The sequence below is a fragment of the Ochotona curzoniae genome, unplaced genomic scaffold, assembly GCF_017591425.1.
Source record: "Ochotona curzoniae isolate NIBS_2020 unplaced genomic scaffold, NIBS_Ocur_1.0 scaffold_4683, whole genome shotgun sequence".
NCBI lineage: Eukaryota > Metazoa > Chordata > Mammalia > Lagomorpha > Ochotonidae > Ochotona > Ochotona curzoniae.
In genome coordinates, this window is record NW_024467121.1 from 1,376,090 (window position 1) to 1,479,107 (window position 103,018).

The window sequence follows — 103,018 nt, forward strand, 5'->3', positions numbered from 1 at the left end:
GGGCCATGTGGGTCTTCCATGAGCGTTTATGGGTTGTCTTTCCTCCTTTTTCTAAAGCAAAGCGGCCCTAACTTGCTGTTAGTCATGACGGAGGCCCAGCACTGCAAGCCTGCTCAGGCTGACCTGCTTTTGCAGGCGGCACAGATCCCTACGACCCTAGAACCTGCAGACACGCAGGAGGGTGCTGTGAGTCCCGCTGCAGTGCCTCTCCGCAGAGCTGGGGCCGCATTCCCTGACGGCAGGGGTGATTCCGCTTTCCGTCCTTCGTTTTACTTCGTTTTACTTCGCAGGTCAGTATTGGGAGAATTACCGACTTTGCAAACAAATGACTGAGGGAGACTAGTCCCCAGAACAAGTGAGCCTATTTTCTACCATACAGCATTTTAGAAAGGTTTGCTACGCTTGTGGTGAAATAGACCCGTGGGAAGAAATCAATATCCAAGTAGAGTAAAATGCTTGAAAAAGTCATACTGTTTTCCTGGGATTTTTTTTTTTTTAAGTCTTGGACAATGGGCAATGCAGAACAGGGAGCACTGGGGGTGGGCCGGGGTGGGCAGCGTTTGACCTGTTAGTTTAGAGTTCGCAACCTCTTTCAGAGAGCCTGGGTTCCCTTCCCTGCTCCAGCCCCTGCCTCCAGCTGCCTGCTCCTGAAGGCCCTGGGAGGCAGTGGCAAGGGCTCCAGCTGCTGAGTTACTGTTCCTCCTTCTTCCTTCTCCCCTTTCATTTCTTCTTTGCTTTCTTCCTTTTTCTTCCTTCCTTCCTTCTTTCCTCCTCTTCCATATCTGTAAGCCACCACCTGCTGCCTCCCAGGGTGTGCATTAGCAGGAGGCAGGAGCCGGGATGCAGGCACTCCAGTTGGAGACCCGAGAATCCCAGTTACCATCTCAAGTAGTGAGTCAAATGCCTACCCTTCAAAAACTGTTTCCACTACACTAAAATTATCTTCTAGTTCAATTCTCTTTAAACTTTACATATGTTCGAGTATTATTATTTTAATATTAAAGCATGCCTGAACGTGAACCATCAGAAGGGAGCATGGAAAGAAAATATTTTTGGAGAGCATGTGGTCATGGGGAAAATTTTGCTTTTGTTGTTGCTATGCTTGTGTGATACAAGAATGGAAGGGAAACTGATTTTGAAATGTTCATATTAGTCAAATTCTAGTGGAAATTATATTGCTAGTCTTAAAACAAGCACTGAAATTGGGATGCTCCATTTTAAAAAAAAATTCTGCCAGGTTGCCTCTGTATTCATCAGAGGACAATTTATCAGGACGCGCAGTACTATGTGCCTGGAACGGCAGTCAGCATCTTACACAGATCATCTCCTCTAAGCCTCACAGCAGGTGCTATTATTATCATTTCACACGAGAGGTAATTACCTTGCCTACAGTAGAGCTAGTCAGTGATGAAGTTGGGATTTCAACTCAGGAACCCTGGTTCCAAATATGGAATAGCTGATAAATGCTACCCAACAAATGTGTACTAACATGACGACAAAACTATGGGTCTGGAACCTTAAGGAGAACAAATTTGGACAAATTTTCTTCCCTTTAGTATTTCCATGAGATCTGTGTCTATGTTTACAGTACAGCATCTACTACTGTGATTTTCTGAAACAAAAAAACCATTGTTGCACTCAATCTCATTGTTGTTTTTTTTTCATTAATATTTGAAAACAGATATTGAGACAGAGGTAGTGACAAAAAGATATTCCCTCTGCTTGTTCATTCCTCAAATGGACACCATGAGTGGGGACCCACCAGAGATTACAGCGTTAAACTCCCACGTGGCTGGCAAGAGCCCAAGCATTTGGCCCATTTTCTTGCTGCTTTCCCCAGGCACATCAGCACTGAGCTGGATGAACAGCGCGGTAGCTGGGGCTGGAGTGAGCTATCCACTTTGAAATGCTGGTGTCACAGAAGAGGGCTTCACCTGCTGTATCACAATGTCCCAGCCTTGCCCTTCCCCATCTTTTTTACATGTAATAAAAATCACACATATATTTTACTCTTGTATGGCTTCCAATCTTTGGCCAAAAAGAGTGCGAAGTTTTGATAGTTATGGCCCTTGGGGTACTATGTAGGCTATCAAAATGAATAGAAACTAGATTTCAAAGTGGGAAAAAAGGTGGAGAGTAAATTGAAAAAAGGGAAAAATATGTAGATGAGTACGTCAAAAAGTTTATGGAAAATGGGATTAAATCATTTGGTCTGGCAGGCCAGACACCAGCTGGCTTCTCTGCATCCCAATGACACCTGCCTGCTGATAAAATACCTGAGGGTGGGGGGGGGGGGCGGGGAGGGCAGCAGGTGACAGCTCAATGATGGCAGCTGACACCCACGTGGGACAGAGTTCCAGCTCCTGACTTGGAGTGGCGGTATCAGGCACTGGGAGTGGGGTGAACCAGGAAATAGGGTTCCTGATTCTCTCTGCCTCTCCAAGAAATATTTTTTTTCTTAAGATAAGTTTATTTGGGCACCAAAAAGAAGAAAAAAATCTTTGAAATCTATGTGCTTTTTAAAAAAAAATTTAAAAGCTGCTGTTTCTTTTTTTTTTCCTACCGAAATGGCAGATTTACAGAGATGAGAGAGACAGAGAGAAAGATCCTCCACCCATTGGTTCACTCCCCAAGTAGCTGAAATGGCCAGAGCTGAGCGCATCTAAAGCCAGGAGCCCAGAGCCTCTTTCTGAGTCTTCACACAGGTTCAGGGTCCCAAGGACTTGGGCTATCTTCTACTGCTACCCCAGGTCAGGAAGCAGAGAGCTGGGTCAGAAGTGGAGCAGCCAGGACCCAAACCAGCGCCCACATGGGATCCCCACAAAACAAGGTAGAGGATTAGCCAACTGAACCATCGCGCTGACCTTTGCCGTTTCTTCATAATGCTACTCCTCTTCGTGGGTTTTGCAAGAAATTTTGCACCACAATTGCATCCTCCAAGAGCTTTGTATAGGACCTCCAGCAGGAGGGGAAAAGGAAGATGGCTCATGTTAGAGTGAAAATGGAAGAGAGAATGGGAGATCTCACTAGGTTACAAGCAACTGACTTTAAAAATCACATCCAGCTGTTTTTGTCCTCCTAACTACTGGTCTCCGCGGGTTGGAGTAACTACCGCAGAAGACGCAGTATCCCTGTCTGTGAAAAGCAACCCTTACTCTCCTCTACATTAGTCAAGATGTCCTACATTATTTCCGAGATGACATTACTGCCAATGAGGTGTTTTGCTCCTCCTCCCCTATCCCAGCCCGCTCCCCGTCCCCAAGTATCTTTTTTGGGGGTGGGAGGTGTTTGGGGTTTGCGCGGGGATCTCACAAAGATGAGACACCGGGACAAGGACTGAGATTTTGCGTCCGGAAGGAGAGAAGAGACGACGGCTAAGATCCCAAGGCGAAAGGGGAGGATGTTGACAGGAGCAGAGAAGCCCCGAGGGAACCGGCCTGCAAGGGAGGCTGGGCCGGCGGTGGGCTTAGGAGCAGCCGGCCGGTCGCCATGGTCACCGTGGGATCTCGCGAGGAGGCGCTCGCTGCGTGCCACCCAGCCGCTGGAGGACCAGGCGGGAGCTTCCACACCCCTTCTACACTCAGTCCCAGCCGTGACTCTGGGCGCTGGCTGCCTTCCCTCCTTAGGCGAGAAGTGTGGTGAGGGGGCAGTCCTCGCGAAGAATGCAGGGCGAAGCGCCGGAAGCAGCCCGGCCCGCCCCCAGCCGCGAGCGGAGGGCGGTGCCGGGAGGCGGGGGCTCTGCGCACGCGCAGCGCACGCGCACGTGGGGCCGGCGCTGTGGGCTGCCGGGACGCGCGGACTGTGAGTTGAGGTGAGGTGCGCGGTTACCTGGACCTGGGAGGGCGATCGAACTTGGGGCTCTGGCTCCGGTCGCGCTGAGTATCCAAGACTTCCTGGTCCACCTGTCGCGCGGGCGCCGAGCTCCTTCCGGGACCGGCGCGCCAGGCCTCCTGGGCTCCGGCTGCGCTCTGCGTTACCGCATCCATTGGACTGTGTGTGTGTGTGTGGGGGGGGGATACAAAGCGAAATCCCCACGCCGGCCCGTCTGCGTTTCGAAGAGAAGACGAGAACACAAAATGACAGCTCCCTGCGGCTTGCCGGGTGCCGGGCGGCACCCAGTGGGGAAGGGTGCGGCCCCTTGGAACCCAGAAGCCCGAGTCGTCCCCCGGGGTCTCAGTGGGCTCCTCCTCGGCGGGGAGGATGTCACCTCCTGTTGGGGCTAACGTCTCTCTCCAGTGAAGGTCAGAGGCCATCATTTCTTACCCGAAGGCTGCCCGAGTCCCCTTGGGGTTGCATCCAGTCTTGCAAAGAACCCTCCTTTCCTTTGCCCAGATTCCACAGAGCGATTTCTGTGATGGCGGCATAAGCATGGCACTCCTCTGTTTTTAACGTTATTGTCGGCTCTCCAAGGCGTACAAGTCTTCCCCTTCCCCACTTGCCTGTACCTTGCCTGGCATCTCGTTCTGTACTCCTCTACCCCTGCCAGGTGGCGCTCAGCTGTCCTGTAAGGCAGTTCCTGGGATGTCATCTCTGCTTCAGATGGCCTTTGATCCCCCGAAGAGAAGTAGAGCTCTGCTGTGTGTGTGCCTGGTCCATTTTACCGTATTACCTGCCCATGTCGTCGTCCTCCTAGATGCTTTAAGTTCACTGAGGCCAGGGACTGTTTTTACCTTGTTTATGTCTTGGTACCAGCTGGAGCTGAAGGTGGCAGTGGTATCCATTGGAAAGTATAAATGTGGCTGGGTGTTGAAGTGTAATTTGTGTGTGGTAGGGTCTAGGGAGGACGAAGCTGGTCAGAGATTGGGGTCTGAGTGTGAAGGGTCTTGTGAGGCGCCTTGAAGAGTGCAGTGGGGCAGCAGGCATTTAGTCTAGTGGTTAAGACGCCTGGGTTCAAGGCCCTGCTGGTGCAGAGGCCGGGAGAAGTGTGGAAGGCTCAGGCCATTGAAGTTCCTGCTGCCTGCCTGGGAGAACCTGATGGTGTGTCTGGCTCCAGCCAACTGCAGCCTGGTCCCACCTTGCCTCAGCTGCACAGAACTGTTTGCACTTACTGGAAGCAGAGGCTCTCAGGCAAAGGCACCTCAGCGAGGTCCATGTTCCAGGCTCTTCCTAGAGTTGCTGTTTTGGTTTAGATTAAAACTGCATGAACTTGTGCTCATCCGGGCCACTTTTGTACTTCTTTCTCTTCCCCACCAGATTCTGCAGACACCAGTTCATGCCTCTTGTTATCCTCTGGAGCGCATAAGTGTAAGTATTCGCCCCTGCTATCCAGACACCTGCATTGTGCCAACTCCTGCATTGTAGCAAAAGCCCCGTGAGGGTGCGTTTGCCTTGCTCCTGACCACCCAGCAGTCAGCAAGGACTAAATGGGTTTGGAAGAACTGCTTGTCTTCTCAACTCCCTGAGCCTGTGGGGTATGAAGATGGAAGGGTTTGGGGAGTGAAGGAAATGACCCAGATAGCAGATGGCCCAGTACAGACCCAGTGTAGACACTGGCCTCAGCATTAGCAGCCGGAGTTGAATTGGAGAGCACTTCCTCTAGTTTTGCCAGATGGGTCCCCTTGGTTCTCAGCTGAGTGCCAGATAGAAGGCGAGGAACCAAGTGGAGGGAAAAGACAGGCATAGGCCGCCCGAGGACAAGCAGGCCATGTGCTCTAGACCAGCAGATTATAGTGTTTTCCTTCGTAAGGACCCCTCTTGCTTTTCCTTAATGGAGCGTTGGCTTTTTTTTTTATCACAAAGTTAGATATACAGAGAGGAGAGACAGAGAGGAAGATCCTCCATCTGATGATTCACTCCCCAAGTGACCGCAACAACCGGTGCTGTGCCAATCCAAAGCCAGGAGCCAGGAAACTCTTCCAGGTCTCCCACACGGATGCAGGGTCCCAAGGCTTTGAGCTTTCCTTGACTGCTTTCCCAGGTGACAAGCAGGAAGCTGGCTGGGAAGTGGAGCTGCTGGGATTAGAACGGCATTAGAACTGGTACCCATATGGGACTCTGGTGCATTCAAGGCAAGGACTTTAGCTGCTAGGCCACCGTGCAGGGCCCAGGGGCCTTGTCTTTAACCATGATGCTTCCCCAGTTTTCCTACAGTTAGAGGCAGCAGCACAGTCTGCTTGGAATAAACTGAAATGGTTGTGTTGGAGGTGCGCAGGGGTATTTGTGTAGACAATGTTTTAGGAAGGAGGTACAAGGAACCTGTGGGAGGATAGCAGGTTTACACAGGAGGACAGGACAGACTGGCAGTTTTGCTTCTGTTTATGGGTTACTGCTGTGGTCACTGCACTATCAAAGCTGGTTCACTGTGCACAGCAGAGGTGCCTGGGCTCCCTGCAGGTTGTGAGCTGAGTGCAGCAGCCTCAGAGTCTTATTCACCATGAACCCCAGTACCTGAAACACCACTCCCACAGTGCAGGCGCGCAGTGGATGCTGAGTGAACAGAAACCCTAGAGAGCACTCAGAAAATTATAACAAAACTCGCAAGAATAATACCATACAGTCCCCCTCTACAATATAATTATGAACATTTTCAGTGCATAAAAAATGCGAGTTCACTGACTGCAACAATGTAAAACATTTGCACGCTGCCTGCATATAAAGACAAAGTCAAGTGACAAAAAGGGGAGTGTTAAAGGAAATGTCAAATGTACATGGTCACCTGATTGGGCCTACAAATTCAGGCTTACTTCCACTTACCAAGAGTCCAGGTACAACTGAGATATTGGGAAGGCATGTGCTTCAAGCTAAAGTGAATCTTCTGTTGCCATTTTGTGTCTCTGAAGGGTTTCCCACCATGGCTGCAGCCCCTCAAGCCCCATCAGGGGGTTCGGTTCGAAAGACGAGACCTGTAACCGTGAAGACGTCCTTGAACAACCCATATACCATCTGCTGGCCCGAGCTGGACCGGGAGCACATGCACTTCATCCTGCAGACTCTGGAGGACGGGTTTCAGGCTGTTGGCCTGCGCAAGATTGAGGATAAGAAAAGAAAGAAAACAATGCCTTCTTTCAAAAAACAAAGCCAAGAAAACTGCAGCCTCGGCGCTGATACTGGTAAGAACCAAAAGGAAAGAGAGAAAGACGTGAAGCAGCCATCATTGGGGTGGACTCCCGTGCATGTCAGGAAACAGCTGGCCATTGGTGTCAATGAAGTCACTAGAGCCCTGGAGCGGAGCGACCTGCTGCTGGTCCTGGTGTGTAAGTCGGTCAAGCCCGCCCTCATCACCTCACACTTGATTCAGCTGAGCTTAAGCAGAGCTGTGCCCGCCTGCCAGGTTCCCCGGCTCAGCGAGAGAATCGCGCCTGTCATCGGCTTAAAATGTGTCCTAGCCTTGGGGTTCAGAAAGAACACAGTGGACCTAACGGACCAAGTCTGTGCCATCATCCCCAGAGTGCCTGATTTAAGTGTACCATGGCTTCCAGACAGAACGGAAGGTCCTGGGGAGACTGTAGAGACCACAGCTCTGGAAGACCAAGACAGAGAGATTCTGGAAACTTCATTCGAAGACCTCTCAAAAAATAAGCGGAGACTTGCTGAAGCTCAACCAACTTCTGTAGCTTTACAGCCACTTAAGATAAAGAAGCTGATTCCAAACCCTAATAAGAAAAGGAAACCACCCAAAAATAAAAAAACTACTAAATAATCTTGGATAAACTTGTCCAGGCAGTTTGTCAAAGGACACATTGTAAAGATGCTTTGAAACTAATAAAATGAGTGACATTTACATATATCTTTAGGATCCTATTTGATAAAGTTTCCACTTTTTGTAATTGTATGGCACAGATATATTGGTTTAAAAACACTAAATACAGAAAATATTTTAACATGAATGTAAAGACAAAAACTTACTGCAAATAATGTGCATGCATTTTCTTTTTTTGAAGAAAAGATGTTCTTTCAAGCAAGAACATTTGTAATTTTCCATCAAACTTGGAAAACATGCCAAGGAGACAGTCCCGGTTCACAGGGCAGGTGTAAGCAGAGTGGAGAAGCACTAGGAGTGTTACAGGAAGTGCCATGCAGTACACTGTATTCAAAGGCAAATCATCTTTTTTTTGTCTTCCTTCATGTCAACTTCTTTTTCAGGCAGACAGATAGGTTGAATGTTCACACAGAAAAAGTCAGGCAAGACATTCTGACTAGTTAGAAGTCGCCAACTTTCCATGGTGTAAATTTAATTCCTATAAACAAGACGATGGTGATTAGGTGGGATGCGGCAAGAAGAGAACAAAGCAAGGCAGTCGGGTCTGCACTGCAGGAGCAGGTGAGGAGGGGACCAGTCAGTGCTGCTCCAGACGTCTCCTGCTTGGAGAATTCACTTTCTGTGATTTGTGAGGAAAAAGTTGGCTTCTCAACATTTTCTTCAGCTTGAATTCTAGTGGCCTCATGCATGATGCCACCTGTATTATTTCCATTTTACTTAGTGCATATGGGGAAACCTAATGGAAAACAGCATTTTTGTTATAGACAAAGTGTAAAGCAATGCAATTATTTTGGATCTGAAACACTATTTGTTGTATTGGGATTTTTTTTTTTTTTTGATTAGAAAATTAGATTTACAGAGAAAGGAGAGACACAGAGAAAGATCTTCTATCTGCTGGGTCACTCCCCAGATGGGAACAGCCAGAGCTGAGCTGATCCAGGCTGGGAGTCAGGAGCTTCTTCCAGATCTCGCATTTGGGTGCTAGAGACCAAGGACTTAAACCATCCTCCACTGCTTTCCCAGAAGGCCACAAGTGCAGCACTGGATCAAAAGTACAGAAGCCAGGACATGAACCGACACCCATATGGGATACTGGTGCTAGCAGGCAGAGGACTAGCCTGCCCCATGCCAGCCCCTCCATGTTACATTTAGTTTTAATAGCTATTTTGCAAGCATGTATTGATTCTGTATTTTAAAATGTTCATTTGTTAATCTTAAAGAGTCAATTGCAGTTATTAGCTACATTTAAGAATGACTTAGTAATTAACTATCAGTTTCATTTCATGAAGGAAAGCTCATGACAGAATTTGACAGTTTTGTAATTACCTGAAAAGTATTTTGCATAAATATAAAATTTTCTATCATTAAAAAATGTTGTAAACCAGAGCCTTGATTTCCAGATTGAGCATTTGCCTTATGCTAGTATCTCAGAATGTTCCAGTGAGTTGATACAGTTTTGTTTCTTGAAGGCTTTCTCCTTGGAAGAAAGAAGGGTCAGTACAGCTGGGTTTGAACTTTTCACTACTATGCAGCCTCAGGTGTCCCACTAGTGGTAATGTTGGGATGCCACAGCTGTGGTTTTCAACTCTCAATCACTGCCCCTGTTTTCGTGAGGGGTCATAGGCTTTGCGGGCTATGCTGTTTGTCACAATAACCCAAAACTGTCTTTGTAATGTGAGGCAGCCACAGTCAGTGTGTACACAAAAGTATGGCAGTATTCCAGTACAACTTTATTTATGGAGTCTTAACTGGTTATTTTGTAGAATTTTCACATCACAAAGTGACTTTGACTTTCCTCCCTCCAACCATTCCAAGATAACAAAAACATTCTTAGGCTGTATACAAACAGGCAGTGGGCCATGGACTGTTGACGCCTCTCCCCCCTTCCCTGGCAAAAGACCTGGCTGGCTTCATTAAGACTATTTATCACGTGCTGCCAATGCTGTCATGTTATCCAGGAGGCACACAGCCTAGGCACTGGCATGTGCAGGCAGGAACACACATCTGCTTACTGAGTCCAGGCGTGGCTTTGTGGCCTCATTTGGCATCTTATTTGTCCCTTAGGTCAAGTGGAATATATACACATTTATGTATACCTTTAAACTGGTTTCAAATTCTAGATTAAAAACACCATTGGTAACAAAATTATGGATACTTATTTACAAATAAGACATTTCTATTAGCATGACAATTTTTGTGATAAATTAAGATTCAACATAAAGCAATATGTGCAATTTTGCATAAGTAATAAGAACATTCACACTAACAGTGCCTTATAGCACTGATAAATTCCACCAGGTCTGTGTGTTCACTTTAGGGCCTTTATTCCCTTTTCTTACATGTCCAGGATGTTCAATTTGCTCAGCAGCAGCAAAGTCTGGTCCTGGGCATAGGCTCTCAGAGAGCACACCTCCTGTTTGCACACAACATTGCTTTTCAAGCAATTCACTGACCTGTTGAAGATCAAAGTATAAATCTGTGTGTCTACTGATTGGACGGCGCCGCTTATGGAGAAGAAGATATGACAGTTACCAGTGCATTTTTTTATGTTGCTTCACACCTATTCACCCCTTGTCATGGAGGGAGAGAAGTGTAAATGTTCCCAGTGACAGCACAGAAGGTGACAGAAGTGAAGATTCTCCAAATGGATCCTTCATTCTCTTACACAAATATATTGGCACTCAAACAAGTGCTGCCATTTGTCGCCATACAACAGCAAGGGTTTTAACAATATTTAGTTCAGAGAAAAACGTTTCTTTTTTTCATAAAGAGTGGAAAAAAACCCTCTTTTCAGCAAGATAGCCAGAAGTTTGTATATTAGGGAAATATGTTCTTTGTATCTCTGTCATCCCATTCATAAAGGGGTAAGCAGTGAAAAAAGGTGAATAATGTTCTAGGTAAAATGTAATAACTGGTCACATATGGACATATTTTCATCTTGTGTGATGGTTACCAACTACTTCGATTTCACTTGTGCTTTTATTCTTTGGAGTGGCAGTTCAGGAATCATTAATGGAATATTAAGAAATGATGATGGCCGAGATTTAGAATGAAAAGCATCCTTTTATTGTAGTACAAGTCCAACCTAAAGGGAGGAAAGAAATGAGCTAGTAAGAACAAGCAGCTGAAACTCTAGATCTGTATTTTTAAAAGCTATTGAAAAAGGCCTCTTATTTCTAGAGAAAGCCTAAACGGGATTACAACCCACCTTTTCAGACTCAGTTCCTGGACACCTCCAGTTGTATAAGTAATACTGTAAATTGCCATCTCCTATGCCAAACTTGAGTTTCTCCAAGAATGTTTTATTTTCCATCAAATCGAGTGCATTGAATACATCAAATCCTTTCTGCCAACATAAAAGGGATTTAAGATTTGAAACAAAGGACTAGAATGTTTCCTGGACTTAGTATAACATTTAATTCCTCTGTTAATAGCATGAAAATGCATTTACAGTGGTTTATGTCTTACAGAATAAGTTATGAGTTCAGTTCAAAAGTCATAAAACTCACAATGAGTATGATGGGATCAGCCAGATTGTGCAGAAATGCTAACTCTAAGAGCGGCAGGGGCAGGCATCTGGCTGGCAGCAGAGATGCGTCTGTCCTCTGTCGGAGTACCTGGGCTCCTTTCGACTCACTCTTGATTCCAGCTTCCTACAGAGTGCGCCCTGGGAGGTAGCAGGTGGAAGCTCAAGCATGGTTGGTTCCCTGCAACCCATGTGGGAGACCTGGGTCATATTTTCAGCTTCCAGCTGTTGCAGGCAGCTGGGAAGTGAACCAGTGGATGGGAGCTCTCTGGATCTCAACAATAACAAGAGTACGTTTTTCTTCAAAAACTGCATAGAACATCTCTCTGTTTCTCTGCCTTGCAGGCTAAATAAATGATAAATTTCTTGTAAAGATTTGTTTATGTGTTTGAAAAAGCAGAATGACAAGGAGAGACAAAGAGATATGTTTCAATCACTGCAGCATTCCCCCGATTCCCTCAACAGCCAGAGCTCCATCTGGGTCTCCCACATTAAGTAGCAGGAACCCAAATCCTTGGGTCACCATTGACTGCCTCCCAAGTACATTAGCAGGAAGCTGGGTAGGAATGTGGAGTTGCATGGACTTGAACTAGTACTCTGATAAGGAATGAGGGCATCCCAAGAGGCAGCCTAACCCGATGAGCCACAGTGGCTTCCCCAAAAGTAACAGAATTTTAAAAACAGTATTTTCAATGTTCAATTTGTAGAGAAATGCAAGAAGACACTTCTGGAAATGTTTTCAATTTCATAAACAATTGTTTTCTTATCATTAGTCATGTGTTGTCCAAACACGACTGCCAGCTTATTGAAATTTCTGTTTAAGAAAAACAGCTGATTTGAAATAAGAATTTAACAATTCTGGCAATTCCCAGACCAAGGAAAGAGAAAATAATGGATATAGTAATGTTATAGTAGGTACACTAAATTACATTCAGTAGTTTCGCCATCTCTGAGCTTCTAATTATAGCTGAGTAATTGAAAATATTACATGGAAAATTCCTAAAACCAACAATTCATCATTTTAAACTGTGTGTGCTGCCTTGAGCAGCACTATGCAACCGCGTGCTTCCTTCTTGGGATGTGACTCGCCTCTGTGCGACTTCTCCATGCCGTGGAGGCCACGCGCCTGGGAGTCACTTCACAGCCACCTCAGCGATCAGACTCACTGTGGACCTAGTGTGGCGCTGGTATGCAGGGTTCTGTGCCATCTGCGGCTCCAGGCACCCACTGGCCTACTGAGGTCCACAGCTCACAGACATGTGGCACTACAGTCTTTTCCTTATGTCTTTCTTGTTTTCTTATGTAATAATGAAAATACCATTTCCTTATATGCAGAGGTAGTTTCTGACTTGTACAAAATTTCTGTTAGAATGCCAAAAATGTAATCTGCATTAAAATGTTAAAAGTTCCTCAGAATTTCTCCTTTGACTGTTAATCAACAGTTAAAACAAAACCAAAAAGCACCTTAGGTGAAACCTATCTGTACAGAAGACAACAGAGCAGGATGCTTTCTCTGGCCTGTGGACTTGGAGAACCAAAGCATGCGCCCAGGGACGCGGTGCTCACCAGTTTCGCAATGATGAGTGCGTCGTTCATGAGGTCCAGCAGAGGGGTCTCGGTGTGAATGTTGTAGAAGGAGTAGGCAGCTTTGAGGCTCTTGTGAGCAGGGTGCTGCATGACTGTAGACGGGAGTGTGTAAAAGCTCAGGAAATCCGTCAGCCGGCCGCTGGCGTTCTGAAGGACAAAGATGCCAGTCAATACCCCATCCCACCCCTGCACCCTGGAGCGAACTGCATCTGCTCTGTTAAGCGCCCTCTGGCATCTCTGAGCTCGGACCGGACCTTAACTTAGTCCTACTTATTTTTGGGCAATCCAGTTGGCAGTCCCTTGGATCTGAGAAGAATATGGTGTTGGAATTCTAGTCCAACTTTTGTAGTAGGAAAGCCTTCCTCAGGCTGACTAACGGGCCAGCTTTCTGGACAAATGGAGCAGTGATTAAAGCAGATGCAGTGTTTCGGTAGAAATAACAGTGTTAAGGATTAGGAGGCTGCCTTCGCTACCCAGAACATACTGTCCAGTAATAAACACTTAGCACAGGGCAGGGATTTTATCAGGTTAGAACAAAGCTGTGTAGAATCTGGAAGCTGTGTGTGGAAGCCTGAATACTGCACCAATAAATACATATGTGAAAAAATGAATGGAAATTTTACCATATCAAAAATAAAGGGCACGGGCCTGGCATGGTAGCCTAGCAGCTAAAGTCCTCCCTTTGCACGCACTGGGATCCCATATGGATGCCAGTTCTAATCCTGGCGGCCCCGCTTCCCATTCAGCTTCCTGCTTGTGGCCTGGGAAAGCAGTTGAGGACGGCCCAAAGCCTTGTGGCCCTGCACCCATGTGGGAAACCCAGAAGAGACTCCTGGCTCCTGACTTCGGATCGGCACAGCACCGGCTATTGTGGCCACTTGCGGAGTGAATCAACAGATGGAAGATCTTCCTCTCTGTCTCTCCCTCTCTCTGTATATCTGACTTTGCAATAAAAATAAATAAATGTTTAAAAAGAAAATAAAGGGCACAAGATGGGATTCCTATCACCATCACCAGGATGGTTTTCATTAGCTACATTGGGGCTTGCACACTTTTGGAACAAAGTCTTTCAATGATGGGGCTGAAGAGGCCATAGCAAATCCATGTTGTTGCTAGAAATTCCAGAGGGATATAGTCTCTGAATTTCTAGTGCTTCTGGTTAAGTAAACTTCTCTCCAGACATTAAGAAACAAAGGAGGTTTATCTCCAAGGATTTCCACTGATCTACACAGGCAGCCCAGCAATAGGGATGCCGGGAGGAAGGGGATAACTTCTGTGAATGGATCAGTAACAGTCTCACAGGCAGAGGGGACCCATCCAATCTGATTAGCCACCCGGACTCCCTTTTCATTGCTTGCTTTTTAGAAAACTAGCTTTTCATGATCATACTAATGGTTACTCTCTCTGTGTTTGCTACTAAAATGCAACCAGAACTACGACAAACTTTCAAGAAAGCATGGGAGATTCTTTGTCTTTGTTCCCATTTTTCCTCATGGTCAATCCACTGTACTGATAGATTAAAAAACAAACAAGCAAACTACCCACAAGGCTATGTCTCCATGACCTATAGGAAAGCTTTTAGCAACCTTCAGAGAACAAATAATCCTTACATATAAATTGAAAAGAAGTGGTAGGCACACCATTTTAAAACATCATCTCAATAGATTCAGAAAAATATGAAATAGAACTCAACAGCAAGGCATGAAACAGCTAGGCACAGAGGACCACCTCCTCATTCTGATGAAGGGCATCTACGAGGCACCCACAGCCCACATCACACAAGACAATGTCACTGAATAACACTCTCCAGCATGTGAAAGGTCCACTAGTCCACTCTCCTTTAGAACTAATCCTGGAGCTCGAAAATGAAATACACAAAGTGAGGGCCTGGCCACAATGGCTCAGTTGGTTAATCCTTACCTTGCAAGTGCTGGGAACTGGTTCATATCTCAACTGCTCCACTTCCCCATCCAGCTCCCTGCTTTTGGCCTGGTAAGGATGGCCCAAGGACTTGGGACTGTGCGCCCACATGGGAGACCCAGAAGAAGCTTCTGGCTTCAGATTGACTCAGCTCTGGCCATTTTGGCCATTTGAGGAGTGAACCAGCAGATGGAGGATCTTTTTATCTTTCCTTATCTCTGTAAATCTGCCTTTCCAATAAAAATAAATAAATCTTTTCTTTCCCCCAAAGGACAAAAAAAAAAAAAATGCAAGGTCAACATATAAAACTCAATAGGATTTATATACAGTACAAAGAAACACATATAAGATGAAATTACTAGTAGATAATGCTGTATTAACAGGTAGAAAGTATTTAAGAACAAATTTAATAAAAGGTGTGACAGACTTCTCCACAGAGTATTACAGAATACTGCCGAGAGAAACTTAAGACAATCCAAGTGAATGGAGAATTATACAGTATCCAAAGTTTGGTTTCCTATATGACTAAGATAAATTATCATAAAGTTAATAAATTCAATACAATCCCAATGAAAAGCCCAGCAGGTTTTTGTGGTAAATCACAGACTACTTGGTTCCAAAATTTGGTTTCCAAAATACAAAGGGCCTATGAAAGACAAAACATTTTTGAAAAGAAAAAAAAAAAAAAAGAAGACTCAGACTATCTCTTTTCAAGGGACTTAAAATAAAGCTACGGCATCTAAAGTGTGAATCAGAAAATAGGTAGGTGGGCAGATCTGTGGAATAAAACAGGGTCCAGAAATGGAGCCACACATATTCAGTCACCCAATTTTCTACCAAGGTGTCAGGTTATTCAACAACAACAACAATAAAAAGTAGTCTTTTCAACAAATGGTCCTGAAACAATTGAGTGGTTATATAAACGTTGACCTCTACACTGTACACAAAAAGTAATTCAAATAGATCACAGACAAAACATAAAAGATACTTAAAAAAACCCATAAAGTCCCACCCCCATCACCACACAAAAAGAAAATCTTTAGGGCTTCAGAGCAGAGAAAGATTCCTGCAGCTAATCATGGATTCATTGTAAAAGAAAAAAATAATGGCATATTGGTCTTCATCAAAAGTGAAGTATCAGAAACTATCAATAGGAAAATTAAAAAGGAAAGTCACAGAGAAAAATACTCATTACAGATAGATGGATACTGAGCTAAATATTGATGACAGAGGTCTAACAGCCAGATTATGTAAAAGTCTCTTATAACTCAGACAATTCAGAAAAAACCTGGAGAGATTTTACAAAATATCAACATAGCTCAGTTCATGAAATATTACTGCTACAGCAGTCATTAAAAATAAATAAGTAAAAACCACAATGAGATAATACTCACATGATAAAATGTAAATAACAAACTGGCAGTGATGACACCACTGGCAGTGATGCATCCCAGCCTGGAGTTCCTGGGTTCGAGTCCTGGTTCTGGCTCTGCTTCTGGTCTAGTTCCGCTAACGTGCACACTGCGAGGTAGCAGCTGAGGGTTCACGTGCTTGGGTCTCTGCCACCCACGAGTCAGTGTCCCTAGAGTATCCCAGCTCCTGGCTTCTTCGGCTGTCATGGCCATTTAGGGAACAAACCAATGTGTAGGAGATCTTTGTCTTTTCATCTGCCTGACTTGCAAACAAATAAGCTAAGCCAATAGAAACTGAAAAATAGACATCGGACAATACCAAGTGTTCATGAAGACTTGGATCAACAACCTAGTGAGCACATCAAACGGCACAACCACTCTGGAAACTGTTGAGCAGTTTCTTACGAAGTTGGATGTATATCTCCCTTTCCTCAAGAATAAAGAAACCACTGGTGTGCCAATGCCCACAACAGTTTCATTCATAAGAGACAATCCTGCAAATAAGTCAAATATTTATCAGCAAGAGAAAGGTGAAACAAACTGTGATATATTCATTCCATGAGCCACCAATCAGCAATAAAAACGAAAGAGTGGCTGAGAAGTGAAACTACGGATGGATCTCAGTGGCAGGCAGAGCATGTGAGTCCCAGGACTGGCAAAGCTAATTTATGATGACAGGAATAAAACCACTGGCTGCCTGGAGGAGGGATATGAGAGATCCTGGATCTTGAATTGGGTTATTGTTATACAAGTGGCTCACCAAGGCGTGGACTTAAAATCTGCACATTTTATGTGGATTCTGCCTCAATAACACTGGCATAAACAAAATTCAACATAAATTCATGATTTCAAAAAACCATTAGCAGACAAGGATTTTGATTAACCAGATAAAGTATATCCCACCAAAACAGTCACAAAAATATCATAATGGCTAAATGCTAAAGTCAGGATAAACATGAAGAGGGCCATTTGATACCATTTATTTATTGCTACAGGATTTATCCACTATAGCAATAAAGGAAAAACCTATATGACCTGTAAGAATTGGAAAGAAAAATTTAAAATGTATAAAAATATTGGTATGTTTGTTTAGATACACAGAAGATATACCCAAAACCTTAGCTTTAGTGGTAAATCCAAAAAATCTTAAAAAATGTATTTATTTTTATTGGAATGGCAGATATACAGAGAGGAGGAGAGACAGAGAGGAAGATCTCCCATCTGCTGATTCACTCCCCAAGCAGCCTCAACAGCTAAGCCAATCCAAAGCCAGGAGCTCAGAGTCTCTTCTGGGTCTCCCACACGGATGCAGGGTTCCAAGGCTTTGGGCCGTTCTCAATTGCTTTCCCGGGCCACAAGCAGGGAGCTGGATGGGAAGTGGGACCGCTGGGGTTAGAACTGGTACCCATATGGGAGCCTGGTGTGTACAAGGCGAGGACTTAAACCTCTAGGCCATGGCACCAGACCCAATCCAGAAAATTTTTAAAATGCAAGATTAGCATCCAGAAATCCTTAGTGTTCAAAAATAAGTTTTCAAAAACCTCTGCATTTATGACAAAATACGTATTAGAAGCTACAACGTATATGGAAACAAAAGTGAAAGATAAGGTAAGGAAGGAAGTGCGACGGCCTTCACGTAGCACTGGCAGGTGGAATTCCAACACAAATGCCTCTCAAACATAGAACCTACTCTGTACCTACTGCTGTGTCCAAGACCTTCCAACGCCCGCCCCATCAGAGCTCCTGTGGTGGCAGTGGGCACATTGCTCATGCAGTGCTCACCCAGGGGAGCCGCTCTGATCCCACGATTCTGAGGCCTCTCCTACAATGGCAGACACCGGGTAACCACCCTGGCACAGGCAGCATAAGCAGGGGCCGAGCTAACCCAAGGAGATCAAATATCAACTTGTTACTGGAACCGAGGTAGGCCAGGAACTGGGTGTTCACATAAACAGGCTGACAGTCTGCTAACAGAAGGTTCAACTAAGACAGACTCCTTACACACAGGGAATATAGATAACACTAAAAATCACCTGTCACAACAAAATGGCAATCCTAACACATTTCAGTCACACGGTGATTCCAGCTGACACCAACAATGCGATGAAACAGGTGTTACAATATTCAGACAAGATTGTACAGTGATGTTTTTACATGTTGAAAAAACGCTCCAAGTAATGACAAACTCTAAAATGCAGAAAATTACATCAAAGAAAGGGAAGTTTCAGATCTGGAAAATAACATAACAGAAACAAAAAAATTGCTGGCTGGGCTCAACAAAGGAGAGATGACAGAGGGTACAGACGGGGACCAGGCAGGCAGGCCCAGAAGTCACCTGCCGAGAGCCACAATAATGAATTGAGCCTCAGATGTCTTGCTCACTGTCAGGAGATCCAACACCGCTGTACCATTAGGGTTCTGGGAGGCTGGGCAGCAGAGTATTTCAGAAAAAAACAATGGTCATAAACTTCCCAGATTAGGTAAAGTATACACACTACACATTCAAGAAGCTGAGCAAACTTCAGTAGGACAAGCCCAAAGGAACTTCCAACAAGAATCATTAAACTAAAGACAGCAGGCCATCCAGTACAAGGCCTTGCTGACCCGGATGATCAACCCAAGTGGACTTCTCATCTGATACCAGACAGGACAGAAGGAAATGAGGGAACTTAAAAAAAAGTGTTTTTTGTTTGTTTGTTTGAAAGAGGCAGAGAGACAAAGACACAGAGCTGCCATCTACTGGTTTAATGCCCACATGGCTAGAATTTGGCCATCGTCAAAGCAGGGAGCTGAAAAGGTCTCCTGCAGAGGTGACAGGAAGCCATAGTCAGGGAGTTGAACCCTGATGCAGACATTGTAACCGTTAGGTTAAACACCGTGTGTGTGTGTGTGTGTGTGTGTGTGTGTGTGTGTGTGTGTGTGTGTGTGTGTGTGTGTGTGTGTGTGTGTGTTTAAGTGCTGAGAGGAAAGAACTATCCACCAAAAGTTCTGTATTTAGAGAAACTACCCTTTGGGAGTAAAAGGGAAATAAGGGGAAAAAAAGAAAGAACAAAGAAAGGAGAGAAGAAAGAAAAAAGAAAGATGTGTGGCAAGCAGACTAAGGCATTATTCTTCAAGAAAAAAAAATATAAGAATGGCTCTTGAGTTATCAGGAATGAAAAAGGAATAATGGAGAAAAGTTTGGGTACACACAATAAACTATTGAGTGTTATAAATGATGATTGGGCCCGGTGCAGTGGCGCAAGTGGTTAAGGTCCTCGCCTTGCACGCCCGGGATCCCATATGGGCGCTGGTTCTGTCCCGGCAGCCCCACTTCCCCCCTTCCAGCTCCCTGCCTGTGGCCCGGGAAAGCAGTTGAGGACGGCCCAAGGCTTTGGGACCCTGCACCCGCGTGGGAGACCCAGAAGAGGCTCCTGGCTTCGGATTGGCATAGCATCGGCTGTTGTGCTCACTTGGGGAGTGAATCATTGGACGGAAGATCTTCCTCTCTGTCTCTCCTACTCTCTGTATGTCTGACTTTCCAATAAATAAATAAATCTTAAAAAAAAAAGATGAGAGAGATCCTTTGAACAGTGTTGGAATTATTAAATGTATTCAGTTCATATTTTGAAACTCATTCAAAAGAAGTATCTGAGCTCTGATGGTTTCAAATACAGGATTCTATCTTTTAAAAAAATTAACACTGATTCTACACAATCTCTTGCAGAAAACAGAAAGGAGGTATAAAAGGAGGTATAACCCTTTCTTGGCTAATTTTATGAAGCCAGCCTTGTCTTGGTACTGAAACCAGCCGAAAAACATCAAACAGAACCAGAAACCCCAAATCCTCTACACTAGTATTTCTCATCAACTCAATATACATTCCAGACACTAATAACAATCAATGCGTAAACTCCTGGCACTAGCAAGCTATTCCAACAGGGTGCAGGATACAACATCGACACAGGAGAGCAAGTGCCTTTCTTTATACTGTGAACACACAGAAATGGAAACCAAAAACACAAAACCACCACCTACAGTCACCCCAAAGAAGAGAAATGTTTAGGCATACACTCAGAAATCGTGTACTCCATCTGGAAGCTGACAATGACAGAATGCCGATAATAGACACGTTTTAAAAACTTAAATAAATGCAGAGATATTCTGTATTTATGGATTGGAAGGTTTTTGTATTCTCCCTCAAATTACGCCTATCAAAATGCCGAGCAAGTAGACAGAGACGAGGTGGACAAGGACAAACTTATTCTAAAGTTGACATGAAAAGACAGAGGAAATAGATAAGCTAAAGCAATCTTCTCTTCTCTTCTCTTCTTTTCTTTTCCTCCCCTCCTCTCCCCTTCCCTCCCCTCCCCTCCCCTTCCCTCCCTTTCCCTTCCCTTTTCAGATTTATTTATCTTTATTGAAGAGGCAGATTTACAGAGAGAAGGAGAGACCTTGACAGAAAGATCTTCCATCTGGGGGCTTACTCCTCAAATGGCAGTAACAGCTGGAGCCGAGCCAAACTGAAGCGAGGAGTCTCTTCTGGGTCTCCCACATGGGTGCAGGGTCCCAAGGACTTGGGCCATCCTCTGCTGCTTTCCCAGGCCATAAGCAGGGAGCTGGATAGGAAGTGGAGCAGCAGGTACCCAAATTGGCACCCATATGGGATCCTGGTACTTGCAAGGTGAGGATTTAGCCATTGAGCGATTATCGTACTGGCCCCCCAAAGCATGTTGATAGATAATCCTGGAGTGGGAAGAATTTCTCGACCTGACATCAGCACTAACTATGCAGCTACTGCTCTGGCCAGGATGGTCCTCATGGAGGGGCTAATGAAGATGACTGGAATGGGAAAGATGACCTCTGATATGGATCTTGGAGGCGTTTAGTTCTCAGCATTCAGCACTACTTTCCCAAGCCAATAAAACTGCACTCAAACAGAAGGATAGGCAAACTATATGAACAGCAACTTCACCTAAGAAGAAATAATCATGGCTGGAAGATTTAGAAGTTTGGATAATGAGAACAATTAATTAAAAACAAGATGTTGTTTCAGACTCAAAAAGCAAGGCTAGGTCTACCGCCTGAACACAATGACCTGTTTGTGAGGATGTGAGCAAACAGGAAGCCTGGGGAGGTGCTAATGAGATATTCCAGTGAGCTCCCAGGCCACTGAAAGATGCTACTGTAGGTCTGACCTCATACTCACCCACTCGAGTTATACCTCGGGGCAATAGTTTTCAAATGTGCTCTGTGAAGCCTGTGGGTGTGCCAGGGACCCCTTGGGAAATCAATGTGGCTAGAATTGTTTTCATCATGAATATTAATAAAGTATTGGGTTTGGTCACTGTGTTGGCCTCTGCACTGACGGTGGGGGCAGCTGCTGGGGCATTAGTATAAAATGAGTCTGTGGCACCATCTATTAACATCTTCATGGTTTACACAAAGCTCAGAGCGCATGCTCAGCCTAGCGGCAGAGACACCCTCCCGCCCACGTCAGTGTCTGGCTCTGCCTTCCACGGGGCTGCGGTGGGAACAGCTGGACTGAGTTCCCCACTCCCAGATTTGGGCGCAGTCATTGCAGGCACTACAGAGTTCACACTGCCTGTCTCAGACTTCATTTCTCTCTTTGCCTCTTAAAACAAAAATCTTTAAAAGAAAAAAATCAGAGAAAACAAGCTTCACAAAAGGATATCCTTATTGTATCCCTACTACTGGTTTTACCAACTCTTCATAAACACTCTCCCTGCACAATGAAACATAAAGGTGGTCTCAAGAAGAAGCCCTATGCTACTGAGCTGTGAGCTCAACTGGCCACTTTTTTTTTCTCCATGGCACATTACATGGCAAACCATGGTTGTTCAGGCTTAGGTGTTTGGCGCATTTTCCGGGAAACAAATGATGTGAGCCTGTCACATGAATAAGAGAGGATTTGTTGCTACTGATAAAGCTTCAGTGCAAACTAAAAGGAGAACCTTTAGGAGCTATATTACACACTTGTTCTGATGACAATGATGGTAATATCAACATTTAACTTTATGATCCCACGTATGAAATGTCAGTATTTGGGAGCTCTATGCAACTCAGTGAACCAATTGTTTTTCAAATTACCAATACATGATGCTAGGTCACAGAGTCATTCAAAGGACCAGGCAGACAAACGGATTTTTAATGTAATAGAATATGAGAAGTTTACCGATGGGAATAGTATTGCGGTATGGCAAGTTAAGCCTCCACCTAAAGTGCTGGTGTCCCATACAGGTGCTGGTTTGGAAGCAGCTGATCCACTTTCAATCGGGTCCTTGCTAATGTGCCTGGGAAGGCAGCAGAGAAAGGCTCAAGCATTTAGGCCCCTGCCACTCATACGGTAGACCCAGATGAAGCTCCAGGCTTTTAGCTTCAGTCCGGCCCAGCTCCAGCTATTGCAGTCATCTGGGCAGTGAGCCAGCAGATGGAAGATCTTCATCTCCATCTCTCTCTTTTTCTAACTTTGACTTTCAAATAAATAAAAATTAAAATTTAAAAATGTTCAGTGATGATTTTCGGTAAGATAAAAACCATAATTATATGAAAAACCTTTTCAAACACTTATTCTTTTTCATAGCTTCAATATTTCATATGAAGTATTTTCTTTACATATTTGAAACATATCACAGTAAATAGGATACAGAAAAATAAATATGCAAGTCTGTTATTTAGTCAGATATTAAAAAGACTGGCAAAAAATGAAAGAATGCCATTTTTTCTCTGATTTTGTTCAGGAAAAGTTGTTTTCATAACAAAATATGATCTTCAGGAAACACAGAATGTATTTGCTAGTGTTATGTTGTTCTTAAGTAAAGTAATGGTGAAGAATTTCTAATTTGAATACAGTAAATATCTATCCATTTTTTTGGAGTCCGCAATCATTTTAAAAAACATATTTTATTTACTTGAGAGACAGAGAACTCCTGTTCTCTGTTCCTCTGTTGCGTCACTCCCCAGATGCCTACAGTTGGGGCTGGGCCGTATTCCAGCCAGGAGCCTGGAGCGCAGTTCAGGTCTGTCACCTGAAAGGCAGAACCTGACCACTCGAGCCATCACCTGCTGCCTCCCAGGGTACATATTAACAGGAAGCTGGCTTCAGGAACAGCTGGCAAATCACAAACTCTGGCTCTCTGCTACGAGATGTGGGTGTCCTAAGTAGCATCTTAGTGCCAGGTCTAGCTATTAGTGCCTCTCCTCAATATTTCTGCAAAGAATCCTGAGATTTAAAGGTTTGAGAAGGGCTACCCTGGAGAAACGTATTCAAGTACATGAAAATGTGTGTACACTGGGGTGGGAGGCAGCAGGCAAGGGCTCAAGTGACCAGGTCCCAGCCACTCCCATGCGAGACTTAGGGGAGTACTTGTCTCCAGCCTTCAGCCAAGCGCCAGCAGGAGCGGGTGTCCAAAGAACAAAGCAGCAGATGGGGGCCCACTTTGTCTCTCTAAAACATTTAAGAAACACGTTTATGAAATGTGTACTGAGATGTCACGCTTGTGGTGTTCTATAAATAAAAATCTAAAAACAAATCTGACTCAGCTGTTTTTCAGAAAAACCCTGTGACTTCACACCAAGCCAGGCTCCCACCATCACACCCTGCTTGGGCTGGGAGCACGCCTCCAGACGCAGCCTGACAGTGCTGACTGAATGCTCCTGCTCAGTGTTTACAACAGACGCAAAGGGGTCACTCCAGTGGCTCCTAACCTCCTTCCTCCAAGTACTTGATGTCAACCTGCGTCCACTTCAACCAAAAGAGCTGTCAAATGAGGTATCCATACATGTTTCAAGGCTAAAAAAATTTTTTTTACAGTACTATGTTAAATTTATCTAACTCTTAATCAAAACTGTTACTTTTCCTTCCTTCTTTCCTTTCCTTGAAGAGGGGTTAAGTGGCTGAATTGTGCCCTCTTAGGCAAGGCAGTCTGGTAACTGCTAGTTTTCCCAAATGAAGCCCCAAGAATCCAGGACACATCCACCTGGGATGAGGTTATACAGTCAACCTTAAAAAAAAAAAGGAAAAGAAAGGAGGGTACACTATGGTCCTTTTGGGCAACATTTCATGCACACAATCTGCATACAGCTCAGTGGAATCTTATCTCCTTATTTTTACCTCCACTACGAAAGTGTCGATAATGTGCTCCCGAGGGAGAAACCAGTGGGCTACTTCCTCTTCGTCCATCACCGGGGCTAGATGAAACTGCTTTAGGTAACTGTTGATTAATTCTCGGACGGCTTTAACATCTTTTGGTTCCATTGGTCTCAAACCTGAAGTCTTTGTAACCTTGTTGGAGGGAAAAGAAGACAAATTCATACACACTTTCATGCCCAAAGCATGGCGCACAGAAATGGGTACTACCAGCAACACAGGGAACATGTCTCAGAACTGTAGAGTCCCAGCCCCTTGTCATTCAGAACCTGCAACTCAAATACGTTCTCCCCCTTGATTTCCTGCACACATCATTGTTGGAGGAACACCTGGTTGTGATATTTGCTAGACAACGTATCACAGTTTCTCATGGGTTACTGCCCATGACCCCAGGGAAGACTGTAGGCGGGAGAGAATCACATACTCTTAGCATGGCTGCTGGAATGTTTTGCTTTAAGACAGTTACATCTGACATTCTGAATGCCACAGGCGAGAAACTTATTTTCCTCAGTGGCCCATGAAGAAGGATGTCATGATTTCATTCTTTTAAGCAAAAATAAAAAGAGCTAAACCATGCTGGTCAGGATGGGAAGACAGACGTTTCACTAATGAAGCATTTCCTAGAGGTGGTCTCCCTGCAGTGCCTTTTGATGAAAAGGGAACCAGAGGAGGCAGCCTAATCACCGTCCTGGAAGTTCACCACTGACACGGAGCCCACGGGAGCCCACGGGAGCCCAAAGTCTGCAGCTCCTGGTCAGGCTTCGTCTCGCTGCTCCCAGCAGCACTTGGCTTTCCAGAGCTGTCTAGACACGACACTTGAGACTGGCCTAAGGAAGCCCAACAACCATCAGAAAGGCAGAGAAAAGGAGCCTTTCTTAATATCAGAATGTTGTTTCTTTTGTTAACAGGATTATTAATGATGGACATTATTAAGCCATTATATCAAATAACGGAAGTAACAGGACACAAACATCTGTTCAAAGAGAATGTTCAGAAATGAAGAAAAAGTTTTCCAGTTTCCACCAGAGCAAAACACATTGTGGGGAACAGAATTCTTGTGCACCTCATGTGGTACGAGAACTGGGCAACTGCTAAGGACAGCCTGCCTTCAGCCGTGCGGCTGGCGGAGGGTAGCTCTCAACTGACCCACGCTCGGCACGTCTTTCCACTGGGCGATTACTAAGTGCCCTAAAGGGTTCTGCTTATGAGGGCTACGTGTATCTGCATTTACCATAGTAGAAATTCAACCCGAGAACATTGTAAAACAGAAGAAAATATAGGAACCCAGTGAGTGAAAACAAAAACTGCGGATTTCACGTTAGTGAGGTTGCGAACAGTGTTATTTTCACAGAAAGATCTCAGGGACCATCTTGGGTTAGAAAAATAAGCAATTTAGACAAGACAGCTCATGAAATGCATGTTAGAATCACAGCCCTGGCAGTTCTTAAGTATTTTAAGCAAGATTTTGCACAGATGTATTAAAGTAGAAAACAATATTTTCAGAGTATAATTAACCATAAAATGCATGAGGTCATAGAAAATGAGGAAAATATTTTATTATCAGTGGCTTGACAATCTACAGGATAATTTTTACACTTGATCTTCACCAAAAGGCTGAAAAGTGATAAAATAACTTTTCATGTAATGAAATACTCAAATTATAGCCACTGACTTGAGGCAAAAATGGAAAGACTGTTAAGCTTAAATTAAGAAAGGCAAGCTTCTGTATAATCAGAGTGAAGCGGTCATGTTTTCTGAGTTTAGTAAAAAGCAAAGAAGCTTTTTCAGCAACTGAGAACATCTCTGATTTTGTAAGCAAACTTTTTTTGATCAGAACCTTCCCCCAACCCACTAGTGTCCATGACTTATTGCACTCTATGCGTTCATAATGAACTGTGTGTAAAATTTGCTCTTGTGGCCTGCGCAGATGTGCAGCAAGCTAATCCTCTGCGTTGTGGCACCAACATCCCACATGGGCATTGTTTCATGTCCCAACTGCTCCGCTTATGACCCAGCCCCCTGTTGATGGCCTAGAAAGCATTGGAGAACGGCTCAAGCCCTGGGAACCCTGCACCCACGTGGGACACCCTGAAAAAGCTCCTGGCTCCTGGCTTTGGATCAGTTAGCTCTGGCCATTGCAGCGATTTGGGGAATAAACCAACCAATGGAAGACCCTCTCTCTCTACTTCTCCTGTCTCTGTAAGATCTGCCTTCCAAGTAAAAATGGATCTTTTTTGTAAAAAAGATTTATTTATTTTTATTGGAAAGGCAGATAAACAGAGAAGAGAACCTGTCAGCCCACTTGGCATGAAATACTGCACCCCAACATTCCAAGGTAGAGATTTAAGCAATGGTTATGGTTGTTTAAATGGTTTAAAAAGAAGATGCTAAATATTAAAAAAAATTATCTAATGCTAGTAAATGCAGTACATCTATGTATCTTAAAATATGTTACAAAAATAAAGCAAAAAGCTTAGAAGATCAATTTAGGACTCTCATTTTTAACTGCTTCAAATTGTTTTGACTTTAAGATCTCTCACACACACACAGACACATCAACTTTGGAAATACTTAACACCAAAATTCAGAAAAAAAATGTAGAAAGGGTACAGACACATAGTAATACTTATTTCTTGAGGACATCTTAGTATTTTGCCTTTTTTTTTTTTTTAGATTTACTTATTTATTGGAAAGTCAGATATACAGAGAGTAGGAGAGACAGGAAGATCTTCCGTCCGATGATTCACTCCCCAAGTGACCACAATGGCCGATGCTATGCCGATCTGAAGCCAGGAACCAGGAACCACTTCCAGGTATCCCACGTGGGTGCAGGGTCCCAAGGCTTTGGGCTGTCTTCGACTGCTTTCCCAGGCCACAAGCAGGGAGCTGGATGGGAAATGGAGCTGCTGGGATTAGAACCAGTGCCCATATGGGATCCTGGTGCGTTCAAGGCGAGGACTTTAGCCGCTAGGCCACACCGCCGGGCCCTTTTGCCTTATTTTTAATTAATTAATTTGAAAGGCACAAAGAGAGTGAGTTCCCATACACTGGCTCACTCCCTAAATACCCACAATGGACAAAGCTGTGCCCGGGGCCAAAGCTGGGTGCTGAGAACGCAATCCAGGACTCCCATGTGGGTGTCAGGAACTTAAGTTACTTGAGCCATCACCACTGCCTCCCAGGCTCTGCACCAGCAGGCAGCTGCAAGTCAGGAACCAAGAAGTCAGCAAGAACAGAAGTCAGGGCTGTGGCTAGGGACACGGACATCCCATCCTCATCCTCACTATCATCGCCAGGCCACATACCAATGCCAAGTTAGCATTTCAGGGCCGAGCATTGTGGCACATCAAGCTGAGCTGCCATCTGCAGTGTCTGTCCCATATGGGAGTACCAGGCTGAGTTCTGGCTGCTCTGCTTCCTGGTTTTGGCCTGGATCCAGAGCCCCAACCACCGAGGTCATTTGGAGGATGAACCAGGGGATGGAAGGAAGGTTTCTCCTTTTCTCTCTCTACACACTCATACACACACACACACACACACACACACACACACACACACACACACACTTTATATATCTATATCTATTATTTACTTTCAATAAATAAATTTTTTGAAAACTAAATAAATTAAGTAGAATAACAAAAGTCCCTTTTAATCCCTGAGTGTATTGACTCTTGGACGAAAATATACAGGCTGATTGCCAGTGTCACCTCAAGGATATTTTTAGCATCTCAAATTCTACCCATCCTGACTAACCCAACTCCTTATTCTTCATTCCACTTTAGGCAACACAGAGGCAAGTGTGTGTGCTTGTGGACAAATTGTAGGCTGGCCCAACGGATCACACTTCTTGGAGGTGACACCAACTGTGACCTTGGGCTTGTGGGCGTGGCCTGTGTTTTGCCTTTAATCCACAGAAACAGCAGAGGTGACTGGATGTCCCCTTGGGTACTAGGTAACACAGGCTGTCTCCCTTTTGTTCTTGCTGGTGACTTTATCTCCCCCAGGCTTCAATGACAAAGCTGCGTCCAGAAAGCACAGGTGGCACAGACCTGAAGGCAGGCCTTGGGCAGCTGACAAAGAACTGAGGCCCTCAGCCCACAAGCTAGCGAGGAACCCAGTCCTGCAAACAACCTCACAGACTCCAGGACTCAGCTACAGGTTCTTGGTCCCGTGTCCTGCACCCTGCTGCTGTAAGCTCTTCAGTGTGGGGGTGATTTGTTGGGAAGCAGCGATGAATTTGCCGCCCATTTCCCAAATAGTGCCAAGACTAAAAGGCACATCTACATCTTTTCCTAGGAAGAAGGGCAACTTTTCCTACTGAAAATCTGCTAGGCTAAAAAGAGGATGAGTGAATGACACATTATTTCCTGTTCCTGGGTCTCCTCTAACCTTGACTCCTCAGCTATGGAAGCAGCAGAACCTAAACTTTCCTCTCACCTGACCTCTCACTTAGCAGGCCATTAGCAACCTCAAATTTCCAAATTTTGGATTTACTTGAGTCCAGCATGATCTGATCATAAACTAAAGAACATTAAAAAAAATTCTTAAAAACAAAATAGAGCACAAAAAGAAGACTGGTTTTTCCAGATGAAGTTCCTTACTTTCCCTAGCTCCTTCTCTCGCTGCAGTCTTTCAGCCACATGCTTGCTTCCTCACACTCTGGTGTTTTGTTTTGTTTTTTAAGATTTCTGCAAAAAATCCATTCCCACATTAAAGGCTTTCGTTGTAATGGCTTTAAAAAAAAGAAAAGAAAAAAAAAACCGCACAAATCATTCCTACTTACATCTGGAAGTCTGTAGAGCTTCATTGTTCTCTGTAAAGTCATATTTCTGCTTAAGTGAGAAAATTTCACTTCTACCAATTTTCTGGGGTTTAGGGATCGATGCCAGTATCTGGAAGACAATAAAGGTTTGAAAGTTGGATTGATTTCTAACTCTGCAAGTCCCGACTCTGTCTCGGCTCAGCTGCTCCGTCAGCATTTCCTGGACATGCCTGTGTGTGCCTGACCCAGTGCTGAACGCTGGCCCCCCCTCCCACGTGTGACTTTTAGTCTCTAAAATATGTCTTTCCTTCCTGGTTAATGTCCCTTTTATCTCCTTTACTAGAGTGGAATCTTACCACAACAAAAGAAGCATTGGGTAGGTCTCGGTTTGCATGTACTCAATGAGCAGCACAGATTCTACAAAAGGCAAACCAGAGAGTTTCAGAAACGTGGAAATCCTTTTCCTAAATCGGTAGCCTTTTCCACTTTTATGGAATACACACCAAGGAAATCAACTTTTTTGAGGAACTACCATGGCTTTCTCAAATGATTTCACATTAGGTACTGGGATAAATATTTTGAATTAAAATACAGTGGTGGAGTCTTTTTTTCTGTTAATTTATGAGTGCAGGAATTCAATAGAATACAGTCACTGTACATCCACTCCGGGTATTGACCCTACTAGAGTCAATAAAAACAGAACAGGAAGGTCAATTCTTTCTGCTGTCTCAGAAACAGGTCAGTCCCATGACAAGCTGATGGCTCTCTCCCTGGAATAGCCTTTGAAAGCTCGACTGGAATGAGTCAAGTCATAACCAAAGAGCAAAAGCTGCCTTCTTGCTCTCAGCTGCCAAGAACAGCCATGACTTCTCAAGGAGCACACTGGCATAACTCGGCTAGGCTGTCAAGTGCAATGGGAAACCGAGTGGTAGTAAGGGTGCAAAGGTAGGACACTCAGAATGCCCAGGTCTCCCCAGGCACAGACAGCACCAGTCCTTCAAGTAGAAGAGAAGCAAAAATAGGGACCCAGAATCACCTGCAGGAGGAACCTAAAAATCATTTTTGAATTACTGGGTGGTTGAATGATGTACAACAAACACACATCAGACTCAGTGGCCCTAGGTTCTGGTCTCATGTCCTACTTCCAAGAACCTCAATAGTCATAAGGAAGTCTAAATCTGCCCCCCTTGCCACCCCCACTAGTTACTCCTGAGGATAAAGAATGCTTCTAGAAGAGTTGCTCTTGTTATTGTCAGGACTGGGATGTGCGGCAATTACCTGCATGTGGCCACTGGCTTAGGGAGAACCACACCAGCGGTATACACGGCCTGAAAGATTCCCTCCAAGTTCACCCTTCTGGTTATTTCCCGAATTAACACGGGGGCCACTCGTTTGGATCTTAGCTTCTTGTGAACACAAAGAAAGTTGATTTCTACCATCTTCTTCACACTAGGAGAAAAAGATATTAAAAATTAGAGTTGACCCAACACAAATGTATTTTCCAAGAATTAAGTACAGAAAAGGCATCCTTTAACATGATATCTATGAAAAGTATTCTATTATGTAAACTTTTCATAAATTCAAATCAGAAACACTCATTCCCCATGCTTCTCAGCCAAAATGGCTTAATTTCAGGCCAGGGAGAACCAAATATTCTTGTTCTAAATAAACTTTTAGCCTTCAATCTTTTCTTTTTTGTAAGATTTTCATCAAGATCCAGGATCAGATATTTCTTTTTCTGTGTTTCCTGAAATGTATATAATTATAACTGGGTCAGGGTTGTAGAGTTGGACAAGATGTTGCTCTAGAGTGCAAAACAGATTCCCCGGGTTCCTGAGAAGGGACTGCCCTTCAGAGCCGTCCCAAGCCTTGACCCCACTGATGCCGGCCTTCTGTTTAGCAGACAGTTATTTCTGGAGGTCAACTTGCTGTTAGCAGTAATTAAGCCAACCCAGTATGCTGAAACACAAAGGGACCTATTAAGCCTCACATTTTTGACTTTCATAGCTGAATCTTTCATTTCCTTGGCTGGAGACACAGAGCAAAAAGGGTAGCAGAGTGGGGCCCAGTATTGTGGTATAGTGGGATAGGCTTCTGCCTGTGATGCTAGCATCCCATTTCAGAGTGCTAGTTCAAGTCCTACCTCCTCTGTCTCTTACCCAGCTAGCTCCCTGCTCACGGGCCTGGGAAAACAGCAGAGGATGGTCCAAATACTTGGGGTCCCTGCTGACAGTGTGGGAGGCTAAGATAAAGTTCAAGGCTCCTGGCTTCAGCCTGGACCATCCTCAGTCACTGTGGCTTTTGAGGAGTGAACCAGCAGAAGCAAGATCTGTGTGTGTGTGTGCGTGTGTGTGTAATTTTGCCTTTCAAGTAAATCTTTAAACATAGCGTATTTACTTTATACAGAAAAAAAAATGTTTAATCATGCTTCAAATTTCCATAGTACTCTCCCTTAGAAATAAACCCGGAATACTTGTGTATGGGTTTGTTTATTCCAATACACACATGGTCTCTTTATATGTGTTTGTATGTACACATCACAAGTATGCTTGTATGAGAATGAGGTAGAGCAAAATAAAATAGACAACATTTTTGGTTCATTATCTCTTCTCTCTCCAATTATTTTAACTACTCAATAATAAACTTTATTATGATTTTTAAAAATTTTGAGAGAGAGAGCTCCCATTTGCTGAATCACTTCCTAAAAGCCCTCAATGTTTGGACTGGGTGGGCCGGGCTGCAGCAAGGAAGGGGGTGGGGGCACAATCCAGGTCTCCCATGTGGGTGGCAGCAGCACAATGACTTGTCACCATTGCCTCTCAGGATGTGCGTTAGTAGGAAGCTGGAATCAGAAGCTGTTCTGGGACTCAAATGCAGGTACTCTGATTTGACAGTCTTAATTGCTGGGCCAAATACCTGCTCCTACACTTTATGTCTTATAGTACAGCCTGTACCCCCCACACAAGCATAACCTCCCCGACTATCAAGAACCTGAGTTAGTCTAAAAGTTTCTTCTTATCCTCTTGTCTAATCTTCCAGATATACTGCTAAACGAAAGCATGGCCTATGTAATCACTCACTCTCACTCAAACACCCAACCAGCCTCTTCCAGCTGCCATTCTTGGAAAGGCAACACAAGAACTGGCACTGACAGGAATCCGCAGGTACCTGTCATAAATGCGGATGTTTGCTGGGATGGCACTTATGAATCCCACTAGCTTCTTATTGGAAGACACTCGGACCCCGCAGTGCCACTGAAGGAGCCAGCCGGGGGGGCACAGAGCCCTGAAGTCAGGAAAGACCAGAAAAACAGGGGTCAGGTTAGCGTCCAAGGACACATGAACGGACACAGCCCACCCGAGCCCACAGCCTCCCTCCCAGCCTCCATCACCAGGTACAACTCACCACAACAGGAACTCCGGGGAGTAGTCAAATCGGAACATGTTGTCATCATCTTCCACGTAATTCTCATTTAGCAACGTGTACAGCTCCTTGAGCTACAAGACACGGCGAGCGTCCTATCTATGGTGCTCAGACCCAACTCAGGAGCACTTTCTGTGCAGCCAAGGTCAAGATGAGTGAAAGCATTTTACTCACCACGTCAGCATTATTCAAGTCTAAGGTGTCCCACATGAAACCCTGCGGCAGGGAATATGGCTCCTGACGAATGTTGTCTTTGTCTGGTTCGATGGCACCGTGGGACGTTATAACTTCATCTGCAGCAGACGAAAAACAGAAAGAACTTGGAATCACGAAGTATTCTGCCAAGTCAAAATCATCTGTGTTACAAACAGAAATCATGTTTATGGCCTGGGGTTTTGTATAAATCTTTAAAAACAGGCTATTATCTCATGTACCACTGGCTGAGGCAGGAAAACTAGACAGTGGCATGGAGTAATCAGTATTTCGTCAATTCGAGGGAAGAAACCTCTCACACAGTGATGACGAGTTTACAAAAGGATGGCAGTCTCGGTCTCGATCTGTAGCCTGGATGTTAACACACAGCACCACACCAAGCAACATCAATTTGATACGACAGCCTTACAGAGGTTTTTTTTTCAGTATTATTATTTTCTTTTACATATTTTTAGTTTTAACAAATTCAATATAGTTCCTAGAGAATGAATACATTTCATACTTCCTTATATTCCTAAGAATATATTTCCTTTTCCCCTTCCATCCTCTCCTATCTCCTTCCTGTCTCTTTCACATTTTAAAAAAAGACTTAATACACAATTTTATTTAGAAGGTAGAGTTACAGAGACAGAGAGGAGGAGCAAGATCTTCTGTCTGTTATTCACTCCTCAAATGGCCACAGACAGCCAGGCCCAGGTCAGGACAAAGCCAGGGGCCAGGAATTTCCTCCAGGTCTCCCACGTGGGCTCATGGACCAAGGCCTTGGGTCATCTTGCACTACTTTCCCAAACCTTTAACAGGGAGCTGGATCAGAAATGGAGTATCTAGGGACTAGAACTAATAGGATGGAGGGTTGCAGGAGGTGACTTACCCTATTAATTTACATGGCAATCAAGGGTTTAATGCTTCAGTGAGTGAAGAATTCAATAAGTAAAAACCAAAAGCATCCCAGCTTAGCAGAAATATAGGCAATGGTTATAAACAATCATCAAATGGAAAAACGACTATTTCACCATAGATGGTAGATTTCAAATTGATCACAGATCACTAAAATTAGAGTAGAATGACACCCATGCCCATTAGATTCACAGAGATTCATTTCTTGATTATCTATCTGTATACCAGGATGGAGCTGGGACATGGTGATTATCCACCCTCCCAGTAATAAAACCCAAATTAATTTCCAGCCACTTCTCTCCTCCTGTCATGCCAGCAGAGTAACCCAGGCCATAATGGCTTCTAGCAATTTCTACCTGGGAGTCTCCCCGTGGCCACTGTCTCCCTTGCATACTCCCTTCCCCTCTAACCTTTTTCCTTCCCTCTCCCTCCCCCCCCCGCCCCACACCCTGAACGCTGACCTACCTTAGGCCTGTTCCATCCCAGGGAAGCCCTGGGGCCTGCCCTCTGCTGGGGCAGGTGGAGATGGATGGGGAGCCTGCAGAATGTCTCGAGCAGATGCTCATGTACACACTCCTTTCCTGCAGCATCTTTCCCTCCCTCAAGCCCCATTCTACCTGAAGCATGTCCTCCCTGAAGCCCAACCTGGCCACCACTGGTCTACTTTTCCACCTTTGTTTCCCCAGTGTGGACCCCATACTGTGTCTGGTGCTTAGTAACAGACACAGCAAACTCCGAGCTGAGCACCCTCAGGGTCTGGTTCTTCCCCTCCCTGACCTTTTCACAGGGCTTGTGTGCCAGCTCCAATTTCTTTAGTTGTCTCTCTTTTCTCCATGTTGTCAGCTCATCTCCAAAGGAGAACTTCTACCTTCCTCAAATCAGCCCAGGGAGCCAAAGTCCTAACTGCTTCCTTCCAGGGTCCCTTGGAACCTCAGCTGTCATACAGCATTCAAGGACGGTCTCCAATGCACTTAGGTCAATAAATCTAAATCTTGCAGCTAATGGTCATTCAATTCATGGCCATCTAAAGGCCTGTTAATTTCTGAGAATCTTCCTCCACTGCTAAGTACATTTCCAAAGCCTGCAAGGAGAGAAATAAGCTGCGGACGCTTCTTTCTTCTGCACTCAAGAACGCACTTCATTGAGGATCAGGATTGGAAAGCACTGAAAATTTGTTTCCTAATTTACACTGCACAAAACAGATCACTTGTCATGGCTGGGTTACTGAGCTTTTAGTTAGATCCTCATATGCTAAAAATCCTGAACCTGAAAGATTGAAAAAAAGGCATATATACACAAGGCAAAGAAACAGGTTCAGGTTGTAGCATGGTTTTGATCATCCTGTGGCATTTACAACTATATCTACGTATGTGTGTGTGTGTGTGTGTGTGTGTGTGTGTGTGTGTGTGTGTTTATATATATATATACTTTTTTTGGCAGCACATGAAGGAGAAGGTTAGGTTATGTGTATGGCAAACTTCAGTGGTAGATGCCTAAGAGTACTGCTGAGGGCAGGTGCAACACCTGCAGGGTGCAGGATCTGGATGTCATGACAGTGTCTTCTCTGAGTGAAACGCCTTACTTGGGCCTTTGCAAGATGTCCCTGTTTCTCGATGACACTTGGGATAGCACTGCATGGACACTAGTGAAGCTAGTGCAAGGTGTTCAGATCCTAGGTTAAATGACACAAAACTTTCCTTTGCAGTAACATGTGATTGTAACAGGGAAATTTCTCAAGTTTTGAATGAGGATGGGGAAGAGCCCCTCCAATGTTTTACCAAGTGTGGGGAAATGGGATATGCTTACAGAGACAAGAATTAGACTAAAATTGTTGCCACTGACAGCCAACCTCACTACCTGACAGAGATACGTTTATTACATGGTGTCTTGTACATTTTGAATCTGTAATATGAAACAAAGATGCGAGTGGAGGAATCTCATGTTTTTTGATTGTCATTCATGCATTTTTGTTTCTTGGGGGAAAAGGGGAATAAAGCCGAAGTGCTTACTTAGTTTGGGCACTGGCTGTGTGTCCCAAAACTGGTATCTGTGTTTTGCAGCCTCATCAATGCTCCTGGTCGGGCCCTGGCAGGCGGACAGCAGCTCCATGGCTCTCTGGATGTCCTGCAGCTTCTGCATGGGAATGGTGGCATTCTAGAACAGCAAAGACACAAGACACATGAGGACACTGCCACTTGCTGCTCCTGTGGTTGGGGTGGATGAAGGCACATCTGCCTTGGAGACTATAGTCGACCTCTTCCAAGGCTGGTCAAGGTTGTGGGCATAAGCAGGTGAATACGTTCAACTCTAAGCAAACACAGTCTGTTAACGGTTAAGAGAGTTCTGTAGTTTGAATGGGGGCTGTGGCAGTTTGGGAAATCTAAAGTGAATCAGGGGATGCTCTGCTTCCACCACTCCCACCCCTCTGCCAATAGTCTCCATCACTATTCCTCTGGGAGGAGAAGCCCAAAGAGGTCACACAGCAGCCAGGAGCCGCGAGCCTTGGTGGCACCATGAGGCTTGACGCTCTGTAGTAGCAGCAATGGTGTATGAAGGAAATAACTTCTATGACAGGATTTGGCAGGCCAGGAGAAATTTTAGTTCATTAAAAACAAAAACAAAAACAAAAACAAAAACAAAAAAAAAAGCAAGAAAAAATTGAGCCCAGGGCTGAGCTGGAAAGGAAGCTTTAAACTCTGTGCCCCTTCCTCCAACACCCTGCCCTTCTTCTAAGTCTCTTCCAGGGAGACAAACCCTCTGGACAGAAGGCCTAGCACTTCCTCTGTCAATTCAGATTCTCAACAGCTAATGCCTGTCTCCCCAACCAACAGCCAGAGCAAGCCTCTTTTTCAGGCAACATCCTGTTTTCAATCTACAGGCAATATCTTCAAATTTTAGACTTGCTTTCTCAAAACAAATATCTTTATCATCTCTTGAAGACTGGTCAGCTTATTTCCTCTTAATTATTTAAATAATGCAACACACAGCACGTGAAACTACACTTAACATGGGGGTGGGGTGAGGACAGTGCCAAGGTCTGAAAGTGGAAATCAAAGACTGTTTTTAATATGCAAAATTTCAGACGAAGGGGTTGGGAGGCCGGTGCTGTGGTAATTCAAGGTAAGCCATTGCCTATGGCACTGGCATCCTATATAGGTGCTGGTTCGAATCCCACCTACTGTACTCCTGATCCAGCTCCCTGATAATGGCTTGAGAAGGCAGTGGAGGATGGCCCAAGTGACTGGGTCCCTGAATCCACAGAGAAGACCTGGAAGAAGCTGCTGGCTCCTGGCTTTGGATTGGCCCATTCAGGGGTTCAACCAGTAGATTGAGGGTCTTTCTGTCTAACTCTGCCTTTCAAATTTAAAAAAAGTATAGGGTTAGAAGGAATTTCAGAAACTTTGGGTTCCATTGTGTGCTCCACCGCTCTCCCCAGAGACACCAAGCAAAGGCACAACTGGCTCTTGGTGGCTTGACTTTGGACTTAAGCTCCACTTTGAGTCTGGAATCTGATAGTCTCAATCCAAGGAGCTCACCTGTCTGACCCAGCACAAAGCAGGCTCATTTTAACAGACTATCCTGTCATTGCTGTACTTCTGTATTTCTTGGGGTTCTTGATGCTACAGTGACTCAAGGAAAACAAGAGCCTGCAATCTAACTGTAGGACTGTTACAGGTTTCATGTCTCCACTTGGAAATTTAACAGTTGAATCCAGGGCTGCCTGCTTTTATAAACTGTGAATCTTAGATTTTGGTTGAGCTCAAAATCCTAATGGCCCTATCTTAAAGTCACACAGAAATTAAATAAAAATTTCTTGCTCAAATGTGTTGTATTTTTGGGTTTTTCCTATGACTTGGGCCTCTTTGGAATCTCCAACATTAAAAGTAATTGGCTTTTAGGCAAAGTGAAATTTATGTCCCTTTGAACCCCAAAACACAAGCTGTTGATGGGAACCTTAACTTAAATAGAAGCTGAAATCACCAGTCTTTCTCAACTTGTAATATTGGTCAAGTTTCACAGGGCCTAGCCATCCAAATATACAGCCACTGTATCCTTAGCAAATCTTCTCCTACCCCACCTCCTGCCCGGATACTTGAGCTGAACCTGACATTAATACATCCAGATCTAACGACTGTGCCACAAGTATAATCAGCATCCTTGTTCCCATGTATCCTTGCACTGTGGCTCTGACAGTACACTGTCTCATACTTCACCTTGCCAGGCTCATCCAGTTGCCCAGCGCTGTCTACACAAGGTCCCCACTTGTCAAACGGCTCCTGAAGCTTCCTATTGAAATGCTTTCTGATACAAGTAAGCACAAAGCAGTAAGGAAAACTCAGTCTCAACCTCTTCCCCATACTCATGCGCCTTGCACAGCAGCACCTCCTGGGGAGAGGTGACTGTGCTAACAGAATGAGAACGCCCAGTGGTCCTGTGCTAACTTCCGCTGTTCTACTCCTGGTTAGGAGGCAGGTATTCTTTTCTTCCATAAATTACTCCTTAAGAAATACTGAATGGCAATCATGTTCTTTACTAGCGATTTTCAAATTTACTACCTTCGAAAAACATCTACACCTTCTACCACTAAGAAATCATGCAAGAAGGAGCTGGTGTTATGGCACACCAGCTGAGCTGCAGCTTGGGATGATGGCAACCCATTTAGGAGTGCCAGTTCAAGTCCCAGATGTTCCACTTCAGTTCAGCTCCTTGCTCATGCAACTGAGAAGATAGCAGATGATGGTCCAAGTGGTTGAGTCCCTGCCACACGTCTGGGAGCCGTGGATGGAGTTCCTGACTCCTGGCTTTGGCCTGCCCAGACCTGCCTTTGTACCCATTTGACGATCAATCCAATTGATGAAAGATCTCTCTCTCTCTCTTTCTCCTTCTCTCTCTCTGTTGTTCTGCCTTTCAAACAAATTAATACATCTTTAAGAACTCAGACAGAGGTGGGTGTTGTGGTGCAGCGCTTTAAGCCATCCCCTGCAGTGCAGGCATGCCATATCAGAGTGCTGGTTGGGTGCTCACTATTCCACTTCCCACCCAGTCTCCTCTCAGTGAACCTGGGAGGCAGCAGATGATGGCTCAAGTGGCTGAGTTTCTGACACCCACATGAAGTTCCCGGCTCCTGGCTTCAGCCTAGGCCACCCCATCTATTGTCACCATTTTGCAAATAAACAAATCTTAGAGAAAAGAATTCAGATAAAAATAATTTCTATTTTGACTCTTGAGTTAGGTAGAATATTCTCTAAAATGCAGTTTACTGTAGACTAGAATATTATCTAGAGCTAGCAGAAGAAAAAAAAAAGTACAATGGTGGATGTGGGCAGATGGCACGCCAGCTGAAATCCCTACCTGGAATGCCAGAATCCTGCATCAGAATCTGCATTGTGTCCTGGTTGCTCTCCTGATCCAGCATCCTGCTAATGGGAACCCCACTGGCAGCAGATGAGAGCTCAAGGGCTTGGGTCCCTGCCTTCAACGTGGCAGTTTCCAGCTCCCAGCTCAGCCTGGTCCAGCAGTAGTGGCTGCAGGCATTTGGGGGAGTTAAGCAGTAGATGGATGATCTTTCTCCACCTGTCTGTCTCTGTTTTCTCCCTTGCCTTTCAAATGCAGTGAAAATAAATAAGCAAGTTATGGGGAAAACCTCACATTGAAATACTGTTGACTTGTTTCTGTTTAAAAGAAGGTCTCCATCATGCCATGCCACCAGTGTCTTCTGCCTTGATGGGCACTAGTTTCTTACAAAAAGACAGGGGGTGAGTAAAGAATTCCAAGTCATTAGTGGTGGAGGGATGGGTATAAACTGATGGTGATGCTAGAAGCAACAAGGGGGTGGCAAAAGCAGCTCTGAGAGATGGGAAGACATGCTGCAAGCTCACAGTGGTATTTTCCAGTGTGTTACCCTGGAAATTACATCTGATAGATAGAATATTTATGACCTTCAGAGACAAGCTGAAAAGCTAGGGAGGAAGTCTCCATTTTTTTCTCACCCCACATCAGTCAATGAGTGAAAAATGGGGTGAATACTTTTCCTTCTCAGTGGTTCTGGGTCCCTGTGTATAAAACAGGTAACAAATCAAACCAAACTAAACAACTACCTGTCATACTCAGACCAGGTGATATGACATAAATGTTATGTAATAAAAATCTGAAGCTCACAAAACTTACTTAAGGGTAATAACTTCCCTTGTATACAGCTCCTTATATTATAAAAGCCATTTAATAAAAACAGTCTCATTTGAATGAGCATCAACAGCTCTGAGAAACAGAAAAGCATCATTTCCATTTTCCAGCTAAGACTTACAGTGAGGAATGGGCTTAGGCAAAGGCACATGACTCATGGACAAAGGTGCTGGAGTTAGCACCAGGTCTCTGAGGTATTTCCAGGGCACCCCACTCTACCCAGGGTAACCTACTTGCAGCTACAATCCAAACCACCTTTATTTTGTGAACATTTCAAATTCTAATTCCCTCTGCACAAACACCTTGCACAGAGGCTTTGGTGTTTCCCAGGACCTAGCACACATGGGCTGGGTTCTCAGCCAAGGTGACAGGGGGTGGGCTCCATGGACAGAGGTGCCTGCCATCTGCACCACCAGACACACACAGCACACAACGTGCCCAGATGGGGCCCAGCAGGAGAACTTGTGGCTTGGTCTAAATGGGCTGTTTCTTCACCGGGAGCTGCTCTTCACCCCTGGCAACTGAATGAAGAATGACCGCTGACAACTGATCTGATCCAAAGTCAACAGAAGACTTACCATGCGGCTCTGGCTGACATCTGCTGCCAGATGGCCTTGTGCTATTCCGGCAATTAGCAAGACACCCGGGGAAACTACAACGTGAATATCTTCTGAACTAAAGGTCGTCAAACACCAAGTGTAACTTTAAAAAAATCCACTAAGAAGCTCATGCTTTCTTGCAGAATGCATTTACTGAAAAACAGGAAGAATATAGCAGGTACACACACACACACATCACCATCACACCATCACACCAGACCACACCACACCACACCTTGTACCTCTTGAATTATTTGGGTGCCAAAGTCAGTGTTCAGGAGGCTGTGAACAGCCTGCAGTTACTGGTGCCACAGAACACACAGTCTCAGCTCACAGGCCTGGGAAACCACAAGCAGAGAATGAGACAGGGTGCTCACTTTTGACGGTGGCTGAATTTTAATCTCCTGGGAGTCAGACGCCGAGTCGGACTTGGTGCCTCCAGAGTTGGGTTTCTCTTTTTTCCTCTTCTGTTTTTTCTTCTTCTTTTTGGCTCCCAAATCCCCTCCGGGACTCCTGCAGGAAACACAGACAGGGTCAAACAAGCTCAAAAAAAAAAAAAAAGGCACAATTCAAACCAAACCAAACCATACAACGTTCATCATTCGAAAATCCAGCGCTAGACACAGTGGGACTGCAGGCTACAGGGGGGACATAAAACACAGCTGGCTTACGAGGGCTACCGACAGGGTGGGAAAATGTCAGGGCACACTCAGGCACGCAGATATCATGTAACGGCATTGCGGATCTGCAGTCACACAGTTGGCACGCTCCTTACCCCTGTTCCACTACTCTACTTCCTTAGCACTTTAAGGGAGAAATACATTCCAAAAAGAAAAAAGAAACCCCATCGCAGACATCTCATGATATGCCAAATCACTAAGACAGAAGCAAAAGAACTGACACAATCTTGTCTGCAATATGCAATGTGCATTCTCAAAAATGCAGAGGAGGAAGTCTCTCCTAAGGCAGGCCTGCCGAGTGATAAGCAACAGGTAACTCATGTCCATTTGGAACCCTCATCATCTCCAGCTGTTACCTTCTCATGCAGGAAACCTGGGGAAAAACAGACAAAAGGAATGTACACTTTCCATCTATCGGGCTGGACCTGCTCTACCACAAAACTCCCAGCTGGTGAGCTAAAACCTGAATGTTGAGTTACTCTTGTATTACTGTCCAATACAGAAGAAAGTGATGGGGAGGGCCCAGCACGGTAGTTTAGTAGTTAAAGTCAGGGCACTGATTCATGTCCCAGCTGTTTTACTTCCCTTCCAGCTCCTTGCTCGTGGCCTGGGAAAGCAGTCAAGGATGGCCCAAAGCCTTGGGACCCTGTATCTGTGTGGGAGACCTGGAAGAAGCAACTGGCTCCTGGCTTTGGCTCAGATTAACTCTGCCACTGCAGCCATTTAAGGAATGAACTAGCAGATGAAAGATCTTTCTCTCTGTCTCTATTCTCTCTGACTTTCCAACAGAAATAAATTAATCTTAAAAAATAAAAGTAACAGGGAAAATTTGGCCTATCGTTATGTTCTAAGTCAATCATATTTACCTCTCCGATTTTCTTCTTAATTATTAACTTCCTAATATGCACAAGATTTCCGTATTAATTAACAGCCTTATAATACTGTCCCTCGAATGCAACCCATAGTTTTTCTTGCATATATGCTTCTTAACTTGTCTTTCTTCTCAAAGTAAGTCCTCATTTTGATTACAAACAATTTTTTACATACAAAACTGCACCTTAAACCTACCATTTCGAAACTTAATTTCTCTCTTCTACTTAACTGTAGACCATGGAGTTTTCTCTGTGTTGGGATATACTGAGCTACTGCATTTCCCTTAGCACCTGGCTGGCCTGCGACTGTGCAGCTGGATAAGCTCCTACCTAACTACTCCTGCATCAAAAACCGTTCTGGTGCTTGCATCTCTGTGTACAACTATAGGCGGAAACACTAGGTCAGAAGGCCTGCAGGTGCTCAGTTTTATTAAGCGATAAAGGCTGCTTTCCCAAATATTGTACCCATTGCCACTCCACCACCGACGGAAGATCAGAGCACCTTGCTGTCCACATCCTTGCCAGAGCCGCAATTAGCTTCTTCCTCAGCCACGATCTCCTCCTGGGTGGAAACAAGCTCACGGCAGACCAGATTTTCACTTAATTAATCAGGAGTGAGGTTATAGATCTTTTAAAATGTTTATGTATTTGAAACGCAGAGAGACAGCGACAGAGACAGGCAGACATATCTCCCATTTACTGTTTCACTTCCCCAGTGCCTGCCGACAGCCAGATCTGGACCACGCTGAAGCCAGCAGCAGCCTGGGGCTCAGTCAGGCTATCACCCAATGACTCCCAGGGTATGCCATTTATTAAATATTTCCTTCCGGCATTTAACCTCATTGAATCCTCACAACAGCCTGAAGGGGCAGAGGCTCCTTTATGGCTTATGATTCATCGCCTAGCTGGTTATCTTTTATTTAGGCTGTAAATTGTTCATCCAGTTTATTTTTTATCCTTCAGTTTTACTTCCTGTAGTCCAACATCTTAAAAAGTTCCCCTGTGGTTTCTTGGCTTTTAAATCTTGCTTACAAAGGTCACTCCAATTCCAAAAGTACACTTCTGTCCTTCTCTGCTTCCCCCCATCGCCCCTCCCCCAGAATTTTAATGGCTTTTGGGAAATAAAAGTTAAATTAGTTTTCTAACTCAATTGGTAGTAGATAAGTACAATGTAATGTACCATGCCTCCTCTTTTCAAAAATACATAATAAACACAGGGAAGTTTTACTGTAATTAATTCAGTGCCAGACTGTATTGCCCAAAGACTGACAAGCAGATGGAGTGAGAAAGGACACATCCCTACTTACTGGCTACGCATATACCCACTGGACAATCAGTTTTCTTTTTTGAGGGGGGAGGTGTGGTTTAAAACCATTGTTTCCACACTAATATCATCATTTTGACCCTTGGAGCATGCCTCACATAGGGGACTGGGATGGGTGGGAAGCTGGGTGGGGCATCTCCCTTTGTTTCTCCCCTGAACCCAGATACAGGGGAAAAAAACGATGAAAATATATTGGAAATCAGTTTTCAAACCTGTGCATGAGTTCTTCTTGCGTTAGGGTCTGCTCCCTTCTCTTTTGATCAGGGAGTGGGAGGGCAGTGACTGGCCTTCCCCTGTGCACAGCAGAAGTGACTTCCCAGTCAGGAGTCCCCAATGAGGTCTGGCCGCCCTGAGGCCTCCAGCCCCATGGGCAGGCCCCCAGAGGGGTGCAACTGAATTTGACAGCTGCAGAGCGAACTGCCACTGAGACAGAAGAGGCAAATCTGCAAGTGACAGGACAGCAGCCCCTGGTGTGACTGCAACAGTCTAGGAGATTCCCCAAGTGTCTATCTACTTTCGCCAACTTCCTGTCCCACCAAAGCTGGAAGCACAGTAAGTGATCCTTGTTTTAATTTCACTATAGTAATGAGTGCTGAGACAGAAATATGGTATCTGAAAGTGAATAACAACCCAAGTAGAAGGCCCTGGTTGTATGATGGCTCAGACAGGGCTCAGACAGGGAACAAGACCTTTGCAGACGACTGACATAAAGAAAAACAAAACAGGTGCATAGAAGACAGAAAAAGATGCCTCTGACGCAGGAGAGGAATAGTTATAAAATTAACACCAAGATGCACCTGGCGTTGTGGTGCAGGGGGAGCTAAACTGCCACGTGACATGGGTCCAGCATGCCCTAGCAGAATTCTGGTTCAAGTTTCCATTGCTTCCTGTTAGATTCCCTGGGAAAGCAGCAGAATACAACTCAGGTCATTAGGCCCTTGCACATGGGAGACACCAAAGAAGCTCCTGGCTTGGGGCTGACCCAGCTCCATTATTGCAGCTATCTGGTTAAGTAAACCAGCAGACAGAAGATCTCTCTGCCTCTCTCTGTAACTCTGCCTTTTAAACAATAAAGTAACCTTAAAAAGAAGAAGAAGGAAAAAAAAGACAGTAAGCCTAAATGAATTTGATGATTAACTCAAAAGGTTTCTGGAAAAAGTGTTGAAAACGTTGGCCACTCCTAGCTGCCCACAACAGAGTGAGAAACAGATTGATTAGACAACAAGGATTTTAGGTTCTGAGCAGAATTTACACAACCTACAAACCTGGCCCAGAGTTGTCAGATTCAAAACCAAAACTGCTTCTGGTTTTGAGCTTCTCCAGAGAACAGAGGATTAGCATATTAAGAAATGGCCTCAGGACACAAAAAGAAGCAACAGTCAAATCCAGGTGTGGCTGTCAGACCTTCTGTTAAGCCTTCAAGAAGATCTTAGGGCCCCTTTAACAAAGGCCTGAGTTCCCAAAAGATGTGCCTCGAGGGTCTTCCCTTTATCAACAGGGCTCCTAAGAATCTTAATTATGTCGATTACACAACTGCCTAAAGAAAGCCCAGCCAAGAGGAGAAAGTTTCCGCTAAAGACTCCCAGGTATGACTTTTGTCTAGTGAGTGATTATGAAGTAAAAGCCAGGAAGCCCATGGCATTCATTCATTCATCCATCTTGGAAAGACAGAGACACACAGGATTTTCTACCTGCTGATTTGCTCTCTGCAGGCCTGCAGCAGCCAGGGTGAAGCCAGGCTGGAACCAGGAGCCCCATCTTCTTGAGCATCACCTGCTGTTTCTAGGATGTACATCATCGGAAAGCTGGGACTGGAAGCAGGTGCTGAGAGTCAAACCCAGGAACTCCAACACAGGATGCTAGCGAAATGCCGTCCCTAAGTTAGGTCCCACGGGCAATGACATGTTTCAATGCATTGCAATGGCTTGAACATGATGGAGTAGAACAAAACAAGAAGAGTCCAGGTCCCCCTCCTGCTGTGAACAGGTAGGAATCAGGCAGAAAGAAAGTCCTTCAGACACAGAGCTGGTTTTCTTCAAGCAGGATCACCCCGAGGGCAGCACTGATTGATCACAACACAGAAGCAAGAATCAGAAGGACAACTTTGCAAGAGCGGATTGAGCAGCAGGATTCAGAGCCGCCATGGACACTGGCTGCTGTGTGCTCTTCTGTCCCTCTGTCAGGGCAGTGCTTGCAGGGGCCACCTTAGGCCTATCTGTATGATAGCACGGAGTAGATGACTCACCACAGATGTTCACATGGAGAACAAGTGACCATGAGCAGCCTCCTCCACGCCACACTGGCTTGAACCACTGGTTTCTGAGCTTTGAACCCAGAGCCAGATACCTAAGCCCTAATAGGATGTAACCCAGGGGCTGTCTTAGGAAGGCACAGCATGTTCTGCAATGTAGGAGAATGGAAGCCATTTTTAAGCCAGAAAATGAGCTGTGGTGATTTTCAATATGTTCGCTAAATTGTTCTACAGGTTTATTTATTTTGAAATGCAGGGTGATCAAGAGGAGGGAGAATCAGAAAGAGAGATCTTTCACAGGCAAAATAATTAGGGCTGGGCTACGCTGATGCCAGGAGCCCGGAACTTCAGTTGGGTCTCTCACAGGGACAGGGATCCAACTCTTTGAGTGGTCACCTAAACAACAGTATTTTGGTGTTCTTAGCACACTATAACTCAGTTTTGTAACTGCTACAAAGGGCCAGCCCTATTGCCCAATATCCAAATGACAGAGGGTCAACTTTTTTCAAGCACATGTTTATGTATCAAACTAACTCATTAAAAAATTTGTAAATAAATAAGTAATACAGGTTTAATCACTGCTTGGGACATCTGCATCCCACGTCAGGGTGCTAGTTCAAGTCTTGGCTGCTCAGCCTGGCTCTGACTCAGGTTGCTGGGAGGCAGTAGACGATAGCCCAAGTACTTGGGGCATCGTTACTCATGTGGAAGACCTTGAGTTCCTGGTTCCAGGGTTGGCTTTTGTGGAGGTGCCAGCAAATGAAATATATCTATTTCTCTGCTATCACTCTTCAGCTATTTTGTCTGCTTGTTAATGAAAAGGAGCCCAACCGGTAAAGGCCACTGAGAGTCTTCTTTAAAATGGAAATTTAAATTCAATGGGTAATTCATTCCTTTGTGAAGTCAAAATATGAAAGATATGTCTGACAGTAAAACTGTATAAGAAACAAATACTGGAGCTATAGATTTCGATTTCCTTGTTCCTAGTCCTAAAATAGAAGTGTGCTCATTTTTACATTAAGACCTTGTGAAGAGGTACTCTAGTGGCTTAAAAAATAGTAATGCATTTCTATCCCAAAAATGAGCAGCTCATTTCCATTAGCAGAATCTAATTTGTACTATCATGATGTTTTTATTTAAAATCATTTGGTGACTAAGAGTGCCTGAAATATCTGACTAGCAACTGGGCTTAAATAAACCTATCAAGGCCAGGTATGGAAGCTAGAAATACACTGTGGCTATGTATTGTTTTGTAAGTTCTCTGATTTGGGAGTAGGAATATTTTAGGTGTTCCTCCCTCAATGGTCCCATGGCTGGTAGCTTTGAAGTAGTACACTTGTAGCAGAGTGTGTGTGTGTGCGTGTGTGTGTGTTTTACAGAAAAATTTACTCACAGTTTCTAATGCTCTACACTAGTTGATGTTAATCACAAATGTCTGATCAGTGAAGCAAGTATTTGGTACAGTTGTTAACATATTGCTTAAGACACGCTCATCCTCCAATACCTGGAAATAAACTGCACCCTCCCAACCTTCTCAACCCTAAAACAAGAAGGTGCTGTTTCTCCATTTCTAGAATTCTTAAGGGAATTAGCAGCCAAGAGTAAGTGCCCATTCCCCACTGTTTTCCCAGGAACATTAGCACGATCAGAAGTGGTGCAGCTGGGACTTGAACTGGTGTCCATATGGGTGGGATACAAGTGCTGCAGGTAGTGGCACTATCTGCCAAGCCACAGCCTTGGGCCTCAAGGAGATTCTTCTGGGAAATTCTAAGAAGAAACGCCACCTTGGGGTCTCAGTGCCTGAGATCAGGTGGATGATGGCTGAGCTGCAGAAATCACTTGTGATTCCCGCGTCTCTGAAGAACACAACTTCCATTTCTCTCTTTCCCAAGATGTGTAACAAAAGCTGTGTCTCCAGAGAATCTTTGGCGTATTCAAACCTCAAGAAGAAACCAATGAACTTCTCAGCCAAGGAAATGTCAAATTTTTCATACACACATACAATAAGTACCTCTGCGGGAGTATTCATGGAATGTGTGCACAGAGTTTAATGGACTAATCCGATGGGATATGAGCAGAGCCATGTAACATTTTCCAGCTGGGCTGGGACAAAGTCCTCAGAAATCCATCCCTTCTCCCTGAACTCGCGGCTACACATTTCCTAGCTCCCTTGCAATGACCCTTGGCCACCGACTAGGGCACAGCAGTGAATCTGGGAGGATGTGATTGCGTGCTGCTGCTTCCTGCTGGTCCCGAGACCCTCCAGGATGGAATTCTCTGGACCCTGTGCTGACAGGACTTCCATGCAGGTGAACTGCTAGTGGCAGTAGGGGACTACTGGCCTGCAAAGGTGACATAAGGTCTACAAATTCACTTGTCTTGGCCCTGTCAAGGCAACCACAAACAGGACTAAAAATTTAGTAAATTGGGTCTGGTGTTGTGGTGTAGCACATAAAGCAGCCACCTACAGCCCAGCATCACATATGGGCACTGGTTTGAGACCCACTGTTCCATTTCCAATCTAGCTCCCAGATAATGTACCTGGGAAAGCAGCGGAGGATGGCCTGTGTTTGAGTCTCTGTGCCCACACGGGAGGCCTGGAAGAAGCTGCTGGCTCCTGATTCAGACTGGCCCAGCCCTGGCCAACATGGTCATTTGGAAGAATGAATCAGTGGATGGAAGATACTTCCCCTGCCCTTCTCTCACACACACATACACACATATGCTCTGCCTTTCAAACAGATAAATAAGTCTTTTTTTTAAAGGTTCAGTATAAGTTGATAGTTTTATATGGCTATTAAGGTCCAAATGGTTTGGGAGGATGGCGGAGCCACATGAAGAAGTGTGGTTGGTGAACAGCAGTGGGAAGGAGCGCCTCCCTGGGCTCCACCTGAACACCTGCCCAGAACTGTGACATGAGCAAGGAGTGCACAGACACTGAGTTGGAGCAATTTTCGTGACAGTCCAGTCATTATGCTAGCTTGCTTATTATACCCAACACATTAGCAGAAAAGTAAAACATTTAATGACAAAGTGACTATAAACAAAATTTTAAACTACAGATTGAAGCAAGATACCAATAACCTATGACAAAGACTTAGTAGCCAGGAGACACAAATGAGCTCATGTCCCCTTCATATTTTGTTTCCAGTACAACACAGAGATAAGATGCAATTTACTAGAAAGGAGTATAGGCCTTTGCTAGAGTCTGGCCACACAGTTTAAATCCTAGCTTCCCAGCTGTGTGATTTTTTTTTTTTTAATGTTTATTTAAAAATTTTTCACCTACATGAAAGTGACAGAGAGAGGGATCGCTCTGCTGTTTATTCTCCGAATGCCTGCACAGTCAGATCAGGGCGAGGCTGAAGCTTGGAGCTGGAATTCCAGCTGGACCTTCCCCAGTGGGGGGCCACTGCCCACAGCCTTCCTGGTACTCCAGCAGGAATCCAGCCCGCAAGCAGGGTGACTGGGACCCACACCACAGTCTGCTAGGGGATGCAGGTGTTATGAAAGAAGCCATTTCATCTGCTGCACCATGATGCCTGCCCCAATTTTCTGAGTGTATTACTTAACTTCTGAACTTCTGTCTCCAGAAAAGATAAAATTCTTCCAAAAATGCTATCATAAAAACCATAAGCACAAAGTGAGTTCATACACAGAACTTAGGATAAGAGCGGGCACATGAAAAGCAGTCAGTGTGTTAGGTAGTTTGCGATTCTCCTACTTTAAACCTCTTTCCACAAGGTATTACTATCTGAATGGCATTATTATTTGTATCCCTCCCACTGATATCCATAATCCAGGATGCTACATTGTAGTCCTAGTGCCTGAGATAGTGTCTAGCACACAAAAGGCACTCAATAGGTGTTTGCTGGATCTACGAGAGATCAATAAGGAAGTTCACCAAGAAGACAAAAGACTGACGGTATGGGCTGACAGTAAGTGCTGCACCAAAGGGGAGGCTCTGGCAGCCAAGCACCTCGGGCGCAGATGCTCCATTTGAACCCATGATGTGGAGAGCACTGTAAAGTCTACCAACACAGGAGAAACACGAGGAAAGGAAACACACACATACCTCTGGTAAATGTAACCAGCTGATCACCGGGCTGTTCAACTCAATCAGGAATTTCTGCCTGCGGTTTAAGTTCCAGAAGAATTCACACAAGTTAGCTTGGTTTTTTGTGGGGGACTCATGTGTGTGATCCCAGGATGGATTTTTACCCCCTCCTCTGTATGTGTGATGTGCCACCCAGAGTGGCATGCCGACCTTTGGCTGTCCTCATCCAGCCTCAGGGATGCCTCTTGCGAGCTGCGCTTTCAGACCCCTCCTGGGTTTGGCGGCTTCATCCGCTACTCAGCACACGCCTGCTCTTGGGATTGATACAGGAAACATCTTCAAAGTCACCTAATCGGTGGCCTGGCTGTGAGTCCTGGATGAGTCTTGGGAAGACCCACAACTTGAAGCTGTCCCCAGCAGCTTATTGCTAGGAGATACCACCATGAAGGTCAGCCAAGTGGGTGGTCACCAAGCAGCTGTTGGGTTGAGTGACTATGGCGGTGGCCAACCATTTCCATGTTCCCATGGGTGTTAGCAGTGGAGGGTAGCCGTTCACTCCAGGCCATGGCAGGACGGTCAGCCTGGGTTCATGAGGAGCCTGGGCGGACAACAAGCATGACAGCCGGCTTCTGCTTCCGACCTAACAGACCAATCCCTTTTCTTTACGCATTGGGTTTTTTCTAGACTTTTGGTTCTTTTAAAACTTGGGTATATTCTAAATATAGAAATACAGAAGGCCCTCATGGGCCTTCTCCTTCTGCAACTATTCCATCATTAATCAAACAGCTGTGCTTGCTCCATGGTAAAAACCTAATTCTGATCAGAGCTTATGTTAATTTATAGTAGAAGGTCAGTACGAAGTTTAGTTTGTATAGACCTTTCTGTGCAGATATCCCAAGATCAGAAGAAAGGAGGGAATATTTTAAAGGCTAAGGAAGGGATATTATAAATAAATATGAATTGTTCCACCAGCCACTCAACAAACTTAATAAAGGCTAAGTTTTGTGTATCTCGGGTTATGATAAGATGAAAAAAACAGAACAAGTAAATAAGATACATATTTTCTTAAATGCTTGAAGGAAGTGCCTGATGGTCCAAATGACTAAAAAAATTGCTCTTGCTTTTTCACCATCTTCTCTCACGCTCACAAAGGTTTCTCCAACAGAACAACTGATAATATAACAGCTCCTGTGTGACTTTTTCATTCCTGGGTCTTTCTGAGTTTACAAGGGAAGAGAGTTAAGAGAATGCTTTTTGCTGGCTGAGATTCACTTCAGTATGGCATTACCACTGTTACATTTAATACTTTTTTATACAATTTATTCTTTAGAATAGCTATTTTATTTGGAAGGAAGAACTCCAGAGAGAAAGGGAGAGACAGACAGAGGAGAAGAAGTCTTCCATTTACTGTTTCATTCCACAATGGCTGCCAAAGGCCCCAGCCCTGGGAGCCAAGCCAGGAGCCAGAAGCTAAGCCAGGAGATTCTTCTGGGTCTCCCACGGGGGTCAAGGGCCCAAGGATTCAGGTTATCTCTTGCTGCTTTACCAGGTACATTAGCTGGGAGCTGGATGGGACATGGAAGAGCTGCAATCCAAACCAGTTCAGTGTCTGTATGAGATGTCAGTATCACAGCAGGCAGCTTTACCTGCTATACTGCAACACTGGCCTCTACATTTAGTAACATCAATGCATTCCAGGAAAGTAAATAATTTGATGCATTTTCCACAATATATTCCTATGTATAAATTCCTTTGCATATCAAATTTCCATTTCCTTAATCAACTATCTTACTTCATTTGTACATTTATTTGGGAGGCAGAGAGACATAGAAATAGATACAGATGAAGAAAAGACAGCTCCTAGCTACTGACTCACTCTCAAAATGTTCACTGTAGTCGTGAGGCGGACTCCAGAAGCCAGGCACTTCATCCAGACTACCAACCTGGATGGCAGGAACCTCACCACAGCGGCCATGGCTGCTGCCTCCCAGGTTCCGTGCCAGCAGGAGGCTGGAACCTGCAGCAGAGAACTGAACCTAAGCACCCCGACGGGAGAGGCGGGCATCTTAGCTGATGTCTTCATCAACAAATCCAGACACTCTCCCCCAATTTTCACTTCTTACACTTTTTTAAAATCAATCTCAATGATCATGGAGCTGGCTATTTCATTACAGAAATATCCCACATTTGTATGAAATCCTTATGGCTATAGAGGGTGGCAAAACACTATGCTTCTCCACCCCCTCCCACCCTGAAAAATCTAGTAAAGAAGGGGTAAAATATGTGTGCTATCAAAGGAAGACTGCCACCTTTCACAATGACATGCATGAGGAAAAGCACCATGAGGCCGCACGAGAAGGAAGAGTGGTCGGTTCTGAAACGAAGGCTGCTCAGCGGCTGATGAGGCAAAGGTGGCCCGAGAGCTGGTGGTGCAGAATGAGAGGCTGCAGATGGCTTCGGAAAGAAAAACAAGCCAACAAGTGACAAGAGAAAAATGGCACAACTGAAGACTGGAAAAATGAGCCTGTGGTATGCACCTGAGAGGAAAGGCCAGAGAGACTAGAGAAGGAAAACAATTTCTGTGAAGAGAATCCAGGGACACAGGCCATGCTGGTGAGGCTGTACCAATGGCACCTGAGCTCAGACCTCCAAGGGCATGCACCTCCCCAGTCCTGGAAGGAGCTCAAAATCCGGGCTTCACCCTGGGCAGCCATGAGTAGAGAAAAGAAGCAAGCCAACATTGTAGAAGGCATACAAACGCCATGGCTGAGATGGGTGGCTTCAAGCTGGCCTCAGCCAGGAGAGGAAGGCAGCACCGCATTGTGTCTTTGGCTAAAAGGCGTCTCTCTTCCCTTTACTCTCAGCACGCGACAGTAACAAGTCAAACAGGAAGAACACGGGTGCTGGAAGCATAAGGCATGGCTGGTCTTGCCTGCCTCCTGCCATCCTTAAGGGAGGACCCAGCCCATGACCAAAGCAAGAACTTCTGAAATGTAAAGCTTTAGAAGCAGGCAGATCCACTAATGCAGTCTAATTCAGCAATGAACACACTCACACCAACAGAGTCACTGAGTAGTTTCAAGTTGATTCCTGTTGCATGTCCAGTAACCCTCACTTGCCTCCATGAGACTTGTCAGCTGAGACTGCACAACATTCATTAGGAAATACTCTAGGGAAGGAAAACAAGAAAAATCATGGGGAAAAAACTCCGGAAACAACCTTTTTGTCCACTAACGGGGAAGGGGAACGACAGTCATTGGATGGCCTTGTAAAACAGGATGATGTAGGAGCTGCCACCACCACAGTGTAGCAAGCTAAGCCTCCACATCAATGTTTATCCATTTTCTTTAATTTCTTCAAAATGTTATAAATATCCAAATGCGATGAACAACAAAAATTACAACCCACCCCCAGCCAGATCTACTAAAGGAGCAAACTATGAGGAATTTATTACATTAACAGAATCACCACCTTTTCTAAGAAATTAACAATATGAACTCACGGACCCAAATCAAGTGAACGCACCCGTGGGAATGAGAAGGCCATATTTTGCTGTGACAGAAGCCCAAGTTCAACCACACAGAAGCCGTAAGGGTCAAATCTTACTTTCCTTTGTGATTCCTACTGGCTGGGACAACACGACCGACCACCAACCGACTACAACTGGAAACCACAAAGAGCAGGAGCCACAGACACATGTGGCAGTGTGAGGGAAAGGCGCATTCAAGCGGATATTCCCGAGCCAGACGGAGGCTAAGGGAGGTGCAGTGCCAAAATTCCTCGGGCCTACTCTGCGTGACACTGGGTTCCGGGATCCTGCAAGATGACACCACAGCAGGGGATGCTGAACTGTACCAGCCCCAGGTGGAGCGACTGGAGGCTGCCACCAGAAAGGGAGATGATCTGGGCTTAGGAAAAAAAATAATCTGCCTGCAAACTTCAGTGATGGCAGTGTTTAAAGTGGGCTTCTAAGGGTCCTCGGTGCTGACTGGTCATCTGTGGCCCTCAGGGACATAAAGCAGAAACAGGAAACAAATCACTCCTCAGAGTCTGAGACCACACAGCTGCGTGAAAAGACACAGGTTCACAGAGTTGCCCAGGACTTAAGGTGGGTTAGAGAAACAAGCTAGTAAAAAATGGTTCAGTCCCAGCCTCCTGACCTGTTTGCAATGACTGCATGAGAGTTAAAAAATAAACATAAACAGAATGTACAAAACACACATCAGGAGTTTAACAGATGAGCTCGTGGGCCCTCGGCTCGTGGATTAAGTTGCTGCTTAGGAGGCTGGCATCCTGCCACAGCACCTGTGGGTTCCATTCCTGGTTCCACTTCTGATCGACCTTCCTACAACTGCACAACCTGAGAGGCAGTAAGGGAGGACTCAAGTACCTGGCTGCCTGACACCCTGAGGGCAGACGCAGGTGGAACCAGCATCCTGATTTCAGCCTGGTTCAGCCCCAGCTGTTGTAAGCATTTGGGAGTGAACCAGTGGATGGATGGTATGAGCAGAGGGGAATATGGGACAGACTAGACTAGTCTGTCATACATACTGGCAAGCCAGGGTAGCGGGTAGGCCCGGTTGGGATTACTGTGGGCCGCCTTGACTGGGCTGCAGCTCCTACTGGTTTTTGTGAGGGCCAAGTGTGCCCAGGGCGGAACCAGGCCGGACTGTAACACCCATCGGTTCCAGTGGAGGACATGGATGGAGACCGAACCAACCCAGCAACTACAACCACCAGCTGATCGAGGCGATGGACTGTGCCGGGTCCTATGCTTGCTAGAACACGCAGGAATCTGGACTGGGAATACCTCAAAATTTCTTTGAGGATCTCCCCAGTCGAGAAACTGGACTTAGAGTCCTAACCAAGAAAAGAGAACAAGTCAATTAACAACCTCAGCTATCTGTGGGCAGCAAAATGCTGGGCAAAAGGAGACTCTAGAAGGGACTGTGTCAATCAATGGATTCTTCAACGACCACACCGTGCTTGGAGTGGCGAGACTGGTAGCGATCCATGAATGGGGAACTATTGGAACCACTTGATCAAGTATCTCAGAGCATGCCCCACATCCGGGACTTGGGGTGGGTGGGAAACTGGGTGGGGCTTCTCCCTCTATATCCCCTTTTACCTCAGATACATGAAGGAAGCGGTATGGAAGTGATGGTCTTGCCCACTTCCCTGTAGCCCTTGAACCTTTTTTACCCTAGTTGAATATGTAAGGATTGTCAAACAAAAAAAAAAAAAAAAAAAGAAAAGAAAAGAAAGTGGGGGTAGGAGAAAAAATAAAATCTGTTAAATAATAATAATAATAAAAGAAATAAAAGCTGTAAAGGTAAAAAAAAAAAAAAAAAAGAAAAGAAAAGAAAAGAAAAGAAATGAGTCAGTGGGCACTTAGAATCACTGCAATCCAGTCACCACACCTTGATAAAGCTACCGGTGCGTGCAGTGAACCAGATGCTACAAGGGTTGGAGACAGAAAGTGCCATCTCTGCTACAGGGCACAGGCATGCAGAGACGCGCCGATGCTACAGACGTGTCTGCGCTTGTGTCTCGGCCAGTTCCTCCTGCTGCACCAGACTCAGTGGGTGTCGTGACACATGAGCGCTTCTCACAGATGACAGTGTTGGCAGCATCTGAAGTCGGGTTCTCGGTAAGGGCCCTCTTCCAGCACAGACAGAGCTCTGGTCTCTTTGTCACCGTGTGAGGACACTGAGGCCATCACAAGTGCTTCCTCCTGGTGACCTAATGACCTCCCCAAAGCCCTAAGCCTAAAAAATACCACTCCACTGGAGACAGAGGCTCAACATGCAAGTTTGGAGGGGCTCCATCATTCAGTGCGCACACAGGTGCCAGCCAGGTTCTTAAAAAAAAAAAATCACTGCTGATCATAAATCTCAAAGGTATGACCCTCAACAGCTGCTGTACCAGCTTGTAATTTTCCCACCTTACCACCCTGCTTCCCCCAATCAGCTGACTGGATCAAACCTGAATCATCCTCCTGCCTGCTGAAAGTCTGGCTAGAGAATAAGCAAAGAAATAGATCTCCAGGCAGTTAGCTGGTGACTGAGAGAAGGAAGCAAAGAGGGAGAAAAGGCTGGAGAGGCAGAGGACCCAGGTTCCTGATCTTCTGGTCCCCAATTTTCATAAAGGCCAGTCTTACCTTATTTTGACATATTTATAGAACCTTCTTTTATTCAAGCCACTTTGTAGATGTGATGCAGAGGCACTGAATAACAGGTGCAGAGAACTCTGTGCCCTAGCTCCCACCACTTGAGCCTGCACGAGTCACTCATCTCTAGAAGATAAGGCTCCTTGGAGGCAGGACCAGAGTCTGTTGCCTGGGCATGACCGAGGAAATGTGGAGGGGTAACTGGTGCAAAGGTGCCACAGGAAGTGTGTGGGGGGGGTGTCATCTCAGGCTATGTGCACATTGGAGAACAATGGACATTGCAGCTGGACTTTCAATTTGAGGGAGAGGTAAGAGACAGATGGACAGCACATTCTTGAGGGACAGGGGATACTTCAGAGGGGCACGGACAGTTACAAGTCCCCATAGGTGAACAACGACACCCGTCAGGGAATGTGAAGTTGTTTTCTGCTGACGCTATAAGTCAGCTCCCCTCCCCCATTATCTACAAAGACATGGGCATGCGGCTTGCATGGCAGCCTTGCGTTAGTGATTCTTCCAGGGCAGAGGGGAATGAAAGAGACACCCATGTCCCACTCAGGGACAAGGGTGGAACTGGAGCTGAAAACGGCAGGTGCACTTGGATGCGAGAAGGTAGGACGCAGCTCAGACATGCTTGAGGGGCATGAGAACCTCAGTGCCGAATATTCTCATAGAGATAAATAGCTGGTGCTATTTTGTATGGCTGTTAAAGGAAAGCTTATTCTAGAAGATAAAGAATATGCAAACTCCCTGTTCATAGTACAGGGATAAAATCCCCAAAGCTCCAAGACTGAAAGCAAGTCAAAACAAAGGCAGAATGACAACAGAAAGAGGAGCAGGCTGGCGGAAAGAACATCTGCACCGCTAAAGGCTAGAGATGATGAAGCAGCATTTCCGGAGCTGCTGGGGGAGTCACATGCAGGCCCCGGATTACGGCTCCCATGCACTGGCACGTGAACCTTGAGACCTGCAAAAACGCAGGAGAGCCATCACCCGCAGACCCTGGGAGAACATTAAATGAGCAAGCATTTAAAGGAGAAGGTGTAGCTGACAAGACACGGTGGTAAGGTGTTAAAAACAGCCAAGCTGGCTTTTTATCACACGGATAAGACTTTAGGAAAAAAAGCCCTTATGAGTACAAGCAATAAAATAAAAGATTACACATGGAATTCAAACGGTTATTTGCTATTACTACAGATCATTTCTACAAAGCCCAGGAAATGAAAGCCAGGAGAAGTTATTAAATGTGCTACACGTTTTTGGGCTGTCAGATGTTAAATATTTGGGGTAGTGGTTAGTTTTTGATGTTGATAAGCACAATCTGAAAACATGCGTCCTTAAAATTTCATGGGATTCTCTGGAAGGTTAAGAAAAGAACGAAAACTTGATTCTACAGAGGACAGGAACAAATATTTTCAGTACTGGGAGCTTATCAACCAAACTCAAAGGCAAGGCATGAACTGAGCAGCCCACTGGGATAGCCATTGGTCACAAAGGGCTACTTTAATGAAGACCAGTTAACACTGAGCATAATTTCATCTCCGTAGTCACACTTGTCACATTTGGAGTGTGACAAAGCCACATGTGGCTACCAACTACCAAACTGGCATTTCTTTTCCTTTAGAAAGTTTTGACAGACAACACCAAGAGGCAGTGAAAAATACAAGGTAACAAACAAACCCACATAAAGGATGACTACATTTATTATCAACACACTGAAAAAGTTCATTGAATTGCTAAATTCGACTGGAAGGTCTAGGGAAAAAAGATAACCAGAGGGTGTTTATCCTGTATTCTGAATTTTTCATAATTATTTTTACTCTTAGAACCTGCAAAAGCCAATAGCACATTTGCAAATGAGTAACAACAATCAAATCACCTTCCTTCCAGAACTTGGAACAGGATTCAACTTTATTCACATACATTGATTTTAGCTAATAGAGATATATAGTACACACTGATGTTACGAGACAGATTCTTAAAATATGCATCCCATATACAGAGATTCTCTAGTTTTTCCAACCTCAGGAAAAAGCTTGTTTTGGCCAAAGAGTGATACCTTCATTTCACATGCAAGAGTCAACAGACACTTGATCATGTCAAACTGTATTTCTTAAAGAGGTTCCTAGGCCAAGGGCTAGTCATACATCTTTTCACTTACATTTTGTTGATACCACATCCAATTTCAGAGAGGGCAGTCTTGAACTACCATGACAGGAGAAACCCATGGAGAGTTAGTTACGTTCCTGCATTTTCCCACGGATTCCATGGACAAGATCAGAATGAACAGCATGCTGTGCACAGAACACTTTCTATTTCTTCCTCTGAATGGGAAGAGGTACAAGAATTCTTCCTTCTGAGAATTTCAAAGTTTTGATTTTTTGCCAAACAATAGATCTTTACTTTTTCTAAGAAAAAAAAGTCCTAAAACTCCCTTTGTCATCTTCTATTTTTAAAAAAAGTTTTATTCCTTTTTATTGGAAATGTGGATTTACAGGGAGAATGAAAGAGAGAAAGATTTGTCTGCTGGTTCACTCCTGAAATACTAGGCATAGCTAGAGCTGAGCTGATCCAAAGCCAGGAGCCAGGAGTCTCTTCCTGGTCTCCCATGAAGGTGAAGAGTCCCAAGCTTTTAGACCATCCTCTGCTGCCTTCCTGGACCCAAGCGGGGCTGGATGGGAAGCGGAGCAGCTGGGACATGAACTGGTTCTCAAATAGGATGCTGACATTTGCAGGTAGAGGATTAGCCACTTGAGCCATAGTGCTGGCCGTGGCCATCTTTCTTCGGGTGAGTACACAGTGGATTAAGGTGGATTAAGCTACTGCTTGGAACACCTGCATCCCTTTTTGGAAGTGCCTGGTTTGAGTCCCAGTTCCTTGATTTCTTACCCAGCTTCCTGCTAATGCATCGCAGGAGGCAGCAGTTGATGGCTGAAGTCCTTGGGTCCCTGCTACCGACCTGAGTGACCCAGATGGAGTTTGGGCTCCTGGCTTCAGGGCTGGTCCAGCCCTAGCTGTTGCAGGAATTTTAGGGGAGCAAATCAGTGCTCAGATCTCTATGTCAGTTTCTCTTTCAAGTAGATGAAAATAAACAAGTACAAATTTTTTTTAAAATCCTAACTCTCAAATACCAAAACTACTTCTTAGCTGTCCCAGGGACTAATTATTTAGTCATTGATCTGCCAACAAAGATATATATCCACAGATGTTTTTCTCCCCTATACAATCTTCATGGCTGCATTCTATTTTGCCGGAGTAAATGTTCAGGGGAAACCTCTCCCAGTAGAAAGGGGATAAAACCACCAATTCACCTAGGACACATGCACTCTCTCAGCCAGTGTCAGTAAAGTAAGACGGATGACTGGATTCTACCACTAACTTGAACACTGATTTCCCGTGGGGACAAGGAAATGACTGGATCTGTCACATTGTCTGCTTATCATGGGCTGACAGACTAAGAGTCAGTCGGTGGGTCACGACCAGAAGTGTTTTATAGGAGGAAAAGATGCACAGTAATTGTGCAAAGACAAGAAGGTAGTGAGTTGCGGCCAGTCCTTCCATAATCTGCCCTATCCTTTCGATCCCATCAAAGTTCTAAAGAGGCTCCCTCCCATCCCCTGTCAAGTGCCTTTAGAAGAAAGTAACAGAAGCTGCAAACACACGAAGAACAAGTAAAGAGGGGCCAGTGTTGAGGTGTAGCACATAGGGACACCATCTGTGATGCCAGCATCCCATAAAGAAGCCAGTTTGAGTCCAGGCTGCTCCACTTCTGACCCAGCTTCTTACAGGTGGCCTAGGAAAGCAATGGAAGATGGTCCAAGTGCTTTTGAGCCCCTGTATTCCTGTGAGAGACTCAGCAGAAGCTCCTGGCTTCAGCCTGGCCCAGCCCTGGCCATTGTGGCCATCTCAGGGGTGACCCAGTGGAAGGAAGATTTTCCCTCTCTGTCTCTCCCTCTGTAACTCTTTCAAATAAATAAATCTTTTTTAAAAATGAGTAGAGTATTGGAGTGGGTGTTTGGCTTAACAGGTTAAAAGCCCACATCCCATAACTGGATCCCCACCCAAGTCCTAGCCCTGGACCCGGCTCCCACAACGCAAATGCAGGTAGGCAGCGTGAGACAGCCAAAGCTACTGGCTGCCCGCCACTCACACGGGAGATCTAAATTGAGTTCTTAACTTCAGCTTTAGCGTGGCCCAGCCCTGATTGTGGGAGCTCTGTCCGCCTCTCAAACAAGAACGATGATGGTGACAGATGAGTTAAGAACTAAATATTAAGGATCCAACAATAAGATTAAACCCAACAAAAAGGCAAAACGTCCTTAAGCAATCCATCTTAAAAGTAATCTCTTTCCTACCACTGTCACCTCCAGTATAAGAAAAATCTTCATGAATGCAGACTGTTCCTAATAATTCATCTAAGAAGCTGGTCTCTCTGAACAGTGTAGAAAGTCTGACAGAAAACAACAGCGATGGGCTCCACGGTTAAGATGTCAGTGGCCTGAGCTCTATCCTTGCCACGGGTATGGGACCCCTGTACCCACAGTTACACTGCCTAGGTTCGTGATGCATCTCTGTTCCAGACTCTAGTTTTCTTGGGTCCCTGCCACTGACATACAAAACCTGACTAGGGTTCCCAGTCCCTAGCCCAATCCCAGGTGCTGACGCCACTTGGGAGGAGCTGGTGGATAGGAGATTTCTTTCTCTACCTCTCCAACTGATGATGTTCTTTTCCCTTCTTTTTTTAAAGACAGCAACAGTATAAATCCTAGAACTTTCCATTTGCTTGAAAGTTGTGTGTCTCCCACAGCTCTTTACAAACATCTATTTACTTATCCCTGTAAACAGTACAGCAAGTTCCTGAAAACTTCTCTTGAGAGAATCCTCTATTAGCCTCCTTCGAATTGTTTCCTATTGTTTGAAAGCCATAAAAGCTTTACTTCTTCCAATACAGTCCCCCAAAATCAAACTGACAGTTCCTTCTCTCCTCTGTTTCTTTTGGGTGGGCAGGATGGAATTTATGGAATTCTTATAGTGGCTTGCCACTTCCATACTTAGGTGAACCAAAACATTAAGTGAAGAACACATTTTTCCACCAAAAATAAAACAGGAAGATAGTGAAATTCAAGTATTGTATAATGCCCATGTTCTTAATGAAACATAAAATACCTCATATTTCATCAAGACACTTGGTATTATCCATAAGACACCCTACCCTTTTTAATCTATGAAGAAAATGCCATGAAAATTAAAGTATATGTAATCTTTATATAGTTTGGTGCAAAGTAAGATTTAGATAATTTTTTAAAAATTTAAGGCTCTAGTTCCAACTTGGCATATGTAAAAAACAACGAATAAATATATTACAGGAAATGGTACAGTACATTAATTCTTTCCAGCCACAAGGCTTCTGAACAGAAAATTCTTTTTTTTAACTTGTTGAAATATTTTTTATTTTAGATGATGCTTACATAGTTCACCAGGGCGGGAAGGGTCGAGGGTCAGGGAAAGTATGTGTGATCATTGTTTTCCATTTCTTTTTCCTGTATCTTGGGGGAGGGGGAAGACAAGGGGAGAAACCACACCCAGCCTCCCCACTGCCCTAGTACCCGGGGATAGAGAACAGTTACCCAATATCAGTCGAGGGTCCTGATATGGTGTACACCCCAGGGTTATGCCCAAGTGGTTTTGATAGTTCTGAAATGCTGTCGGTCTTGCCGATTCAAGAGTAAGGGAACACTTACAACATCCATTGGCTGACATAGTTCACCTTGTAATCTCCATTCGCCCAGATATTTGCTGTGATCATTGGGCTGGGATAGTTGTCCAATCTGTCCTGTTCTCTTTCCTCTGCTAAGGTAACAGCTGTCTTCTGAAGGCCCCAGTGGGCTGCCGTATCCTCCATGTGGATCTAGGCCAGTTGTACACCACTCCATCTTTTCTATTGAGGAGGACCAATTCTCACAGGTGGGCCCAAGGACCTGGGCCCCACCACATTTGCCATGCCCAGGACTCACAGCCCAGCATCCACTGTGCGGATGGGCCCAAGGACCCAGGCCAGGCAACCGAGGTCCCGCCAGACCACATTCCTAATCCACTCCTGGGGTTCACGGACCTGGTAACCACCACCCTCAGACTGGCATGGCTTGCCCAAACTTGGCATCAACCGTCAGGTGCTTCAGCCTGGCTCAGTCCAGCCTGTCCCAGTTACAGCTCCTGATGGTGGATGCTGCAGCCTATCCCAGCCCATCCAGTCCCTTGTCTTGGCCCCAGTGTGAAATGGATGGTTGCAGCCCAACCCGGCCCCTCCTGTACCCCTTCCTGGTCCTCAAATCTGTCAGTGGATATTATGAACTGGCCCAGCCTGGCCTGCTCCCAGACCTGACCCACATGTGTATTGGCCAGTACTGTAGCCTGGCCTGGTTTGGGCTGCTCCTAGTCTTGGTTCTTGTGCTTACCTACAGGGACTGTGTTCTGACAGAGGAGTTCCCCAAGCTCCTCTTATCAGATCACCTCCCTGTGGCAGATCTTGCGTATAGCAGTGGATCCTTGGCCCAGGCTGACTTTGTCCACCTTTTGTTTTGGCAGAACAATGGCCTTACCCAAACGGCCCATATCTAGTCCAGGTCTTACTGCTGGGTGTTGCAGCCCAGCCATACCTGGTTCACACCCAGACACAACCCTCATGTGGTGCAGCAGGAGAGGAGATCTAGCCCAGCCCATTCAACACCCACCCTGGCTCTCATGGAGTCTAGCCCAGCCTGGCGCTCTCCAGACCCAGTCCCCACCCACGCCAGGGGAGACTGCAGCTATGTCCAGCCCAGCCCACTGGGCTCTTGCACTCACCAGTAGGAATCCCAACCCAGCCAAAGCTTCCCTTAGCTTCCCAACCAGGTTTGTTCCCCACCACAGCTCTTGCATGTGCCAATAGAGATTGCTGTTCCACATAGATGAGCCCACATACTCCCCCCCAGCCTCTGCCCCCAGACCTAATTCACTCACGTGTTGGTGTCATTGACTAACCTCACATTACCCCCTTTCCTGTTCTGACTCTCACCAGTGGCTTCTGTGATCTAGCCTGGTAAGTCCAGTGGCCTTGTCCATGGAAGACCCTCAGAAGTCGCTCCTTATATGGACATGAATCCTCAGATCCCTGTTTGTCCCTACCTGTGCCATCCCCCAGGCCAAATGTAAGTCCACACCACCAAGTCCCAAGTATATGCTACTTGGCAGCCAGAGGGCTTTGCCTGGCACCATTGGTGCCAAGGCTGCCAGGGCTTCCTACGTCAGCCGAAAAAGCACCCAGGCTGTGTGAGCCTGGGGCCTAGCTGGGCCTCCTCTTTCCCAGGGAGTCATGCCGCCTGGCCAGAAAATTTTCTGTGTAATGATCATTGTTCAGTCCAAGCAACAACCTTACTTTTAAATTTTTATTTACCTACTTTCACTTTATGTGAACAGCAGAGAAAGAAAAAATGGACACAGCATGAGATCTTCCACCTAGTTTACTCCCCAAATGGTCACAACAACCTGCACCGTGCCAGGCTGATGCCAGGAACCTGTACCTCAGTCCAAGTCCCCCACGTGGGTGGCAGAGCTTCACATTCCTGAGCCATACCCGCTGCCTCCCAGGGCTCCTACCAGCAGGAACCTGGACAGAGGCACAGCCAAGACTCCAACAAAGTACTCAGGTAACCGCATTTCAAGTGACATCATTTTTTATAAAGGGTTTTATTTATTTTGAAATACAGAGCAACAGAGAGAGATCCTACACCTGCTGGTGCCCTCTCCAATGCCCACAACAGCCAAGACTGGGCCAGGCAGAAGCCCAGGTATTTACACCATCTTCTACTGCCTCCCAGGCACATTACGAGATGCTTAACTCCCTGGGCCAGAACATGAGTCCCTCGAGAAGCATCCTGGGCCTGGCGTGGTGACTCAAAAGCTAAATCTTCACATTGCAAGCGCCGGGATCCCATGTGGGCATCAGGCCATGGCTCAGCTAGTCCACTTCCTATCCAGCTCCCTGCTGATAGACTGGGAAAGCAGTAAAGGACAGCCTAAAGCCTTGGTTGGGATCCTGCACTCACGTGGGAGACCTGAAGGAGGCTCCTGGCTCCTGGATTCAAATCAGTTCAGCTCTGGTTGTTGTAGCCATTTGGTGAGTGAACCAGCAGACAGATCTTTTTTTTTTGGTCTCTTCTCTCTCTGTAAATCTGATCTGCCTTTGCAATAAAGATAAGTGAATCTTTTTAAAATACATTTTTATTTTGAATTTTGAATTATGTGGTACAATTTTGTATAGGCTGCGATTCCCCCCCCCAAACTCCCACCCCCATCAGATTTTTCCCATTTTGTTACAATAGTGTAGTCCTCCGTAAGGCATCTTAAAAAGAGAAAAAAACATAGAAGACGTACACTAACTGCTACACAAACACAGGCCTGACAATTCACCTTTTAAAACTGAAGCATACACCTGCTCTACTTCCAGAAGCCCATTATCTGTTATCTACTCAAATCAGCAGACAACAAAAACTTAAGACAGAGAGTCATTCACGGTTTAGCATTTTCCAACTTACTACAAAGAAAACCTGAAGTTTCTACCCAGCAATACCACAAGCACATGAGCCAAATAACACCACTCTGCCAACGGTGGCAACTGTCTAACCTTACACCCCAAACAGCAATCCCGTGGGAGCGGCAAGCTGGAGTTTCACAAATTCTCTTACATTTAAATAGACTGCAATAAATATGTTAATAATCTCTTCCCACCAGCAGCTGTTACCAGATTATCTGCTCTTGACTCCAACCTTGCAGTGCACGAGGCATCTCTAAGAGTAGCTGTGCCAGCCTATAATAATGTGCTGATGGGCAAAACCGCAAACCTCTGAAAAACGCCTTGGGGAACCTCTAACGGACCACGGCCACACATCAGGGAACAGTGCCCAATCAGTGATGAATTCTTCGTACCACGGACAGTGTTGCTGGTGCATGAAAGAGAAGCCCCAAGGAGCCTAGGATGTCAATCACACAAAGAACAACAAGCAGAAAATCCAGAAACGGCTAGAGCAGCATCGGATTTCACCAGTCAGGCTAACAGGTGCTGGAGTTACTAGGGTAACTTCTCGCACTTGGATCTGGGCCCATTTCCAGCAAGGCAGCTATTGTTTCAAAAAACACATATGCACAGATTTCAAGAGTTTGGCACCAGACTAAACTGATCTGTTAATGCCATTTCCCAGTATTCTGAAGTCCCCCACCTATTTATACTGATGTATCACAGGCAAATCTCCATCACGACCTCACTGGAATCTGGGCTCAGGTTTCTGTACAATTTCCTCTCAAACAAAAAGATTTCAGAGTTGAAAGATAACATTCTATATTTGCAGCTGCCACTGAAGTATTGGCTGCAAAATATATATGCATTTAAAACCCTGTGATCAGCTTTTTTTCCCCCTTGTTCTCATTTGGTAATGTATAGCATATGAAAAATCAGCAAGCATTCCTTTTAAAACTAAGCACACAGGTATGAAGTATACCGCACACACTTGACACTGAATCCTCAGCCATTGAGAGAGTCTCTCCAGTGAATGGAACCCACGAGCTCTCAGGGCCTCAGGCCTTGCTCTCACATTTGGAGGATGACCCACTTCTCCAGTTACCATGCTCCACAAAACTCCCTTGTCAGGGGGCACCGGTGCAGTTTCCATCCAACCTCAGTCTAAAGTGACTCCCGCCCCCAGTTCTACAAAGAGAACTTCACTCCCAGCCAGAACCTGAAGCAATCTCTCTTTTCCTCTCCAACAGAAGAGTCGAGCAAGACCGTGGTGCAGAGAAGAGGGCAAGTGTTAAAGGATTAAGAAACCCGATCAAGGGTTAAAATACTGGGTGCCTCTAGCCTCCGGACACCCAAAGGCCACTCTACAAGCGGGATCAAAGGCAGAGCTGCCGGAGCTCCGCTCAGCGCGGCCAGCCCTGCTCCGGGGAGCTCTGCGGTCACGCATGGTGGTGCCCGAGGCGTAGGCGCTCAGGAGCGCACCGAGCCCCTGGGCCCCTCGCCACACCTCACCCGAACGGGGAGCACAGAACTTTGCGCAGTTCGCAGCCAGCCCACCCGAAACCACTAGGGGCCCATGTCCACGCCACTCCCCCAGCCGCGCGCGCCGCCCGTTTTTTTCCCCCTCTCCCTCTTTCCGGGTGGGTGGCGGTTAGGGGGCGGGGGGGGGGAGGATGTGAGAAGGACTTGAGGAAGGATGGCAAGGATCAGAGGAAGGCGACTTTCAGCCCACGCGCTGCGGCTATCACAAAGGGAAGGGCGTCACGCCTCTCCCCGGTTCCCACCGAGACCCCGACGCTGGCCAGGGCAACACGCCGCCGCCCGCACCAAGGGGCCGGGACCGCGGGCGGGGATGGGCGAGGCCGCCGGCGGGGGCGCGCGGCAGGTGACAGCCGCGTCGCGGGGCCCCTGACTCCGAGCGCCAAAGCCTCCCCGCCCACCCCGGGCCTCGCCTCTAACGGCGAGACAGCCAAACGACCCCAGACCTCACGACGGTCCCGGAGCCGGGGCGACGCCATCGCGGGCCAAAGCGGCCGAGAGAGGGTCGTCTCCTCCGGCACCCGGGGGGTGGCTAGCCGGAGCCGGAGAAGCGCGCGCGCGGACCCACCCTGTGGCGGCCAGCGGCGCCCACGCGCCGTCACCTACCCTTTAGCATGCTCCGTCTCCTCTTCATTGTCCCCGTCTATGCCGCACGTGTCCTGGTCGTCCAGCTCCAGGCTCTGCTGGCTGGCTGCAGACTCGCTGTCCTCCGCCATCGCGGCGGCGGCAGCTCCCTCTAGTGCAGCTCGCGGCTCGGCTCGGCTCCGGAGCGCGGGCACCGCGCCCGCCCCGCCCCGACCCCGCCCTCCTCGGCCGGCCGCGGGGAGGGGCGAGCCGGGCGGTTACTCGCTCCTCCGTCCGGCCCCCGGCGCGCAGGGGACGGCCCTGCTCCACAGGCCCTGTGGGAACTCCTCCGCGAGGCCACGCGTGTGCACCGCTCGGCTCCATCTCAGAGCTCTCAACCCTTGCAGGGATTTTCAGACCAGGCCAGCTCTCCCGACTGATGCACAGGTTCCGTTTCGTTTCTAACAGGCTAACACATTCTTAAACTCGAAAGGGCAAAACAGGATGCTGCCAAGACTCTCCTAACCGCCTACCCACAGCCCGCGCCGGGTCGTTCCCACCGGCCTCGCAACCCTTGAGAACCCCGACTGGAAAAGTCCGGAGCTTGCCCTCTAGCCCCCGCTGAGGGTATCTCGAGGGACAAGGGGAGGTGAACCAAACTGGGGAGTGGGAGGGACGCTGACCTCTTGCAAAATGAGAAGTCATGGCTTCGACTTTTGGTCAAACGTGGTGTCCTCCTGGGCCAAAGGAAGACAAGAGGAAACCGCAGTCCGAGGGTCTGGGGAGGCTCTTTAGTTTGCTGTTGCTCTGCTCCCGCAGCTGTGCTTTCCCCGAGGCCACGGCGAGAACCCCTGTAGGTCACTGTAGGTTTAACCAAAGCGGTGTTAAGATGGCTATCAGAAGCCGCTTAGGGAGGGAAGCCAGACGATGAAAAACCACCTGAGATTCCTGATATTTGCAGAGGACTTGGGAGCATTTTGTGATGGCCCGCCACCAGGACCTTAAGATGCAATGAAGTAGAAGCATTTGAAAGTGGAGATCGCAGAATGATCTCAAAGTCCATCAGGTGTTTGATGTTGCCTCAGGGAAAGGTTCTGTGAGAAGTGCGAGCGGTGGGCGGAGCTGTGGCTCACAGTGGGGGTATCCGGTGTCAGAGTGCAGGTTCCAGTTCCCTGCTAATGTGCCTGGGAGGGCATCAGAAGATGACCCAAGTGCTGCTACTGCTGCACTCACGTGGGGAAGCCTGGATGGAATTCTTCGCCTGCTTCAGCTTCACCCAGTCCTGTGGCCACGTGGGGAGTGAGCCAACTGACAAGAGCTCTCCGTCTCCCTCTTGTTTTGGTGCTCTGCTTTTCAAATGTATAAATCACTTTAAAAAGTGCAAACGAAGGCAGTGGGCAATTTATCTTGAATAATTGCAGCTGTTCGTTTTAAAGCAATTGAATCTTTTTTTTTTTTTTTTTTAATTTAAAGGCAGAAGGAGAAGTGGAGAGATAAGGAGCGAAACCATCCATGAGCACAACAGCCAGAGCTGGGCCATCCTGAAAGTCAAGGATTTCATGTGCTCTCCCCACTTGGGCAGCAGGGGCTGAAGTCGTTGGGTCACCCTGGGCTGCTTTCTCATATACATCAGCAGGAAGCTGGATTGGAAGTGGAGCAGCCGGGACTGGAAGCAGTACTCTGACAGGAAATGCTGGGGTCCAGAGTCACCAGCCAGGGATTAAGCTGCTGGATTCCAACACCATACTCAGTGGCAACTATCTGGAGCAGAAAGCTACCCGTAAATTACCAATAGGAACCTGGCCAGAAGCAAGCCTGTCAGCTCCGTCTCTGTAATGTGTTGGAAGGATGCCCCAACGGAAGAGTTCCAAAGAGTACAAGGCAAAGGAAATACTAGAGACATATTTATTTGAATTTTCCAGCAGCTTTGATGAAGAACTTTTTTTTTTCCCCACAAAAGCATTTGAAAACAAATAATCCTGGAGAAATAAAATGAGGGCATCAAAACCATTTAAACACTCAAAAACAATGACAAACAGAGAACATCTGCTCCCCAGGATGGAATGAAGTTGGTCTGGATGTCTGCATGGTACTGGACGGAAGTGTTATATAAAACGGATGTTTCTCAGCACACATGCTTCGAAGGAAGAAAGAGTTTACAGATGACTGGGAAGTCTCCTGTTCAGTTTGGCTATCTCTCATTACACATGTAAGGCCTTGGTGGTGTATCAGTGGCCTTGCTTTACTTAAGCATAACATTAGAGAACCTGGGACCGGCACGATGGCTCACTAGCTAAATCTTTGCCACTGGGATCTCGTTTGGGCACCAGTTCATGTCCCGGCAGCCCCGCTTCCCATCCAGGTCCCTGGTGTGGCCTGGGGAAGGCAGTAGAGGACAGCCTAAAGCCTTGGGACCCTGTAACCTGTGTGGGAGATCCAAAAGAAGCTCCTGGCTCCTGGCTTTGGATTATCTCAGCTCCAGCTGTTGTGGTCACGTGGGGAGTGAACCAGCAAACAGAGATCTTTCTGTCTTTCCTTCTTTCTGTATATCTTTCTAATAAAAATAAATAAGTCTTTTTTTAAAAATTAGAGAAGTTTTTTAGTTATGATAAAATATACAATATACAGCATAAACTTTACTACCAGCTTTATCATTTAGTAGTGGTTAGCACTTGTCTGATCACAGTGTTGTCTCCAGAAATTTTCCATCTTACAAAACTGAAACTACACCCATTAGCCTCTCCACTTCCTCCCGGACCCAGACTCTCGTAACCACCGTTCATTCTATATCCTGTTAATTTGACTGTTTTGGATACCTCCTCCAAAGTGTTTGTCTATTTGTGATTGGCTTGTTTCACTGAGCATCATGTCCTCAAGGCTCAGCGTGTGTCAGAATTTCCTTCCTTTTTAAGGCTAGATCACAGCTCGTTGTATATGTACCACATTTTGTTTATCCCTTCATTCACTGATGAACATTGGATTCTTTCCACCATTTAGTGACTGTTAACAATGTTGTTAAGGAAACTGATGTGGAAATATCCCTTCAAGATCCTGCTTTCAGTTCTTTCAAATATGTACTCAGAAGTGAAATTGCTGAGTCATATAATCCTATGTTTAATATTTTGAACAATTGCCATTCTATTTTTTCATAGAGGCTGCAGCATTTTATACTTCTAGTAACTTTTCAGTCTGTCCATATCCAACAGCTGTTATTTTCTACTTTTTATTTAGAGCAGAAAACCTAATGGGTATGATCTGTTTTTACTATAATTAAAAGACAGTCAGACTGGACTCAGAACCCCAACCAAGAAAAGAGAGAAGACAGAACATGTCAACCAACCATCTCAGCTATGATGGACTATGTCAGTCAGTGGATTTTTCAAAGACCTCATAGTGCTTGGAGTGGCAATATTGGCAGCGATTCATAACTGTTGAAATATCAAAACCACTTGAGCAAGAACCTCAGAGCATGCCCTACATCCGGGACCTGGGGAAGGTGGGAAACTGGGTGGGCCTTCTCCCTTAATACCCCCTTTAAACATGAAGGAAACAATATGGAAAAAATACTAGTCTTATCCACTTTCCTGTAGCCCTTGAACCTTTTTACCCTAATCAACTATGTAAAGATCGTCAAAAAAAAGACAGCCGGAGACTTATATATGACCCTTGTTTCTGCTTTTAAAGTAAATTTTTCTGTTTTAATCTTATTTTTAAAGAGTTGATCATTTATTTAAAAGGCAGATTATCGAAAAGAGGGGGAGAAACAGAGAGAGATCTTCAGTCTGCTGATTGCCTTCCCAAATGGTTACAACAGCCGAGTCTCGATCAGACCAAAGCCAGGAGCCAAGAGCCAGGAACTCAATTTCTCATTTGGGCAGCAGGGGCCCAAAGAACTGAACCATCTTCCTCTGCCTTCCCAGGTGTACCAGCCAGAGGATGGATGGGAAATGGCAATAGCCAAGACTCCAGTGGCCATTTCAGAGGGGGATGGGGTGGCTTAACCCACTGCACCCCAATGCCAACTCCATAAAGTACGTTTTTCAGGCCAGAGCCAAAATAAACTTTCTAAAAACACATGTAATACAGCGATAGACTGTATTATATTGCTATCCATAATGGAATATACTTTGACAAATTTGAAAATGTTTAAATTATAGTACAAAAAATTACATAAGACAGTCTGTCATTGGAAGAGTGCTGCATATAGTTGTCAAATAATACTACATTGTATGTATTTGAATACAACATATTTGAATACAATGGCCAAGAGTGCAGTTCAGGGAAATAAAAATACAGAAAATTTGGAGAAATTAAGATATATGACTGATAGAACAAATAGAATACTTCTATTCTGCTTTTTGAAACACTTCCAAACCATGAGCCCAGGCTTGGGCTAGCCTGCTGTGGGATGTGGGATGAGCAGACTGGGGCTGGCCAGCCCAGGGCCCTAGCCTTACCAGGTTTCAGTCACCAGCTGACCAGATGGACAGGGAGCCCTGCTAAGATTGGTACTGCTTTTATCTGACCCTTGTGAGAAATAATCAGCACTTATTGTTTTAAGCCATTACATTTTGAGTGTCTTGTTGTGCAGTAGTAACTAATTGACATAGTGAGGCAAAAACAAAGACCAAAGAAAATCTGAAAGACCGACTCGTTTCTAACTAAAAATTGGGACTACTATGTTTACCTGAGTATTTGTGAAAAAGACTCATACCAAGCCAGTAGTTTGCACTTACCTGTGCGTGCTCACAAAACCAAAGCCCATTATATTTGCAAAGCACTTACTGTTCCTGGTAATCCAGCTGCCTCAGACTCAAAGAAAACGGGCTCCATTTCTACTTGTTGAGGAATGCTATATTTGTACTGTATCCTTGAGAACTTTGCATTTGGACTGGGCAGATAATGTGCTAGTCTGTGTCTGGAATCCCTGGGCTCCATATCTGGCTGCAGCTCCAGCTCGAGGCTCCAGTTGTCTGCTAATACAGACCTCAGGAGGTGGCACTAATGGCTCAGATAGTTAAATCTCTTCCTCACAAAGGAGACCTGGGTTGAATTCCTGGGCCCCAGGGTCAGCGTGGCCCAACCCTGGCCACTGCGGGCATCTAGAGGGTGGGAGAGATTGAACTAGCAGATGGGAGTTCTTTCTTCCCCTCTCTCTGCCTCGCAAATAAATAAACATTTAAAAATAGGATCACAGAGAAGGTCTCCCCAACAAGCCGTTGAACTTATCTGGACAATAAGAGGCTAGACTCTATGCTTCGTATATGCTTGCAATGAAAGAATCTCAACTGAACTTGAACTGTGGTTATGCAACAACAAGGTGGAGGAATCCACCATGGGGGGAGGATGCTTGTCCCACTTAGGGCTCATGTCTCCATAATCCCTCGTGTACTGCAGTCCATCCTTGAAGGTCCCAGTTTGGCCTTGCTCCCACCTGCCTTTCTCTGCTTGTCTGAAGCATGGACTGACCTGCAGCCATTTTGGGTTCAAGAATCTGTGCAGCTGCAAAGGCTCACATAGACTGCTCCCTTACAATTTCAGTATTTATAGTTATATAAGGTCTACCTCCTGTAATAAGTGCTTCTCCATAACCCTCACTCAATAAACTGATTTTCTGAACACACTCTGACTGATGTAAGAGGTCCTGTCACAGTGCCTGGATTCAAGTTCTGGGTCTGCCTTAGCTCCACTTTCTTGCTAATGTATCCCTGCCACCCAGGTGGCAGACCCAAACGAAGTTCCTGGTTCTCATCTTTGGCTTGGCCCAGCCCTGGCTGTTTATTTGGGGACTAACCAGCAAATGCTTTTCCACTGAGATCTTTATCTCTCTGCCTTTCAAATAATAAATAAATGATTCAGAAAGTCTTGTAGGTTTGGTAACCTAGGATTTACAAAATCACTAGTACTTAGACACTCTCTTTGTGATTTCAAACTCAATTACCTAGGTTCTCCTCAATAGGACACATTCTGAGTACAGAGATGTTGCAAATAATTCATTCTAAAGGATCGAGCTGAGACCAAGTAAATAAAGAAAAGCCACTGAGCAAGTGGATGGTCGTTCACAAAGATGCTCTCTTGAGAACAATGAGCGAAAAGCAGTCATTAAGCCACCTTCTCAGTATGTACATTCATTGGTTCTCTGTGTAATATTCATGTTATTTTCTCAAGACAATCTTTGATGATAATTATGATGAAATAGGAGAGAAGAGATAGGTGGGAGAGAAAAGCAAGGATGAAGCATTGGAAAATGTAAAATTGGTGGTCAGAGTGGTGGCCTAGGAGAGTGACAGTAGAAAGAACCAGGAATATGAGAAGTACAAAATTGCTGCATAGTTCAGGGTATAGAAGGGTTTCTAGGAAGGGTCCACCTGTCTGTGTAGGAGGGAAGTAAAATCAGAAAAGCATGGAAACTAAAGCTGAACTATATGGGGGGTGAGGGTTTGGGAAAGTGGAAAGACAAAGGACACTTGTTTGGGCTTTTTGTTAGACCAGAGACGCTTACACAGTTACAGACTGGTTGGGGAAGGAGCTAGGAGGGAGTTGCTAAGGCTGCAGTGTATGGGGAGAGTGGTTTAGAGAAACTGTTTCACCCTCCCTTGGAGAGAAAAATAACAAAGGATTGGTTGAGGCTGCCTGGTGGAATTCCCATTCCTCCGCCCTTTGTGTGTGTGCCTACCAGGGCTCTGCCTCCTCGGCTTAAAGTGCAAATGGCCTCCCTGAGCTGGCTCTCCTTGTCTATGTATCCACCCACCTAACATGTATCTCATCTCTCTTCTCGGCAGCCTCTTTCAGTCTGTATATCCTATTGAGAGCTGAATCAACATGTCCGAGACCTCTGTGCTTGCATCCACAGACCCTACCCAGCCCAACCCAAAAGAGAACATTTTGTACCCCTCTTTTCACCTTACTTTACTGCTACCAGAATTAGTAGCACTTTATCCATTTAACTATTTAAACTAGAAGACCATTTGTTCTTGACTACCAGTCTTCTTTTATGCCCCATACCCAACAATTTCTCAAGTTTTTTTGAACCTGCCACTTGCATCTCTCAAATGTATTTTCTTTCCCCACCAAATACAAATACTAGGACATCCTCTATCAGTTGCTGTTATCGTTTGCCATTTTCATTCTCCCCTAATTTCACTTTTCAAATCACACTGTTACTTATTTATTTATTTATTTATTTATGGGGGAGATTCCCAGCCATGGGAACTAGGTGGAATCTAGGAGCCGGCAGCTCAGTCCAGATCTCTCATGTGAGCAATGGGAAGCCAACTGCGTGAGCCATTGCTGATACCTCCCAGGGGCCACATTAACAAGAAGCTGGAATCTAGAGCGGGGCTAGAACCCGAGCCCAGACACTCTCATATGATATGGAAATGTCATACTTGCCTTAACTGCTCGAAGCCAAATGCCTGGCTCGATCCTAATTATTTTTGATAGTTGTGCTTGCTTGTTTAATCCTTTGACAATTCATCAGTGCTTACAGGCTAAAACTCAAATTCCAATGCCTGCTAAACTAATCATCAAACTTTTAATTTCATCTTTATTTCTTGCTTGTCCTCTTTGCTTATTTATTTATTTATTTATTTAAAAGGCAGAGAGAGAGAGAGAGAGGCAGACAGAGATCTCTCATCCACTGGTTCATTCCCCAAATACCTGCAGTAGTTAGGCTGGGCCAGGCCAGAACCAGGAGCTGGGGACTCAATCCACATCCTCTATGAGGTAGCAGGGACCCAATTACTTGAACTATCATCATTGCTTCCCAAGGTATGTATGTACTAGCAGAAAGCTGAAGTTGGGAGCGCAATGAGAACTCTCAAACAGACATTCCAATACCATGGGCAGGCATCCCAAGCGGTCTCTTGGCTCCTACTCAGACACTTACATAGTTGCATTTCTATGATTGAGAAAGACTCCACATGGCTTCACCACTCAAATTCCTTGCACATGACTTTCACTGTGCCTAAACTATATCCCTCCATAACCCTAGAAACATTCCCTATTTCGAGGTCCCTCAAAATTCCCAATTTTGAGATCCCAGGTTCCCTCCTGCCTCCAGCAAAATCTTTCTTGATTTTCTTTGATATTGCCTCTTTCTAGTATAATCTCTCGGTTTGGTAGATTTGGGGATTATCCGACTCCACTGAAACAGTTCATCTTGTGGCCGTGACTTCTCTGAGCATTGAGTCCCTTGAGATGAGATCCAGTGTGAATGGTACTCAGGGTCTCCCACAGGCACATAGTACCAATCTGTGGCAGTGAACTGAGGTTGAGCTTCACTGGGAACTGTATGCTAGTGGTCATTCCCAGGAATCACATGGACAAGTTTCTGATTGCTGTGGGTGAAGGCTCATGACCAGAGAGTTCCAGAGCTGAGGCCTAGGTTCTGTGGCTCTGCACACACAGCATGTATATGTCAAGAGCTGTCAGGGGGCTGAGATGGTACCTGGCTGGAAGCCCACCAGTGTTGCCCTGTCACAGTGTTACTGCTGCCGGAAGACTTGAGGTTTCCGCTTCACAAGTGGAGGCCCTTACTACTCACGACAGCATGCAAGAAGAACATCAGCTTATTAGTGCTAGTTTCCTTTGTTCCCAAGTCTCACGGGAGTCAAGCATCTATGCTGGCTGCATTTTCAGTGGGATCCAACACAGGAGAATCCTGAGCTTAGGGGACCGATGTATTTTTTTGAAAAAAAAATATGAATTTTATATATACCCAGATTTTACCATCAGTCATTTTTCAACATTTATCTGTTCCTTTTTATTTGAAAGGCAGAGATAGATCTATCTATCTATCTATCTATCTATCTATCTATCTATCTATCTATCTATCTATCTATCATGCTCCAAATACCTGCAACAACAGGCTGGGCCAGGCCAAAGTCAGGAACCTCTCAGGTAAGTGGAGTACCTGAGTTAGCATCTGCTGTCTTCAGGAAGCTGGAATTGAGAGATTTGGGACTCAAACCCAGCACTCTGAAATGGCTGTGTTCCTGCTCTCCATCACTACATCTCAAATAATATTATTTAAAGCAAAAAGAGGGCCCAGCACAGTAGCCTAGTGGCTAACGTTCTCACCTTGAACGTGCCAGGTTTCCATATGGGTGCTGGTTCTAATCTCTACTGCTCCACTTCCCTTCGAGCTCTCTGCTTGTGGCCTGGGAAAGCGTTGCGGGACGGCCCAAAGCCTGCACTGAGATCCTGCACTGCCGTGGGAGACCCAGAAGATGCTCCAGGCTCCTGGCTTCAGATTGGCTTGGCTCCAACCATTGTGGTCACCTGGGAAGTGAATCAGTGGTTGAAAGATCTTTCTCTCTGTATCTCCTTCTCTCTGTATACTTGCCTTTTCGATAAAAATAAATAAATCTTTCAAAATAAAACCAAAAAACCAAAAAAGAATACTGGGTGGCATCATGGAAGGTTCAGGAGCATTCAAGGCTCAATCCCTAATAGCTATGTGATTCATTAAAGTCCTGGCTTTGCAGAATGTCAGAGGTTTCAGCTTTAACCTGGGGACAGTATTGTTCACCCTGCTTGTATCACACAGTGGCTGTGATGCTCCCTGGCTCATGTAAGCAGTGGTACCCTACTGTTCCTACTGCCTTTGATGAAGATGTTATCAGGCCCCATTTTGCTCCCTCAGCTTTCAGTTCCTCTGTAAACAATAACTCATTAAATTAAGAGAGCTACATGAAGCTTAAGATCCCAAATGCCCCGATGGCTAACATCTCAGCGTAGCCTCTGTTCTCAGAGCTTTGCAGAAACTCACAGGACCTCATCATGTAATATCCAACCTTCCCGTAGACCTAGACGGATCAGGGGTCACCTTTGCCGTTTCAGAAGATACCACAGCCCCTACACTGACCCAACAAAGAAAAGCCAGCCAGAGGCCCACAGATGAGCTGATCATGCACTGCCCAACCACTTACCACCATAAAATTCATTGCCTTCAATTCCTTGTGGAGTCCAGGAATCGAGCAACAGCTGCCCGACTCCTGCTCTGTGCATGTAAATAAACAAACTTTTTTCTACCACCCCAGTGTCAATAACTACCCGGCTTGCTGAGTGTTGAGTGAATGGAAACATTTTGGAAGGGGCTCTATTGGAACTTTTTCCAATTAGCTCTGGGAGAGATCTGTAACAATACCTGAGAAAGTACTTCAGGTATAAGATCCTGTAATGTAAAAGAAGGATCCAGCCCCTCATCTGCCTCGCTCAGCACAAGGAAAGATCCATAAATGGAACTAGGAAGTGACAAAAAAAATCAAGGACAATCTGATTAGAAATCTCCAGATGATCCATTCCTCTCACCTGCCTCTTGGGTGCTTAGGCACTGTATTCCACTAACCACTGTTTATCAGAAGGAATTCCCTGAATGAGGGAATGCTACAGCTGGCCCTTCAAGGTTATAATCGCCAGACACAGCAGTCATTTGCTCCTCCAGTTGATAAAATCCTGTTGGCCAGCAGTGTGGGCAAGATTTGTGTATGGGGAATTCCAGGTCCAGATAGGGAAATTCCAAGTCTGGAACAGAAGATAATTGTCACTTGCACGTACTCTCCCAGACCAACCGGAGCGCACATAAATTCTCTATAGAGCACAGCAACATCGACCAGTGAGTGGAAGGTCATGAGCACCACTGACAAACCAGGAACTTGGATGTAAGCTCAACACGTACCTTTCAGCAGCCATTTCCTTCCCTTCCCTTCCCTTCCCTTCCCTTCCCTTCCCTTCCCTTCCCTTCCCTTCCCTTCCCTTCCCTTCCCTTTCCTTTTCTATTTTAATTGGAAAGACAGATATACAGAGAGGAGAGCTTTCAGAGTCTGAAGTCTGCCAGCAGGTCCCAAGGTAACCTAGGGTGAGACAGCACTGTTCTTTGGCCATAAGAAGCACTGGAGACAAGCTGCTGAGGAATGCCCGCTTTATTATGTACAGGTTACAGCTTTTAAAGGATAAGAAAGTGGAGGGCAGGGGGGCATCTTCTGGCAGAAGCTCCCTAGTCTGCCCTACAGAGACACTGTACTTGGCTATCTATTTCCCTTGATCTTCCGGTCAAGTTCCATGTGCATCCCCCTTGACCTTCTAGCCATGTCAGAGGTCACACTCCACGTGTAGGCCTGGAAGCTGTGTCTCAGGCCAAGGGGCGGGGGGGGGGGGTGGTAAGCTCTTAAGCCATGCCCACCAGGTAGCAGGCTATTGCACACAGAGAGAGACAGAGCGAAGTATCTTCCATCTACTGGTTCATTCCCCAAGTAGCCACTAAGGCCAGAGCCAAGTCAATCCAAAGCCAGGAGCCTGAAACCTCTTCTGGGTCTCCCATGTGTGTGCAGGGTCCCAAGGCTTTGGGCCATCCTCCACCACCTTCCCAGGCCACAAGCAGGAAGCTGGAAGGGAAGTGGAGCAGCAGAGATATGAACTAGTACCCATATGGGATGCTGGTGCATACAAGGCGAGGACTTTAGCCACTAGGCTACCTCGCTGGGCCCCTCAGTCCCAATTTCAAACTGGAAGAACCTTTACTTCTAACCTTTCAAAGAGCCAGGCAGTGAAGCAACCACTTCCTCTTTGCTCTGTGCATTGCAAATGAATTATTTTTTAAATTTTCTACCATCCGGATACCTGATATTAGTGATTAACTGCTGTGCATCAGGCAAGTGAACCCAGATTTCTCCAACTAGTTTGGGGAGTTGTTTGTAATAGGTGTTTTCAGGAACATTATAGGTATATAGAATGACTACAGGCCTCATATCAAGCATGACAGAGCGTCTATCCCAGTAAAAAGGGCTTATCACTGTCTCCAGGATTCACAGCCTTATTGAGCACCAAAGATTCAGATGGTCGTGTTTGGTGGGACTGATATGAATTCACACCATTGCTGGTGTGAGTTTCCTGGAGGAGGTAGGTGCCGAGATCAGTTTTGAGTTGAAGCCAGAATTCTTGGGTAGAGAGCAGGTGTGTCCGATGAGAAGTTTCAGCGGAAAGAAGGAAACCAAACATCTTTTATGTAATTGGCAGGGAAAGATCCATAAATGGAACTAGGAAGTGACCAAAAAAATCAAGGACAATCTGATTAGAAGTCTCCAGATGATCCATGGTTAGTGGAATGCAGTGCCTAAGCACCCAAGAGGCAGGTGAGAGGAATGCATTTTCCAGTGTGTGGAAGCATTTGTGGGAAAGGGAGCAAGCTATCAGTAAGCGGGTTTTATTTCAGGTGAGAACTGACCCCAGCTCATCTGGGGATTCTACACTGGAACGAGTAATAACAATGCAAACACAGTCTGAGTTGCTCCTCTTGCAGGAAGGAATGTGTGGGGGAGGATAACAATGAGCAATCAGATACTTCAATGCAGCTACTGAGCGTTCCTTGAAACACAATGAAGCATGATTGCATTTTAAATTAATTCCTAGCATGCCAACCTTTGCATTTTTCATGTTTTTGTTTTCTTTGCATGTCCAATTGATTGCTTTTCTTGTTTTATTTTGACAAATACCAACAAAATTTAAGAAGCTAGCGTTCCTGATGAGTAATGTTTGTGGTTTTCAAGTATTCATTGTGTGTTTGCTTCATAGGCAATGGGGCTCTGGGGTCAGGAAGAAGCAAGTGTGTAATTCAGTAGGTATTAGTTATGGATGATTTCATAGGAACCTGTACAAAAGCTCTGTGATGTGCCTCTTACCCAGCTCACTCTCCATTTCAGGATGCTAAGCCTCAGAGAGGTTATGTAACTTCTCCAAAATAGTATCTTAGCAAATTATTACAGCACCCACAGTACTGTGTCGTGATCGCCTGTTGATTTACGAGGGCCAACACTTTACACAATGCTCCATCTCTACCTTGCTGTTATTAGGATCTATTGGACCTCATTGCTTATCCCAGCTTTTCACTCACTCAGCCTGTCTCACACAGCTGAAGATAAGGCTGTGACTTCGTCAGTGAGACAAAACTACGGCTCCTGAAGGTTGTGGGGAAAATCTTAAAATGGGAGACATTCATCCAACTACTGTGTCCACTGTCCAGCCATTTAGCAGAAGGGAAAAAGACATCTTGGAGGAGCCAGATTCCTGGAGCTTGAAAACCACTCGCTCTCAGGCATCCTGCTCTAGCGTTTAGTTCCCTTGGTAGATATTCTGTGTTTTGCAGCTGAGAGAATTCGGCCAGGGCAGGCTTTTCTGGATTCTCAACCACCTTCATGAAGGGACAGGGTCCCACCTACAGACCATGGGCCCAGAAGGCCAGGGATGCCTGACACAAACAGGATGGCAGGACTTTCCAGTGGCCTCCATGCAAGCAGGCCCAAAGGGGATTAAAAGTTCAAGTTGGATTCTTTCTTTTGGGAATTGGAACTAACAACACAAGGTGTTTGTGGTGGAATTAGCAGAGCAAAGAGACATGGGAAACATGAAGCAATCATACAAGAAAGTGAGGCTTACAGAAAGCTGAGTCGTAGCCAGGCAGAGCAAACACAGCCATCCACCCCCAGCACGCCTGATGCGATAGGGGCTGGCTGACCAGAAGCCAGGGACAGCAGTGCAGGTCATTTGTCCTTGTTTCTGCCTTGGAGACCTGTTGGACAGCATGGGTTTAAGGCCCCTGCTTCTCCCCCGACTGAATTCTGCTGTTTAGTGATCCTCTGTTCTCAATTTTATTTTTAGTTTCTGGGAGGACTGGCTGAGGAGGGAACAAGCCAAGCACCAAGCACACACACATGTGGGGGTGTTGCTGGGCTGCTTCTGCACTGGCTGGCTCCCGAAGCTCTTAAGCTCAGCAAGGCAGACCTCCTGAAGGCCTTCTAGGAAAAACCCCAGACCTGACTGCTCCTTAGCCCTGAGAGCAGGACAACTCATTCTTCCTCACGACTGGATCCATGTGCTTTTCCAATCATCTAAGACATATTCTGGAAACCAAATACTCTGACCAGCATGACACGCCAGCCTCCGCTGCTAAGCTCCAGTCTCCTTGTATGTTGGTCATCTCTGGCAGCCAGAACTTTACCACAGATAGTAGCTGGAACAATATGTATTGTTTCACAGTTTGAGAAGCTACAAGCCCAAGACCACAGTGCTGTCAGGGTTAGTGCTGGTGCGGACTCCCTGTGGCCTGTGGACAGCCACCTTCTTGCTATGGTCTTTCCTGTTTGTGTGGGGTGTGGAGACAGGGAGGGGAGAGGGAGGAAGGGAGTAAAAGAGGGATCTCTGTTGCCTTTTCTCAACACCCCCTTTCTCTCCCTCTCTTTTTTTTTCCTGGTGTCTTTTCTTATAAGAACACTAATCCTATCCGACTAGGGCCCACCATTATGATCTCTCTTACACTAATTGACTCCTTAGAGGCCCTGTCTTCAAATGAAGCCACATTAGATGCTGAGACTTCAACTTAATATGGATTTGGGGGGAACACCATTAACTCCACAGTGTTTTGAAAGTCATAACAAGACCTAATTAGCCAGACCTAATCAGTTTCTAATTTCCCCATCAGAGCCCAGTCCTGACCCTGACATACCATAGTGTTCATTAGAAGCCAGTCCAAAGAAGTTATGAGTAAAAGGGCAGAGCTGTGGGGCAGCCATATGACTTAGAGATCAAGCAACCACATGGCACACCTCCATCCTGTTTTAGAGTGGTGATTTAAGTCCTGGCACCTGTACTTCTGACCCAGTTTCCCACTAACACATCCTGGGAGGCAGTAGATGACTGGTGAAAGGCTTGGGTTTCTGCTGCCAGCATGGCAGACCTGGCTGGAGCTTTGGGCTGCTGGCTTGGATTAGTCTAGCCTTGGGTGCTGCATGCACTTGGGGACTGAACCAACGAATGAGTGTTTTCCTTCTGTCTCCTCTTTCTTTCAAATAAAATGAAATAAATGAACTTATTAGAAAAAGAGAAATGGCAGGGCTGGTATTTTAACTGAGGCGTTCTAATCACTGAACAAAATGCTGGGCATTGTAGCTGTATACTGAAGGAGCAATTAGAAAAAGATATCTCTGCTTTCTAGGAGTGTTAATCTCATTATGGTGGTAAGACACACAAGACATAACTTGCGCTCTCGTGTCCTCCTGTCTTCTACCACAGGATGATGCAAAAAGAAGACCCTCATCAAATACAGGCCCTGGAGTGAGTGCTATGGCACAGTGGATTAAGCTGCTGCTGAAGGGGAGTGGGCTCTGAATCTCATATCAGAGCACTGGTTCAGTTCCTGCATGCTCTGCTTCCTATCTGGTTTCCTGCCAATGCATCCTGGGAAGACAGTGGCTCAAGGGGCTCAAGTCCTTAGACCCCTGCCACTCACATGGAGACATGGATGGAGTTTTGGGTCCCTGGCTTCAGCCTGACCCAGACCCAGCTATAAGGAGTGAACTGACGGAAGGAAAGATAGAAGATGTGTGTGTGTGTGTGTGTGTGTGTGTGTGTGTTGGTTTGCCTTTCAACCATTGGGGGGGGGGGAGGTAGGTTCCATGATCTTGGATTCCTGCCCTCTAGAAGTTTAAGAAACAAATCTTGGTTCTTTAAAAAAAAAACCAGTCTCGGGTATTGTGCTAGACAAACACCAAACAGACTAAGATAGGGCTCAAGAAGGGATGGGACACGGAATGGAGTCCCTTGACGGGTTTGCGTTGGGACCCTGAGAAGTACAGGTGGGGTGGAGGGCACTTGGGCCAGAAAGCCTCAGGCTCTGTGGGCTGGGACTCAGGATGCTGTCTGAATGCAGAGAGGAGACCGGGATGGCAAGCACATATTGCACCATGCGCTGAGAGAGTTCAAGCAGCGCTTGGGTAAAGGGAGCCTTGGAGCAGGATGAGCATCCGAGCTCCGGGCGAGGAACCACAGCAGGACATCTACAGTCAGACCAGCAGGTCTACCTTCACAGCAAGCATTTAGAAGGTGAGAGAAATCATAGTAATTTCTTCAGCAAAAGCAATTATTTCACAGCTATGATAACTCATGGTGATTAGGTTTGAAAACTGGTTTTAAACTGTTTTTTTTGAGAGTCAAAGACAATGAGAGAGAGAGAAAGAGAGGGAGAGAGAGAAATGAATTCATATGCACTGGCTCACTTTCCAAGTGCCTGAAACAGCCAGGGTGGGCCTAGCTGAAGTTGTGAACTCAGTCCAAGCTTCCCAGGTGAGACATGAATCCAGGTACAGGAGCCATTCTCACTACCCAGGATCTGCACTAGCAGGAGTTAGGAGCCGGAGCTGAGCCCAGCGTCTCCACCATGGCACACAGGAATTGTAACCAGCAGGCTGAATGCCTTATGCATTTTTAAAAAGATTTATTTATTTTCATTGGAAGAGCAGATATACAGAGAGGAGGAGAGACAGAAAGGAAGAGCTTCTGTCCAATGATTTACTCCCCAAGTGAGCGCAATGACTAGAGCTGAGTCAATCTGAAGCTAGGAGCCAGAAACCTCTTCCGGGTCTCCCATGCGGGTGCAGGATCCCAAGGCTCTGGGCTGTCCTCAACTGCTTTCCCAGGCCACAAGCAGGGAGCTAGATGGGAAGTAGGGCGACCAGGATTAGAACCGGTAACCATATGGGATCCTGGCACGTGCAAGGCGAGGACTTAAGCCACTGTGCTATTGCACTGGGCCTGCCTTATGCAATTTTAAGTTTTTTTTTTTTTTTAAATACAGCTGAACCTATCTTAATATATTTTCAACTGTACAGCACCTTCAGTTATACTTTAGTTTCTCTAAAATTATTTATTGTTTGGGGTAAACAAATTCATCTTTTCAGAGGTGAAGCAAAATTCTAGAACTTGCTTATATATTTTAGGAGAAAACTGCAAGACCGTATTTTTGAAAAGGAATAACACAAAAGACTTCGTGTTTGGTTTTGTGTAATTACTTAGTAGAAGCATTGAAAACCAAACCTACTTTTAGGAAAATACTCAGACCATATGATAAAATGAACTGCTCTGTAAATGTTAAGAAATTCAAAGCTTAAAGGCCACCATGCTCCCAGCCTCCACTCCCTTCAATATGCCTCTAGCAGCCTCCCCACATCCACCCTGCAGGTCTGCCCACAGAAACAGCGATGTTTGAAAAGGACTGCTGAGACATTTAGAGTTTTAATAACAATTTCAGCAAGCCAGAAGCATGGGCCGTGTGGGCATTGGGGAAAGTCATTTTCCATCTGCTTCTTCCTCTGTGTGTATGTGTTGTCTGTGACTCCCTTAATGATATAACAGAAGGTGGCAGCTCTTTAAAATTTTTACCTTAGTTTAAGATTATCCATTTTGATGATGTCACACATCTTTCCACATTTAGCTGATGGGTTGGTGCATTTATTCTTTTGCATATACCTAACAGAAAGAATTTAAGTATTTGGAGGGCAGGAGAGAATAGTTTTAGGAGGTGTACATGTCAAGATAAAAATCCCCTGACCCCCATTATTTCACAACCCATATGGAGTGCCTGAGTTTGACTCTTGGATCCGAGTTCTGACTCCAGTTTCCTTCCGGTAAAGACACCAGGAGGCAGCAGTTGTGGTTGACGCAGTTGAGTTCCTACCACCCATGTGGGAGACCTAGATTGAGTTCATGGATCTGTTTTGGCCCTCACCCAGCCCCGGTCACTGCAGGCACCTGAGGGAAGAAACAGTGGATGGGAGCCTCTCTCTCTCCCCTGACCACTACCCTCACTCTCTCTGCTTATCAAATCAATAAAAGAGCAAGCCATGTCCCTCCCTGCTCTCTTGCACTCTGGCTTGCTATATAACCTTTCTTTTCTTGATTCTGCTGCTTCTCTCCCAAGCTGTGATACAGCCGGAAACCCTGGTCAGGTGAAGAATGGAATGGTTTGGCAAATCTAAGTCAGCTGGGCTACTGCTCATTCTGTGCAGAAGCCCTGAACCTAGTTACCGAGTAACATCACCAGAAAAACACCTCCTACAGGCTAAGAAGGCACATATTTCACATCTTAGGACCATTACTGGAAAAGTGATCGCTGATCCCCTCGTCTGACTCTCCCTAGATGTAGACTGCATGGAGTACGAGAGGGTTATTTAGTCAATCATCAAGTCTGCTAATTACAACCTTTCATTTTCAATGTGATTGATAATCACAGCTGAATCTACACTATTTAAATCTGATTCAATGCAAACACATAACCTGTAAGAGAAATATAAAACCCGTAACCAAACTCAGGCAGGTTTAAAACTTCAATTCGAATAGCTGGATAAAAAGTGAACTTTCATTCTCCAGCCAGATTCTGATTAGTTTAGTCAACAACTGTTTTCTTTATACATGGCCATTATCAGGTATTTCTGTTATAGTAGCACAAAAGAGATTAGGACATTTTTCCAAGTTCGGGTTGAGCCATCCTGAATTCTTGGGTCAGGATACTCAACTGATGAAGATCAATAAGGATGCTGGCTCCAATTTCCCATCTTCGGGTTAATCAGTGTGTGCATCCTGCCTGAGCAATCGTGCTCCCACAGCAGGCCCTGGATCTGACCTGACTCTTTGAATCTGGACTATTACATCAGGCCATTTAACTCCTGCTTGCTTCTTAGTTTACTCTCATCTGGCAGCTTGCATCTGACTTTCATTCTAGGTATCCAAATCTGATCTTGGTTCCATTCTTCTGATCTGCTAGTTTGGATGGTTCCCTCCCCAGCATGGTATGCTTTATTCTCAACCTTGGTTTCTAGTAAGACAAGGCTAAGAATCCAAAGTGGGTCCTTAGTGGGAGGGTCCTCAGTTCTGGGGCTGTTGGCTACTGGTCATTCCTGAGCAGGTGCAAATGACCACCTAGGATATCATCTCCTCAGTTACTCCAGATGAGTTGCTCTACCAGGGCTGTTCTTGATCACAAGCTGTACATGCTGACAGATGAGCCTATGCATGGACACTCAGATGCCTAGGATAGTCAGCAGAGGCCTATACAGAAATATGGTGGCACAGAGAGGGTAACTGGCTGCCACACTTGGACAAGGGCATCAGCTTGTGAAAGTCATCTTTGTGCTTCCAGAAATGCACCTGGGGCTGTGAAGGATGGGTTTCTTTGATGTGGGTTGCACATTTAGGCAAAGAGCCTGAGTCTGCACCTGCTCCTTCTTGCTCCTGGCATCCTGCACTTAGAGAAAGTCTACCCTCTCCTCTCCTCTCCTCTCCTCTCCTCTCCTCTCCTCTCCTCTCCTCTCCTCTCCTCTCCTCTCCTCTCCTCTCCTCTCCTCTCCTCTTACCTCACATCTCCAGAAAATGCACATTGACATTCTGCTTTACAAAACAACAGTCTTGGTCCCTACTTGCCAGCCCTCACCCTGACATGATACGATGAGCAGTAGTAGGTCTCACTGGTCTGTCTGAGCCTTGCCCCACGGGAGGGCAGGAACCCCAGGCCACAGGCCAGTCACTTCCCACTCCATCAGCCTGAAAGGACACTTTCGACCTTGATGCTGGAGAGCACTCCTGCATTTTCTGGGAGCCAGCTTCTTCAAAATAGCCCCCTCTGCTCGCAGGGTGGGGATTTTGTGTTACAACTGCCATGGGAGAATACTGATCTTCAGCACTGTTGCTGATTGAAGGGGCTGCAGTCAGAATTCTCCCCGGGGTAACCACTCCTGGGGTGTGTGTCTGCCTCTTACAGAGATTCTGCCATTCCCTGGACAGACCACTCCTGCCTGAACTTGATCTAACTCAGACTCAGGGCCAGGGAGCATATTGCTTTCAATGATCATAGTTATTTCTAAAAACATGGATTTTAGAGCCCCTGACTTCTGTGTGGTCATTTGGTAGGTTTCCTGAACTTTAAATACCAGGGAGAAGGTCCTGGGCTGTGGGTCTGTACTCTCCAATGGGCCCTAAGCACATTAAGTAGGTCAGATCACTCCTTGGGAAGACAATTTTGTCAAGCCAGAGATAAAATGTCCTAGACTTTCCTCCAGGACATTGAAAATTACTTATATAACTTTAGAAAAAAATTCTTCCAAAAACTGAAACAGCCTAGCCAGGTCCCTACCTCTAGTCATTGTAAGTAAGTAGGACATTTATTTTATTTTTATTATTCATTTCACACACACGCACACACACATGCACACACACACACAACACACACACACACACACCCCTAGCTCCTATCAGCTAGCTTAGTCGCCAAATGTTTGCAATAGTAGGGGCTGGACAGGGGTCAAAATTAAGAGCTGTGAACTCAATCAAGGCGTGCCACTTAGGTGTCAGGAACCCAACTAGTCGAGCCATCACTGCAGTCTCCCAGGGACTGCCGTTCACAGGAAGCTGTAGTTAGGGGCAAAAGTCAGGAATTGAACCAAGGGGACATGTGGGACAGAAGCACCATAGCCATCTAAACAGCTAAGTGCTTGCCCCAGTAAAGAGGCAGGGCATTTAAATGGCAGCTTCCTTCTCAATAACAATTTGAGTTGTGTCTCATAGAGCACCTATACACATCTGACAATGGCTTCCTCTCTTTTGTTTACAGTGAAGGGTGTGTGTGTGTGTGTGAGAGAGAGAGAGAGAGAGAGAGAGGCAGATGGAGCCTCATCCCCAGGATCTGAGCGCTCCACAGTCTCAGGTCTTATTTTTAAATACCCTCACTTTAACAAGGAGAGTGTTTTTTTGTTTTTGTTTTTTGGGGGGCTGGCTGTGAGCAGAGTAAATCCTTTGTGCTATGAGTAATTAACAATGGGGGACAAAAGTTTGTACTCATCAGCATTTGCTAAATTACCTGTTGCAGAGATAGCTCAAATCACACCTCTTTCTCTTGAAATAACTGTGACAGTGTGAGCCTCAGCTAACACACTCCACACACCTCTATTATGGCATTCCCTGGAGTAGCCGTGCATTCGAAGTGAATAATTGGTGAACATTCAGTATCAGACCTCTCATACACCCAGGTGATTGAATCAAATGACTATCAGACTTCTAAAAAAAAAAGCCTTGTGGGGCCCGGCACGATAGCATAGTGGTTAAAAGTCCTTGCCTTGCACGTGCCGGGATCCCATATGGGTGCCGGTTCTAGTCCTGGAAGCCCTGCTTCTTATCCAGCTCCCTGCTTGCGGCCTGAGAAGGTAGTTGGGGATGGCCCAAGGCCTTGGGATCCTGCATCCATGTGGGAGACCTGGAAGAGCTCCTGGCTCCTGGCTTCAGATTGGCTCAGCTTCAGCCGTTGCGGCTGCTTAGGGAGTGAAACATTGGACAGAAGATCTTCCTCTCTGTTTCTCCTCCTCTGTATTTCCTCCTTTCCAATAAAAATATAAAAAAATCTTTTTAAAACAAAAGCCTTTTTATTGAATATATAAAGAAAGGTAAAAGATAAAAACTGCAGGCACTGACATCATAGCATAGTAGGTTAGTTCTCTGCCTGCAGTGCCAGCATCCCATATGGGTGCTGGCTCCAGTCCTCGTTTCTCCACTTCTGATCCAACTCCCTGCTAATGTGCCTGGGAAAGCAGCAGAGGATGGTCCGAGTCATTGGATTCCTGTACTCATGTGGGAGATCTGGAAGAAGCTCCAGGCTCCTCCTGGCTTTGGTCTGGCCCAACTGGCTGTTGTGGCCATCTGGTAAGTGAATCAGCATATGGAAGACTCTGTCTCTTATCTTCTCTCTGTAAATCTGCCTTTCGAATAAAAATAAATATTTTTTTAAAAAGATAAAAATTGCAAAAGGAGACATTGACCGACTCTAATTCCATGGCCTTGGTCCCCATCAGAAGGTTCTCCAATGCTAGCCATCTCTCCTCAGGGAAGATTTAATGTGGGAAGAAGGCACTTAAGCCAGCGACTTTAAGCCAGGACTGGGCTCACCAAGCGTCTCCACTTTCAGCTCTCTTTTGCCCTTACAGGAGCTCCAGAAAAGTCAAGCTGGAGCTGAATAAGCAAGATTTCTGATGCGGCAGCCCTCCCATGGACTCTGCATCTCTTTTAGAACTCTTTCCTCTTCTACCAGATCCTTCAGCGAGTCCCACTGATCCTTCAGAGCTGTTACTGCGGGTGGGGAAGGAGTGGCTTGTCTTCACGGCCGAGAAACTTTTGATCTAAGAGTGCAATACTTACGCCTACCAAACCGCAGCACAGTTCTCTGAAAACCTTGTGCTGACCAGGGCGGTTTATGGACTATCTGCAAATATTTCTGTTTTGAGTTCTATGTAGCAGCCTGGCTGTAACGATTTAGGGCATGAGATCATTGCACCTTTCATAGTTCCAGCAAAAACTGATGATCGCAAACAGAATTTAAAAGTGCCTGTTATGCCCTTCCCTATTAATGCCTCTATCAGAGAGGACAGACGCCTGTCCTAGTTACCACAGAATCCCCGAGTCATGGTTTAGTGCTCATTGCGTAGCTAACAATATTGAATGAACCAAAACAACCCATTGTTATTGCACACTTTATCCCTTGCTACTGCAGCCTTTGAAGCTCTAGAGTCAAGAAAAACAAGGAAGACAGAGATGGGCTAAACTTAAGCCTTCCTCAACAGGAAAATGTCTCTTAACAGAAGTCATTCATGTCTTCCAGCAAAGGGAAAGGGGAATAGTTAATGCAAATTCATGTTAAAAATGGCAACATGTAATTTATGCAGATATTTGTCAGCCACCATTTCTCCAATTGCCTATGTTCTTGAGTGATCTGGATATATGGAGAAAGGGAATTCATCTGTAGGACCAACAGAACAGGAAGAAACTCCGTTTTACGTTCCTAATGAGCAGTACGTGCAGCATCTCAGGTCCACCGCATCATTCTCTCTGCAAAGCAGATGTCCATCTGGGAGAGACTGTTCAGGCCGGGCTCCCCTGCTTCTTCTTCTTCTTTTTTTTTAAAGATTTATTTTATTTTTATTGGAAAGGTGGATATACAGAGAGGAGAGACAGAGAGGAAGATCTTCCGTCCGATGATTCACTCCCCAAGTGAGCGCAACGGGCCGATGCTATGCCGATCCGAAGCCAGGAGCCTCTTCCGGGTCTCCCACGCGGGTGCAGGGTCCCAAAGCTTTGGGCCGTCCTCGACTGCTCTCCCGGGCCACAGGCAGGGAGCTGGAAGGGAAGCGGGGCTTCCGGGATCAGAACCAGCGCCCACATGGGATCCTGGGCGTGCAAGGCGAGGACCTTAACCACTGCGCCACCGCGCCGGGCCCTCCCCTGCTTCTGAAGTACTCATCCACGCAGTGAACCTGGCTTCCATCCAACCTCACACTACATCTGCTGAGGGCCTTTGGACTCCCCTGTGATGACATCAGACTGTCAGACCTGGATGTGGAAGCCGTGACTCCCTCTGTCTACATGCTCTTTGCCAATCCCTCTGGGTTCCAAGTTTCAGGGCAACTGCAGAGGTTAATTCTCCAAATCTCTCGAAGGATTCAGCTCTAGCAAGGATGTTCTCTTGACTCCTCACCAAGAAAACCAAGGAGGAAGCCTGTGAGTTTGGGCCCAGGCTCCCCTGCCTCTGCCATTTCTCACAGCCTATGTTAGGTAATGGCTCCACTTCAGGCACGTGTCCGTCATCCCCCACCCTGTCTGTCTTTTAGATACTTTTTTTTTTCCAGGACATAATGATGCCTCTAGCTGAAAAGTTCCCACTGTCCCTGCCTGTTTTTTTTTTTTTTTTAACAAGTTGGGATCATTTTCAAAACAGTGATTGTGAGAGATTTGCAGTAAAATGATACAAGATTTCATTTTTATTTTTGCATCAAAATGAGCTTATCCTTTAATTCCATTCTTCTGGGAGATTTAATAGGTACTTTCATACAAATCAATAAGGACTGGAAGTTTCTGTCTGACCTATTTGGCTTCCCAGCTCACAGGCACTCCCCAATCCCACCACAGTGCTTTTCAGAATAACTTTAAAATCAGCTGCTCTGAGTAAAGATTAAACAGCAATTACAGAGAAGTGGGTGTTTAGTTTAGTGTATCCATGCTAAAGTGCCTGGGTTCAATACCCAACTCTGGTTCCTGGAAGTAGCGATGACTCAAACGACTGGGGTCCAGAAAGAAAAACTGGATTGCCTTACTGGACTCCCAGCCTTGGCCTGGCCCAGGTTTGGGTGCTGCAGTTACCTGCGGAGGGAACTAGCGGATGGGCACTTTCCCTGTGTGTCTATCTTTCTGTTATGTTCCTTAGCCTCTCAAATAGACAGAAATCTTCGAAATAAAAAGTAAAGTATAAGTGTGGATGACATCTAAGATGTCCCTTGAGAGATCCACAGTCATATTGCATTATCTGGGTTTATACCTGGCTCTGCCTTCAATTCCTGCTTCCTCTAATGTCAACCTGGGGAAATCGTGGTGCTGGCTGAAGCATTTCCATCCCTGCCACCCCTGTGGAAGACCTGGATTGAGTTCAGAGGTCCTGGCTTCAGCCTGACTCACTCTTGGAGTGAGTATTTGGGAAGTGAACCATCAGATGGAGGAACCCTGTCTCTCTCTACCTTGTATAAATATACATATATTTGAAAGACAGAGAGAGAGAGAGATTGAAATTTTATCTGCTGGTTCACTCCTCAAATGGCTGCAAGGGCTGTGGCTGGGTCAGACCAGAGGCCTGGGATTCCTACTAGGTCTCCCACTGGGTGTTGGGACCCAAGCACTTGGACTGCCTTGTGCTGCTCTCCCAGGCACATTAGCAGAGGGTTGAACTGGAAGTAAAGACTCCATCAGGTGCTTGTATGGCATGCCAGTGTTGCAGCTGGTGACCTAACTCACTGAACTACAATGCCAGCTTCTCAAGATTTTTTTGAAAAGACTTTATCGGGGAAAAAAAAGCGCACCATTGAAAACCATCTGTTTGCTCTTTAGATATTACAAATATGTGCTAAAGGAAGTGTCCATCTTCAGTATGCTTTTTAGACGGCTCTTTTTTGGGTTCTTTCATTTCCCTATTCATATTGATGAAAGCATCACGACCTGGGTCAACCAAAAAAGAAAAAAAAAAAAGTGGAGCAGGAAGCAACGACTGAGTCACACAAAGTTGTATCTTTACCAGAACAAGATCCAAGTGGGAGAATAATGAAAAGGAAATGTACAGCATCAAACTGTACTTAAGAACACCAAGAATAAAGTCATTACCACCTGGCTTGTAAACAAATCCAGACTGTCTGTCTAGCAAAGTCTTTTAATCTGGAATGATCCTCTGCTAGTTGTGCTTTTTTTTCTTTCCTGTCCTTAGTTTAATTTCGTATTTTTATTTATGCATGCAATTAATTTGGAGAGAGAAGAGAGAAATAACCCCTCTCTCTCATTTGGTTCACTCCCAAACAGATGCAGGGACCTAAGCACTTGTGTGAGCTTTCACTGCCATCCTAGGTACATTAATAGAGGGCGGGATCTGAAGCAGAGTAGCCAGGACTTTAATGAGCATTCATATGGGATACTTATATCACGGCTGGTGGCTTGGCCCACCATGCCACAACTCCAGTCCCTGCCCATTTGACATTAAGTCCATATATTTTCTTGTATCATTATGGGTCTCAGTCTATAAAATTCAAGGTGAAACATTCATTTCCTTATTTTTAACAGCACACCATGTCAATTAAGTCCATAGTGTTGTAAACTGTTGTTGATGTTATGTTGTAGCTTTTAATTGATTGGGACAATATTCTGCCAGCTCTGCTTTCAGACCAGAGATGGTCTCCCCAAGAAACTGTTTAATTTATCTGGACAATAAGATGCTGAACTCTATGCATGGTACATGCTTGCAGTGAAAGAATCATGACTGGATTTGAACTGTAATACTGCAATAAGGTGGAGTAATCCACTTTGGAGGGAGGGTATGGGGAGGGGTTGGGGGAATCCCAGAGCCTATGAAACTGTATCATAAAATGAAATGTAATTAAAAAAAAAAACAGTACGTAGATGAGATCTGAGGCCCCAAGCTGTGGTTCAGTGGAAAATTCGATCTTAGTCATTATTGGGTTACTTCCTTCCCTCTCAAGTTGGCACAGAGCCAGGAAGTCTGAATTGGCAGGTTCTCTAGGGAGGCTTTTGGAGCCCCCTTTCCTCCTTGCTTTTACTGGATACTCATGGTTCAAGGCACCCTTTGATTCAACGGCTCTCCTGCCTCTGAGCCTTGCTAGGGTGGGGACTGCCTGGGCAAGACTGGCAGCTACAGTGCTCAGGATCCTCTCAAACGCCAGCTCCACCCCACATCTTTCAGCATCTTTCATCTGTGCTCCAAAGAAATGGATCAATTCTGCTACCTTCCCAGAGGAGAAAATTAAGTCATGCTAGTAGTAGGTCTGGCTTCTAATATAGTCAAATATGACTTAATTACCCACCATTCTTTGGAAGTGGGGAGTTTCCTCTGTCCTTTGACTAAACTCTGCCAGGTTGGGGCTAGCATAGGGACATATTGGGCTAGTCCAATATGGGTGCTGGATCGCGTCCTGGGCTATTCCACTTCCCATCCAGCTCTCTGCTGTTGGCCTGAAAAAGCAACAGAGGATGGCCTAAGTCCTTGGGAGACCTGAAAGAAGCTCCTGGCTCCCAGCTTCAGACCAGCTCAACTCTGGCCATTGTGATCACTTGGGAAGTGAGTCAGCAGATGGAACAGGGCTCTCTTCTGTCTCTTCTTTTCATTCTATAAAATCTGCCCTTCAATTAAAAATAAACAAATCTTAAAAAACCACAAAACTCTCAGGTTGATGACTTTTCTGGCCACTTGAAGTCTTACTGAACATGAGATGACAAAACAAGTTTTACTTTATTAGTTCAAATGCTAAACTGTATGAGCAGTCAAAACTTTTGAGGGGTGGGCATTATGGTGCAGTGGGTCTTATCCACTGTGTTTAGGATTCTCATATCCTGTACTAGAATGTTAGTTTAGTCCTGGCTCCTCTGTTTCCAGTCCAGCTTCCTACGAAGGCACCCTGGGAGGCAGCAGATGATGTTCAAGTGCTTGGGTTTCTCCCACGCATGTGGGAGACCTGGATGAAATTCTGTGTTCCTGATCTCAGCCTCGCTCAGCCCTGGCCCTTTTAGGCATTTGAAGAAAACCAACAGATGAGAACTCTCTCTTTCTTTCTCATATAACCCTTTTATAAATGGACAAAGAGTTGTGGGACCAGTTCCTCAACATTTTCTTTGTCAGTTCTGCACACGAACAGACACTGTTAAACCAGTGTCAGACTCTGAGGAAGTTAGATTATTCTCAGTACTAAGTAATGCATTATATATATATATACTTACTTAGTACTGCATTACATATATATGTGTGTGTATATATATAATGCATTACTTAGTACTGAGAATATATATATGAGAGAGAGGATATCTTCCATCCATTGATTGACTTCCAAAGTGTTTGCAATAGTTGGGACTAACAGTTGGGACTGAAGCCAGTAGTCTAGAACTCAATAAAGGTCTCCCCAGATTGGTGCCAGGGATCCAACTACTTGAGCCAGAGAGCTCACTAACCAGAATCTGAAACTGGTATCAGAGCCAGTACTCAAACTCAGCCCTCTGATACAGAGTGTGGGCATTCCAAGCAACATGCTAACGTCTGCTCCCTTGCCCTAACTCAATTTTGAAGGAGTGAAGGTTTGTGGCTAAATCTGTATCTGTCCTCCATCAGGTCTGGAAACTTCATCATGTGTGGTACCACCTTTTCTTAGCAAGAGGCATCCCTCCTTGTGCATTATTGCCTCTTTTGCACCGTAACAGCTGATGTTCTACCATGATCATTTCTGTGGCATGATTTTCTCTAACAATTAGATTTGTTTTTTCCACGATGTTTTCTGTAACCTGAAGTGTATGGTCTCAGACAGTTCAAAGGGAGAAGCGTGTTCCTTGTTTGTATCAATTAGGTTTCAAATCTAAGTGAAACCTACCAATTCTTTTTCCGTTTTCTAGTGTAAATTAGGACTACACTCAGTTATCCTCTCAGGTGGTAGGCTTTCAATAGAGACTTTGAAGTCTTCTATCTTGTCTACTTGCACCATTAATTTCTCAGTATTCCTTGCAAAACTGCAAGCTTATTAGGAGAATCGAGAGTGATCATTTTACCTTCCATTGGAAGGAGCTATCTAACAGGGTGTAATGAACTGTAGGTATCTAGACTGGTCCAAAGGGGTGACTTTGGCACCATAAACCTTACTAGTCATAGAAATTCAGGGTAGAGCAGCTTCATTGTGGTTAATGGAAAACTGGAATCTCTTAACATAATGCTTTGCCTCTTTCAGATGCCAGCCAAATACTGGTTCACAGTACTTATTCATGCAGAACATGCTGTTACTTTTCACTCAAGTTAAGATCAATCCATCAATTTTCCTTCAGCATGTTTTTCTAGAGTGAACTAACGTTTGAAATTTATATTTAAAAAATCCTGCTAGGAGGGCCTAGTGCAGTAGTCTAGCATCTAAAGTTCTTGCCTTGCACGAGCTGGGATCCCATATGGGCACAGGTTTGTGATCTGGAAGATTCACTTGTCTTCCAGCTCCCTGCCTGTGGCTCTGAGATTAGATCAGAGCCTTGGGACCCTGCACCCATGTAGGGGAATCGGAGGAAGCTCCTGGCTCCTGGCTTCTGATTGGCTCAGCTGTTGTAGCCACTTGGGGAGTGAGCCAGCAGATGAAAGGCTTTTCTCCTTGTGGCTCCTTCTCTCTGTAGAGCTGTCTTTCCAATTAAAAACAAAACAAACAAACAAAAACCCCAAAACTTAAAAAAAAGGTCCTGTTATTGAACCTGTAACAGTTTGAGTGTTTGTCCTTTTACTCTTGAGCAGGCTCCCATATCCATTGTAGCAGTTTACAAGTTTCCTGTTGGGGTAGACACATTTGAAATGACCAGTTTAGCATGCTAACCACAGGAATAACAAAAGCACAATGATAAGTAGTCTAGATCTAGATCCACACACTGAAACAACTTGGGGTTGTCCTCCCTCAGAGAAGGACCATCTTCCTTGCAAACAGCTTCATTGAGAATCTGGTGACTTCCACTGCAGGGCCACACAGGGCTCCCTGGGCAGGTCGATGTCACACTGCAGGGCCACACAGGGCTCCTTGGGCAGGTCAATGTCACAGGCCTTCAAGGACAGAGAGGGGAGCTAAAGTACTGATCAGAATAAGGGTGTTTTTTTTTTTTCTAACTAGTCTAAGAATTAGACTAGTTACTATGGTACTCCTTGAACCCAAGAGATTCTGATTCAATAGATATCATCTTCTAATAGACACTGTCCCCAAGGATAGATAAAATAAAAATCCAGTCCTAATATCTAGAGTTCAGTTAAAAATATCTGAGATGTGCATGTGGCTCAGTTCATCTCTACAGTGTTTAGGTATATCTTTCTAGAGTCTTATGTAAATATGGCAGTATGTACATGCTGGTGGTTGCGATTGCTAGGTCAGTTCTATCTCCAGTCTACCCAGCCTGATCTTGCCTACTTCACACTTGGCCCTCACACAAACCAGTGGGAGTTGCAGCCTAGTCAGAGCGACTCCCAATAATCCCTACCAGGCCTGCTCCTGCACTGGTTCCTGTGCTTGCCAGTATGTACAGCAGACTGGTCCAGTTTGTCCCACATCCCATTCAGCTCTCGTACTTGTCAGTAGGTGCTGGTGGGTACCACTCACTGTCTAGCCATGCCCTCCTCTGGTCCTGGTTCTTGTGGCCACCAGTGGGAGTGGCAATCCAAGAGGGAGGCGCCCACTGTTTCCCTAATGGGCCCACTTCCACTCCCCACTCTCAGATCTTGCACTCTCCAGGTGGTTCTGCAGTATAGCCCTACAGAATTTGCCCTCTGTGCCAACATCTGCCACCTGATGCTGCAGCAAAGCCCAGCCAATCCGCACCCACTCTGGCTTATGCATGCATGCACCAGTGGATACAGTCAGCCCAGCCTGACTTTCCCTGATTCAGCTCACATGCAGGCCAATAGATGTTGTAGCGCTGCTTGGCCTGGTCCGATTCCAGCTCTCACACTTACCAGTTGGAGTTGTAGCCCAGCAGGGTAGCACCTCCCCATAGACCTTTATCAAGCTCTCCCTTAACCACTCCCCTCCTAGGTCTCATGTGCACTGTTTGGGCACTGCAGCCCAGTCTGGCATAGCCCACCTCATCTCAGCATTTGCCAGTGGGTGCTGTGGCCTGACCCAGCCTGGCCCACCCCAGTTCCAGCTCATGCTGGTAGGGGCTACAGCTTAAGTTAGCCCAGCCAGCCCCCAATCCCATCCCTGAAGTGAACTCCCTGGTATTGTGGCTCAACCTGGCATGACCCTCATCCCATGACCCTCATCCTCATCTGGTTCTCGGATCTGCCAGCAGGTGATATGAACTGGCCCAGCCTAGCTCACCCCAGACCTGAGCCAAATGTATGCCAGTGGGTACCATTACTTGACATGGGCTAGGCTGCTCCCTGTCATGGTTCTTGCATTCTCCTGCAGGAACTATGTTCCAAAAGAGGAGTTCCCCAATCTCTTCCATCAGAACCTCTCCCAGTGCCAGACCTCGTGCCCCTCAGTGGGTCCACGGGCCAGCCCTATGTAGACCACCTCCTGTCCTAGCAGGAATAGTGATCTTTCCTAACTGGTATTTACTCACCATTCTGGTGTTTACTGTTGGGTGTTATAGCCCAGCAAAGCCTGGTCCACACCCAGATACAGCTCACATATGGCTAAGCAGCAGCAGAGACCTAATCCAGCCCATTTTATACTGGCCCTGGTTCTCACGAGTACCCTGGGGCTGCTGGAATCTGGCCCAGTCTGGCACACCCCAGACCCAGTCCACACTTGTGCCGAGGGACACTGCAGTCATGTCCAGACCAGATAGCAGTCCCCACTCTGGCCCTCATGATCACCAGTGGGATACACCACCCATCTGAGGTGTTCCCTTAGCTCCCCATCCAGTCCTGATCCCAGCCACAGATCTTGCATGTGCCAGTGGTTGCTCTGACCCAGCTTGGCATAGCCCCTCTCCTGTCTTGGTCTTGGTCTTTGTATGCTGTTGCCAGGTTTGATTTGACCGACACCCAGTCCCAATTCCTGTTGGCGGGTGCTGGAACCTGGCCCTGCTCAGTCTGCTCTCATCCCTCACTCATGCAAGCCTGTAGGTGTGTTAGCCCATCCTGACATGACCTGCGCTTCAGCCTGGTTTCTGCATTTGTCAGTAAGCTAAGGTTTGCCTGATGACCTAGTTTTTAAGTTACCAGGTTGAATGTATAATTCCCATACCAGAGCATTTGGGTTTGGTGCTGGCCTTTGGCTCTTAATTCCAGCTCCCCCCTAATGCAGTTCCTGGAGGCACAATGGTGATAGCACAAATGGTGGGATTCTTACCACCCATTTGAAAAATGGACCAACTTCCCAGGAGTGGCTTCTACTGCAAATTCTCCTTGTCTCTCTACAATGCAGGCATCTGGGGAATGGATCAGAGGATGGGAGTTTGAGAGCACTCTCTATTTCTTTTGTGTTGCTTTCTCAAATAAGTTTTAAAAAGTTAATATAAAGCAGCATTTGAAAGACAAACTAAAAACTAACTTTTGGTTAATCAGATGATCTTTATATCTCAGCTCTGAAGAACATCCTTGTTCTCATACTCCTCTTTCACATCAAGGCTAGAGACTACATTTTTAATGAGTTAGAGAATGATTTTAATAACCATTTGGCAAATTCAGGATTCTCTTGTACCTTCTCTATATCTGCATGAAAAAAACGTGTAGGTCAAAGCCAAAGAAGTCAAGAATGTTCTTTAGTTCTCATTGATGAGTGGAAGACATAGAAAGTGCATCACAATTTATTGTTTTGTAAGGGTGCAATGGCTGGACAGGATGCATTTCATGGGACTTGATGATGAAAATGTTCATCTATTTCTATAGAAGTCAGGCTTAAAACTTTCAGAAGTATGTATTGCATTTTAACTTTGCAAGCACAAGCATGCTTTCAGATGTCTAGGTTACACTGTGTCTTACACAACAATGCAAAAAGATATCTCATTTTCACTGACTTGGCGACTTGTAGAGCCGAGCTGAGAGAGCTGAGTCACCAGCTCCTGAAGTGGTCATTGACCACACAAACAGCCATGGTCAAGTCTTTCATTGTTTCCTTAGTTGCTGTAGGTGATAGGCCAAACAGAAACAAGCACCTGCTCCGGGACCTGTTTTCCTCCTGCACTGGTGCCAGCTTAGGTGAAGGGAGATTAGCTCAGACCATCATCATACTGTCCAGCAAACTCTGAACAATAGGCCCCTTCTTTCCGTATTAACATTTTTAACGTAGTTACTTTATGTCTCTGATAGGCAGAGACATTTTTGGAGGACACGGATCTCCCATCTGCCAGCTCATTCCTTAAATGCTAGCAACGTCCAGGGCCCAGGCAGCTCTCTTCAGGCAGGGAGGGCTGAGGAGTGGGCTGTGCACTGAGGCTGCCATGCATAGGCTCTTGTAATTGCTCAGGGTTGTGAAGTCAACAGATAGTTTTATTTCTTTATTTGTAGCAAATATGAAACAAAGCTCCCATTTGCTGGTTCTTGTCCCCAGAGACCCATAGAAACTAGGATCTCCCCCAGGGGTGGAAGGCATCTTCCTCAGCGTCTGCAAATGTTGGGAAGCTAGAATTGGGAGCAGGAGTTAGGAGATGAACCCTGATCATACAATATGTGATGAGGGCATTTTAACCAGTGTTTAACTACTATGCCGCATGTTTGCCTCCCTCAGAGGAATTTTTAACAAGAAATAAGAAACTTATTGGTTGGGATACACCGGGCTAGTAGCACATTTTATTTCTGAGTTCTTTTAGATAACTAGCAACAAGCAAATTTGCAGAAGCTGAAAACACAGCGGAAGTTCTTGGAAGATTGTCTAATGAGGCATTTTAAGTAACAGAGGGAAGAACTGAATATTAAAATGATAGAAATAACACCATCTGAAGCAATGAGAGCCAGGGTCCTGACTGCGGCAGGAAGCTCCTCTCAGGTTTTTGTTTTTTTAAAGACTTATTTTATTTTATTGGAAAGGTAGATATTTCCCAGGCCACAAGCAGGGAGCTGGATGGAAAGTGGAGCAGGCAGGATATCAACTGGTATCCACATGGGATCTTGGTAGATGCAAGGTGAAGATTTAGCCACTAGGCTATTGCTCCAGGCCCCTCAGATCTAACTGAGGGTACAGGCTCCCACTCCCCAATTGCAGACTAGCGACTTGGAGGAAAAAGGGGGATTCACTGGTAATTTACTGTGGTAGCTCAGATAATAGCAGGAATATAACTATTTAGAACTTTGGGATTTCATGCATTGCAGCTTTGCCAGCAACCCTACCTTTCCCAGCTCCAATTTAAAGAAAAAATGGAAGGAAAGAACTCTCACTGAGCACCTCTTGAGTCAATCGCTGCAGCCAGGGTGGGAAGACAAAAGCATGGCCGCTATGGTCAACTCCGTTCACGGAGCATCATGTATCGGAATTATTAACCTGAAAGAGGCACAGAGCACTTCTGTTTAAACACAAGAGAAGCTACATCACTTTGGCAGTACTTACAAGAACATAAAGGGGGCCCAGTGTGGTAACCTAGTGGTTGAAGTCCTAGCCTTGCAGGCACCGTGATCCCAATCGGGGGCCAGTTTATGTCCAGCTGCTCCACTTCCCATCCAGCTGCCTGTGGTCTGGAAAAGCAGTTGAGGACAGCCCAAAGCCTTGGACCTGGAAGAGGCTCCTGGCACCTGGATTCAGATCAGCTCAGCTCCAGCCATTGCAGCTACTTGGAGAGTGAATCAGCGGATGGAGGATCTTTCTCTCTGTCTCTTCTTCACTCTGTAAATCTGATTTTCTAATAAAAATAAGTCTTTTTTTAAAAAAAAGAACATGAAGAGGGATTGTTGAAAAATTTAATACCTTTTCCTACCAAATACCCGACTTTAAAATAAAATCATGAGATAGAAAGATAGACACTCCAATTGACAATGGTCTCTCTTCAAAGGCTTGCAATGGCATGGGGTTGGCCAGGCTGAAACCAGGAGCCTGGAGCTCAATCCAGGTTTCCCAGGTGGATGGCAGGAACCCAATTACATCAGATATTACCTGCTACCTTCCCGGGTCTGTTCTAACACCAAGCTGGAGCCAGGCATTGAACCCAGACACTGATATACAATGTGGGCATCTTATTTGCTAGGTTAAATGCCCACCCCTTACTTGTTTTACAAACACAAGAAAGATCAAAGTCACTGCTTAGTATAGTAGCTTGGCCTTTTAAAAATCTGTAAATTCATTTTCAGCTGGTATTTCTACTGATCTGTTACTGCACTGTATCTTTCTGTGCCTCACCTTCCCCATTAAGATCCCTTACCACCAGCTGTGTCAGTCTTAGAATATAAAATGGATAAAAGACAAAGTTTTTGTCTCCTAGAAGCAATTGTTTTTCCTATATGAATTTTCTCCTTCAGTATGCTAACATTTTAGCTGAATATCTGTTTCATTTCATCAATAAACATGTCTCTGCGAGAGTATATACTGCCTGTTTTACTTCCCCACCCATAATATTTTCCTAAAGGGCCCAATTTTATTCTCTGAGACCAATAAAAAGTTTAAAACAGTGTGTTGTATTCTTGATAGATTATAAGGAATGACTATGATTCTACATTTCATATTCATGGAAAAATGATGCCCACATAACAAAATAGAACTACAGTTCACGGTGACTTCCTTGGTTTCTAAAACCAAATTAATTGTTCATTTGAGAAGCAGAGGGTAAGAAAGAGAGTGGCATAGAGACTACACATGCTTCTATCTGCTGGCTCACCCCCCAAGTACAACGGCTGGGGTCAAAGCTGGGGGCTAGGAATTCAAATCAGATCCTCAGTGTGCAAGAGCCCAGTCACTTGAGCTATCATTCTACCTCCCAGAGTCTGCAGCGATGGAGAGCTGGAGTTAGGAACCAGAGCTGAATATGAACCTAGATGGTCCAAAATGGGAGAAGAGAGTCTTAACCACTGGACCAAGTGCTTGACCTGTCCTTGGCTATTTACTGATGCTTTGTCTCATTCCACTAATAACTGGGGGATCCTGGTCGCAGTATTATGGAATAATAACTCCTTCAGAATTCTTTCAAATCAGACTTTCACATTTCACTGTACCCAAGAATCATCTCTGTTCTCCACTGTTCCTTCCCCCAAATCCCTCTCTCCAGGTTTCTCTTGCCCTCCAGTCCAGAAAAAAGCAACCCCCACCCCTCCGTCAGGAAGACCCACATTCCTCTTCTCTCCCTTGACAAAGTGAGGATCTTTCTGACTTCTAGGGAAAAATGTAATTGATCGCTAATGCAACTTTAGCTTTTATCTACTTTCAAGTAGTTATTTTATCTTTGTTGCTACTGTGTTTGTTTTGTATGTCCCCTGTTATCAACCATGAAATTTCTCACTACTGGACATTTGATTTTATTTTAGTTAACTTTCCTATCTTCTCTGGTTTTTAGCATAGATTCAGGAGCTATGTTATTCTTCTTTAGTTTATTTGTGAGATGACAGAAGTCCCGATCTCACCAAGTTACGGTGAGGATGAAACCTATAGCTCCCATGGAGACATGGGGAGAGTTAGCTGCTATTACCATGGCTGGGATCGACCTCTGTGAAGCAGCTGCAGTAGTACAGAGAACACCACACTTCTGGACAAAGCCTCGATGCCTGTGGATGCAGAAGTAGGTTCATACACTTGCCTGAGCTGTATGACAGGGCAGCTGTGAGAACCAATGCAGTATCACGAATTGTAAAAGTCACTGGTGAATACCAAAATTTTCCTGGAGTTAGCATCACATTCTACCTTTCGTAATTGATTCCTTGTATCATTCCTTGGTTCTAGTAGTCGAGTTTTCTTTGGTTGTTGTTGTTGTTTTTAGAAACAGACGCAGTGGATTATCTATGTGAAAAGAGATTTATTTTGGGAGCTAGCTCACCTGATAATGAAGACTGAGAAGTCCAATGACATTTCCACTTCAGATTGAAGACTCAGAACAGCTGGCACGCTCAGTCTGAGTCCGAGGGCACAGAATCAGTGACGCTGCTGCTGGAACCCCTGGTCCAAGAGCACGGGAGGAGAAGGCTCAGCTCAAGCAGAAGGCAGGGAGAAAAAAGGTGGCATATTGCTCCTGAGTAGATGTTGCCTTTGCATCCTGCGGAGGGACATCTGCTTAATCGGGTCCTTGGATTCAGATGCTAATGTCATTCAGAGGTGCCCTCAGAGTCACAACGTGTGATCCTGTTGTACCAGGCATCTGATAACACCTGATCCAGACAGAAGCCATCACATTGGCTTTACCCATCTCCCCCACACCGCCCTGTCTCCCATAAAAATGAAACTGGACCTCAGGCAACCACAAGATATTTAGCATACGGTCAGTCTTTACTCATGTTAGCTCCCCATTATCTGAGTCTCCACTTCCACTGGCTTTTAGTTACCTGCTACTAGCTGTGACCCAAAATGGAAAGTGTCAGCAATAACTCAGAGGTTTTAAAGTGTACTTGTGAGTAGCCTGATGAAAGCATGTGACCAGCTTTTCATGAAAGCATGAAAGCAGCTGTGTCTGACGTAACCACCTGCTCATTAGTCTCTCAGTATCCTGCTTTGGCTATCAGACCTATTTTATATTAAGGCAGGGGCATTATGTAAGCATTCTATTTCATCATTGTTATTAATCTCTACCCATGCCTAACTCACACGCATTATTGCAGGCATTTATGTGTAGGAAAAAAAATACAATTTATTAAGGATTTGGTGCTATTC

At 45.5% G+C, this 103,018-nt stretch overlaps 2 protein-coding genes across 2 annotated transcripts; one reads left to right on the forward strand and one right to left on the reverse strand.

Moving 5' to 3' along the window:
- The first annotated feature begins 3,771 nt into the window (after positions 1-3,771).
- Positions 3,772-7,724, forward strand: RPP38 (ribonuclease P/MRP subunit p38). The gene is made up of 3 exons (XM_040967918.1): positions 3,772-3,811; positions 5,194-5,244; positions 6,780-7,724. Exon 3 carries the CDS (start codon positions 6,791-6,793, stop codon positions 7,637-7,639), a length of 849 nt encoding a protein of 282 aa, XP_040823852.1. The 5' UTR covers positions 3,772-3,811; positions 5,194-5,244; positions 6,780-6,790; the 3' UTR covers positions 7,640-7,724.
- Positions 7,725-10,663: 2,939 nt separating this feature from the next.
- Positions 10,664-66,537, reverse strand: NMT2 (N-myristoyltransferase 2). Its single transcript, XM_040967917.1, has 12 exons — positions 66,423-66,537; positions 40,751-40,886; positions 35,601-35,745; positions 32,656-32,774; positions 32,464-32,555; positions 32,227-32,343; positions 30,337-30,507; positions 29,080-29,188; positions 24,258-24,428; positions 12,792-12,959; positions 10,908-11,045; positions 10,664-10,784 (listed from the first exon to the last, which is right to left on the reverse strand). Exons 1-12 carry the CDS (start codon positions 66,530-66,532, stop codon positions 10,764-10,766), a joined length of 1,497 nt encoding a protein of 498 aa, XP_040823851.1. The 5' UTR covers positions 66,533-66,537; the 3' UTR covers positions 10,664-10,763.
- Between the last annotated feature and the right edge of the window lie 36,481 nt (positions 66,538-103,018).

What these genes read in the sequence shown, in the direction of transcription:
- RPP38 (XM_040967918.1), top strand. Translation starts at nt 6,791, where the DNA reads ATGGCTGCAGCCCCTCAAGCCCCATCAGGGGGTTCGGTTCGAAAGACG.
- NMT2 (XM_040967917.1), bottom strand. Translation starts at nt 66,532, where the DNA reads ATGGCGGAGGACAGCGAGTCTGCAGCCAGCCAGCAGAGCCTGGAGCTG. An exon ending in AAATTCAGCCACCGTCAAAA is followed by an intron (nt 35,746 to 40,750) that starts GTGAGCACCCTG and finishes TTGCTGTTCTAG; the next exon opens with AATGCCACCATTCCCATGCA. An exon ending in AAGCCAGTGGCCACATGCAG is followed by an intron (nt 29,189 to 30,336) that starts GTAATTGCCGCA and finishes ATTGTCTTCCAG; the next exon opens with ATACTGGCATCGATCCCTAA.